Source organism: Mobula hypostoma, chromosome 12 (genome assembly GCF_963921235.1).
Source record: "Mobula hypostoma chromosome 12, sMobHyp1.1, whole genome shotgun sequence".
Classification (NCBI taxonomy): domain Eukaryota; kingdom Metazoa; phylum Chordata; class Chondrichthyes; order Myliobatiformes; family Myliobatidae; genus Mobula; species Mobula hypostoma.
The window spans coordinates 100,842,334-100,986,512 of record NC_086108.1 but is presented as its reverse complement, the minus strand read 5'-3'; the positions used below and the strand labels follow the sequence as shown (position 1 = coordinate 100,986,512).

Here is a 144,179-nt window from a genome sequence, read left to right as displayed (position 1 = left end):
GAGGTGACCAGAACTGAACACAATACTCTAAGTGTGGTCTTATCAGAGATTTGTAGAGTTGCAACATGACCTCTCTACTCTTGAACTCAATCCCCTATTAATGAAGCCTAGCATCCCATAGGCCTTCTTAACTATCCTATCAACCTGTGCAGCGACCTTGAGGGATGTATGGACTTGAACCCCAAGGTCCCTCTGTTTGTCCACACGCTTAAGTAACCGACCATTAACCCTGTACTCAGCCTTCTGGTTTGTCCTTGCAAAATGCATCACCTCACACTTACCCGGATTGAACTCCATCTGCCACTTTTCTGCCCAACTCTGCATCCTGTCTATATCCTCTTGTAACCTTCGACAACCTACAGCTCCATCCACAACTCCTCCAATCTTTGTGTCATCCGCAAACTTACTCACCCATCCTTCTGCCTCTTCATCCAGGTCATTTATAAAAATCACAAAGGGCAGGGGTCCCAGGACAGATCCTTGCGGCACTCCACTAGTCACCAACCTCCAGGCAGAATACTTTCCTTCCACTACTACCCTCTGCTTTCTTCCTGCAAGCCAATTTTTTATCCAAACAGCCAAGGTTCCACTGATCCCATGCCTCATGACTTTCTGGATGGGTCTCTCGCTGGGGACCTTGTCAAATGCCTTACGAAGATCGATGTAGACCACATCTACCACCCTACACTCATCAATTTCTTTTGTTACCTCTTCAAAAAACTCACTTAGGTTTATGAGGCACGACCTTCCCTTCACAAAGCCATTTCATCTTACTGATGTTGAGTGCAAGGTTGTTGCTGTAACACCACACCATGAGTTGGTATATCTCGCTCCTGTACACCCTCTCATCTCCAACTGAGATTCTACCAACAATGGTTGTTTCATCAGCAAATTTAAGATGGTACTTAACTTGCTTGTTAATAAAAAATATTTAATCAGCCAATCATATGGCAGCAATTCAGTGCATAAAAGCATGCAGACATGGTCAAAAAGTTCAGTTGTTGCTTAGATCAAACATCAGAAAGGGGAAGAATTATGATATAAGGAACTTTGGTCATAGAATGATTGTTTTTGCCAGATGGGTTGGCTTAAGTAGCTCAGATACTGTTGATCTCCCAGAATTTATATGCACATCAGTCTCTAGAGTTTGCAGAGAATGGAGAAAACATAAAATGTCCAGTGAGCAGCCGTTCTGTGGGCGAAAATGCCTTGTTAATGAGATAGGTCAGATGAGAATGGCCTGACTGGTTCAAGCGAAGAGGAAAGTGACAGTAACTCAATAACCACAACAGTGGCGTGCAGAAGAGCACCTCTGAAGGAACAACACATCAAACCTTGAAGTGGATGAGCTACAGCAGCAGAAGACCAGGAAAATACTTTATACTTTACACTTTATTGTCGCCAAACAACTGATACTAGAACGTACAATCAGCACAGCGATATTTGATTCTGTGCTTCCCACTCCCTGGAGTACAAATCGATACTAACTATTACAAACTTAAATTATAAGTCATAAATAGAAAATAGAAAAGGGAAAGTAAGGTAGTGCAAAAAAAACCGAGAGGCAGGTCCGGATATTTGGAGGGTATGGCCCAGATCTGGGTCAGGATCTGTTCAGCAGTCTTATCACAGTTGGAAAGGAGCTGTTCCCAAATTTGGGCGTATGAGTCTTCAAGCTCCTGAGCCTTCTCCCGGAGGGAAGAGGGACAAAAAGTGTGTTGGCTGGGTGGGTCATGTCCTTGATTATCCTGGCAGCACTGCTCCGACAGCGTGCGGTGTAAAGTGAGTCCAAGGATGGAAGATTGGTTTGTGTGATGTGCTGGGCTATGTTCACAACCTTCTGCAACTTCTTCCGGTCTTGGACAGGACAACTTCCATACCAGGTTGTGAAACACCCTAGAAGAATACTTTCTACGGTGCATCTATAAAAATTAGTGAGGGTTTTAGGGGACAGGCCAAATTTCTTCAGCTTTTTTAGGAAGTAAAGGCGCTGGTGGGCCTTCTTGGCAGTGGACTCTGCTTGGCTGGATCAAGTCAGGTCATTTGTGATATTGACCCCAAGGAACTTAAAGCTTTTGCCCTGTTCCACTTGCGCACCACCGATGTAAATGGGGTCCTGCGGTCCACTACTCCTTCTGAAGTCAACACCCAATTCCTTCGTCTTGCTGACGTTGAGGGATAGGTTTTTGTCTTCGCACCATGCCTCCAGGTTCTTAATTTTCTCTCTGTACTCAAACTCATCGCTACCCGAGATACGGCCTACAATTGTTGTGTCATCAGCAAACTTATATATTGAGTTTGATGGAAACTTGGCTACACAATCATGGGTGTACAGTGAGTACAGCAGGGGGCTGAGTACACAGCCTTGTGGGGCACCGGTGCTCAGAGTGATTGTAGAGGAGAGCTTGTCCCCTATTTTTACAGCCTGGGTCCTGTCTGTGAGGAAGTTGAAGATCCAGCTGCAGAACATGCACTCAGTGACCAATTTATTAGATACATGAGGTACCTAATAAACTGGCCACTGAGTGCAGATGGATTGCAAAACAATTTTTTTTACTGAGGCTCAGTACATGCAATAAAAGAACAAATTTACAGATGTATAGAAAGTTGCACTACAGCAGAACAGGCTACGGTTGTCTCAGAGGCACAGATTTAAACAGGTTTCCTGTTTGTGGTACGTTATTAGGGGTCGGAGTTCCATGCAATTCTGGAAGTTGAGACCCAAATGTCAAACCCTGTGAAGACCAGCGAGCAAATATGAAGATTGAAGGCCAAAGGTAGTTGTTCAAAGGAGTCACAAAGGCCCAGATCACAGGGTTGGAGGTCTGTGTGATTCCAGAAGTCAAGGTCCAAAGGTGGACTGGAGGGTCTCAACCCAAAACTTTCAGTTATACTTTTTGCCGCCACGTTGCTGCCTCACCACTGAGTTCGCCAAGCATTGTTTTTTCTTTCAGATTCCAGCATCAGCAGTCTCTTTTCTCTTCACACTGTACAGACATTAGAAGACCAAGATCACCCTCTACAGGTGATACCGAGATTGATCACCCAAACAGAAAACACAGCGAGATAAGGTTAGGAGGAAAGGAAAATCAAGTTACAGGTAATCTGGAGAGTAAACAGAGGGAGTAAGTTTGACTGGAAAGAGGAGGCTTCTCAGCCAAGAATCCTCATTATTGATTTAAAACCAAAACACATGAAACACAGAAAAAACAGACTGTGTGCTGAATATTGTGGTATCAGTATTTTTCCCCTGGGATAGGGGAGGCCAGAAACTCTGTCAAAGACAGTCTCAAGCCCACTGTGAAAGTAGTAGGGTTGGGCAACCCTATTCCATAAAACATCAATGCCACAGCAGACCAGCAGAAGCTCCGAAGACCTAATACCTAGGAGAGGAAGGACCTTCATCTGGAAGATGTATGGAGTTGTGTGGTGAAAACGTAAACCACGTGGCTGATCGACATTGATCCAGGACAGAGGTCCCTGGTGAGCTGCTGTTGACACCCTATGCCGAGTACGGGTGATGGAATTAAGAAGATCAAGAAGGGAAGTCCAAAACAAGTAGGCATTGGGATTAGCGTGAGAAGGGAAGAATTTATTTATTTATTTATTGAGCTGCAGCGCAGAATAGCCCCTTCTGGCCCTTCGAGCCACACTGCCCAGCAATCATGGTTTAACCCTAGCCTCGTCATAGGGAAATTTACAGTGACCAATTAAACTACCAACTGGCAGTTACCACCGTCTTTAGACTGTGGGAGGAAATCTGAGCACCCGGAGGAAAACGATGCAGTCACAATGAAAGCTTACAAACTACTTACAGGCAGCAGCGAGAATTGAACCCAGGTCACTGGTACTGTAAAGCATGTTAACCACTACACCACCATGCCACTGACCCAAGAGGCAACTTATTCACAAGTACATTGAATGAACTACCAGAAGAAGTGGTTCAGGCAGGTACAAACGTATCTTTTAAATAACATCTCAATAGGTACATGGTGGAGCATGGCCTTGAGGGATATGGGCTGAATGCCGAAAATTGAGAACACACTGATAATGATGGATTGGTTGGGCCAGAAGGCTGTATCCACGTTGTATTGCTCTATGACTCTATAGAATAAAACAGAATTTTTTTGTCATTGCTCAAGACAACGAGATTGCAGTGCTACTCCAGTCCATGTAAGACAGACATTTACAATGCATGTGGTATGGCTTAACAACAAAAACGAAATTCCCATATTTACATGCAACAAGTGACTTTAATGGTCCATAGCACTCAAAGGTCATTGCCAGGCATAATGTAGCATTATTCAGCTGCACAACCACCTTCGGGAAGAAGCTGTTTTTCAGTCTTACTGTCTTGTCTAAGATGTTTCTATATCCCCTACCAGTTGGCAGGAGATTGAACAGACAGTATCTTCCAGGATGAGATGTGTCTTTAATGATGTTACAAGTGCACTGTAGGCACCGAGAGTTGTAGATTGTCTCCAGGTCTTGTAGTTGAGTCCCAATGATGGCAATTTTGTTACTGATTCTAATTCTGGTTATGATACAATTGTACTGCAAGACTGCTTAGTATTTTAATTCATTTCTGGGATCTCTCTCTTCTCACATTGATCTACCTTGTGCTACCCTGTAAACACTGTCCCCATAATCTCCTTCTTCCCCCCTCCCTATTCTTCAAAGGCTTTCATATGTGGAAACTGTGAATGAGCCAAAACTAGAAGCAGAATATGAAGCTACTCAGGGAAAGGTAAAGAAAAGATTCATCAGAGTGGTTTAGTTATATTTAAATAAGGATTAAGTTATCAAAGGGTTGCAGTGCAAGGCAGTCATTGGCAGGATTACTTGGCCAAAGTTTGGATAATGCGAACTGGATAACTTTATGGAAAATCTATCCCAAGTTTAGAAAATTAACTGAATAGTGGTGATGAGGAATTACACTTTCATATCTCATACTTTAAAATTAAGTCTTCATCAGAACATAAGACATAGGACAGACACGATGGGCCAAATGGCTTGATTCTGCTTCTAAGTCTATGGTCTGATAAAGAGTGAATTTCAAAGTATGAGATACAGACAAAGTCACTGGAGGAACTCAGCACATCAGGCAGAATCTATAGAGGGAAATGGACAGTTGATGCTTTGGGTCAAGACCCTTCATTTGAACTGGCTGATGTTTTCTCTGATAGTATTCCTTTGAAAGAATTTGAATTGAATCTAAAATTAAACATTCCTTAATTATAATGATACTTTGAAAGCTTTTTAATGTCTTCATAAATGTACTTATTTTATATATTTTACAAATTGGTATCTTTGGGGTTCTAGTATTGATTAAAGAATGCTTAATTTTTGCAATGAACATATTTTCAGATCTACTTAGCATTTGACACCAAGTTACCACTCTGTTAGACCAGAAGACATAGAACCATAATTAGGACATTTAGTCCATCAAGTCTGCTCTGTTATTCCATCATGGCTGATTTATTATCCCACGCAATCCCCATTCTTCCGCCTTGTTCCTGTAACCTTTGATGCCCTTACTAATCAAGAACCTATTGATCTCTGCTTTAAATATACCCAACGACTTTGTCCCCACTGCTGCCTATAGCTATGAATTCCATATATTCACCACCCTCTGCTAAAGAAATTCTTCCTCGTCAGAAAATTTAATTAATTCCTACAATGGATGCAATACTGAACCATATTTGCACTCAGTTAGTTGTGTGCCCCCAAGCTGGAAACTGTCCCAGCACATTCCTAACCAAATGAAAAAGAAAGCATTTTTGTATCCAGGAACTGACATATAGAAAGGGGTATGTTTTACTGTGGGGAGCATCAGGGGAATATTGATCATAAAACAACTAACTTTAAGTTGTTCTGATAAAAGACTAAGTTAAATCAAAGACAATAAAACCCATCAAGGAGAGGGCAGTTGTGTTGGCCTATGAAAGAATCTTTCAGTGGGCGGAAAGTACCAAAGTATATAAATCTAAACCATTGACCAAACAACTCAAAAATGAACTGTATGGATTTGTGTAAATGAACCTGATTGCATTTCTTAAGGAAGATAATCAGAGAATGTCTATGAATTTTATTTATATGGTTATTTGGGCGCTAAAGTTAAAGCTTATGACTTGAGACAATTCTCTTCAGGAAACAGAGCATTACAAGTGGGAAAACAGTCACATTTCGGTGTTGAGATAGGCAGATATCCCTCAGTCCAATGGATATACGCCACTTCCATAACCAGAATGATTCCATCATTGGCAATGTATGCAGCACAAATAAAACATGCATGATCATAATGATCATTTTCAGCATTGACCAGAAAAGCAATATGTTTTGGTGTAATTCACAGGTACTTTATCCGATCCTCTCAATCTCACTTCTGACTTGATTTCCACACAAATCTGGCTTGAAGTCATAGTTTCACTATAATGAAAAGCCTGTAGAATACAAATGTACAGATCATTCATTCATTCATTTGCACACAGACTCCAATGTGCAATTACAAAGGGCAGACATTTGCAAGCCACCTAGGCTTCCACAGACACAGGTCTTGTAACTCCTCCCCTTGCATCATTTCTGTTTCCCTAATGTTATCCAGTTACCCAACCAAATGGCGGCGCACAAGCAAAGTGTTGCTGGGGAGACAGGACAGCCCCCATGTATAATGTACTGCACATGAGAAAATGAAGAAACCAGCTCTCTCTCTCCTAATTACTAACACATTTAGAGCAGGGGTTCCCAATCTGGGGTCCATGGACCCCTCAGTTAATGGCATGAGTCCATTGCATAACAAAGGTTGGAAACCCCTGTTCTACAGAGGTGGGCTGACCTTTCTTCCCACATACAGCTATCCATTAAATAAGAGCTGGAACTTTACTGTCCAGCCATCCACCCTCCCAACTCCCATCAGCACCTCTGTCTTTAGTGATGCATCTGCAACACGCAAGGACATTTAACATAATGTGCAAATATCTAAGTGCGGACATGTAATAACTCCCCCATCCTTGAAATACAGTATATGTGCACATATAGTAAACAACCCCATGAACAGAGATAGGAAAATAGAATACAGAGATTATTTTCATACATGGGTCACAGGGACCAGAGTTGCTGCCCCAATTGTTCATTGGGTTTATTAATAAATTCAATACTGGAATGAAGACCACTGTACAAAGCCCACTGTTGACAGAACACTGGGTAGCATTGTGATCAGGACAGATGGAAGCATAAAGTGAAAAACAGGATACCAGCATGTTAAGTGAGTAGATAATACCGAGTGACATAGCTTTTAACAGTATGAAAGAACGGAGATAAATTGTGGTGTGAACATAAAAGAGTGAAGCTTTATGGGTCAATTGATTCATCATGCAAGAATCCAGAGCCAAACAACTTAAATGTGTAGAGCACTTTATAAATGTTGTCTGATCACAGTTGTTATGAAAATGTAATGAACAGTAGACAGCACAGATTCAAAAAGTGAAGCGTGTATTTTGAAGAATTTTTGGAAAGGCTGAAAATATATAATGCAATAGACATAATATTTCAATTTTCAAAGCCACTATGGTAAGGTACTACATAATAGATTACAAACAAGACAGAGCACAAACTTGCCACAAAACAAATAGCATAGATGCTTAGATCAGTAAATGATAATAATAATTTACTGATAAATAATCAATTCTGGGAATGATTTGAACCCAGGAAAACAGGAATAATTGTAAAATGTATGAATTACTTCAAATTGGGTTGAGTAGTTATTGAAGAAGCAATACGGGGAATCATTAACAAACTTGTAGAACAGCTGTGCAGGCAGCAAATACATTTTAATGTGAGATAATACATTTTGGTAGGAAGTTATTACATTTTGGCTGGTTGAGGTACCTTGACAACATTTAAACAACCCTTTATAACTGTTTTTATTCCATGGAGCAATGTTATTAAGCAAAGGATCCATGGACTCCAGGTTGGGAACCCCTGAATCAAAAGGTTCTTGTAGAGGTGCATGGAGGGTAATGTGTTATATGCTAGTAAATGGGACAAACTTTGAAGGGAATCTTGGTCAGCGTGGACCAATTGGGCTGAAGGGCCTTTTACCATGCTGTGTGGTCATATAACTCTAATAAGGAAGATTTTTGTGGCTTTTGAATCAATGACATAAGGCTGTTTTTATTTGAGCAAAAATCACATAACAACCTTTCTGGATCACTGGCATTACTCAGAAAATATGATTCAGCATTTCCTGTCATGAGTCAGCCTTACAGTCCCAACACAACTTCCATGTCAGGTTCTCACAGATTGGAATCATTGCCCATGCAATACTATTGTGCAGCATTGTAGGATTACATTGGCCACAACATCCTGGGAATTCCCATTGCTGGGAAACTTGACTTTAGATTTAGATTATGAGAACACTCAGTCCTCTTTTATTATCATTTAGAAATGCATACATGCATTAAGAAATGATACAATGTTTCTCAGGAGTGATATCACAGAAAAACAGGACAAACCAAAGACTAACACTGACAGAACCACATAATTATAACATATAGTTACAGCAGTGCAAATCAATACCATAATTTGATAAAGAACAGACCATGGGCACAGTAAAAAAAGTCTCAAAGTCCTGAGTCGATCGACTCCTGAGCCCCCAATAGCAGGTGGCAAAAGGGAGAAACTCCCTGCCATAAACCTCCAGGCACCGTCAACTTGCCAATACCTTGGAAGCAGCCGACCGCAGCCGACACTGAGTCCATACGTCCGAATACTTCGAGCTTCTGACCAGTCTCCCAAGCGCCATCCTCTGCCGAGCGCCTTCGACCTCTCCCTGGCCACTGAAACACGCAAAGCCGAGGATTTTGGGGCCTTCAGCTCTGGAGATTCCGGTTACCACACAGTAACAGCGGCAGCGAAGCCAGGCATTTCAGAAGTTTTCCAGATGTTCCGCTGTGCTCTCATGTCTGTCTCATCAAATCAGAATTGTGCACGGTCCCCTACTTGACAGATAATAGATACTCATCACCAAAGTGGCCGCGTGCGCTGTCATCGCGCCGCCATCTTCTCCTCCCTTTAAGATGTCAGTGTCGACCTGAGAGGTGGACAAGTTAAGAAAACTGTTTACCATTACCATTAACCTCCTTCACCCTTCCTATCACCATTCCCTGACCTGTGATCAGACTCCTAGATGTCTAGAATTTTCATCTCTCAAGTCCAGAAGTGCTGGTCCTGGTTTCACAGCCCTTCCCAAACTCCTCCTCCATCAGCAAGCTCCCTTCGTGTCTCATCAATGTTCACATCATAATGTTCAATGCTTCGGTATCATCCAGTTCCCCACCCTTAGTCACAAGTCTAACTACCTCCAAAAACAAGCAAAAGCCTGTAAAAATATCCAAACATTACATTACTATTCAGGTTTGGAAAGTTGGGCCACCAACAAAATAGGTGCACTGGAACATGTCAGAAGGACATAATTTTACAAATTATACATGGCTGACAATTTAAAAGTTTAAAATGTAGAAGACTGACAGGATATTTGATAGAGGAAAACAAAATTATGAGGGGTATAGATAGGGTAAATGCAAGCAGAGCTTTTTCACCAAGGTTGGGTGAGACTAAAACTAGAGGTCATGGGTTAAGGATGAAAGCTGAAGTGTTTAATGGGAATATGAGGGGCAACTTCTTTACTCAGAGGGTGGTGAGAGTGTGGAACAAGCTGCCAGCAGAAGCGGTGGATGTGGGTTTGATTTCAGCATTTAAGGGAAATTTGGATAAGTACGTGGATGGGAGGGCTGTGGATGCCTATTTTCCAGTTGCAGGTCAATGAAACTAGGCAGAGTAATAGTTTAACATGGAGTAGATGGGCCAAAGGGCCTTTTTCTGTGCTGTAGTATTCCATGACTCTAATAATGTTGTCTGTGGGCACGTGGCCAAGTGGTTAAGGCATTGGACTAGCAACCTGAAGGTCGTGAGTTTGAGCCTCAGCCAAGGGAACGTGTTGTGTCCTTGAACGAGGCACTTAACCACAGATTGCTCTGCAACGACACTGGTGCCAAGCTAACGCCCTTCCCTTAGACAACATCGGTGTCGTGGAGAGGGGAGACTTGCAGCACGGGCAACTGCTGGTCTTCCATACAACCTTGCCCAGGCCTGCGCCCTGGAGAGTGAAGACTTCCCAGGCGCAGATCCATGGTCTCGCAAGACTAACAGATGCCTTATATAATGTTGAAACACTTCTTAAATAATAACAGCAATCTACATTGATATCACACCTTTAAAAAGGATAAAGCACAGCTGAACACATTTTGCAGAAATATTGGCCTGATGAATAAAAGCTTAGTCAAAGTAGTTGGATCCAATGTGTCCTAAATGAGGAAAGATATCAAGCCTAAATATAAGAGATTCAGAAGATGTTGGAAATCTTGAGCAGCACACACAAAGTGCTAGAGGAACTCAGCAGGTCATCATTATCTATGGAGAGGAATAAACAGGCCAATACCCTTCATCAGAACTGGAAAGGATGGGAGACGCTGGAATAAGAAGATGGGAGGAGAGGAAGGAGTAGAAGCTGATAGGTTTTAGATGAAGCCAGGTAAGGGTGAGGGTGGGTGGGTGGTTGGGGATAGAAGATCTGAAATGCTTACCAAGGGAATTCCAGAGTCCTGGGCCTTGGCAGTGGAAGGGACAGGTTTAAGAATCCGAGTCCTAATCTGAATCAGGTTTAATAACTTTGGCATATGTTGTGAAATTTGATGACTTGTGGCAGCAGTACAGTGCAATACATTAAAAATACTACCAATTACAATAGGAAATACATGAATATAAAAAAAATTAACTAAGTAGTGCAAAAAGAGAGCAAAAATACTGAGGTAGTGTTCATGGGTGGTCTATTGTCCATTCAGAAATCTGATGGCAGAGGGGAAAAAGCTGTTTCCAAAATGTTGAGTGTATATCTTCAGGCTCCTGTACCTCCTTCCTGATAGGAAGAGGGCATGACCTGGGTGGTAGGGGTCCTTAATGATGGATGCTGCATTTTTGAGGCATTGCCTTTTGAAGGTATCCTCGATGTTGTGGAGACTACTACCCATGATGGAGCTGGGTGAATTTGCAACCCTCTGTATTTTTAATGTATTGCACTATACTGCTGCCACAGATCATCAAATTTCACAACATATGCCAAAGTTATTAAACCTGATTCGGATTCGGATTCTTAAAACTGTTCCTTCCACTGCCAAGGCCCAGAGCTCTGGAATTCCATTGGTAACAGTTGTCAATGGTGAACTAATTCATTCGGGAAATCAAGGCTAGAATTAAGAACACAGATATACTAAGTGGTTATGAGAACTGAAGAAGGTTACTGAGATAGGTTGATGTGAAACCATGGGCACAAAGATAAAATAGAGTACTTTAAAACTGAGTCATCGCTTAGGCAGGTGTTTCAGAGAAATGGAGTGAGACTGGGTCTGAGCTAGGTAGCACTAAAATGGTGGATTTCAGTATTCTTAATGACAACATGGATATGAGGCCTGAACCTTCATTCAGGGTCAAACGGGACAACAAAGTCTGGTTCAGTTTGAAAGGATGTAAGGGAGACAGCTGGAGTCAGTGGCTAAGAACAGAGTTTGTAGATGAGTTTGAAGACAATGGTTTCAGTGTTTATGCAGTTTAATTGAAGGAAATGTCTATACTGGATGGAGAACAATCTGGCAATTCATGTCAGTGAAGGGTTACAGAGGATGTATATTAATTATCCCGAAATTCCCGTCAATTTGCAAATTAAATAATAACAAATGAAGGATGGTATGGTAGAGATGCCTCACGGCTTCGGAGAATCAAGCTCAATCCTGGCTTCATTTTATGTTCTCCCTGTAACCATATGTGCTTCCCCCAGCTGCTCCCACTTCCTCCCACATACCAAAGACGTGCAAGTTGATTGCTTAATTTAGCCATGGTAAATTGCCACTGGTGTGTGTTGGTGAGTGGTAGAAATTGGGAAGAGTAGATGGGAATGTGAGGAGAAAAAATATTGGGATCAGTGTAGAACTTGTATGAACAAGCACTTGATAAAACCATAAGACGTAGGCGCAGGATTAGGTCATTCAGAACATTGAGACTGCTACCTTCAATCATGGATGACCTTGTTTTCTTTCCTCAGACCCATTCTCCCGCTTTCTCCCCATAATTATTAATTCCCTTACCTGTCAGCTTCTGCCTTAAATTGTTCTGGAGGACCTGAGTTATGAGGAAAGATTGAATAGGTTAGGACTGTATTCCTGAGAACATTGAAGATTGAGGGGAGATTTGATAGAGGTATACAGAATTATGAGAGGTATAGATAGGGTAAATGCAAGCAGGCTTTTTCCTCTGTGGTTGGGTGGTACAACCACCAGAAGTCATGGGTTAAGGGTGAAAGGTGAAATGTTTAAGGGGAACATGAGGGGAAATTTCTTCACACAGAGGGTCGTGAGAGTGTGGAATGAGCTGCCAGTGTAAGTTCTGCATGCAAGCTTGATTTCAAAGTTTTAGAGAAGTTTGGATGGATACATGGATGGTAGGGTTATGGAGGGCTATGGTCGCAGTGCAGGTCGATGGGAGTAGGCAGTTTAAATGGTTTGACGGACTAGATGGGCCAAAGGGCCTGTTTCTTTGCTGTACTTCTCAATGACTATCATTCTAAATACACTCAATAACTTGGCCTCTGCAACCCTCTGTGGCAATGAAGTACACAGATTCGCCACCCTCTGGTTGAAGAGCTTCTTCATTGTCAGAATTCAAGATGTAAGTTCCTTTATTCCACAGATATCTGCAAATCCTAGACTCTCCTTCTAATGGAAGCCTCCTCTCTATGACCACTGTATCCAGTCCTTTCAGTATTCAGTACTGTATGTTTCAGTGAGATCCCTGCACACCTTTGTGAACTTCATGAGCCCAAATCCATCAAAACCTCTTCCCGTGTTAACCCATTCATTCCTGGGATCATTCTTGTGAAGATCCTCTGGGCTCACTCCAGGACCAACACATCCTTCCTTAGAAATGGGAATTGCTTACAATATACCAAATGCAGTCTCATCAATGCTTTTTAAAGCCTTAGCAGTACATCCTTGCTTTTATGTTCTAGTCCTTTCAAAATAACATTGCATTTGCTTTCCTTACTAATTACTCAACTTGCAAGTTAACCTTAATGGAATCCTGAACAAGGGTTTCCAAGTCCCTTTGCACCTTCCACTTCTGAATTCTCTCCCCATTTAGAAGATAGTCCTTATCTTTATTCTCCTTACCAAAGTTCATAATCCCACACTTCCCTACACTCTATTTCATCTGCCACTTCTTAGCCTATTCTCCAAACCTGTGCAGGTCCTCCCGCAGACTCCCTGCCTCTGCAACATGCCTAGGCCTCCACCTATCTTTGTATCATCTGCAAATTTGGTCACAATGCCAACAGTTTCTTCATACAGAACATTAGCATATAAAGTGAAAAGTCATAACAGATACAGAACTCCATTAGTTACCAGCAACCATCCTGATAATGACCCCTTTATCACTACTCTCTGCCTTCTACCAGTTATCCAATCTTCTATCCATGCTAGTACATTCTGGGCTTATATCTTGTTCAGCAGCTTCAAAGCAAAAGCCTTGTGAAAAATCCAATATATAATGTCCACTGACTCTCCTTAGTCCAACCTGCTTGTTATCTCCTCAAAGAATTCTAACACATGAGCAGCATGACCTTGGTGGGCTAAACAGACTATTTCCATGATGTATGACTCTAAAGTTTTAAGAAAGGAAATATAGCTATCTAAATATTATATAACAATACAATTGACTCAAAGACACAGACGAGTGCTTCAGTGGAGTGCTGGGTGTCAGATTCAGTATTCACGATGGGATTCTCAAATTCCTGATATGGAGGAGTTTGAAAGTGGTTTCCAATTTTTATGATTTTCCTTCAATATAATTTTTATGTGTGCTACCTTCCAGATTATACATATCTCCTGTGATATCAGAGAGTTGAAGAGCCACAGATATCTGTGGAAATGGTTGGTTTGAGTTGTTCTTCAATCATTGCAAACATTCATCACCATACAAGGAAACATCACCAGTGTGCTGTTCATTTGTGGTGTGTCCTTCGAATGCTCAGGCATTTGCAGGACAAGCCACAAATTAACAGTGCACTGATGATGTCTCCTCATATGGTGATCAAACATTTCCAAGTAAATTGCTAAAATCAGAGAACAACTTAACTCAAAAATCTACCACCCAAGCTACACATCTACCAAATTATTTCTGTCTGTGGAAATTACCCAAGCAAATCACTTGGCTTTCAGTGAAATATTGGACGGAAATAAAATTCCTCATCATTTACTGCATACTTTTCTCTTGCAGTTGGCCTTCCAAAGTTGAACACTTCACACTTGTCTGAATTAATCTCAATTTGCTACTCCTCCATTCATATTTTCATCTGGTCTATTTCATGCTGAATCCTTTGACAATGTTGCAACTGGGGTTGGAGATAAAAATACATACTTTCCCTCATCCTTACCTTGGGAACAGAGCTCAGGAAAAATGCTAACAAAGATTGCAAGTTTCATCATCATCATCAGGTGCCATGCCCAGTTTGAGCTTTGACTACCATGGCCCACACACTCCTGTTTCGGGTCAAGTGGATCAATTCATTGGCATTCATTTCCAATTCTCTGGCTGCTGTCTCCATCATCATTTGTCTTTGTCTTCCTCTTGCTTTCTTCCCTTCAATCTTTCCCATAATTACCGTGCATTCTAACTCCTCTTTCCTAATCACATGTCCAATGAAGTCACGTTGCCTTTTCATGATCTCATACATTATTTCTCTTTTTGTGCTTGCTCTGTTCATGACATCCCCATTAGATACTCATTTCGTCCATGATATTCTTTGCATCCTCCTCAAAAACCATATCTCTTCTGCTTCAATTCGTTTCCTCATGTTACTAGAATATTGTCCAAAATTCTGAGCCATATAACATAACTGGATAAACAGAACAAATAAATAAATAACGGATGGGGTATGAGGGGGAGGTGGGGCATTTATTTATATACACACATTCTTTCTCTCTCTCTCCTTTTTCTCCCTCTGTCCCTTGCCCATCCTCTGGGTTCCCCCCCCCCCCACTCCATCTTTTCCTTCTCCCTGGGCCTCCTGTCCCATGATCCTCTCATATCCCTTTTGCCAATCAACTGTCCAGCTCTTGGCTCCATCCCTCCCCCTCCTGTCTTCTCCTATCATTTTGGATCTCCTTCTCCCCCTCCCACTTTCAAATCTCTTACTAGCTCTTCCTTCAGTTAGTCCTGACGAAGGGTCTCGGCCCGAAACATCGACTGTACCTCTTCCTAGAGATGCTGCCTGGCCTGCTGCATTCACCAGCAACTTTGATGTGAAAAGCTCTTGTCATCAAAATTCTTAGAAGTATCTTAGTGATGTGACTCATTAAACTTACGGTCCTATGTAATTCACATTCTATTGCTCCAGGTTTCTTAAGAAGAGTGATAAATACTGATTTTTTTCATCTCTTCTGGTATTATTCTTGTCTCATAAATGTCATTGATTAAATCAGTAAGTTTTTCAATTCCATAATGTTCAAGGGTGATAATTTGTTCTATTTCTAATTCATCAGGACTTGCTGCCTTCCTTTCTTCATCTTATTTATTGCATTACGAACTTAAGATTTTAAAATACTTGGACCTTCAATGTTCTTCTTAATTTCTGGTTTTTTGCCTCAATCGTCTTCAAACAATTCCTAAATATACTCAGTCCATCTGTTCATACTCTCATCTTTTCCCATGATAATGGTACCGCCCTTTGCTTTCAAACATCCACCTGAAGAACAGAGGAGCTTTTTACCAGTGATATTCTTGATTTGTTGGTGTAACCTTTTTGGATCAGTAATAGGGATTCTTTCTAATTGCTCACTTTCCTGGTTTAACCATTCTTCTTTGGCTTTTTGACATAAGCTTTTAACTTTTTTATCTAAGGACTTATATTCTATAGGATTTGCTTTCTTCTGTCTCCTTTCTTCCATTAGATTCTTGATTTCATCTGTCTTACTTTTTTAAGAATCACTGACTTTGCTGATTCTACCAAGGCATCCTTTAGAGAGTTAAACTTCATTTCTACATGATTGCTATCATCTTCAACAGATTCTATTTCTAGACTTTGGAATCTATTCCTTACTTTAATTGTAAATTTTTGTCTTAAGTTTTCTTCTTTAATTAATTGCGAGTAGTCAAGGGATTGTTCAGGTTTTTGCTTCTTTAGTTTTTTTAACTTTTACTTTTATATGACATACTACTGGGTTATGATCACTATTACAGTCTGCACTACAGTCAATGTTTTGCATTGAGTCACTGAGTTCCTAAATCTTTGGTTTATAGTAATAAAGTCAATTTGATTTCTCGTGTTATCACCTGGACTTTTCCAGGTCCATAAGCATCTTGAATGGTTTATAAAGTGGGTATTCATAATGACCTGATTATTAATCTTGCACCATTCTACCCATTTCTCACCTCTTTCATTTCTTTCCCTAGTCCAAATTTTCCTATGGTATTTCCATCAGCACCTTGTCCTACTTTAGCATTTAGATCTCCCATGACGGTAACAATATCTTGAGATTTACAACCACTCTTTGCTTGTTCAAGTCTTCATAGAATTTATCTATATCCTCATTTGTTCCATCTGTTGTTGGTGTACAGTGGTATGCAAAAGTTTGGGCACCCCTGGTCAAAATTTCTGTTACTGTGAATAGTAACCAACTGTGAATTGCGGCCAAAAAGTTCTATTCAAAAGGTTCAAAGGAACATCTAAACAAGCCTGATGCATTTTGGAAACAAGTCCTGTGGACTGATGAAGTTAAAATAGAACTTTTTGGCCGCAATGAGCAAAGGTATGTTTGGAGATAAAAAGGTGCAGAATTTCATGAAAAGTACCCCTTCCAACTGTTAAGCATGGAGGTGGATCAATCATGCTTTGGGCTTGTGTTGCAGCCAGTAGCACGGGGAACATTTACTGGTAGAGGGAAGAATGATTTCAATTAAATACCAGCAAATTCTGGAAGCAAACATCACACCGTCTGTAAGAAAGCCGAAGATGAAAAGAGGATGGCTTCTACAACAGGATGATAAACCTAAACACACCTCAAAATCCACAATGGACTACCTCAAGAGGTGAAAGCTGAAGGTTTTGCCATGGACTTCACAGTCCCCCGACCTAAACATCATCGAGAATCTGTGGAGATACCTCAAAAGAGCAGTGCATGCAAGACGGCCCAAGAATCTCACATAACTGGAAGCCTTTTGCAAGGAAGAATGGATGAAAATCCCCCAAACAAGAATTGAAAGACTCTTAGCTGGCTTACAAAAAGCATTTACATGCTGTGGTACTTGCCAAAGGGGGTGTTACTAAGTACTGCCATGCAGGGTGCCCAAACTTTTGCTTTGGGCCCTTTTCCTTTTTTGTTATTTTGAAACTGTAAAAGATAGAAAATATATATATATATATCCATAAAACATCCAGAAGAATTCCTACTCCATTAGTATGGGATGTTCCACAAGAATAAATTAGTGTTTTATTTCTATTCTGACATGTTCCAGCAGCTATCCAACAAACTTTGCTAATTCCCATGATGTTAATCTTTAGTCTTTCCATTTCATTTATTACGTTGTCCAATCTTCCTGCTTAATATAGGGTTCTTACATTCCAAGTGACGATAATTTTCTTTTGTGTTACTTGAATTTTATGAGCAGTAGTTGATGACGGTCAACCCTACTGAGCGAAGCATCTTCAGAATTGTCTTGAAGATCCTCTTGACGCTGTTGCTGTGTGATACATTTTGTGAGTTTGATCATGGTTTTCTTAGCAAATAGATTCTAGAAAACCTAGTATCTAGCAACAGTGGTTTGCTATTGCCTTCCTTTGGGCGAACTAAAGAAATCGCCATTTCTCTTCCCAAATGTTCATCCGCCTGTACTATAGCCATTGACATTTGAGGTCCTAGCTCATCCGCCTTCTCCGTCATAAGTTCAGTTACTGAACCTGCCGGATCTGCCGTTGGCCTTCGCTCGTATCCTGAGCAGGAACCCTTCCAGGTGCTACCGTTCCGGGTCAGAGCGGCCCTGGGAGCAATTAATGACTAAGGGGTAACTCCACTTACCTCAAAGCTCTGAAAGCCCCCAATCAGAGTCTCATCACCGGTTGCAGTTTAGAGTCATACCCAGGACTAATTGCAAGTTTACTTTCTCTATATCCATGAGAAACAAAAGGTTACAAGACCTCAACATATTTGCAAATAGCACTAGAAAAAGCAGAGAGAGAGAGAGAGGTAAAAGTAAAAACTAGAAAATTAAGAAATGATGTGAATTTAAGTGAGCAGAACTGAACTTTCTAAAGTGCTTTGGGCAGAACGTCAATGCAAGATGGGCATAATCTCATGATAAAGCTTCTTATGTGAAATCTATTAATCAGCACTTGGCACAAGTGGATTCAGTTTTTAAAACTTAATTGCTATAGACCCTTAAATATGATGAGAGCCACCATTAGTGCGCAGCTGATTACCCCAGTGCTGACAGTAGGGCTATGGTGCTCACGGCTGTTATTACCTCATTTAACATTCTTTTGCAACACTCATAAATTACTGTGTAAGATTGTGAGTGTTAAAATCCAAGCTTAACACATCCTAACCACTATTTTCTAATTGATCTTTTTCATTTGTTCATTCGTTATATCCCATGTTGTATGACATGGACGATCATGGGCTTTCCATGATCATGACTGTTGTTGGCAGTAGTTTGCCATTGTTCTTCTTCTGAGCAGTGTCTTTCTAAAATGGGTGATCCCAGCCACTATCAATACTCTTCCGAGATTGATTGCCTGGTGTTAGTGGTCACATAACCAGGACTTGTGATATGCACCAGTTGCTGATATGACCATCTGCTCACATGACCCTGATCGGGTGGCTAAGCAGGGGCTACACATTGCCCAAGGGTGACTTGCAGGCTAGCAGAGGGAAGGTTGCAGGCATCACAGCCCCAGGATATCATTGCTGGAGTTTCTCAGGATGGTGACCTGGACCCAACCATCTTCAACTGCTCATCAATGTCCTTCCTTCCATCTTCGCAGCCAATCGCACAGTGTGAGTGAGTACCTTCACCAGATGAAGAAGGTGGCTGACAATCACTTGATGAATAACAATTATTTATTTATTTTATTTAAAGATACAGCATGGCCACACAGCCCAATTACACTAATGTGACAAATTAACCTACCAATCAGTGCACGTTTGGAACGTGGGAGGAAATTGGGGCAGCCAGAAGAAACCCATGCAGTCACGGGAAGAACGTACAAACTCCTTACAGGCAGTGACAGGTCACTGGTGCTGTACAATGTTAGGCAAACCACTACACTACCATGTGGAAAATTATTAGGATGGACAATAATAATCCCAGCAGATAAGCCCAACGTTGAACCATCAGGATTACTGGAAATTTAATATAACCTTTAAAGTAAATCACTGAACTTTATTGCCAAATGGATTTTGTTGAAAAATCTCTGTACATGTATTTTAGAATCGACAGCTTCACCTATTGCTTTCTAGCTGCTCCTCCTTCCCCTCCCCCCCCAACCTTTTTAGTCTGGCATCTTCCCCCTTCCTTAATGTTCCTGAAGCAGAGTCTTGACCCAAAATGTCGACGGTTTATTCCTTTCCCTAGATGCTGCCTTACCTGCTGAATTCCTCCAGCATTTTTATGTGTTGCTCTGGATTTCCAGCATCTCCAAATCTTTTGTGTTAATTCTTCACTATCATTATCTCTCGCTGTATTATTTTCTTACAATCTCACTGTAAGATTTGTTTCTCCCCCTCTTAATTACAGCCTTACTTGTTAGCAATTTCTATCAGATTGAGCGTTTGTAACCCTCATGTTGACCTCGCATTTAGCAACTATTTCAATCAACAGAAACAGCCCTGCAAATTTACACCAACAAGGATCACATGATGTATCCTTGCTGTGTTGGCAAAATTTTCCATGAAATTACAAATTCAATTTTTGCTTTCCTCATTGTTCTTAGAACAGTGGTTTACCACATGATGACAACAGATTTGAGAAATGCCATTTCCTCTTCCCTTTTATTGCTTTTAGCTAACAGTATGGTTCAAAGAAACTACTTCCTTTTTTTAACTGAAGCTGGAAGGGGCATTATATTAACTGTTGGCAGATATACTCAGTGGCCACTTTATTACGCACCTCCTATACCTAATAGAGTGGCCACTGAATGCATGTTCATGTCTTCTGCTGCTGTAGCCCATCCACTTCAAGGTTCAACATGTTATGAGTGCAGGGATGCTCTTCTGCACACCACTGTTGTAATGCAAGTCCCTGTCACCTTCCTGTCACCTTCCCGTCAGCTTGAACCAGTCTCCTCGGACCTCTCTCATTAATGAGGCATTTTTGCCCACAGAGCTGACGCTTGCTGGATTTTTTTTTGTTGTTTATCACATCATTCTCTGTAAGCTCTAGGGAATGTTGTGTGTGAAAATCCCAGGAGATCAACAGTTTCTGAGAAACTCAAACCACTCCGTCTGGCACAAACAATCATTCTACAGTCAAAGTCATATAGCTCGCATTCCTTCACCCATTCTAATGTTTGGCCTGAATAACAACTGAACCTCTTGACCAGCCTGCATGCTTTTATGCATTGAGTTGCTGCCATACGATTGGCTGATTAGATACCTGCATTACCGAGTAGGTGTACAGGTCTACCCAATTAAGCAACCACTTAGTGTACATTAACTCATATCTACAAACCTATGTGTTGCCAACTTTCATCATCTATAAAGCATTCCTCTTCCAAAACAAGAGGATGCTGAGGAGAGGGCAAAAGGTGGTTATCAAAAGCAGTGGAGTTGGGTGTCACAGGGAGCCTGGACAAAATGGGATCTTCCCAAGCGCAAGATCACACGGGCAGAGCTTTGGAGACTCGAGCCCTTCCACATTTCTTTCCTTCTACAGTTCATGCATGACACTCTCCCTACACCATCACAGCTGCACACATGGAAGCGAGAGAGGACCCTAACTGCAAGCTTTGTGGTCAGCGGGGTTCACTAGAACACGTACCATGAGGACGCAAAGTAGCTTTAACACAAAGATGATCCAGGTGGTGCCACGACAAGGTCCTTCTGTCCCTTGCTGACACACTGGAGCAGGGGAGGTGTAAAAAGAGACCAGCTGACAGAGAGGCAAACAGGGCAGCCATTTTCATCAAGGAGAGGGCCATTCCAGTCATATCAAAGAGGCCTAAAACCAATCTGATGCAAACTGCCAAATCATGGGAGATGAGGGTCAATGTGGGGAAGAAGTTGCAGTTCCTGGAGGTGGTGCAAGCAACACTTCGACCAGACATCATACAGTGGTCCAACAAAGACAAGAAAATCATCCTGGTGGAGCTCACAGTACCAGGGGAGGAAGGATGTGAGGAGGATCATGGGAAGAAGGCCCCGAAGTACCAGTCCTTAGTCCAGGAGTGCAGGGACAAAGGATGGCAGGAGTGGCTATTCCCCGTGGAGATGGCTGTAGAGGGTTCCCGGCAAAGTCTGCGTGGTGGTTACTGTCTGCACTAGGCCTTGATGATAAATGCAAGAACCAAGAAGCTCACGGAATGGGGGAAGAAGCAGAAGGAACATCTTGCAGGATATGGAGCAGGTGAGAGGAGTTGAGCTGGAAGTCCAGGACAGATGGGCAGTGACTTGGCCACCACTGCTGAACCCCCCGCCCCAACTGGAGAGCGTAGTGGTTAAGAGTTGAAACACTCAGTGAAGGTTGGGCACCACCTGACAACATCTGCCCCTGGCCAAAGGTTACTGTTACCTTATCAGGTAACCGAAGAGAGCACCCTGGTGTATGATGCAAGGGAGAAATGATTGATGCTGCCTCCAAAGAGAAAACAAAGGGCCGGAGGTGATGGGAGCTAGGGTGAGCCCAAAGCTCCCACCTCTTTCCCTCAGCCTCAGCCAGAAGAAATGAGAGGGCAGCTTTTTTTTTAAATGTTCTGTTCCTTGTTTGAAATCATGCAGTTTACAGTTGAAAAGCCAAACAACATGAAACACAACATGCCTGAAGCAGTTTTCAAATGTGCCTGAAATTCTACACTGGGTTGCCAGTAGTGGATGGCTGCTTAGAGCAAGGTCTGATTCTATTACAGTATAATCGAACTGAATGGAGTACCAAAGCAGCCAAACTTGTTATGAGGCGCCCCCAACCATGCCAGCTTCTGGGTTTTAGACCCTCTAACTCTCCGGAGTATGGATAGCTAGCACAGTCCAATCATGTTTTGTGCACCAAGAATTGAGTATTTAAAGAGCACCTGAACAGAGCCTCAGTGCTCAATCATAAACTCAACTAGAGATATTGTCTAGCATATTGTTTTCTGCTCTTTTATCATTCCAATATCATACTGTGTCTCAAACCTTACTTCAGACACTCCAGCATTTAGGTCCAACCATCTTTTGTCAAGGCCTCTTGTCACAAAACTAGCAGTTCTTAAATAAGAACAAAAGTGACAGAAGGCAGGAGAATGGTGTTGAGAGAGATATTAAAAAAGCTATGGTGACTGGTGGAGCAGACTCAATGGGCCAAATGGCTTAATTCTGCTCCTTTATCTTACGGTCAGACCACATCCATAGAAAGGCCATAAGATATAAGGAGCAGAATTAGGCTATCTGGCCCTTCAAGTCTTCACCATTTCATCATGGCTGATTCAATTTTCCTCTCAGCCCCAGTCTCCGGGCCTTTTCCCCATATCCCTTCATGCCCTGAGCAATCAAGAATCTATCAACCTCTGCCTTAAATGTACATAAAGACTTGGCCTTCACACCTGCCTGTGGCAAACAATTCCACAGATTCACTGCTCTCTGGCAAAAGAAATTCCTCCTCATCTCCTTTGTAAAAGGACATCCCTCTATTCTGAGGCTGTGTCCTCCAGTCTTGGACTCTTACACCACAGGAAGCATCCTTTCCACATCCACTCTATCAAGGGCTTTAAACATGCAATAGGTTTCAATGAGGTCACCCCTCATTCCTCTGAATTCTGGTGAATACAGGTCCAGAGACATCAAATGCTTTTCATGTGACAAGCCTTTCAATCCTGGAATCATTTTTTGTGAAAATCCTTTGAACTCCCTCTAGTTTCAGCACATCCTTTCTAAAATAAGGGGCCCAAGCCAAGCCTCACCAGTGCTCGATAAAGGTTCAACATTATGTTCTTGCTCTTATATTTTAATCCTCTTGAAATGAATGCTAACATTGCATTTGCTGTCCTCAAACTGCAAATTAAACTTTATGGAATCCTGCGCAAGGACTCCCACAACCCTTTGCACCTCAGTTTTGTGTATTTTCTCCCTATTTATCAAATCGTCAACCCTTTCATTTATTCTACCAAAGTGCATGACCATACACTGTCTAAGTCCTTCTGTAGCCTTTCTACTTCCTTAAATCTAAACCTGCTCCTCCACCTACCTTCATATCGTCTGTACACTTTGCAACAAAGCCACTAATTCCATCATGCAAATCATTGACATATAACATAAAAAGGATCGGTCCCAACACAGACCCTTGTGGAACACCACTCATCACCGGCAGCCTGCCAGAAAAGGTTCCCTTTATTCCCACACTGCCTCCTGCCAATCAGCCACTGCTTTATCCACATTAGAATCTTTCCTGTAAACAGCCTCATGTGTAGCACCTTGTCAAAGGGCTTCTGAAAATCCAAACACCACATCAACTGATTTTCCTTTGTCTATCCTGCTTGTTATTTCTTCAAAGAATTCCAACTGATTTGTCAGACGAGATTTTCCCTTGAGGAAACCATGCTGATTACAGCCTATTTTATCATCTGCCTCCAAGTACCCTGAGACCTCATCCTTAATAATCAACTGCAACATCTTCCCAACCACTGAGGTCAGACTAATTGGCCTACAGTTTCCTTTCTTCTGCCCCTCTCGCTTCTTGAAGAGTGGAGTGACATTTGCAATTTACCAAAGCCATTCCAGAATCTATTGAATCTAGAAAAATTGTTACTAATACTTTCACGATCTCTTCAGCAACCTTTTTCAGAATTCTGGGGTGAACATCACATGGTCCAGGTGACTTATCTACTTTCAGACCTTTCAGTTTCCTATGAAATTTCTCTCTAGTAATGGCAACTTCACACACTTCATGACCCCTGACACCTGGAACTTCCACCATACTGCTAGCATCTTCCACAGTGAAACTGATGCAAAATACTTATTCAGTTCACCCACCACTTCATTGTCCCCCATTACTACCGCTGCAGCATCATTTTCCAGCAGTCCAATATCCATTCTCACCTTTCTTTTACACTATGTATCTGAAGAAACTTCAGGTATCCTCTTTAATATTATTGGCTAGCTTATTTCATATTCCATCTTTACCATTTTAATCACTTGTTTAGTTGACTTTTGTTGGTTTTTAAAAGCTTTCCAATCCACGAACTTCCCACTAACTTTTGCTCTATTATATACCCTCTCTTTGGCTTTTATGTTGGCTTTGACTTCTTTTGTTTGCACTGTTGTGTCATCTTTCCTTTCCGCATTGCTTCCAGAAATTCCAGCCATCGCTGCTCTGCTGTCATCCCTGCCAGTGTTCTTTTCCAATCAATTCTGGCCGACTCCTCACTCATGCTGCGGTAATTCCCTTTACTCCACTGTAATACTGATAAATCTGACTTCAGCTTCTTCTCAAATTTCAGGGTGAATTCGATCACATTATGACCACTTATCCCTAAGGGATCTTTTACCATAAGTTCTCTAATCAATTCTGGCACAACACCCAATCCAGAATAGCTGATCCTGTAGTGGGCTCAACCACAAGCTGCTCTAAAAAGCCATCTCATAGGCATTCTAGAAATTTGCCCTCCTGTAATCCAGCACCAACCTGATTTTCCCAATCTACCTGCATATTGAAGTCCCCCATGACTATTGTAACATTGCACTTCTGGCATGCATTTTCTATCTCCCATTGCAATTTGTAGGCAACATCCTTACGACTATTTGGGCGTCTGTGTACAACTCCCATCAGGGTCTTTTTACCGTTACAGTTTCTTAGCTCTATCCACATTGATTCAACACCTTCTGACCCCATGTCTCCTCTTTCTAATGATTTCATTTTGTACCAACAGATCAACACCGCTTCCTTTGCCTTCCTTCCTGTCCTTTCAATGCAATGTGTATCCTTGGACATTAAACTCCCAGCTCTGATCTTTCAGCCATTATTCAGTGATGCCTACAACATCGTACCTGCCAATCTGCAACTGTGCTACAAGTTCATCTACCTTAATCCGTATTCTGTGCCTATTCAAATGCAACACCTTCAGTCCTGTATTCATCCTTTTCGATTTTGTCCACCTTTTATGTTGCAACTCATCCTGTTGACTGCAATTTTGCCCTATCATCAGCTCCTCCTGTTACGTACCCCATAACTGGGTTGCCAAACCAGCAGAAATGGATCACTCAGTTGGAGTCTGGATTACTAGAACTAAGAAAGTTTTATTTAAGAAACAAGCAACACAGTACTCTAATCAAAAGGATAATAAATGCAACAGTTCAGCAATGATAAACACACATGTACACAGAATTAGGATAACAGGATCAATCAAGCTCTATCATCGTCTAGGGGTAAATGACCAGTTTCAAAGTGACGCAAAGTTCAGTTCAACTGAGTTCAGTTCAGTTCACAGTAATCACTGCTGTGGCGATGGACAGTGGGGGGAAGAAGAGAGAGAGCAAAAACGAATGAATATTCAAACGGCTTCCACACAGACCTTCGATATTCTTCACAGTCAGCTTTCGGGCGAGCCCTTTGTGATGTCTTCTGGGGTCACCGACTGTGACCCCTCCATTTCCAGATACGATCGTTTCTCTGCGGTGAACCTGGCACCCAGGCAAGGGCGGACACACACCAGGTTCCCGCCGATCGTACCTTTCCACCCTGTGCGTCTATGGCTTGGTCCCGTGACCAGCCCGCCAAAGACTCCCACCGACTTGTGGGAGGCGCACCGCTTCCAGGGTCTCTTTACCTCGTGGTGTCATGTGTGTCTGCCTTAGCGAACCTGTCCCTTTTTATCCCCCTGCTGGGGTATCGCCTGTCCATCACTTCAAACAGTTCAGGGTTCAAAGGGGGGCCGATCTTGACAGCGCTCCTTCCTTCCCTTCATTAACATCTCCAAATGCTGCTCCATTGTTTTCCTTATCTCTCTTTCTCCTGAAGACAGGTGGCAGACCAACTGCTGATCCCACTGGTGCCAGCACAGGACAGTTAACATCTTAATCTATGTGTACTCTCATCACACTCCTCACTACAGATTGCCTCTGTTTGTAAACCAGATACCTCATCTTGAGCACTATTATCCGCCTTTCCTACGATACTTCTTGCATTAAAATATAGGCATCTCAGGACACTAGTCACAGCATGCTCATCCTTTTGATCCCTAACTATATCTGAGGTCTTACCAACATCTGCCTTACAACCTCTCCACTAACTGTTCTGGCACCCTGGTTCCCATCCCCCTGCAACTCTAGTTTAAACTCCACCATGCAGCATTAACAAATCTTCCTGGTAGGATATTAGACCCCTCCAGTTCAGGTGCAAACCATCCCTTCTGTCCAGGTCCCACCTTCCCTGGAAGAGAGCCTAATGATCCAAAAATCTTATGCCCTCCCTCCTACACCAACTCATTGAAGAAGAAAGCACTTAACTCCGAGTGGAGTCATCGGGACGCCGTCATGACGGCGTTTTTTTAGCAGGCTTTCTTATTTTTATGAGGCCGAGATGCTAGCTCAACGCTCAACCCAACACGGATGGAAAGTGTGCAAGGGAGCCGGCTGGATTCGAACTCGGGAGCCTTCGCTCTGAAGTCCGGCGCTGATGCCACTACGCCACCAGCCGGCACAGCAACTCATTAGTCATGTATTAAACTGAATAATCGTCCTAGTTTTAGCCTCGCTAGCACATGGCATGGGTAGCAATCCTGAGATCACAACACTGGAGGTCCTGCCCTTTAATTTAGCACGCATCTCCCTGAACTCCATATGCAAAACCTCATCACTCAACCTGTCCATGTCATTGGTTCCTACATAGAAGACAACTTCTGGCTGTTCACCCTCCCACTTACAAAATGCTGAGGACTCGATCCAAGATATCCTGGACTCTGGCAGCCGGGAGGCAACATACCATCCAGGAATTTCGTTCTCACTAACAGAACTTCCTATCCATTTCCCTAATTAACAAATTCCCTGCCATCATAGCGTGTCTCTTTTTCCCCACTTCCCTTCTGAGTCGCAGAGGCAGCCTCAGTGCCAGAGGCCTGACAATATGACTTTCCTCTGTTAGCTCATCCCCCTCGACAGTATCCAAAGTGATATTCCTGTTGTTGAGCGGGGTGGCCACAGGGGTATTCTACTCTGGCTCCTTAACTCCTTTCCCCTTCTTAATTGTCGCCCAGTTTCCTGTGTCCTGCACCATAGGTGTAACTCCTTCTCTATATGACCCATCTATCACCCCTCAGCCTTCCGAATCATCCGGAGTTCATCCAGTTCCAGCTCCAGCTCCTAACAAGTGCGTTTTGTTAGAAGCTACAGCTGATTGCACTTCTCACAGCTATAGTCATCAGAGGCACTAGAGGACTTCCTGCCTTCCAACATCCAGCAAGAGGAGCATTTCCCTATCCTGCCTAGCATCTCTACTGTCCGAGCTGAGCAAACATAAAGAGAAGGAAAAAAATCTTGCATTTTTCTTTTGCTTTCTCTAACTGTAGCTTCTCTTCTCTGAAGCCTTGAAGAGATAAAGCCTCAGGATCACAAATCTGACAATGTCCACTCAGATGATGGCCACTGCACTTGTCCATGCCTTCTTTTAATTTGGTCTTACTAATCAATTTCAAACATCAACTGGTTGCTGGTCAAAGCTCCTTTTCGCTGGTACGACCTGCTGCTGCCTTTTATCCCTGGGCAGGGGACCTGATTGAAGTCCCCTCCTCTCCAAACTTCTGATGTTCGGATTGGCTGCTGGTCAAAGCTCTAAGGAAGCAGGGCCAACATGTCAGCTTGGAGACTCTTCATCAACAATGCCTGAAGAGTCTGGTGGAGGTTTCTAAAATCTCATAGAACACAGAACATAGAACAGTACAGCACAGGAACGGGTCCTTTGGACCCTACACAATTACTATATCACTCTATTTTCCTCACATTCATATGCCTATCTAAACACCTCTTCAAAGCTGCTAATGTTTCTGCCTTTACCACCACCCCAGGCAGTTCATTCCTGCCGTCCACCACTCTCTGTGTAAAGAACTTGCATTTCACATCTCCTTAGAAATCATCCGCCTCTCATCTTAAATGGATGCCCTCTGGTTTCAGACATTTCAACCCGTGGAAAAAGATATTGTCAGTCTACCCTATCTATGCCTCTCATAATCTTATACACCTCTGTTAGATCTCCCCTCAGCCTCCACCTCACCAGAGAAAAAAACCCAACCAAAACCATAATGAAATGAAGATGTAAAAAACTTCTTGGTCCAATTTCACTAAAGGTGAACGAGAATATCTAAAAATAAACAGAGCACACATCGGTTTATTAATTAAGCATACACTAAGGTACGGTGAGAAACCTGCCTTGCATATTGTTGATACAGATCAATACATTATGACGGTGGATTGAGGTAGTACAGGGAAATGTGCAGAATGAAGTGTTAGTTCCTGAGGAACTGCGGTGCAGGCAGACAATAAGGGACAAGGTCATAGACTCATAGAACACTACAGCACAGAAACAGGCCCTTTGGCCCAAACAGTGCACGCTGAACTAATCTGCCTACCTGGGCCATAGACCTCTATAACCCTCGCATCCATACGCCTCTCCAAATTTCTCTTAAATGTTGAAACCAAACCTCGAGTTCACCAGCTCATTCTACACTCTCACCACCCTCTGAGTGAAGAAGTTACGTGCCCCTTACACCTTTCACCTTTCACCCTCAAACCATGACCTCTAGTTTTAGTCTCACCCAACCTTAGTGCTTGCATTTACCCTCTCCATACCCCTAATAATTTTGTATGCCTCTATCAAGTCTCCCTTCATTCTCCTACGCTCCTGGAAATCTTAACCTATTCAACCTTTCCCTTTAACTCAGGTACTCATGTCCTGGCGACATCCTGGTAAATTTTCTCTGTATCTTTCAGTCTTATTGTTATCTTTCCTGTAGGTAGGTGGCCAGAACTGCACACAAACTAGGCCTCCCCAATGTATACTGTTACGTAAACGGCAACAATGAATATCAATTGAGACAGGTTACATAAAAACAACCAAACATTTATTAAACACGGACAATCGATAAAAAAAACAACGAAAACTTTAACCGGAAGTTAACCGTTATGCAGCCGTTCAACAAATCGTCACTCGGCACTGGTTCTTAAAGCGTTAAATGCGAAAACAGATCTTAAAGCAAAAAAGTCAGATATAGTTCTTAAAATGGTAAATTCGAAAGTCCAACAGATTTATACGTTTAATTGGGAGAGACTTCTCTGAAGAAGGATTTCTTCATAGACGTGACTTTCCTGCTGGTTCTGTCCACAGGATTCACGATGCAGTAATTAAACAGTTTAAAACAACTGACCTTAATTTCTTTTAGAGAGAGCAAACCTTTGCATGAACTCTTTTCTCTTTTGGCAAGAGTTATCTTCGATGCAGGTCGCTACTCCTTCAATGAAGACTCAATAAGGTTGATCCTTTGTTAAACTGCTGAACGATGCCGACTCCTCCCAATCTTTCGGGCCTGTACTTCGATAAAGTCTTCACTCTCCCTTCTACTGCTGGAATAGGATAAATCAGCACCTCTAGCAAAAATTTCCAGTCCAATAATATTGTATCTTGCAACAAAATGCAAAACTCCATTTTAAAAATGAAACTGCGTCATAAAAACAAATACGCAACGGAAACGGAGACACAGTGCGTTCTACCTGGAAATCTAAAAACTAAAAACTAACTGCGTCATCTGGGACCTTTATATACCCGTGGTGCACATGTCATCACGTGACCTCACATCGGCGGGAAAATTACATCAGGTGACCTCCAAAAGACCATTACATCATTCTCACAAAAAAATCACAGATCTCTTTGAGGTATGTAACAATACAACTTCAACATAATATCCCAACTCCTCCACTCTGTATTTTGACTTATGAAGGCCAATGAAGGCCTAAAGCTCTCTTTATGACCCTATCTACCTGTGACATCATGTTCAAAGAATTGTGAATCTGTATTCCCAGATCCCTCTGTTCTACCGCACTCCTCAGAGCCCTACCGTTCCCCACATAAAGCCTGCTCTGGTTTATCTACCCAAAGTGCAACACTTCACACTTGTATGTATTAAATTCTATCTGCCATTTTACAGCCCATTTTTCCATCTGGTCCAGATCCCATTTCAAGTTTTGATAGCCTTCCTTGCTGTCTACTATGCCCTCAATCTTGGCATCATCCACAGATCTGCTGTTCCAGTTAACCACATTATTATCCAGATCATTGATACAGATGACAAACAACAATGGACCCAGCATCGATGCCTGCGACACTCCACTAGTCACAGGCCTCCAGTCAGAGAGGCAACTATCTCCTAGCGTCATAGGAAGTCATTCCTGCCTGTGGCCTCCTGCCTGGAGGGTCAGACACCCTGAGCTAATAGGCTGGACCTGGACTTATTTCCTGGCATAACTTACATATTACTATTTCATTATTTATGGTGCAACTGTAATGAAAACCAATTTCCCCCGGGATCAATAAAGTATGACAATGACTATGACTATGACTAACACTCTCTAAGTTCTCCCATGAAGCCAATATCTAATCCAAAATATTACTTATCTTAAATGCCAAGTGACTGAACCTTCTTGACCAATGTCCCAAGTGGGACTTTGTCAAAGGCCTTGTAGACAACATCCACTGCCTTGCCTTCATCAACTGTCCTGATAATCCAGCGTCCTCTTTGACTTTCCAGCATCAGGCAGGAGACCACAATGCATAAAAACAAGAACAGTCAGGATGAAAAACTGTTTCATCCCTCAAGCCATTAGGCTTCTGAACTCCCTGCTGCATTGTATTCGAAGTGTCACTGGTTAATCTGTTCCGTACCTTACCTTATTTAATATTAATACACTTTAGTTTGTTAATTATGTTTGATTCATCTGTAGATTTTATCCTTACCTTCATAGGTTTTGGTGTGTTATGTGTACCACCGTTCTTTACACCCAGGTTTGGAAAAACGTCTTGTTTCCATATAAATTATATGTATATAAGTCACATACATGTATATCTCTCCCTGGCTATCCATCCCACAGGGTGATGATGGTTCCTTTCAGTCAGTTAGTGGGGTTTAGGATACCCCGCTCCTCAGAAAGGAACAGTGTGTGCGTGAGTGGATTTTAGGTGAGTAGGGGGTTTCACAGGTCCAGACCCACCCTCTCAACATCCCCTCCCGGATCCAGCGGCATGGTGGGGTCCAAGACGTCTGGGGGAAGTTCTGTTGCAGTGAATGGCCAGACCAAGCTTCGATGCAAGGGATGCCCTTTCCGCGCTTCACGGCACATGTTTGCTAGATGGCCGTTGACCCTACAAGAAGGTTCATCCGTCCTTTGGCAAGTCTTGTTTTTCATCCTGCAGGGTGTCTAGCCACCCTCCTGACCAGGCAAGCCTGGTGGGGGAGCCGGTTTAGTCGCCGACCACCCGACCATGCGACAGGTAGTACTGGGTTACATGGTACCAGTAGCACTCAGACCAGTGACCTGACCATGTATACAGTTAGATGACAATAAAATTGACTTAGCCTGACTTGCCTTGAACTTCCTCAAAAGACTCTGTAAGATTGGTTGAAGGGCAATGTTGTGATAATCGTTGGGGATTTTAACATGAAAGTGGATTAGGAAAACCAGACCAGTACTGGTCCTCGAGAGAGAATTTGTCAAATGTCTGAGGGATGGCTTTTTAGAACAGCTTGTTGTTGAGCCTACTAGGGGATCAGCTGTGCTGTATTGGGTGTTGGACAATGATCCGGAGGTGATAAGAGAGCTTCACGTTAAGGAACCCTTAGGTGATCTCAATATGGCTGGAGTTTCTGCAAAAAAATGAGAGAAGTGCAAGACAGATATATACCAAATAAGAAGTAATCTTCCAATGGAAGAAGGACACTACCGTGGCTGACAAGTGAAGTCAGAGCCAAAGTAAAAGCAAAAGAGAGGGCATGGTCATGCACTACGGTGGAAGAAATAAACGGGCAGACTATTATTTAGATGGGGAGAGAATTGAAAATGCAGAAATGCAAAGGGACTTAGGAGTCCTTGTGCAGGATATCCTAAAGGTTAACCTCCAAGTTGAGTCGGTGGTGAGGAAGGTGAAGGACCTGCAGACCTTCGTGCCATGCTGCCTTCATCTTATGAGAGATGGCGTACCACATGATCAAGTTTATCTGTGCCTGCTCATGCTGTTTCTGTGCTTGATGCAAGAACCTACATACTGGATAGAAGCTTCCTTCACTGTGCTATCAGAATTTGGAACAGCCTTCCAGATGCTGTGGTTGGAAACATCTGCAACAATGGAGTCCAAGCCTTCAAGAGTCGAGTGCACAAACACCTATCATCTCTAGGAGGGAAGTCACACGCTTCTTCATAAGTTATCATGAAAGGGACTGGAATGACAGTGCTTGGTTGTTGGTAGTTGGGTTAATACCTGACTTTCAAAAGCACTTGTGAGCTGTGTTCCGGCTGGACTTAGTCCGTAAACTGCTGGAGAACAGTGTGGAAAGAACAGATGCTGTTTTCTCCCGGTAGGGATTAGTTTTTAGTTCCCAGTGCTCCTGCCACATTTTCTCACCCTGCAACCTTATTCTTCAATCACTTTGAATTATGGAGGACAGCATGTGTATAAATATCTCTCTCCAGCAGACTTCATCATGATCATCATGACTCCAGTATTTCTACTATTCTTTAATATTTCTTAATTGTACACATGATATTTCTCATGTTCTATCGCTGAGCAGCAGTGAACCATCTGATTGGTCTATCAGAGTTCTCTTTGACAACTAGTTGACTTGATCAGCATTTCTGATTTGGTTATTGTTCACGATTGTACTTAAGAAAAAAATGTTGGCATTCATTTCTAGAAGTGTAGAATATAAGAGCCGGAATGTGATGCTGAGGCTCTCTAAGGCACTTGTGAGACCACACTTGGAGTATTGTGTGCAGTTTTGGGTTCCTTATTTTAGAAAGGATATACTGACATTGGAGAGGGCTCAGAGAAGATTCATGAGAACGATTCCAGGAATGATGGGGTTACCGTATGAGGAACGTCTGGCAGTTCTGTTCTGAAAGGACGTCCTTCAATCCTGAAGTTGTGCCCTCTTGTCCTAGATTCCTCTACCATGGGAAATAACTTTGCCGTTTCTAACCTGTTCAGGCCCTTTAACATTCAGACTGTTTCCATGAGATCCCCCTCCCCATTCTCCTGAACTCCAGAGTATACAGCCCAAGATCATCCCTAATTTAAGTTACTGATTTGATTGAGGGAACCAAACGTAACATCTTCAAGTTTGCTTTTGACAGAGAACTAAGTAGGAATATGAGTACCAATGAGTGAGGAGAGACTTGAGAAAGATTGGGACTAAGCTGAGTGCCTAAGCAACAACATAGCAGATGGAGTCCAATGTGTTTCTTATGTACAATGAGGTTATGTATGTAGAAACTGAAACAGAAAGCTGTACACTTTTAAAATAGTCAAAGATTGAGAAACAGTTAGAAAAAAAAACTAATCTTTATTACAAAAGAACTTGAGTACAGACGTAAAGTATGACCTATTATAGAGGGCCATTGTTGATATTATACCCAGGGTATTGTGTGACGTGTTGATTTCCTTACCTACATTAAAATGAATAGGATGAGTGCAGCAAAGATTCACCATGCTTGTTCTTCAAATGGTGTCCCTTATGTCTTCATGTTGCAGCTCTACTGTGAGATCGCTTCAAGGTATTGTGACTTTGAAGAAGCTTTCCTCCAGATCAGTTGAAGTGTCTGCACCTGGAACATCAAATGTCTATTTCCCTCAATAGATCCTTCCAGAACTGCTGAGTTCCTCTAGCATTTTCAGTGTTTTTCCCGATTTCAACATCTGCAGTTTTTCGTGTGTCGGCAGATCAGGTGAGATTGAGTTAGCCCTATATTCTTTGTTTAAGAAAATGGTAAGTCCTTCTTACAACATACAAAATTATTAGAGAGTAGACGGGGAGGATGTTTTATCTGATTAGGAAGTCTGGATGTTAGTATCATGGTTCCAAAATAGTGGGTGGTCTATTTAAGACTTAAAAAGAAGAGAAATATGTTCATTGAAAGCATAGTCAATATTTGGAGTTCTCTACCTTAGATGACCGTCGAAATTCAGTCAATGGGTTAATTGAAAACGGAGATCCATGGCTTTCTTGATTTTACAGGAATAATGTAAATCGGAATAAGAAAAAGATAAGGAATAAAGAAAAGATGCAAGGTTAGTCGTGATCTGATTTAGGATCGCTGAAGGACCGAGTAGCCTATTCATGCTCTTATCATTACTACGAATTTTTTCTTATTCTGATTGGCTGTGCCTGTGTCATATTCACGCATTTGTTGGATGTGTCAGTGTCGACCAGGTAATTGGTTGATTCTGCGACTCCGATAGCTGATTGGTTGTAGTGGTGTAAGATCAGTACTCTGATTGGCTTTAGCGCAGCGGAGGCGGGTTGTAGGGCGTCGTTGGGAGTGCGAGTGGAGTGGTGGCGGTGTGCCGCCCGGTTTCGATATCGGTTGTGTTACCATGGACTTTAATGTGAAGAAGTTGGCGGCGGATGCCGGCACTTTCCTCAGCCGGGCAGTTCAGGTAAAGTGGGCTAGTCGTCACCGGCCTGCTTCTCCCGATAGAGCCAGTGCCGAGGTGACACTAACGATGAGGCCGGAGGCTGTAGGGTAACTGACAACAGGCGGCCCGACGAGATACAGGCAGCTGGGCCCAGGGCGGTAGCTGAGAGTAGGAGTAGACCTCTTTCCCTCTGATTGCCCAAAGGTCAGCCGCAATGACCACACTGCCGTCTATGTGCAAGTTGGTTACCTCATTTCCTGCTTTACAAATAGATTTACTTCGTGATTTATAGTATTTAGCATGATTTGATCATAGTATGTAGCTGGTTGAATCAGCTACTTTGAGTAATTAGGAGCTGTTGCATCGGGGCACTGAGTTGTACTGCATTTCATAGTCTATGTTGTGCGAGAACAGTGGAGATTTATTGATTTGCAACACGGGCTATACTTCAAAAGTCTGCTTTGGAGTGTCCAAAAACGGGTGTAAAAGATGTCCTTACCACGTATAATAAAGTTGAACCTTGCTCTGTACCAGACAACGCCCAATGTCTGGAGTTTTGTCAAATGGTTAGCCTGGGGGTTCTTCCTTTCTTTTTTTTTTCCCTCTCCCTCTCCCTCTCCCTCTCCCTCTCCCTCTCCCTCTCCCTCTCCCTCTCCCTCTCCCTCTCCCTCTCCCTCTCCCTCTCCCTCTCCCTCTCCCTCTCCCTCTCCCTCTCCCTCTCCCTCTCCCTCTCCCTCTCCCTCTCCCTCTCCCTCTCCCTCTCTCTCCCTCTCCCTCTCCCTCTCCCTCTCCCTCTCCCTCTCCCTCTCCCTCTCCCTCTCCCTCTCCCTCTCCCTCTCCCTCTCCCTCTCCCTCTCCCTCTCCCTCTCCCTCTCCCTCTCCCTCTCCTCCTTTTTACTAGAGCTTTAAATTGTACGGGAATGCATTTGTACCGTGCTGTTCCCTATTGTTCAAGGTAATTGGGAAGTTCAGTGACGTGTTTACACTGGAATATTGTGTTTTCCTCCCAAATGCTTATGGAAGCTGTCTTGATTTCCTTATCTTGTAACTTTTTCCAGTTGTGGCATTACATTCTTAATAAACGAGGTGTCACTTTTAAAATATCTAATAGACAATTCCTTTTCTCATCCCACATAATGCATACTTAAAATTAATACTTGTGAGTAACTCATTAGAATGAGTTAGTAACTCGTAGTAATGAGGGGTGTTTACCTCTCAGAATGCTGACCGTAGGGCATGGTAGCAGAATCGGGCCATTGAATCTGCTCTTCTTGAACTCATCACCTCTGTGGAGGCATCGGCTGCTGACAGCAGCTCACCAGAGTCTTCTGTGCTGGGCTGTTCTTTCACGTTGCCTCAGGTGTAGCCCATCTTCTTGGTCATCCTCTCTAGGGATGAGGTCTTTGGAACTGCTGGTGTTTCTGTACCTCTGGGTTTTTTTTTACAGTATGGTGTTGCTAGCTCCATGCCGAACCCTCCTTTTGCAGCTGGGCTTGGGACCATCTATCGCAGAGTTATGACGTCTGCTCAGCCATTGCTATTTCCAGCCCTCCCTCCCCATCTGATTCATCTGCTCATCAACGTCTAATCACCTGTATGCACTTATCACTTGTCAGTTCTTGCTTCACCTCTTTCTGCTGCCTCTCTCCCCTTTGCACTGTCAGTCCTGATGCAGGGTCTTGATCTGATACATCAAGTATACCTTTAACTTGAGAAATGTTGCCTGACCTGCTGATTTCTATAAGACATAGCTGACAGCGATGCAGGTGGATGCTTTCCTGGTGTCATGGATTCTTGATTACCTGACTGGCAGACCACAGTATGTATGCTTGCAACACTATGTGTGCGACAGAGTGATCAGCAGCACTGGGACTCCACAGGGGACTGTCTTGTATCCCTTTCCACCATTTACACCTCGGACTTCAACTACTGCACAGAGTCTTGTCATCTTCAGAAGTTTTCGGATGACTCTACCATAGTTGGATGCATCAGCAAGGGAGATGAGGCTGAGTACAGGGCTACGGTAGGAAACTTTGTCACATGGTGTGAGCAGAATTATCTGCAGCTTAATGTGAAAAAGACTAAGGAGCTGGTGGTAGACCTGAGGAGAGCTAAGGTACAGGTGACCCCTGTTTCCATCCAGGGGGTCAGTGTGGACAAGGTAGAGGATTACAGATACCTGGGGATACGAATTGACAATAAACTGGACTGGTCAAAGAACACTGAGGCTGTCTACAAGAAGGGTCAGAGCCGTCTCTATTTCCTGAGGAGACTGAGGTCCTTTAACATCTGCCGGATGATGCTGAGGATGTTCTACGAGTCTGTGGTGGCCAATGCTATCATGTTTGCTGTTGTGTGCTGGGGCAGCAGGCTGAGGGTAGCAGACACCAACAGAATCAACAAACTCATTCGTAAGGCCAGTGATGTTGTGGGGATGGAACTGGACTGTCTCAAGGTTGTGTCTGAAAAGAGGATGCTGTCTAAGTTGCATGCCATCTTGGACAATGTCTCCCATCCACTACATAATGTACTGGGTGGGCACAGGAGTACATTCAGCCAGAGACTCATTCCACCGAGATGCAGCACAGAGTGTCATAGGAAGTCATTCCTGCCAGTGGCCATCAAACTTTACAACTCCTCCCTTGGAGGGTCAGACACCCTGAGCCAATAGGCTAGTCCTGGACTTATTTCCTGGCATAATTTACATATTACTATTTAACTATTTATGGTGTCATTACTATTTAATTATTTATGGTGCGACTGTAACGAAAACCAATTTCCCCCGGGATCAATAAAGTATGACTATGACTAGGAGCAGAATTAGGCCATTCAACCCATTGAGTCTGTTGTGCAATTGCATTTATGGCATAACCTTTAGAGCAAGGGTTGCCAACGTTTTTTATGCTACAGATCCCTACCATTAACCGTGGAGCCTATGGACCCCAGGTTGGGAACCTCTGCTTTGGGGAATCCTGCATGAGGGCTTCCAAGTCCCTTTGCATCTCTGATTTCTGAATTTTCTCCCCATTTAGAAAATATTCTATGCCTTTCTTCCTTTTACCAAAGTGCATGACAATACATTTCCCGTCACTGTATTCCATCTGTCACTTCTTTGCCCATTCTTCTAATTTACCTTAGTCCTTTTGTAGACTCCCTGCTTCTTCAACACTACCCGTCCCTCCACCTATATAAAAGTGGGACTACTGTACTGATGAAACCTAGTAAGCCCTTTTGTAAAGAGGGATGTGGGGAAAGCCCTTCTAGATTTTATTCACTTGTATTACAAAGAATGCTTCTCTGATTCTCTGTGAAACATTGAAGAAAGCTTCAGATTTTCCTTCGTGAAGATCGTGATTTCATCCATAACTTGGGGTGGTGAATGGATGTTGCGTTTATTGCTAATGCCCAATTGGAGTCCTAAACAAACAAAATCAATAAGATCTATTATGCTGGTTTTATGCTGTTATCTTGATTACTGCAGTAAAATATGATTTGTCAGTTCTTTATGGCAACTGCTTCTTTTTTAGATGTGGGAATGGGTTAGGTCCTAAAGAACTCTCCAAGGTAGCCCATGTATTGGAACGTAAAAGCTGTCATGGAGGTAAATGTTAAGGGTGGGTCAGAGTGTTAATTTTTAGTGAGACATGTTTTCATTGTATGTGCGGGGCACCCTATATTATGCTTTGCGAATTGAGTCTTGATGTGAGAGGTCCCATCCTACTTTGAGGTGCAACTTCATTATCTAAGCAGAGCTTCCAACATTATCTGTGTTACACCTGATTTTGAAGGTCTCTATGAAACACTTCAAGACTTCAACAATGGTGTAGCAAATATACACAGCAGCTTTGAAAACAACAACTCAACAATGTGCCAGTTGGGACCCCTGACTTTGTGTCTCCTGGCTGACCTGCCATTTGTTCCTCTTGCATAACACATTATTGTTCTGGACTCTGACAGTTTTTAAAAAATAAGCGTTGTACATTTTAAAGATGCCATTGTGTATGAATGACACACTGGGGGGGGGGGGGGAGAGTTCAATTGCACCAAGATTAATACCTGACTACAGTATCTGAACATGTACTGTCAATGTTCACTAATGTTAAAATGTAGGTAAATGTAACAGAAAAATATGTTGTATGCTTCTATTTCCAGTAATGGAAATTTTTTTTTATCAATTAACCCGATAGATAGAAGATGGTCTTTGGGACTTTTATTCGGTACTATGTGAGTCCAAACCGATGCCCAGAATAGGGCTCATCTAATTAGTCAAGGCAAGGTACTAATTGTTGCATAGGGAACCTATTTCCATCAAGAATTGAATTGTGAGCCATTTACTGTGGGTAAGTTTACAACATGCTGATGGTAAGTCTGAACTGAGAAGAGCACTCCTGCACCTGGTACTACAGATAATTGGTTTGCTTATTAATTAAACGTCTCAGAAGTTTGGCAGACTGAAGTTACTGCTCCACTCACTAGTGATTAAAGTTGTAGTAAGATCTTTCCTCAAGTTTAAGGCTTCTAATTAACGTATGCTGCTCCTGGTGCAGTTAATATATGATAGCTGCAGAGTTGGCAAAGGAGCCTCACTTGCACTAGAACCCATCAGTAACGAGCCACATATCAACAGCTTCCCCTTTGTCTTGACTAGAATTCCTGAAATTTAAGTCTAGGTGTGAGATTCATTGTGGTCTGTTTTAAACAGCAGTTGGTTCCTGGAGTTCACAGAGAGATCTCCTGCCTTGTTTTCTCTGACTGTGTGAAAGGAAAGTGTTAATGTAGCTCTTTATATTTCCTGAATTGCTTTATCTATGGTGCAATCAAATACGTTCACAAAAGATTTAATATTTTCTGATAATAGGACTAGTAAAACTTGTGGTTTTTTTAAACCTTCCACGAGTTCATGCTACAATAGAGATTAAATGAATAAAATCAGTAGACATTTCTGAAAGTATTCTATTTAACACCTGCACATCCAGTAACATCATTTATAGACTTGCAGGCATTGCTCCCCCAGAGATCTGAAAACACACTACAACAAAAATTGAAAAAGGTAAACAGAACTCGGATCCACAGCACCCACTACATCATCATGTGCCAGTTTCCAACCGTCTAAAATCGAGGAAAGGCTTTGCTACAGTGGAGGAACTACCGCCCGGAACATCCCCCCAAACGTACAGGATTGGCGTCTGGCGACAAACAGAAGCCAGAACCCCACCAAACACTACAGTGCAAGACCCCACAGAAATGTTGCCAGACAGGACACTGCTTGACAGACGGAAGTGGTGCACTCTCAACAGAGCGAGAGCAGGAGTTTGTAAGACAGGAGACAATATGGTGAAGTGGGGTTTAAAGACCAGCGAATCCTGTGAGTGTGGCGAAAGGGTGCAGAATATTGAACACGTTCTGCGCAACTGCCCACTCTCACCTGATTTAACTGACACTGACCTGCTCAACATCAACCAAACAACACTAGAGTGGCTGACTGTCTGCTGTGACAAGCTATGATGATGAACATCTGATTGACCCAAGTGATCCACAACTTAACCTGAGCCTCTTGACAAATTTACTTTGTCAGTGAAAGGATGGCACAGAAGAAAGGAAGCATTTTTTTAAAAAAGAAATTTTAATTCCAAAAAAAGTAAATCCAGTAACTGGCCTGGTCTCAGTCCTAGTGCACGCTGGATTTTGCTGGGGTCTACAGTTGGAAGTTATTCACTTGTCTTTACATATGGTGTAGATTAGATCATGAGCATTTTTTCACAAGATCTGCACTGTTATATTCAATTTATGTTCTGAGCATTATTTTAATTTGGTGTTGCGTAGTACTAGAAATAGTTATCATATGAAGAAGCAATAGCATTGTGGTTAATTTACTGGGCCAGCTGTCTAACGTGGTTAAGTAACTAGGCTAATAATAATCCAGATATCAGTGTTGATTTACTTTAATCCTTACAATTGCTAGTTTTGTATTTAATTAATATTAACAGCTTTGTCATTGAAAACGCCTTTGATTCTCTGGTGTTTTAGGAATATAATTTACTGGCTTTACCCCAGTTAGATGGTATCTGCTTTGGAAGCCAAAACAATGTATTTTAATTCTCTGCTACCCTCTGAAATCAGCTGACAATTTACTCAGTGATATTAAGGCATTAACTAAAACAGTAGTGTAGCGGTTAGCGTAACACTATTAGAATGTCAGCGTCCCGTATTCAATTTCGCCACTATCTGTAAAGAGTTTGTATGTTCTCTCCATGACTGCATGGATTTCCTCCAGGTGCTGCAGTTTTCTCATACCAGTCCAAAGACTTGCATGTTAATGGGTTGGTCACATGGGTGTAATTGGGCAACACAGCCCTGTTGGGCCAGAAAGGCTTGCTACTGTGATATATCTCTAAATAATAAAAAACTTTGCATGGAGAAGAACATGGGGATAGTGCGATCAGGAGGGGGTATGTTGATTTTCCAGGGCATCTTGATCAAAGTTCAAAGTAAATTTATTAATATGTATATGTTACCACCTACTATCTCGACTCATTTTCTTGCAGACATTTACAGGAAAAATGAAATGAAATAGAATTTTACAAAACACCCTACATAGACAAAGACTATTGAGATTTGTTTGTTCAGAGTCAACCATAGCTGTATACATTGATATGCAAATCAGGACATTGCCAATTGGAGAGCAAGCTATTACTCGTGCAGCAGGCTCCCCCTCTTCACGCAAAAGACAGATACAATTTGGTATCAACAGTGTCGCAGGAGAGTTGCCAAGCAGCATTGAACTCAATGTAAGACAGCCTTTGGGACTTCAGCTCCAGATTTTTTCCTCGGGATTTACTCCCAAAGTTTTCCCCATGAGTGGGTGTAATCACAAGACAGCAGAGATTTGAGATCAGTTTTCTTCCTCCCAGACTGATAAGACTGACGGACCCTGATATCAAGGTGTTCAGTTATTTGAAAAACACTGAGTGGATAAATCCACAGTTTACAGTAGAACCTTTCCCAAGTTATTGAGAGAAGCAGAAAACTTCGCGTGCCATCCATACCAATTATTTCACTACAGTAATGCATTGAGGTAGTACAAAGAAAAACAAAATAATACAGAATAAATTGTTAGTTATAGAAAGATTGCAGTGCAGGCAGAAAGTAAATTGGAAGGCCATAGCAAGATAGATTGAGGTTGGGCTAGGCTTGCATTCAACAATAGGATAGAAGCTGTCTTTTTTGAGCCTCGTGGTACGTGCTTTGGGGCTTCTGTATCTTCTGCCCAATGAAAGGTGGAGAAGAGAATGTCTGGAATTGGTGGGGTCACTGATTATGTTGCCAGGGCCTTGACAGATACTTGTATCCTCTTTAGCTACAGGTGGGATCCAAGAAGACTGGAGAAGAGCCAGTGTTGTTACTTTAAGAAGGACAGAAGAGACAAACCTGAAGATTATAGCCTGTGAGCCTTGCATTATAGGGAAACTATTGGAGAAAATTCTTATAGATGGGGTCTAATCATATCTGAGGAAAAACATGGATTTATTAGACATAATCAGCACATAGTTGTGTAGGGGAGGTCATGTCTTACAAACAAGATAAAGCTTTGCTGAGGAAGTAGTAAAAATGATCACATTTAAGACGGTGGATGTTGTCTACATTGACTTCAATAAAGCACTTAACAAGATCCCTCATGACTGGTTGATCCAGAAGGTTGAGGCACATAGAATCCATGGAGACTACTTGGTAAATGAGATTTGAAATTGACTTGTCCATGCAAGTATTGATGAAGAAGTGTTATTCTGCTTGGAGGCCTGCGACAGCGATGTTCATCTGCTGGGACCTCTGATTATATAAATGAGTGGAGTGTAAATGTAGGTGGGTCGATGAGTAAATTTGGAAAGACGCACAGATTGGTGGAGTTGTGTGTAGTGAGGAAAGTTGTCAAAGGATATAGCAAGATGTATCTGTTGCAAATACAAGTGGAGAAATGGCAGATGGTGTTTCACTTTGGGAGGTCAAACGTAAGGGGAAAGTGCACAGTAAATGACAGGATCCTGAGGGGCTTTGGTGTGCAGAGAGTCCATAGCTCCCTGAAAATGGCAGCATGAGTAGATATGGTGGTAAAGAAGATGATAGCATACTTAATTGGTTAGGAAATGGAGTATAAAATTTGGAAAACTTTGTTTAGACTACATTTGAAGTATTGTGTCCAGTTCTGCTTGCTGTATTACAAAAAGGATGTAAGGCTTTGGATATAGTCCAGAGTGTATTAGCTGAAAGGAAAAGTTGAAAAACTTGGATTGTTTTCTCTTGCAGAAGCTGAGGTGGTGATCCAACAGAAGTATTTAAAATTGGGAGGTATAAATAGGGTAGTTTGTCTATTTCCCAAGGGTCAAATCTTAGAGGACATAGATTTAAGAAGAGGACAAACTTTCAAAACATGCTTGCAAGGCAAGTTTTTTTTAGACGTTGGTGCATGGAACTTGTTCTGAGGGGAAGTGGTGGAAGCCTATAGAATAGTATTGTTTAAGAGACACATGATGGGCATGAATGGACCATTTACAGGCAAGTGGAATTAGTTTAATCACAAACGAGAGAAAATCTGCAAATTTTGGAAATCCAAGCAACACAAAAAATGCTGGAGGAGCCAGGCAGCATCAGTGGAAAAGAGTAAACAGTTAACATAACAGGCTGAGACCCTTCATCAGTTTAAGTTGGCATAGATATTATGAGCCAAGTAGCTTGTTCTTGTACTATTCCGTGGACCGTCTTTTGTGAGAACTATTGGAGATGAGCAGTAAATTTATTATGGATATCTGTCTCCAATTAATGTACAGTACTGTGCAGAAGTGTTAAGCACCTTTATATCACTAAGGTGCCTAAAGAGTTTTGCACAGTATTGTAAATGGCAATGAGGTTTGCTCCCTGGTGAGCTTGATATTCTAGAGTTGTGTGAATATAGCGGGTATTAATTCAAACAAGAACCAGTCTTCAGTTAATGTAAACTGCAAGCAGTAAATCAAAGTTACAGTACTGTGCAAAAGTCTTAGACACTCCAGCTGCTATATGTGCCTGAGACTTGCACAGCACTGAAGTTAGAAGAAAATTTCTGTTTGGCTGGAATTTTGCAGTGCATGAACAATAATTCAAACTGTCATCACAGCAGTAATGCATAACTTGAATACTGAAGCTAATCTGTCTTCACATTGTACACAACTCAGTTAAGACAAGAAAAACCGAAAGGTAACTTTTAGCTTTTAAGCTGCAAGATGAAAAGTTTGAAATCCTCTGCTACAGTAATCATTTTTGTAAAAAGACTAGACAATCTTGAGAATTCGCCTTTCAAGGCAGTGAATAAGAGGAACCAAAAGCAAGATTTGAAAAATTTAATCTGCAGGTTTATTTGAAGCCTTTCATAACAGTAAACAGGTTCAGGCTAGTTGGTAGATACAAGAATGGCATGCAACAGTTCTCATTTTGGATAAATTGGTGAAGGCGGAAAGCTTAATGTGGAGAAAAATGATTTGAAGTGATGTTTTGTTGAGAAGGCAAGGGGTCTAATGCTTCTATTTGTCAAAGTACTTGCACATGTCTCAAATTCTGTAATGTTTTTAACTCTGCTTTGTATTCAGCATGAAATGTACAAAATATTTGCAAGTCAGAGATATCTCCTTTGTTTTGAAATTGGCCATAATCGATGGCTATCATGGAGATTTCAAGGAATTTTCAGAAATATAGCATCTTCCTCGGCATTAGCAGCCCTGTTGCCTTTCCCTATCATCAGAGACATTCTTTTTTTTTCTTCCAGTGATAACATAGTCATCTTTTGCAGAATATGAACAAATCAAAAGAACAAATGGTTTGGTTTCAAAAATGGATGATGCAGGAGGGGAAGGGGTAGCAATTTGAACTTCTGCTAATTAAATATTCAGAGCTAGCTGCCTAGTTTTACAGCTCATAACCAAGCAAGTGAATGATGCATAGCCAGTAATTGAAGGATGCTTGGAAACCTGACCTATAATGCCCAAACCATCTTAGATAGAGAAAGAGGCCAATGTGACCTCCTCTATTACCATCAGGCTACTTACAGATCTGAGGAACCACACTTCATATTCTGTCTGGGTAGCCTCCAATCTGATAGCATGAATATCAATTTCTCTGATTTCCAGTAATTTTTCCCTGTTTCCTCTCCTCTTTTTCCATTTCTCATACTTGCCCCTTCTGTTTACCTGCCTACCACCTCCCTCTGTGATGCTCTTTTTTTCTCCCATGATTCACTCTCCTCTATTTGATTCTTCCTCCTTCAATCATTTTCATCCATCATCTCCCAGCTTCTCACTTCATCTCCACCCTTCTAACTTCACCCTCACTTGATTTCACTCAGGGGTCCCCAACCTTTTGCGTACCATGGACTGGTTTAATATTGACAATATTCTTGCGGACCTGGCGTGCGTTCAAGGTCAACAGTGGGCGTGACAGGGAATGAGCAAAGCTGCAGCTGACTCATATCAGTTCATATCGTTTCCTCGCGGCCCGGTAGCACATGCTTGCGGCCCGGTGGTTGGGGACCACTTTTGATTGTATTCCTTCCCCTCACCCACCTTATTCTAACTTCTTCCTCCTTCCTTTCCCGTCCTAATAAAGGCTCTCAGCTCAATACATTGGCTCTTTATTCCTCTTCCTAGATGCTGCCTGACCTGGTTCCTCCAGCATTTTGTGTGTGTGTTCTGGATTTCCATAATCTGCAAAATTTCTTGTGTTTAGAGCCGAAGTGATTCCCTTGTATTCCCAAATCCAAATGAACCACATAGTAGCATTACCTTCCCTTACCTTGGTCGTGAAGCAGAATTTTTCTTGCATGCCCCATCTGAGTTTTTGCACATGAGACGACTCTCTTAGCTCCTTTACAAGTGAAATGACTACTTCCTAGTTTTCCTTTCTGGCTTCCATACAAATGTTCTTTGCTTTTGTTTAAATTTAGTCATTATTTAATTAAAAATCTAACTCTGCTATTGTCCATTCATCCCTTCAAAACAGTTGACTGGTGGCTCATCTGCGCCCACTCGCTTCCACAATATCAATGCTAATTTTTGTTTGGCTTCATTTGCATTTTTGCCTGGCCAAACTTGGAAATGGTTCCAATACAGCACAAATGAGATCCTTCATAGTTGTGGTTGTGTATGATTCCACTTTGTCTTCCTCGGTTCCTGCAGCTGTTGGTAGTCAACCACAAGGTACTTGCACATGCCTTATCTGTGATGTAAAACCCTATTACTTGTGTCAATTGGAGCAGTATATCTGTATCAGGAGCTTTTCTAATTTCCGCACCACAATCACATTCAAAGTCTTATCTATATTAACTGCCTATGCTGCTTCCTTATCTACCTACCAGCAGAAGAAGTAATTGTTTTCTGTGGCACAGGTTGTGTCTACTTTCACGTCTTCACCATCTGTCAGATTTTTCACTGCTTTTCTAATGTCAGTCCATCCTGTCTTAAGTGAGCCACATTCTCCTTCCGCTAAATACTTCTAAGGATGTGGAAGCTTTAGAGAGGTTGCGGAGGAGATTTATCAAGATATCACAAACAAGAAATTCTGCAGATGCTGGAAATACAAAGCAACACATACAAAATACTGGAGGAACTCAGCAGGTCAGGCAGCATCTATGGAAATGAATAAACAGTCAACGTTTTGGTCTGTGAATCTTCTTTAGGACTGGAAAAGAAGGGTTAAGATGACAGACTAATAAGGTGGGGGGAGGGGAAGAAGAATAGCTGGAAGGTGATAGATGAAGCCAGGTGGGTTGGAAAGGGCTAATGAGGAAGGAATCTGATGGGAGAGGAGAGTGGACCATAGGAGAAAAGGAAGGAAAAGGAGCACCAGGGAGAGGTGGTGGCCAGTTGAGAAGAAGTAAGAGGCCAGTGTGGGGAAAAAAGGAGGGAAACATATTTTTTACCAGAAGGAGATATTGATATTCTTGCCATCAGTTTGGGAGGCTTCCTAAATGAAATACAAGGTGTTGCTCCTCATCCCTGAGGATGGCATGAGACGCCATGGACCAATATGTTGGAATGGGAATTGAAATTAATGTTTGGCCACCAGGAAGTTCTGCTTTTGGCGGATGGAGCAGAGGTTCTCATTTGCCTGGACTAGATAACATATGAGGACAGGTTGAGTGAGCTAAGACTTCCCTCTTTGGAGCAAAGGAGGATGAGAGCTGATTTGATAGAGGTATACATGATACGGGGCATAGATAGAGTGGATAGAAAGAGACTTTTAAGGTGATTGGAGGAAATTATGGAGAGATGCCAGAAATAAGTTGTTTTTTATTATATTGAGTGATGGGTGTGTGGAGCACACTGCCAGAAGTGGTAGTAGAGATGGATGCAATCGGAGCATTTAAGAAACTGTAACTCATGATTAATAGAAAAATGAAGGGCTATTTAGGAGGGGAAGAGTTTGATCTTGGAATAGGTTTAAAAGACAGCACAGCATCATGGGCTGAAGGGCCTGTAGTGTGCTGTACTGTTCTATATTATGTATGATCTAAGTCTCAATTGCATATCATCTGTACTATTTCCACCCAGTCTCATTTTTTCCCTGTCAAACACCTAATGTTGAGCCAAGCAATTTGCAATCTAGACATCCTGTTTGAGCTGTATTTTTTGAGCCAATGTTTTAACTCCTGTATACTCATTCTCCTGTACTTGTCCAATCCCTTCCTTTGACTCAGTATTGTAGTTATGTCTGAGCCCCACGTGTAAAAAGGTAGGGTGAGGCCTAACTTGTTTTTTTAGTTAAAACTCCCATAATATCGCAAACACGAGGAAATCTGCAGATGCTGGAATTTCAAGCAACACCCATAAAAGTTGCTGGTGAACTGCAAAAATTGCAAATGTGATAACATCTTACAAGCACTCCAATTCTACTATCTGTAAGTCAACATCCGCACAAGAGAGCGCAACAGCTGCATCATTGCATGTGTCATGGAATCTTGCCAGAGCTAAGAAGCCATTCGCTGAGGCTGAGTTGATTAAAACGTGTGCAATTGATATGGTTGGCAAAGTTTTAAGTCATGATGAGAAAACGGTTGTGGAGTTATTAAAGACATTGTCAGCTAACACGGCAACAAGAAGAGTAGAAGTTTTAGCGGAGGAGTGTTTATCCAATCTACTCACTAGTTTGGAGAAAGGAGAAGCCGTATCACTAGCCATAGACTCATCCTGTGACTGAACCGATATGGAAGAGCTATCCATGTTCGCAAGATTTTTTGATGGGAAGACCTTCCGGGAAGAGCTACTTTGTTTGCTTCCTCTGCTTGGGCGCACAACTGGGGAAATAATTTTTAATGAATTGACACAGCTCTTTGAGAAGAATGGCTTGTATGTGAGCAAAATTGTGTCCGTTGTCACCAATGGGGCTCCGTCGATGGTGGGACAACACAAGGGCTTAGTAAGCAGGTTCGCCACTGTTAACCCAGCACTCTTGGCATTTCATTGCATTATTCATATATCAGTGTTGGGCGCTAAACTGTGTGGGGAAATGAAAGAGGCGATGGATACTGTGATGAGACTGGTAAATTTCGTTCATGAGAGTTCTAGTCTGCAACATCATCTTTTCAGAGCATTGCTGGAGGAAATGTCAGCGGAACACAAAGTTCGCTGGCTGAGCAAAGGCCATGTGTTGGAGAGGGTGTGTGACCTGCGCAATAAGCTTGTCATTTTTATCCAGCCTGCAGAGCCAAAAAGCCCAAGGATTTAAGAGGTTTTTAAGTGACAGTAATAATAATAATGGTAATAGCAGCAACAACATCTGCCCATAAAACAACTTACTGGCACAATGAAAAAAAAACCCTGGACGTTTTGGCCTTTGGCATGCTTGACATAATTTGGCCCTTCTGGAAAACTAATTGGGGAATCATGTTACAGACAACTAACAGTTAACTGGATCCAACAGATGAAAACTCCCATTAAGCCCAGATTGTCATAAAACACAAGAGGAAAACTCTAGGTTGGAAATGGAGAGACCATTTTTTTGACAATCACAAAGGAACTGACACATGCAAAAAACCAACAGCTAACAACTCAGCAGTGACTGCTGACAAAATAAATGATAAAAATAAAACAAAATAGTAAAACTTTACAACTGCACCAGACTTACTTAAAAAGACACCGGCACTTCATGACAACCTGCAAGCAAGAAATGACAAGAAACAAGACTTTTCATTAACAATGACGATACTTGCACATCAAATTTTTGGAAGTATTTTGAAGCAATGGACCTTTTAATACACAGTGCTATAAGAAACATTGGTACGATCACAATATGTTCTGATGACTTAACTGCCTTTATGTTGTTGGATTGCTGGCCCAGCTAGCCTTGGATGAGCCACATTTTCCTTCAGCTAAATGCCTGCATATTGGCGCAGATTAATTTTAGGAAAAAAAAATCCCGATGTGTTTCAAAGAAGGGCAAGGAAACTCAAAATATTAAGTTTTATGCAACACACATCAAAGTTGCTGGTGAACGCAGCAGGCCAGGCAGCATCTCTAGGAAGAGGTACAGTCAACGTTTCGGGCCGAGACCCTTCGTCAGGACTAACTGAAAGAAGAGCTAGTAAGAGATTTGAAAGTGGGAGGGGGAGGGGGGGAGATCCAAAATGATAGGAGAAGACAGGAGGGGGAGGGATGGAGCCAAGAGCTGGACAGGTAATTGGCAAAAGGGATACGAGAGGATCATGGGACAGGAGGCCTAGGGAGAAAGAAAGGGGGAGGGGGGAAGCCCAGATGATGGGCAAGGAGTATGGTGAGAGGGACAGAGGGAGAAAAAGAATATGTGTGTGTGTATGTATGTGTGTGTTATATATAATAAAAAAAAACAGATGGGGTACGAGGGAGAGGAGGGGCATTAACGGAAGTTAGAGAAGTCAATGTTCGTGCCATTTTGCGTTGATCTGATTTTGCAGGGTAGTTGGCATTAAAACTGGTAGCGTGCATAGTGTTGAAGTGCCACTTTAGATTTTCTGATTTGCAGACAGCTACGGACTGCATGCATATTAAGCATGTCGGTTTAGCATTGGCATGGCCCGGTAAAATAAAACAAAACTGATCAGTCCAGTCAGATTTGAACTGACGGTTTGCCTGTTCGACTTTGCGCTTTTCCGCGCAGGCCATGTTGTTCTTGGTTTAGGGTCCGTGACTTACTGCTGCTAACAATTCGCTTAGATGACAGGCGGGTAACTGGTGCGTGCTGCTGTCTAGTCGAGGACTGCAGTAGGTCACGCGCTCTACTGGGGCGTAGGTCAAGTGTACGGTGTGGGATGAGGTTAAAATAGATTAGAGCAGCGTGTGCTTTATTTACATGTTATGACAGGTGCGTTCACATAAGTGCCAATGGGTCGGCGCGGTCCAGACCTGTCCCACAGTCCGCCTATTGGGGTTGTCTGTTGTATAATATCAAGCTAAACCTTTGGCATGTTAAGTTGATGCTTTTGGTATGGGACATGTTTCGCACTTATGCAGTTGTGCTGTTGAAAATTTTATATCCTGCATTTCCTGTACTCTCCCTTAAGCAATGAGGTGTTGAATGAACTTGCTGTTCTTATTTTTGTTTAGTCTCCAGTAATTTGCTTTCATGTAACATAGGGTTATTTCTTTGCACCATGGAAGCTAGTGTGTGTGAAATTGTGTCACTGGGTGGTACATTAGGCTATGTAACTGTATTTGTAATTTATTGCTCGGATGTGATATGAATATTTTAGCATTTTTCACAAAAGATGCACACAGATCTGGAACTGTATGAGGATGGAAATGCTATAACACTCACATCAACTCTTGGGAGTTTTGCTCATCCAGACAATGGTATCTTGTGCATGACAACACAATGCAGTGAGTGCACTTTTGAACTTTGGGAATCTCATCATCTTCTGTCCTCATTGACTGAGAATTTAGCAGATGTTAATTTGGAATTTATTTTAAATTTAGCACTTTCTTGAAATCTGTTTTAGCAGATTGTATTTCTTTGCTCTACTGCAAAAATCAACCTGTAATTTTACCTTTAGGGAATCCTGTACTAGAATTCCCGAAGTACCTTTGCACCTCTGATTTCTGATTTAACTCCCTGCTTAGAAAACAGTCTACGCCTTTGTTTCTTCTACCAAAGTGCATGACCACACACTTCCCTACACTGAATCTGCCACTGCTTTGCACATTCTCTTAATTTGTCAAAATCCTTCTGCAGACTCAGTACCTCCTGCCCATCCACCTATCTTTGTATCGTCTGCAAACTTTGCCACAGTCATCCAAATCATTGACATATAACATGAAATAAAGCGGTCTCAACATTGTACCCTGTGGAACACCACTGGTCACTGGCACCCATCAGAAAGTGCCCCCTGTAGTCCCATTTCCTACCTCCTGCCGGATCCCCTGTCTCTGTCCATGTTAATATCGTTCTTATAGTCACAAGCTCTTGTCTTGTTTAGCAGTCTATTGTGCAGCACTTTGTCAAAGGCCTTCTGAAATCCCAAGTAAGCAACATCCATTGACTCTCCTCTGTCTATCCTGCCTGTTAATTAATCAAAGAATTCTAATCAATTTTTCAGAAAAGAATTTCCGTTAAGGAATCTGTGCTGGCTTTGGCCTATTTTATCGTGTGCTTCCAAGTACATTGAACCTCATCCTTAATAATTCCACTTAACAGCTTGCCAACCACTGAAGTCAGGCTTGTGATTTCCTATATTTTGCCTCCCTCTCTTAGTGGAATGACACTTGTGATTTTTTTTTTCTCTCTAGATCCATTCTTTCATTAGTCTTGTCTCTTACAGTGTCTTTCCTTGTTTAACTTTATTGCCCAGTTTGATAATACTGGATTCTGAACCTTTCTTTTGATTCCATGTCCATTGGATTGAATTATTCTGGCAGAGCAGAGTAATTTAGGCCTTTCTACCCAGTCAAATTTTTTAACACCAGTCAAGAGCAAATATTTTCAGCACTCTTCACTTTCAGATTTCCAACATTTTTGTATCTGACGGGCCTTGCATCATTTTCTTATGTCTCTTGTTCTTTCCCCATCCAGACATCAACTGATAAACAAGTCTTTACCACTCTCTCATCCAGTACCCCTGCCATTTTTGTCATTCAGATTAACTTGCTCTCTACTCTATCACAGATATCCCTTTTGTCCTTTCCCTTCTCAGCAACTTGAAGCAAATTTGTTTAACAATCTCTCATTTCTGATGACAGGTAATTAACCTGAAGCTTTAGTGCTGATTGCTTCTGTAATAGATGCTGCTTGACCTGTTGAGTATTTCCAAAAATCTTGTTTTGATTTTTATCATGGTTTCAGGAAATGGGAGAAGAAAGTGTGGTATTGCCAGAACATGGAGCATGTTTAGAAAGATGGATATGCACAGTAGGGAGATGGTGTGTGTGTGGAAATAGTTGATTCACCCTTTGAAATTGTTGGGACACGATTGTACTGTGTGGGTATTTTAACATGAATTTTGTATATTGTTTTTTTCCCAATCAGCAAATAGAAAGCTGACATTGTAATTGAGGACACACAACACTTTACAGTTTATTCTGAAATAGCTATTTGGCCCAGATGTCTTTTCAGCACCAAAATGCTTTAAAGCACAGACAGATTTTGAACAATGGCACTATTCAGTTTGCAGCAGCTGCCTCCTAATTTTGCCAGTTGCTCAATCACAGGATAAATGGGGAAAATGTCGTGGTTAACTCTTCTTCTGCCTAATTTTATATTCAAATACTCCAAATTTTGTATTTGTTTGGGGGGATATTAGAAATGTAACTAGTATACAAGAAATTCTGATTCAAAAAAAAGCTTCAAATAAAATTTTGATATGGCAATGATTCGTACAGCCCCCTCATCCCATTGCATCTATGCCAACTGTTGTGCATCCATTTACAATAGTTCTACACTAATCCCATATAGAACAGTACAGCACAGGAATAGGCCCTTTGTCCCATAATGTGCCAAACCATTAAAAGGTAGGTAAATCAAAATAAAACCCAAAAACTACACTCCTACCTACACAATGTCCATACCCCTCCAACTTCCTCACATTCATGGGCCTATCTAAACATGTCTTAAAAGCCTCTAATGTATTTGTTTTTATCACCACAACAGGCAGCGTATTCCAAGCATCCAACATTGAGTAAAAAAAGTAATTTGCCCCCCACATCCCCTCTGAACCTAGCCCCTCTCACCTTCAATGCATGCCCTCTGGTATTAAACATCTCCACTCCAGGGGAAAAAGGTGTTCCCTGTCTACTCTATCTATGCCTCTCGTAATCTTAGTTCACTAGTTCAATTTAATGTCAGAGAAATGTATGCAAAATACATCCTGAATTCTTTTCTTCAGACATTCATGAAAGCAGAAGAGTGCCAAAAAGAATGAATGACAATTAAAACATTAGAACCCCAGCCCCCTCTCCTTCCTCCCAGGCACAAGCAGCAGAAAAGCAATGGCTCTCCCCCACCCACTTCTGCAAAAAAAAAAGTATCAGCACCCTCGCCCACCAAGCATGGAATAGCAAAGCCCCCCCATACAGACCATAATCTGCAGTACAATAAAAACTAATCGTTCGTCTGACAATTTTCATGCCACAGGCTCTTGTGCTCTCCCTCTCTTCCCCACCCCCCCCAAAATAAAGGGAAAAAGGTGTCTCCCTTCACAGCGAGAGAGGAAATAGTGTTGAAAGTCTGTTGTGCCACATTTGTTTTTAAACCAGTTCTGTGTCCCGAAAATTGGCAACAATTTCACCCATCAACGAGAGAGGGAGAGGGAACAAATTGTTGAGTACAGAGCTTCTTACAGCTGATCCACTGTTCCTGATGTTCCCTTCTCTCCTGCAACAGTTTATTTGGCGACACCCGCTTAGAATTGGCCCATCCACAGGGCCGCAAATACCTCGGAACCCCCAAAGTGCGCTCATCTTCTTGACCATGTCCTTGGGATATCGAAAAGTGGCCGGCCATAAGCCCCCATGAACGGGCCCCACCACCACAAAAAAACAAAGTCTGAGTGTCACTCAATACCAGGGTCTTCAACAGAACTACCCCCCCCACCCTGAAAAGGAGAGACATCAAAGGTAGAAATTAAGCTTTTTTTTAGTTGAACACAAAGGAGTCGCAATTTAGTACCATCATAACTACTCGGCCTCCGCCTACGTCTTGTAAACCTAATTTACTTTGAGAATAAAACTGCAGAAGCTAGAAATCTGAAAGGCAGAAAATACAAAGCACATTTATTATCAAAGTATGTATAAATTATACACTTTGAAATTTGTTTGCTTATAGGCAGCCACAAAGCAAGAAACTTGAATACAGGTTTCCCCGCCATCCGAAGGTAGAGTGTTCCTATGAAGTGGTTCGTAAGCCGGAAGGTTGTAAAGTGAAGAAGCAGTTACCATTTCCTTATATGGGAAAAATTTGTGAGCGTTCGCAAACCCAAAAATAACCTGCCAAATAACACATAAAACCTAAAATAACAGTAACATATAGTAAAAGCAGGAATGATATGATAAATACACAGCCTATATAAAATAGAAATACTTTTCCACAGTCATTGCTGCACTGTTCTCCACAGCGAAAATCTCACGCAAGTGCTCTCAGCAAAAACACGGCGCAAGCGCTCTCCAGTAACCTTTAAGCTATGAAGCTGCCAAATCATACCAAATAACACCTAAAAGTACACAGCCAATATAAAGTAGAAATAATGTATGTACAGTGTATTATCACTTACCGGAATCGGGAAGACATCTAGCACATTGATGATGGTGTGTTAGGCTGAGTCATCGGAGGTTGGGGTGGTGCAGTGGCCCCCACCCTCTGGGCCGCTGACCGATACCGATCCGCAAAGCATGCAGGGGTCCAGCGGTAGCTGGGATGCACCCAGCACGTCTTTAAGAAAAAAGCCGAAATAAACAAGCTAATTAATTACGTGCCGGGCGGCACCTAATTAATTAGCTTGTTTACTTTGGCTTTTTTCTTGAAGATGTGCTGGGTGCGTCCCGGCTACCGCTGCATTCTCCGTGAATCGGTATCTGTCCGCGGCCCGGGGCTTGGGGTGGTGGGACACTGGGGTGTCATCTCATTGTCGATCAGGGCAGGCAGGTCATCTTCTTCTATGTCTGCCTGCCTCGATGTCGAAGGTCGAGGTTCGTCGTCTGCTGAAGGCTTGCGATTAACAGGTCCCTTTTGGAATGGCAGGCGGTGACCAGTGGGGTACTGCAGGGTTCAGTGCTGGGGCCGCAGCTGTTTACAATATATATTAATGATTTAGATGAGGGAATTAAAAGTAACATTAGCAAATTTGCAGATGATACAAAGCTGGGAGGCAGTGTGAAATGTGAGGAGGATGCTATGAGAATGCAGGGTGACTTGGACAGGCTGGGTGAGCGTGCAGATGCATGGCAGATACAGTTTAATGTGGATAAATGTGAGGTTATCCACTTTGGTGGTCAGAATGGGAAGGCAGATTATTATCTAAATGGAGTCAAGTTAGGAAAAGGGGAAGCACAACGAGATCTAGGTGATCTTGTACATCAGTCATTGAAAGCAAGCATGCAAGTACAGCAGGCAGTGAAAAAAGCTAATGGCATACTGGCCTTCATAACAAGGGGAATTGAGTATAAGAGCAAAGAGGTCCTTCTGCAGCTGTACAGGGCCCTGGTGAGACCACACCTGGAGTACTGTATGCAGTTTTGGTCTCCAAATTTGAGGAAGGACATTCTTGCTATTGAGGGAGTGCAGCATAGGTTCACAAGGTTCATTCCCGGGATGGCGGGACTGTCATATGTCGAAAGATTGGAGCGACTGGGCTTGTATACTCTGGAATTTAGAAGACTGAGAGGGGATCTTATTGAAACATATAAGATTATTAAGGGATTGGACGTGCTGGAGGCAGGAGGCATGTTCCCGCTGATGGGTGAGTCCAGAACCAGAGGCCACAGTTTAAGAATTAGGGGTAGGCCATTTAGAACGGAGTTGAGGACAAACTTTTTCACCCAGAGAGTGGTGGATATACGGAATGCTGTGCCCCAGAAGGCTGTGGAGGCCAAGTCTCTGGATGCTTTCAAAAAGATGGATAGAGCTCTTAAAGATAGTGGAATCAAAGGTTATGGGGATAAGGCAGGAACTGGATACTGATGGTGGATGATCAGCCATGATCACAGTGAATGGTGGTGCTGGCTCAAAAGGCGGAATGGCCTACTCCTGCACCTATTGTCTATTATCTATTGACTGCTAGCCTCGCGCATTTTTCTATCATACAGTTCTTTGTAAGCACTCAAACCATCTTGCCCTAAACCGACGTACTCTTTCAAAATTAAAGTCGTACTTTATCATTGCAGCAAAAATCTCATGCAGTTGCTTCACGTTCAGTTCCTGGACGACTTCACTTTCAGTCCGTTCGCTACTGCATTTGGTTTCGATTGTTATCCTTTCCTCTTCCAATTGCATCAGCTCTTCATCTATCAGTTCTTGGTCATGGGATGCCAAACCTCTTCAACATCATCTTCTTCAACTTCCACAAGCCAAACTCAGTTTGTCCTTACTTCGTTCACCACGATCGAAACACTTAATTGTGTCTAGTTTTACACTAAGTGTAACACCCTTACGAGTTCTTTTAGGTGTTTCTGATACCTTAGAACTCATCTTGCTAATGGATGTTCACAGGCCCGTGTTTAAGCAATGCCGGCGAGAATGCCGTTCCGAATCCGGGGGAGGAGCAGCTGCTCGGGGCGCGCGCTGCTTTTTTTTCGAGCGCTGCTTTTTCCGCGTGCTGCCTTTTTTCGTAACATTGAAAACACCTGTTAGCGAAAACAGGGAACTAATGTAGGTCTTTCGTAACAGTGAGGTTTCGTAAAGCAAACGTTTGAAAAGCAGGGGACACCTGTAACTCAATTTTAAAAAAGACCAAAAACCACTGCACAGAGAAAGGAGAGGGTGGTGGAAACGCACATCACGCAAGCAATTGAAGCAATTCTTGTTCTAGTCTTAAATGGTCTGCTCTTGATTTTGTGACTATGGTACAAAGTACTAGACTCCCTATCTAGGTGGAACACATTTCCCCATATCTACTTCGTTACATCATCAAAAAAGTTAGTAAGTTTCAAAGAGATGACCATCATCTTCTAAACTCTCTAGTATAGAGACCTAGTCTGCTTGATCTCTCTCATTTAACAGTGCTGCCATTCCAGGAACCAGGCTGGTGAATCTCTACTGCGCTTCCTCTAATAGCAAGTTTACCTTTTATTTAAGGATGAAGATGAGGTTTAGCCATGAGAATATTGCGTGGTGGCGTAGCAGTTATCACAATTATTGTTCAATTCCTGGTGCCATCCATAAGGAGTTTGTACTTTCTCCTGTCACTCTGTGGGTTTCCTCCAGGTGCTCCAGTTGCCCCTCTCATCCCAAAACGTATGTTAGTAGATTAATTGGTCATTGGCCTGTATTTGGGGAGTGTGGGCTCATTGAACCAGAGGGCCTGTCTCTTTAAATAAAAATAACATGATCGTTTCAAAAATACGAATTTTTGCACAATTTTTATTCTCCAACAGTGTATATCATTTTGTATTTAGAATATTTAATTTTCTAATCATTTTTTTCAGTCGGTGTTTCTGTTCTGAGTAGCGCTTTTTTAAATCATCATTAGATTTAGTTTATTTTACTACTTTAGATATCACTTCTTCTGGGTGAGACCACGGCAAAAGAACTTGGTAATGATCAGGATATAGGGTTAAAACTTCTGGACCTGCAGAATTTCTTTGCCTTCAAATGTGCAGGAAGTTTTGAGCATCTGTAACTGTGTCATTAATGATTGGTTTCCCTTGGCAACCAATATGGTCAATGCATTGGTCTTGATAGTACAAGGGAAATGTGTAAAGCTTGAGATGAAAATTGTCTTATTTGTAAATTTAAGAAGCATTATGTTGTCCAACTACCCCCTCTCAGAAATGTGGCCTCCTACTTTACCTTTCCACAGCTACTAAGTCAAAATATGAATTTGGGCAGTGTTTGTTTCAACTGTCCCTAATGAAAGGAAAAATGTAAAATATTATTCAGTTTCTGGATGTTTATTGTTGAGGGCAACACAGCTGTTCTGTATAACTAATGTTACCTCTTGAAGACTTTCATCATCAGCTTTGAGTTAATGGTAACAATGGATGGGAAAGGAAGTCGTTTCTGTTTCCAGTGATGGTGCTTCTCAGTCTACTGAATTGCTTTGAATACATTTCCAGTTTTGGCAAGTAGGGTGAAATTGTTTGCACAATTCAGCAGTGAGGAATTAACTGTTAATGGACAACTGCAAGAATTTTTACAAAGGTTTTATTTAATGAGTTTAGGTAATGCAAAAGACAACACTGAGTATTCTTTGGATAGGCAGTCTTGTAACCTTGTATAGGGTAATTGCCTCTGATTACGAAGCAAATAGAATCTGATTTTAGTATACGGGGAAGTAACATGAGAGTTCTTCCAACAGCAGTTTCTAATGCCATTTGGGTCCTACAAATTCTGTCCAACAGCTTATTAATGCAAGATTCTGGGAAGCTGTTGGTCAGAAATGAACTTGCTCAATTGAAAATATTGTAGGGCTTGCATTAACTCAGAAATACAACTTCAACCTTCAGCAATAGTTTTGACTTCAGTACAAGAAAACAGTGTGCTGTAATATTTCAAGTTGGAATTTAGTGAAGTGTATTGGTGGATCAATGCACTGTGGGGGAAACACAGTAGTACAGTAATTTTCTCACTATCTGGGTATGGTGGTGGTGTTTTTTATATTTTGAAAGACTAATGCTTTGGCTTGCACATAAACACTATTATATTTGCTTTGGCACAGGAGAAAGATGCAATTTCATAATTGTCATTACTGAGTTTGCTCTGCCTCCAAAACAATACCAGCAGCTGCCCCATTACGGCTGTTCAGGTTATGGAAGTTCACCCTCAGGAAATTCACAAATCCAACCCAGAAATTGGAGATGTGGAATTTGTGCAGAGAATTCATTTATATTCATTGCCCAGCTACTGGAAGGGTGTCATGTGGCAGGAAAGAGTGCAGAAAGATTCATGAGGATGTTACCAGGAGCTAGGGTTGCCAACTTTCTCACTCCTAAATAAGGGACAAAAGTAGCAGTCAAATACGGGACACTTGTGTTTACCCCGAGAAAGACTACCATGACCATGAAGCCTTGCGCGGGTATCTGTGTGCGCATGCGCGTACGTGCTGATTTTTTTTTTCTACAAATCGGTTTCGGCTTAAACTTCCCGATTCTGATATACTGTACATTATTTCTACTTTATATAGGCTGTCTATTTATCATATCATTCCTGCTTTTCTATATGTTAGTGTTATTTTAGGTTTTGGTATGATTTGGTAGGTTTTTGGTATTTTATTGGTATGATTTGGTAGGTTTTTTTTGGGTCTGGGAACGCTCAAAAGTTTTTCCCATATAAATTAATGGTAATTGTTTCTGCGCTTTACGCCATTTCAGTGTACGAACAGTTTCATAGGAGCGCTTTACCTTAGCGGGGGAAATATGGGACAAGGGCGGTCCGGTATGGGACAAACCATTTTAACCCAATATACGGGATGTCCCAGCTAATACGGGACAGTTGGCAACCCTACCAGGAGCGGAGGACCCTAGTTGTAAAGAAAGACAAATAGGTACAGCTTTTCACTTAAAAGTTGCTGGTGAACGCAGCAGGCCAGGCAGCATCTCTAGGAAGAGGTACGGTCGACGTTTCGGGCCGAGACCCTTCGTCAGGACTAACTGAAAGAAGAGCTAGTAAGAGATTTGAGAGGGGGAGGGGGAGATCCGAAATGATAGGAAAAGACAGGAGGGGGAGGGATGGAGCCAAGAGCTGGACAGGTGATTAGCAAAAGGGATATGAGAGGATCATGGGACAGGAGGCCTAGGGAGAAAGAAAAGGGGGAGGGGGGAAAAAAGCCCAGAGGATGGGCAAGAGGTATAGTGAGAGGGACAGAGGGAGAAAAAGGAGAGAGAGAGGAAAAGAATGTGTGTATATAAATGAATAAATAACTGATGGGGTATGAGGGGGAGGTGGGGCATTAGCGGAAGTTTGAGAAGTCAATGTTCATGCCATCAGGTTGGAGGCTACCCAGACGGAATATAAAGTGTTGTTCCTCCAACCTGAGTGTGGCTTCATCTTTACAGTAGAGGAGGCTGTGGATAGACCCTCCTGTCCCTCCAGTCTTCCCCTATCATTTCAGATCTCCCCCTCCCCCTCCCACTTTCAAATCTCTTACTAGCTCTTTTTTCAGTTAGTCCTGACGAAGGGTCTCGGCCTGAAACGTCGACTGTACCTCTTCCTAGAGATGCTGCCTGGCCTGCTGTGTTCACCAGCAACTTTTATGTGTGTTGCTTGAAATTCCAGCATCTGCAGATTTCCTTGTGTTTAGGTACAACTTTTGTTCCTGAAGGGGGTATATAAAATCTTGAGGGGCTTAGTTAAGTTTTTCACCCAGGGTAGGGAAACTAAAACTAGAAATCATGGGATTATGATGAGAGGTGAAAGATTTGAAGTGGCACATGTAATGAGGTGTCAGATCAAGCAGTTAAATTCAGTACAATTACACCACTTAAAGGATATTTAGATGGGTACATGTATAGATAGCAAAGGTCGAGTGATGTGGACCAGTCTTGGGCAAGTGGAGCTTGCTCAAGTAGGCAATTTAGTTGGTGTGGACGAGTTGGGCTGATGGGCCTATTTCCATGTTGTTAACTTTGTGACTTAAAACTGCAAACGAAACACGATCGTCATTTTTTATTTTTAGTCACTCAGGACTGTGGGAGGGAAATAAGGTTTGAATATGTCAAATCCGTTCTTTGCCACACTCTTTTGAGAGTAATACTGCTGTGCTCTTCATCTTCAAAGCATTCTCTCTGACCCACTGCATTGCGGGAAGGCCCGGTAGCTACAGCCAGCTCCTTGGGGTAATCCCTTGACCTTTGCTCCACTTTCTCTGTCACTGGGCTTGAACCAATTAACCTACTCAATTCTCTAAACACCGCCTTACTTCCTGATCCTCGAATCCCATCCTTTACCCTAATATCGTTACTTTCTAATCTTTTAGTCCAGAAGCCTTATTCGTTAGAGAAGGTGCCTTTTCTGTTTTGTTTTGAAAATCAGAGTCTGCAGTTTTTAATTTTCATCTCTTTGGTTTGCTTAAGTTTACAGAGGAGAAGTTTGGTCAAGCAGAGAAGACGGAGTTGGATGCCCAGCTGGAGAATCTTCTGAGCAAAGCAGAAACTACAAAAATATGGACAGAAAAAATAATGAAGCAGACGGAAGTATTATTGCAGCCAAACCCAAGTAAAAAAAAAAATAAATTCATGCTATGCTGTTTTCTTAAAGAGACAAAAAGTAACAAATTGAATTAAAATCAAGTTTGATTGCAGTTCACGAGGTGCTTGGAAGTTGCAATATAGAAAGGGGACCTTTCATTGCAACTGATCTAAACTGGATGTTGTAATTAAAAGGAATACAGTGCATAAACTTAACTCGCGCTTTACTTTTAAACTTTCCCCTGTCATTTTAAAACTGTCTAGTTGTATTTAACATTTCTATAGATTCTGACTATCATACAATATCTATGTCTCTCATAATTTTAGAAACTTCTTTCAGATCACTCAGTTCCTTTGCCCCAGAGAAGCAAAGCACAGCCTACCCATACTGTTCCCACAACTACTATCCTCCAATCCAAGTAGCATTCTGGTGACTCTTTTCTGCATTCTCTCTCATCCATTCACATTCTTGCTATAGTGTGACATCAAGAGATGCAAAGACTACCCTATGTTGACTAAAAGAGTTCTGTATAGTTGTAACATAGTGCCGCAACTCTTGTTGTCCTGACTTCTATGGCATACTTGCCTTGCCTCCTACACCACCTTATTATCCTGTATTGCCACTTTTGGGGAACTATTTACTGTATGTCCTATGTCTGTATGATTTCCCACACTTGCTGGGATTAAATTCCAACCGCCAGTCCTTGTCCAGCTTTCCATTTGATCTATATCCTGGTGGAATATTGGACAACCTTCCTTTATCCACAATGCAACAAATTTTCCTGTAATCTACAGCCCTACTAATCACTCTTCCTACATTCATATACAAGTTGCTTCACAAAGAACAATGGACCCATTTGGTGCATCACTCATCAGAGACTTCTGTCAGGAAACATCTATCCACCGCTTCCCTTTGCCAAGCCGGCCATGAATTTTGAATCCAGTTAGCTAGTTCATCCTGGATCCCATGTTCCTTGCCCTTCTGGACCCAACCTATCATGAAAACTTCATTGACTGCTTTTAGGTAATATTTCCTTCACACAAAAAAATCAAATTCTTGATGCATAGTTTCCACCACTTCTCCCTAAAACTCTCAAAGTCATACTCACTAACATTAATAATTCCTTGCCTTTCCACACAAGAGAGTTGATTTTCCTGCCACTGATGTTTGACTCCCTGGCCTATAGTTGTAGCTACCTGGCTTATCCCTATTTCTTGTCTTTCTTATATATTAAAAAAAAGTGGGCATCCTCCAGTCTTCTGGCACTTTACCTGTGACTAGCAAAGATGCGAAAATCTGTTGGGGCTCCAATAAGCTTTTCCTCAATTTCCCATAGTACTCTGATTTAAATTTCACCTGCCCCTGAGGACTTGTCTTCAAATGCACAAGGGCAGATATCTAACAGATCCATCTACTTAATACCTACAGTACATGCTGTAGATAATCAGCATATTCCTCCCTCCATGCCCTTTTTAAATACTACAGGTGAAGAGTGTTCAGTTATGCTCGTATTGGCCATCTCCATCTTGGTGGGGGGAGTCTCTGCTTGTCAATTCTATCTCTTGTCTTGTACACCTCTATCAAGTCAACATTTTAGGAACTGCTTATTCCCCATTGCCATCAGATTTCTGAATGGACAATCAACGATCTGTTTTTCTTTCCTTTGTTCACTTTCTGTACTTTTTTAAATGTACAGTATTTAATTACTATATATAGTAATTTAGTTTTTTGATTACTTTCCAATGGCATACTGTATTTCACGGCATGGTGTATGCCAGTGATTTTAAACCTGATTCTTTTATCCTCTTTCTCTACAAAGAGAAAAGCTCACTCAACCTAACTTCATAGGACCTGCTCTGTAATGTAGGCATCATCCTGGTAAAATATTTAACTGAATGACCAAAATAATGGCATAGGCATGTACATTAAAATATAACTTGGATGTTTGTATTGTTTATGTACAGTGCTGTGCTAAGGTATTTGGCACATAAGCCTAAGACTTTTGCACATTACTGTTTTGGTCAATGTAGAGGAGAAAGCAAGTTTGTAAATCTGACGGGAGCACAAGATGTTGGGAATGGTGAGGGTGGAGGGCCCTGGGAGGGTTGTGGAATAAGTGGCAGACAGGGGATGCCAGGGACTGGTGTGGGGGGTGGCGATAGTGGCATGTATGCAGACACACCCAGCACTGAGACACCAGGCAGAATCATGGGATTCCAAACAATTATTATTGATAATAAAAGAACGTCTTTCTGGTGCTCCCTCCCCTTTCCCTTTTCCCGACCATGATTCCCTTCTCCTTGTCCCCTTCCCACTCTCGGTCCTCAGTAGAGACCCATATAGGATTTATTATCACTCCCATATGTCATCAAATTTGTTTTTTTGCTATAGCAGCAGTATAGTGCAATACAAAAATTACTGTATTATGCAAAAGTGTGTATATAATATAAAATATAAGATGTAAGTCAATATAGATATAAAAGACTTTGGCACTACTGTATTATTACAGAAAATTCATCTTCATTTACTGTCTTGTGATGCAACCATGCATGTCCAATAAATAAACCTGATTTTATTTGATTCATTATTTTCATCTATAGATACCAGAATAGAAGAATTCGTTTATGAAAAACTGGATCGCAAAGCACCGTCGCGAATGAATAATTTTGAACAATTAGGGCAGTATATGCTTGATGCTGGAAATGATTTTGGTCCTGGAACTGCATATGGTAAGCAGAATAAGGCATTTTCTAAAATTAACTTCCTGTGCTGAGTAGAGCTAAATACTATTTATTTTATTGAGGATTCTAAACATATGAAGGTTGACTGGCAATAATTTTACAATGTGCCCGAGGCATGATAGACTGAATAGCTTCCAGTTTTATATTTTAATGAATGGGCTGCTCTGCAATTTTAAGCAGTAGCCTTTATCCTGAATAACTTCTGCTTTTTTTCCCCACTTACTGGAGTTGTTATCTTGTGATCAGAGTTGAAAAATTTGATTAGATTTGGTAATTATTTAAGACCATAAGACATAAGAGCAGAATTAGGCCATTGGTGCATCGTCTGCTCTGCTATTCCATCTCTACTGATTTACATAGAACTTAGAATAGTACAGCACAGTACAGGCCCTTCGGCCCACAATGTTGTGCCCACCCTCAAACCCTGGCCTCCCATATAACCCCCCATCTTAAATTTCTCCATATACCTGTCTAGTAGTCTCCTAATTTCACTAGTGTATCTGGCTCCACCACTGACTCAGGCAGTGCATTCCACGCACCAACCACTCTCTGAGTAAAAAACCTTCCTCTAATATCCCTCTTGAACTTCCCACCCCTTACCTTAAACCCATGTCCTCTTGTATTGAGCAGTGGTGCCCTGGGGAAGAGGCTCTGGCTATCCACTCTATCTATTCCTCTTAATATCTTGTATACCTCTATCATGTCTTCTCTTATCATCCTCCTCTCCAAAGCGTAAAGCCCTAGCTCCCTTAATCTCTGATCATAATGCATACTCTCTAAACCAGGCAGCATCCTGGTAAATCTCCTCTGTACCCTTTCCAATGCTTCCACATCCTTCCTATAGTGAGGCGACCAGAACTGGACACAGTACTCCAAGTGTGGCTGAACCAGAGTTTTATTAAGCCTCTCAACTCTATTCTCCTGCTTTCTCCCTTAACCTTTGATGCCCTGACTAACAATAAGCTATCAACCTCTGCTTTAAATAGACCCAATAACTTGGCTTCCACAGCCATGTAGAGCAAAGAATGCCACAGACTCATCACCCTCTGGCTAAAGAAATCCCTCCTCATTACTGTTCTCAGGGGACACCCTTGTCATTGAGTCATAGAACACTGAATGTAAAAACAGGCCCTTCAGCCCATCTAGTCTGTGCCTGATGAAGGGTCTCTGCAACTATACTCTTTTCAATAGACACCGCCTGGCCTGCTGAGTTCCTCCGGCTTTTTGGATGTGTCGCTTGGATTTCCAGCATCTGCAGATTTTCTCTTGTGATTAGAAACCATTAATCTGCCTAGTCTCAATGACCTGCACCTGGACCATAGAACTCCATAACCCTTCCATCCATGTGCCTATCCAACTTTCTCTTAAATGTTAAAATTGACTCCGGATTTGCGCGCATTCACAACTGGCATTGGCAGCTCGTTCCACACCATTACCACTCTGAGTGAAGATGCTCCCCTTAAACATTTCACCTTTCACCCTTAACCCATGGTGTCTAGTTGTAGACCCACCCAACCTCGATGGGACAAAGCCATCTTGCATTTACCCCGTCTATACCTCCTCACAATTTTGTATACCTCTATCAAATCTCCCCTCAATATTCTACATTCTAGGGAATAAAGTCCTAACCTGAAAAAGGATCCAATAGTTCATGGCATATATGATGAATAAACTCACCTCTGGCTTCCAGACAGGTATAGGTATTGATTCTAGTTGATGTTTCGATGATAAACTCTGCCATCTTCTCCAAGGATGATGCCTGGGCATGTCTAGTTTGGTATTTATACCCCTGTATTCCATTCCTCCTGACCAGTTAGTCCTTATCCACAAACAAGAAAATATGTAGACACTAGAAATCCAAAAAAATACACCAAATGTTGGAGGAACTCAGCATTCCAGTCAGCATCTATTGGGGGAGGGGGGAACCAAAAAAGTAAACAGTCGACACTGGGCAGAAACCTTTTATCAGAACTGGAGAAAAAAGATGAGAAGGCAGAGTAAGGAGGGGAGGAAGAAATTCAAGGTAGTAGGTGATGGGTGAAACTGGGAAGGGTAAAGTAAAGAGCTGGGAACTCATTGGTGAAAGAGATAAAGGGCTGGAGAAGGGGGAATTTGATAGGGGACAGGAGACCATGGAAGAAAGGAAGGGGGGAGGAGCACCAGAGGGAGGTGCTGGGCAGGTGATGAGATGAGAGAGGGAAAAGGAAGTGGTGAGGGAGGGAGGGGCGTCCATTACCAGAAGTTCTAGTAGTCGATGTTCATGCTATCAGGTTGGAGACTACCCAGACGGAATACAAGGTGTTGTTCCTCCAACCTGAGTGGGGCCTTATCGCGGCAGTATTTTATCCTTTATTGTCGCCAAACAATTGGTACTAGAACGTACAATCATCACAGCGATATTTGGTTCTGCGCTTCCCACTCCCTGGATTACAAATATTAAATATTAAAAATATTCAAAATAGTAAAAATCAGTAAATATTAAAAATTTAAATTATAAATCATAAATAGAAAATAGAAAAATGGAAAGTAAGGTAGTGCAAAAAAACCGAGAGGCAGGTCCGGATATTTGGAGGGTACGGCCCAGATCCGGGTCAGGATCCGTTCAGCAGTCTTATCACAGTTGGAAAGAAACTGTTCCCGAACCTGGCCGTATGAGTCTTCAAGCTCCTGAGCCTTCTGCCGGAGGGAAGAGGGATGTAAAGTGTGTTGGCTGGGTGGGTTGTGCCCTTGATTATCCTGGCAGCACTGCTCCAACAGCGTGTGGTATAAACTGAGTCCAAGGATGGAAGATTGGTTTGTGTGATGTGCTGTGCCGTGTTCACGATCTTCTGCAGCTTCTTTCGGTCTTGGACAGGACAGCTTCCTTCGGTCTTGGACAGGACAGCTTCCATACCAGGTTGTAATGCACCCTAGAAGAATGCTTTCTACGGTGCATCTATATAAATTAGTGAGGGTTTTAAGGGACAGGCCAAATTTCTTTAGTTTTCTCAGGAAGTCAAGGTGCGACTTCCGGTAGCGCTCATGGAGTGAAGTCGCGTTCTTGACTCGCTCCATTACCTCTGAGTTTTTTCTCTCTATGGTCAGCTATACTTTAATTAACTATTAAGGCATCAATTTTTACAATACTTTGAATTAAACTGAATTCTCTGACAATTGGATGATACTGAGATCGGCTATGTCTAAGAACGGGAAAGACGGCAAGGATGGTAAACCTCCGGTTAAACCGAAAGCTACGGATCTCCCTCCGACTGAATCACCGGTGACTTTGAAAGCGATATCGGAGTTAATTCAGAGGGAAATTTCAACCTCTGTTAGGGAGATGATTCGTACAGAAATTATGGGCTTTGTTAAAGACCTGATTCATACGGAAATCTCAACTAAGTTCCAGAAAATTGCCGATTTAATTGATAAGATGCAAACATGTATTGCGGAACATCAGTCGGCTATATCTGATCTTCAAAAATCCGCGCAACAAAGTGAGCTTAAGATGGGGAAAGTCGAAGAAACAATTAATGTAATGAAGAAGAAACTTGACTTTTTGACTTTTAAAAACTCTGACTTGGAATCTAGAATGCGACGGCAGAATTTACGAATGATTGGCGTCAGGGAAGCCGTGGAAGCTAACAACCCTATGAAATATTTCTCCCAACTTTTAAAAGATGCATTCCCTACTGTATTTCCTGACCAACCACCGCTACTGGATCGTGTTCACAGAATCCCATCATACTCGTCTAGGTCAGATAGACCTAGGCATGTTATCTTACGTTTTCATTACTTTCAAGACAAGGAGAGACTGTTTCGATTCGCTCGATCTAAAGGTTTCATTGATTTTTCGGATCTTAAGTTCCGATTCGTGGAAGATTTCAGTAAACCAATCTGGGACCAACGGGTCCGTTACAGATCCGTGATGTCGGAATTCTATAAGATGGATTTAAGACCAGCGCTGCTGTACCCTGCACGTCTAAGGATTCGCATGTTAGATGGAGCCCTTCGTTTTTTTGATTCTCTATCGGATGCCCAGAGTTATCTGGATCAACTTTCATCTTCAACATCTTAATTGCCTTTTTTTAATTTTCTCCGTTGATCGGAGGCTGTGAATTGGTTGGTTTTAACTTTTCTGTGCCCTATTTGGGCAGAAAAGTTTACTTTCGATTTCTTAATATGGCTGCTAAACTTTCTTTTTAACTGCGTCATTTCTTTCTTTTCCCAGGGGATTCTGGGTGGTTACTTCCCTTTTGTCATCTTACGTATTTCCTGTGCGGCCTTAAATTTTGTAGTTTTTTTTTAAATTTTATTCTGTTTTGCTTTTTATAATCATTTTATGTTAATAATCCTATTTTTTTTGTTGCTGTGTCTATTCATGAGTTTGAGGTTTATTGTGGTTTTTTTTTAATATATACTTTCCGGCTTTTGTTCTGTTCTGTGTGTATTTTAATTGAGCTAACTTTTTTTTACTTATTTTTTTACTGTTTTACAATTAGCTGATCCTTTTCATATTTATACCTTTTTTTTAGGGAGCGTATACCGGAAGTCATGGGGGTAGTTTTAGCGCTTGCTTCTTTCTGGCGGGTCTGCTTTAGATTTCGCCTTGGGGTCTTGGGGTGGGGGGTGGTGGGAGGGGCTTCACGTTTTAGTTTGTTTCTCTTTGGGCTATATACATTATTGAAGTATTGGTTGCGTCCTTTTCCCTGGTATCTTTTGTATGTTCTGTTTCCTCTCCGGGTTTGTGGGTCGCGCCTATTGTCAATCCTCCTTGTTATGGGTTGACTTTAGGATTTATGGAGTCTATTATTAATTTTGTCTCCTGGAATACTAATGGTCTTAATCATCCTATTAAAAGGAAAAAAGTTTTTAAAGTGTTCCGGAGACTTAAAGCACAAATTTTATTTTTACAAGAGACCCATGTACGGAGGGGGGACAGACTACGTTTTTTCAAATTCTGGAAGGGACAACAATTTCATTCGAACTCCAATGCTAAGATTCGAGGCGTCTCTATTTTTATAGACTCCTCAGTTACTTTTATACAACAGGATATTATCTCTGATCCGAATGGTAGATTTTTATTGGTTAGTGGTTTACTATTTAATAAAAAAGTAGTTTTGGTTAATGTTTATGCTCCTAATATGGATTGTCCGGAATTTTATAAATCATTGTTTGATCAGTTTCCGAATTTGAACGAGTTTTCATTGATTTGGGGCGGAGATCTTAATACCTGTTTATCTCCAGCTTTGGACCGTTCGGCTCCTTTACGGACTTTACCTAATAAATCTGCAAATTTGATTAATTTTTTCCTTTCTGATTCTGGGTCGACGGACATTTGGCGTTTTCTGCATCCTCAGGAAAAAGATTTTTCCTTTTTTTCACATGTTCATCATTCCTATTCAAGAATTGATTATTTTTTCATTGATTCTCGTCTCATTCCTTCAGTGATTAAATGTGATTATGATTCTATAACCATTTCGGATCATGCTCCACTTAAGCTTTCTATTAAAATTATGGCCAATATACCAAACAATAGACAATGGCGTTTTAATTCGCTGTTGCTTCAGGACTCGGACTTTGTTAATTTTATGAATGAACAGATTGAGCTTTTTTTTACAATTAACCATACAGAAGATATTTCGGTTAACACTCTTTGGGACACTTTTAAAGCCTATATTCGGGGTCAGATTATTTCGTATTCCGTTGCTTTGAGGAAGAAACAGAAGCAGGAGGAGATGGCAATTGTGGACAAGATTAAAGAAATTGATAAGAAATATGTTATGGCTCCTTCTGAGGAGCTATACAAACAAAGAACTGAACTTCAAATGGAACACAGTTTACTACTCTCGTCCTCGATTGTAAACCAATTAAAGAAAACAAGAAGTGATTTTTATGTTCACAGTGATAAAATTGGCAAGCTGCTGGCTAATCAATTGAAATCTAATTATGTTAAATCTCAAATCAATCAGATTTATAACCAAAATGATCGATTGATATTGGATCATGTGGGGATTAATCAAACCTTTTGTGATTTTTATTCTTCTTTATATCAATCAGAGTCTCCTCGAGATTCTAAATATATGAATGATTTTTTAGATAAGTTAGACTTCCCTCAGATTTCACAGGATATGTCTTCTTTATTAGATACTTCCATTACAATGGATGAGATTAAGAATGTTATTTTTTCTATGAATCTGGGGAAAGCTCCTGGCCCTGATGGGTTTACCGTTGAATTTTATAAATGTTTTGCTTCTTTATTGATTCCTTGGCTCTATAAGGTTTTTGAGGCTTCTTTGAAACTTGGTAAACTTCCGGAATCTTTTAATAGAGCATCAATTTCTTTAATACTAAAGAAGGATAAAGACCCTGCTCAATGTGCATCTTATAGACCAATATCTTTATTAAATGTTGATTCTAAAGTTTTTTCTAAGTTATTAGCAAATAGACTAGAAAAAGTACTTCCTTCTATTATTTCGGAAGACCAAACGGGTTTTATTAAAGGTCGTTACTCTTTTTATAATATTCGTACATTGTTAAATATCGTTTATACTCCCTCACAAAATGTTCCTGAGTGTGTTATTTCTTTAGATGCCGAGAAAGCTTTTGATAGAGTAGAATGGCCTTATTTATTTAAGGTGCTTGAAATGTTTAATTTTAGCTTGAAATTTATATCCTGGATTAAACTGTTATATCACTCCCCTGTAGCCTCGGTTCGTACTAACTCCTTAAACTCACCTTTTTTTCCTCTCTTTCGTGGTACTCGACAAGGCTGTCCTCTTAGTCCCCTATTATTTGATATTGCATTAGAACCTCTTGCAATTGCTATTCGAGAATCTTTAAATATTACTGGGATAACTCGGGGATTAAAGTCCCATAAATTATCACTCTATGCTGATGATTTACTTTTATATATTTCTAATCCTGAGAGATCCATTCCTGCTGTTTTAGAGTTATTAGCACAATTTGGTCTTTTCTCAGGTTATAAATTAAATCTTAGTAAGAGTGAACTTTTTCCGATTAATAAACATCTTCCCTTATATTATAAATTTCCATTTAAATTGATTAATAATTACTTTTCATATCTTGGGATTAAAATTACTTGTAAACATAAAGATTTATTTAAGACTAACTTTTTACCATTAATAGACCATATTACTCAACTTTCATCTAAATGGTTTCCCTTATATTTAACTTTGATTGGTCGTATTAATGCAGTTAAGATGTTTTTTTTGCCAAAATTTTTATATGTGTTTCAGGCATTACCAATTTTCGTTCCTAAATCTTTTTTTGATAAAGTTGACTCTAAAATTTCTTCATTTATTTGGCAGAATAAGAATCCGAGACTGGGTAAAATACATTTACAGAAAGCTAAGAGAGATGGAGGTTTAGCATTACCTAACTTTAGATTTTATTATTGGGCTATTAATATTCGACATATGAAATTTTGGTTACTTGACCGGGACATACTATCTATTCCTAAATGGGTAGCATTGGAATTACAATCTGTTCAGGGTTATACACTTGGTTCTATTTTAGGTTCCTCTCTTCCTTTTGATTCGAAACGCCTTAAGCAGGTCTCTAACCCGATAGTTAAATATGCTTTGCGCATTTGGTTTCAATTCAGAAAATTTTTTGATCTTAATCAATTCGGGTTAGCGATTCCTATTTTAGGTAACATATTTTTTCCTCCCTCTTTTACGGATCGCGCTTTTCAAACTTGGAAGACTAAGGGTATTTTACGGTTTTTGGATTTATTTTTAGATGGTTCCCTTATGTCTTTTGAACAATTATCTAATAAATATAACTTATCAAGAATACATTTTTTTAGATATTTACAAGTTAGAAATTTCCTAAGTACTATACTTTCTTCCTTTCCAATGCTTCCTCCTATATATATTTTAGATTCGATAATTAACCTTAATCCATGTCAGAAAGGTGCATCGGCTATGATTTATAATATTATTATGAAACTTAGGAAAGCTCCATTTGATAAGATTAGGGTAGATTGGGAACAGGAATTGGGGCTTACCATTTCTGTGGATGATTGGGGGCAGATTTTACAATTAGTTAATACTTCCTCTATTTGTGCTAAACATTCCCTAATTCAATTTAAAGTGGTTCATAGAGCACATATGTCCAAAGATAAGTTAGCGCGTTTTTACTCGCATATTAATCCTTTCTGTGATAGATGTTCGGGGCAGATAGCCTCTTTAACTCATATGTTTTGGTCTTGCCCTACTTTGGAAACTTTTTGGAGAGATATTTTCAATATTATTTCTAAGGTATTAAATATAGATATCTCTCCTCACCCTATTACTGCTATCTTTGGACTACCTAAAATTTCTAGTAATCTTTCCCCTTCAGCCCGTAGAATGATTGCATTTCTTACTTTAATGGCGAAAAGATGTATTTTACAACACTGGAAAGAGCTTAATGCTCCAACTACCTTTTTTTGGTTTTCTCAGACGATTTTATGTTTGAATCTGGAGAAAATTAGAAGTAATCTTTATGATTCTTCATTTAAATTTGAACAGATTTGGGGACCTTTTATTCGATATTTTCATTTAATGTAATATTTACCCTTCTTGTTTTTTTTTCACTGTTTTAATGGAGGTCGGGATTGAGGACGTGATTTTAAGTTTAACTCTGTTTGGTTTCAAGTTAGCCCATTGCTTTGCTTTGCTTTTAGTTAGTTGCACGGTGGGTTTTTTTTTTGGGGTTTTTTTTTCTTTTTTTTTCCATTGATATATATAAAATCTAGTATACTATTATGTTATCTTGCTTTCTTATGCTTAAATTACATTGTTTGTAGTATTTTCTTTTTGGTATTGTTATCTTTTGGAATTTTATTATACTTTAACATTGTATTAATGTTTATATGGCTTACCTTTTTTGTATACTTACTCAATAAAAAGATTTAAAAAGAAAGGAAGTCAAGGTGCTGGTGGGCCTTCTTGGCAGTGAACTCTGCTTGCTTGGACCAAGTGAGGTTATTTGTGATATTGACCCCGAGGAACTTACAGCTTTTGACCTGTTCCACTTGCGCACCACCAATGTAAATTGGGTCGTGCGGTCCACTACTCCTTCTGAAGTCAACAACCAATTCCTTCGTCTTGCTGACATTGAGAGATAGGTTATTGTCTTCGCACCATGCCACCAGGTTCTTAATTTCCTCTCTGTACTCAAACTCATCATTACCCGAGATACGGCCTACAATTGTGATGTCATCAGCAAACTTATATATTGAGTTTGATGGAAACTTGGCTACACAATCATGGGTGTACAGTGAGTACAGCAGGGGGCTGAGTACACAGCCTTGTGGGGCACCGGTGCTCAGAGTGAATGTAGAGGAGAGCTTGTCCCCTATTTTTACAGCCTGGGTCCTGTCTGTGAGGAAGTTGAAGATCCAGCTGCAGATCTGAGTGCTAAGGAGAGGAGGCCATGGGCTGACATGTGGAAATGGGAAGTAAAATAGGTGGCTACTGGGAGATGCTGCTTTCTCTGGCGGATGGAACGCAGTGTTCAGCGAGTCTTAATGACCCTATCTACATGTAATGACCCTATCTACATGTGATGACACTTCCAAAGAATTCTGAATCTATTTCCAGATCCTTCTGTTCTACAGCAGTGCCAAACTGGTCAATTTGTAAGACCAACCTTGGTTGGTCCTCCCGAAGTACAACAGCTCACACTTTTCTGCATTAAATTCCAACTGCCATTTTTCAATGCATTTCACCAGCTGGTCCAGATCCTGTTGCAAGCCAAGATGGCCTTCCTCACTGTCTACTACACCCCTAATCTTGGTGTCATCTGCAAATTTGCTGACCCAGTTTACCAATTTATTATCCAGATCATTGATATGGATGATAAACAACAATCGACCCAGTACCGATCCTTGTGGCACTCCACTAGTCACAGGGAAAGGGGCAACCATCTACAACCACTCTCTGGCTTCTTCCACGAAGCCAATGCCTAGTCTTATTTACTACCTTATCTTGAATGACAAGCGAATGAACCTTCTTGACCATCCATCTCTCTTCTCTTCCCCCCCCACCCCGCCCCCATCCATGTGGATCCTTGTAAAAATCCCTTGCTAAAGCCCATGCAGCCAACATCCAGTGCCCTGCTTTTAATATTCCTGGTAACTTCCTTGGAAAAAACGCTATAAGATTGGTTAGACAATTCTTACTATGCACAGCACCATTTTGACTTTCCCTAGTCAGTCCTCATCACTTCAAATACTTGTATATCTGATCTCTTAGAATACCTTCCAATAACTTTCCCATGACTGATGTCAGGCTCAAATCCTCTGGTACCTCACCTGTGGCTAGGAATGCTTTAAATGTCTCTGCTGGGGCCCCTGCCATTTCTGCAAAAGGCTCCCTCAGGCTCCAAGGGATTGCCTTGTCTGGTCCTGGGGATTTATCCACTCTAATTTGCCTCAAAACAACAAGCACCATCTCCTGTCATCTGTATAGGGTCCAAGACCTTGCTGCTGCATTGCCTTACATCGATAGACTGTGTCTGTCTCCCGAGTAAATACAGATGTAAAAAATCCAGTTAGTCTCCCCCATCTCTTTTGGCTCCGTACATAGATTATCACTCTGATCTTCCAGAGCACCAGTTTTGTCCCTTGCTGTCTTTTTGGTTTTCATATATCTGTGGAAGCCCTTGGGATTCTCCTTCGCCTTGTCTGCAAGAGCAGCCTCATGTTGTCTTTTAAACCTCCTCTTTCCTTTCTTTATTCTATACTCATCAAGTACATCATTTGCTCCTGCCTACTAACACCTGCTATGCACCTTTTCTTCCTCTCCCCTACCCACCTTAATCAGGGCTTCACTATCTCTCAAACCAAGGTTTCCTAAACCTATTATAGGTGTCCCCCCCGCTTTTCGAACGTTCGCTTTACGAAACCTCACTGTTACGAAAGACCTATATTAGTACCCTATTTTCGCTTTCAGAAGGTGTTTTCACTGTTACAAAAAAAAATTTAGCGCACGATAAAAAATCAGTGCGCGATAAATGGAAGAGCGCTCTCCCCCGGATTCTGGCCGGCGTTGCTTAAACACGAGCCTGTGAGCAGCCGTTTGCAAGATGAGTTCTATGGTATCGGAAAAGCCTGAAAGAGCTCGTAAGGGTGTTACAGTTACGGTAGAACTAGACATAATTAAGCATTTTGATCGTGGTGAACGAAGTAAGGACAACGTGAGTTTGGCTTGTGGAAGTTGACAAAGATGATGTTGAAGAGGTTTTGGCATCCCATCACCAAGAACTGACAGATGAAGAGCTGATGCAATTGGAAGAAAAAAGGATAACAATCGAAACCAAATGAGTAATGATAAAGTACGACTTTAATTTTGAAAGGGTACGTCGGTTTAGGGGATATTTGCAGGATGGTTTGAGTCTTTATTAAAGAACAGTGTGGTAGAAAAATACGCAAGGCTCAGCAGTCAAGCAAGCCTTCCACATCAGCCACAGCAGATGACGAACCTCGAGCTTTGACATCGAGGCAGGCAGTCATAGGAGAAGATGAGCTGTCTGTTCTAATGGAAACAGGCGATGAGATGACACCCAGTGTCCCAGCACCCCAACCCCCAGGCCATGGACAGATACCGATTTGCGGAGAATGCAAAGGTAGCCGGGAGGCACACAGCACATCTTGAAGAAAAAAGCCGAAATAAACATGCTAATTAATTAGGTGGCGCCGACAATTACGGGCGGCACCTAATTAATTAGCATGTTTGTTTCGGCTTTTTTCTTAAAAGATGTGCTGTGTACCTCCCGGCTACCACTGGACCCCTGCATTCTTTGCGGCAATGTATCGCTCAGCGGCCTGGAGGGTGGGGACCACTGCACCACCCAAACTCCGACTCAGTCTAACACACCATCATCAGTGTGCTTGGCGCTGTCCCGATTCCCGTAAGTGATACTACACTGTACATACATTATTTCTACTTTATATCGGCTGTGTATTTTTACGTGTTATTTGGTATGATTTGGCAGCTTCATAGCTTAAAGGTTACTGGAGAGCGCTTGCGCATGTTTTTGCCAACAGCGCTTGCGTGAGATTTTCTGCCGACGGCGCTTGCATGAGATTTTCACTCCAGAGAACAGTTCAGTAATGATTGTGGGAAAGTATTTCTACTTTATATAGGCTGTGTATTTATCATATCATTCCTGCTTTTACTGTATGTTACTGTTATTTTAGGTTTTATGTGTAATTTGGCATGATTTGGTAGGTTATTTTTGGGTCTGCGAACGCTCACAAAATTTTCCGATATAAATAAATGGTAATTGCTCTTTGCTTTACGACATGTCAGTTTACGAACCGTTTCATAGGAACGCTCTACCTTCGGATGGCGGGGGAAACCTTTATCCTTGCCTTTTATTCTGTCAGGAACATACAAACTCTGTACTCTCAATGTCACTTTTGAAGACCTCCCACTTACCAAGTATACCTTTGCCAGAAATTAATCAGCCCCAATCCACTCTTGTCAGATGCATTGCTCCTGCCAGAAGTTCTTACCTGCTACAAAAGAGCAACAGTTGTACCAGTGCCCAAGAAGAGCAGAGTGAGCTGCCTCAATGACTATCATCCAGTAGCACTCACATCTATGGTGAGGAAATGCTTTGAAAGATTGGTCATGGATAGAATCCACTCCTGTCTCAACAAGGACCTGGAGCCACTGCAATTTGCCTATCAGCAGATGCGATCTCATTGGCTGTCCACATGGCCTTGGGTCATCTGGACAACACAAATGCCTACTCTGCTTGCTGGTGAACGCAGCAGGCCAGGCAGCATCTCTAGGAAGAGGTACAGTCGACGTTTCAGGCCGAGACCCTTCGTCAGGACTAACTGAAGCAAGAGTTAGTAAGATATTTGAAAGGGGGAGGGAGAGATCCAAAATGATAGGAGAAGACGGGAGGGGGAGGGATGGAGCCAAGAGCTGGACAGGTGATTGGCAAAGGGGATATGAGAGGATCATGGGACAGGAGGCCCAGGGAGAAAGACACTGGGGGGGGGGCAGGGCCCAGAGGATGGGCAAGGGGTATAGTCAGAGGGATAGAGGGAGAAAAAGGAGAGTGAGAGAAAGAATGTGTGTATAAAAATAAATAACGGATGGGGTACAAGGGGGAGGTGGGGCATTAGCGGAAGTTAGAGAAGTCAATGTTCATGCCATCAGGTTGGAGGCTACCCAGACGGAATATAAGGTGTTGTTCCTCCAACCTGAGTGTGGCTTCATCTTTAGAGTAGAGGAGGCCGTGGATAGACATGTCAGAATGGGAATGGGATGTGGAATTAAAATGTGTGGCCACTGGGAGATCCTGCTTTCTCTGGTGGACAGAGCGTAGGCGTTCAGCAAAGCGGTCTCCCTGTCTGCGTCGCGTCTCACCAATATATAGAAGGCGACATCGGGAGCACCGGACGCAGTATATCACCCCAGCCGACTCACAGGTGGAAGTGTCCCCTCACCTGGAAGAACTGTCTGGGGCCCTGAAAGGTGGTAAGGGAGGAAGTATAAGGGCATGTGTAGCACTTGTTCTGCTTACAAGGATAAGTGCCAGGAGGGAGATCAGTGGGGAGGGATGGGGGGGACGAATGGACAAGGGAGTCGTGTAGGGAGCGATCCCTGCGGAAAGCGGGGGGGGGGGAGGGAAAGATGTGTTTAGTGGTGGGATTCCGTTGGAAGAGGCGGAAGTTACAGAGAATAATATGTTGGACCCAGAGGCTGGTGGGGTGGTAGGTGAGGACCAGGGAACCCTATTCCGGGAGGATGGAGTGAGAGCAGATATGCATGAAATGGGGGAGATGCGTTTGTGGACAATTTCTCCAACTGAGAACTGATGAATACTCAGGTCTTTAAAAATGTTTTTATAGCTTTTTCCAGCTTCATGCATTTCTATATTTTTCTAAGATCCTCTGAAAGTTGTTTTGATTAAGGCATAGTGCACATAAAACAGATCTTTCTTGAGAAGAATAGGCTCTGTCAGACTTTTATTGGGCAGGGCACCTCTACAACCCAAACATCCAATCTCAGTTCATTGATTGGAACACCTGACTTCAATAACTTTTGTAGAAGCTATTACCTGGAGGTTCACATACTACTTTTGAATCTGGACTGTGATTGTTGAAATGGTGTACTCAGTAATGATGAGAAGTAGTACAATTGTTAGAGTGTTATCAGTTTAGGCAAATCATTTGTCTATTATTATGACTCAGATGAAATTCAGACCAAATTCAGTAATTAATGCAAAAAAAGGTAATTGCAAAGAGTTCATAAACTTTTTCTTGCTATATTTTATTTTTTCTAAGCCCCCCCCCCCGCAAATCCCACCCCACTTCCCCTCCAAGTGACAGAGCCAGACTCAGTGCCAGTGACCTGACTGCTGTAGCTTTCCTCTGCTAGGTCATTCTCCTCCAATCCGTCCCCCAGCAGTGTACCTATTCTGGAGGGGAACAGTCATAGAGGTACTCTGCACTGGCTGCCTGTCCCCCTTTTACCCCTCCTGACGGTCACCCAGTCACCTGTGTCCTGCACCTTGTGTGTAACTACCTCCCTGTAATGTCAACCCATTAGCCTCCCAGATCATCTGGAGCTCATCCAGTTCCAGCTCAACTCCTTAACACTGTCAGATAGAAGCTGCAGCTGGATGAACTTCTTGCAAGTGTGGTCGTAAAGGTCACTGGAGGTCTCCCTGCCTTTCCACATCCCTCGAGCAGTTTCCACTATCCTGCCTGGTATCCTCACTGCTCTGAATGTGCAATAAGAGAAAGAATAAATAATGAAAAAAAAATCTACTTATGTCTAGCTTTTCCTTTCTAAAGTCGTTGAGCCACAGCCTTAATTGCCCACTCCAACACTAGCCACTCTGCTTAAACGTAACTTTTTATTGAACTTTGCCAAGTGCCTAATTATACAAAATCCAATGTCTCCTCGGGACTGTTGCAAAATGTGATGACACTGTCCCCGCTCTCCCTCCAAGCAATCCAGTGTCGCCCTGTGACTGTGGTGCACAATTTGTATTCTGAGGCTGTGTCCTCTGATCCTAGATATAGGAAAGATCTCCACATCCACTCTAGGCCTTGAATATTTGATAGGATTCATTGATATTCCACCTCCCATTCTTCTAAACTCCAGAGAGTACAAGCCCAGAACCATCAAATGCTCCTCATTTAAGATGACTGGCGCAGAGCTATCCTTTGAGCAGTCAACTTTTAGCTATTAGTGATCTATTTGGAATAACTTTACAGTGAAAAGTTGCTACAATATGAATAAAACTTAATGTTTAATCATGTTAAAATGTTTTGTCCCAGTCTTTGGAAAATGAATCTCAGCATGTTTTTTTTTTGAAATAGCAACTGAATGCAAACACTTTTGAATGGCAAACTACTGTGTTAGTACAACTGAAGGATTACAACTTAAATTACTTATTTTTTTTAGCACAACAGAGAAAAACTTCATTTCACTTCATTTAAACTTCATTTATCTTCATGAAGATAATTTTTATAAACGAGTAGAGTAATTCCAATTTGTTCTTTTTTCCCCAACAGGCAGTGCTCTGATTAAATGTGGAGAAGCTGAAAATCGAATTGGTTCTGCAGAGAGGGAGTTAATACACACATCAGCAGTTAGCTTTTTGGCACCTCTGAGGAACTTTCTGGAAGGAGACTACAAAACAATATCTGTAAGTTGGAGGTACTTTGTCTTGGCTCTTCACTTGTAGTATTGCGGCTTAAAGTCTTTACTGTGGATGCAGTCCATCACTTCCTGAGATCTAAGTTCACTTGAGGGTGTGAATTTCCTCCTCTTCCTGGCCACGTTCACATTACAGCAGTTTGTGTAACAGAAAATCAACCTTTCAGAATTCACAAGTTGCTAACCCAAAGCAAAACATTAATAATTTGCTCCAATGGAATTTGTCAGGAGAAGGGGAATTTTAAAAAAAACTTTCAACTCTCATTTCTTGGTTATGGAAGAATGAGCCATTTGTTGAATACCAGAGGTAAAGCAAATGCCCACAGTTTCTTGATGAACAAGGAGTGAGAAATGCTTTCATGGATAGATGGGAAGGTGGATTTTGAGGTTACAGACAAGATGACTGTAATATTAAATAGCTTCCGAGGCCAAGGTATCCTAGTCATAAAGTCACACAGCACAGAAACCATCCCTTCAACCCACCCTGTTCGTGTCAGCCACCGTACTTAACTAGTCTGATATGCACCTCTTTGATCTATGGCCTTCTAGCCAGAGAGTGGTAAATCTGTAGAATTCATTGCCATACGCAGCTCTGGACGCCAAGTCATTGGGTATATTTAAGGCAGGGGTTTGAAGGATTCTTGATTAGTCAGCACATGAAGGGATACAAGGAGAAGGCAGGAGATTGGGGCTGAGGGAGATGGTTTGGCCATGATGAAATGACAGGGCAGACTCGATGGGCCAAATGGTCTAATTCTGCCCCTATATCTTATGGTATTTCAAGTTCTAGTCTGAATGCTTTTCTGAATGTTGTGAGTGGACCTACAAGCCACTATCTCAGGGAACACATTCCAGATTTCAACCATTTTGTGTGGAAAAATATTTCCCCTCTGATCCCCTCTAAGCTTTTTTTCCTATTATCATATGCCTATTGTTTTGGACATTCCCACAAACGGGGAGAACATTTCTTGCTATCCACCCTATTTATCCACTAGTACACTTCACGTCACTCCTCAACTTCCTCTGTTCCAGGAAAAACAGATCTAACCTACCCATAATGTCTCTTTCCCACTGGTTCATTCCATCTCAGGAAGCATCCACATGAATCTCACCTGCATCCTCTCAAAACGATCACATGCTTCATATAACAGATCTGCACACTATAGTCCAGATATGATCAAAACAATGTTTTACAAAGTCATAACATGAGATCACTGTAGATACATTCTTTGCCACTGCTGATGAAGAAAAATGTGTGTTTTTCACTCTTTCAGGGATCTGTGGATTTATACCCCAAGGTCCTTCAGTTTGCCAACACTCCTGAATATTTACTGAGTACGTGCCTTTCTTGTGTGACCTTACAAAATGCATCACTTTCTATTTGTTAGATTTATTCCATCTGCCATTGCTCTGCTCAGCTTTCTGGTTGATCAATCATATTGTCGTCTGAGATGATCCTGTTCACTGTCTACAATGTCACTAAGTTTATTTTCTGCAGACTTGTCATACCTCCTACGTTTACACCTAGATTGTTAATGTACTGGGGAAACATTTGGGGTCCACTACCAATCCCTGTGGTACACTGCTGGTCATGGATGTCCAATCAATAAACAACAATTCACCAGCATTCTTTCCCACTCTATTAACAAGCCAGTTGTGGAAACAATTTTCCAGCTTGCAGTGAAGCCCAAGGTCTCTAACCTTTTGGATCAACCCACTCTGCATCTCCTTCAGAGACCTTAAAGTACATTCAGGCAATATCTACTCCATTAACCTCATCAATGTACATAGTTACCTCACAGTATTTAATCAGGTTAGCAAGACATAATTTCTCTTGAATTACTTTTATGACTATCCCTAATTGATCTGTGTGTTTAAGTGTAAGTAAATCCTGTCCATTTTCCTCATCATTGATGTTACTCCATGTCCTGTAGTTTATCTTACTGTCTTTAAATAATTGAACTACATTAGTAACCTCCAGTTATCTGATAACCTCATCTATATTAAATGAAGGTGTTAAAATTCTCCACAGCCGCCCCAGTAATCTCCTCTGTTGTCTTCTGTAGCAGCCTTGGCAATTTATCCACCTCTATGCTGCAAGGTATCAAACACCTTTCTTGATGTTATCGTGCTGTGGAATATCTTGTCCCCATTCAAGAATCTACCATGTCTTTCTGCATAGTGAATACAGGAGAAGAATATTCACTTACACTCAGTGGCAACTTTATTAGATACCTTCTGTACCTAAAGAGTGGCCACTGAATATGTTCATAGTATTCTGCTGCAGCCCATCCATTTCAAGGTTTGACTTGTACAGTCCAAGATGCTCTTCTGCACGCCACTGTCATGATGTGTTTATTTGAGTTGCCTTCCTGTCAGTTTGAACCAGACCGGCCATTTCCCTCTGACCTTCCGTTAACAAGGCATTTATGCCCTCGTAACTGCTGCTCACTGCAGGTTTTTTGATTTTCACACCATTCTCTGAAAACTCCACAACAGGGGTTTCCAACCTGGAGTCCACGGACTCCCTCTGTTAATGGTAAGGATCCATGCAGAAAAGTTGGGAACCCCTGCTCTAGAGACTGTTGTGCTTTAATTTGCTGCCATGTGATTAAAGAAAAGGTGTACCTAATAAAAACAAAAAACCACTGAGTGTATCCAACTCGCTCCACACACTTTATCCATTGATCCATGAAGGGATCTATTCTTTCCCTGGTTAACCTCTTGCTCTTAACAATAAAGTGCCTTTGATTTTCCCTTAATATTGTTTGCCGGTGATATGTCAGACAATCTTCCCTCCTAATTTTTCCACAGTGAACAAAAGGGTGTTGAGTGCAGTAGAACAGGGGGATCTGGAAATATAGGTGCACAATTTCTTGAAAGTGATAGTGCGGATAGATGTAGTTGTAAAGAGAGTTTTAGGCACATTGCCCTTCATAAATCAAGTAGTGAGTACAGGAGTTGAGATGTTGTCCTCTAGTTGTACAAGAGGCCTAATTTCGAGTACTGTGTGAAGTTCTGGTCATCCACCTACAGGGAAAATTTCAATAAGGTTGAAAGATTACAGAGAAGGATGTTGGCTGGACTGGAAGACCTGAGTATTGGGGAAAGATGGAATGGATTAGGACTTTAGGAAACCATGCTAACTACGGCCTATTTTATCATGTGCCACTAACTACTCTGAAACCACATTCTTAGCAATCCAACATCTTCCCAACCACTGAGGTCAGACTAACTGGCCAATAAATTCCTTTCTTCTGCCTCTCTCCCTTTTTGAAGAGTGGAGTGACATTTGCAATTTTCCAGTCTTCCGGAACCATTCCAGAATCTTGTGATTCTTGAAAGATCATTACTAATGCCTCCATGATCTCTTCAGCCACCTTTTTCAGAACTCTGGGGTGTACACCATCTGGTCCAGGTGACTTACCTTCAGACCTTTCAGTTTCTCAAGTGTATCCCTAGTAATGGTAACTTCACTCACTTCATGCCGCTGACACTTGGAACTTCCACCATACTGCTAATGTCTTCCACAGTAGACAGTGATGCAAATTACTACTTCAGTTTGTCTGCCATTTAGTTGTCTCCCATTAGTACCTCTGCAGCATCATTTTCCAGTGGTTCACTCTCGCCTCTCTTTTACACTTTATGTAACTGAAGAAACTTTTCGTATCCTCTAATATTGGCTGGCTAGATTTCATATTCTATTTTTATGTTAATGAGTTTTTAGTTGTCTTCAGTTTTTAAAAGCTTCCCAATCCTTCTATTATATGTCCTCTCTTTGTTGGCTTTGACTTCTCTTGTTGGTCACGATTATGTCAACTTTCCTTTAGAATACTACTTCCTCTTTGTGATGTATATATCCTTCGCCTTCCAAATTGCTTCCAGAAATTTCAGTCCTTGCTGCTCTGCTGTCATCGCTTCTAATGTTCTTTTCCAATCAAATCTGGCCAACTCCCCTCTCATGCCTCTGTAATTCCCTTTACTCCACTATAATACTGATAGCTTCTCCTTGTCAAGATCAGGGTGAATTTAATCATATTCTGTTCACTTGCCCCTAAGGGATCTTTTACCTTCAACTCTCTAATCAATTCTGGCTCATTGCACAACACCCAATCCAGAATAGCTGATCCTCTAGTGGGCTCAAGCACGAGCTGATCTTAAAAAGCCTTCCCCATAGGCATTCTAAAAATTTTCACTTCTGTAATCCAGCACTAGCCTAATTTTCCCAATCTACCTGCATATTGAAATACCCTATGCATTTTCTATCTCCCATTGTGACTTGTAAACCACATCCCTTCTACTGTTTGGGGGTCTTTATACATCTCCCGTCAGGGTCTTTTTACTGTAGCAGTTCCTTTGCTCTATCCACAATGATTCAACACAAGGACATCCTGTGTCACTTTCTAATGATTTTATTTCATTTTTTACCAACAGAGCAACACCACCCACTCTGCCTTCCTGTATGTCCTTTAGATACAATGTGTAACCTTGGACACTAAGCTCCCAGCTATAATCTTCTTTCAGCCATAATTCAATGATGCTTACAACATGTTTGCTGATCTCTAACTATGCTGTAAGTTCATGTACCTTATTCCTTAAACTGCACACATTCAAATGTAACAACTTCAGTCCGGTATTCACTCTTTTTGATTTTTGTTCACTCTTTAAGTTGCAACTCATTCTGTTGACTGCAATTTTGCCCTATCATCAGCTACCTCATCTTCAGCTAAATTAGTTAAAACCCATCCAAACAAATCTAGCCAACCTGCCTGTAAGGATATTGGACCCCTCTGGTTCAGATGTAACCATCCCTTTTGTATAAATCATATCTTCCCTAGAAGAGATCCCAGTGTTCCATAAATCTGAACCTCTGCATGCTGCACCAGTTCCTCAGTCACGCATTCACATGTCAAACCATTCTATTCTTACCCTCGCTGATATGTGGCATAGGCAGCATTCCAGAGATTACTACCCTGGAGGCTCTGTTTCTCAAATTTCTACCTAGCTCTCTCAAAATTCTCTTCAGGACCAGTTCACTTTATCTACCAGTGTCATTGGTGCCAATATCTACCAAGACTTCTGGCTGCTCGCCCTCACCCTTGAGAATGCCATGGACCCAATCTGAGACATCTCTGATCCTGGCACCAGGGAGGCAACATATCATCCAGGTACACTCATAATGCGCTGGAGGAACTCAGCAGTCAACATCAGTCGAAAAGATTAGTCGGCGTTTCGGGCCGAAAACCTTCGTCAGGACTGAAAGAAGAACTTTGGGGAGGGTTTGAAGAATGCTGGTAGTTGAAAAAACAGTAATTTGAAAGACAAAAGGGTGGGGGGGGGAAGCAGGGAGGTGATTGGCAGGAGAACAATGCGCAGTAGTAGAAGGAGATGGAACTATGACGAAGGTGATATGAAATAGGGATAGAGGAAGGGAGGGGGAGGGAATTACCGGAAGTTGGAGAATTCTATGTTCATACCAAGGGGCTGGAGACTACCTAGACAGTATATGAGGTGTTGCTCCTCCAACCTGAGTTTAGCCTCATCATGGCAGTAGAGGAGGCCATGTATGGACATATCTGAATGGGAAGCAGAGTTGAAGTGGGTGGCTACCGGGAGATCCTGTCTGTTGTGGCAGACGGAGTGGAGGTGCTCGACGAAGCAGTCCCCCAATCTGCGTCGGGTTTCACCGATGTAGAGGAGGCCACACCGGGAGCACCGGATGCAATAGATGACCCCAACAGATTCGCAGGTGAAGTGTTGCCTCACCTGGAAGGACTGTTTGGGGTACTGAATGGTGGCAAGAGAGGAGGTGTAGGGGCAGGTGTAGCACTTACGCTTACAGGGATAAGTGCCAGGTGGGAGATCCGTGGGGATGGACGTGTGGATAAGTGAGTCGCGGAGGGATCGATCCCTGTGGAAAGCAGAGAGGTGTAGGGAGGGAAGGATGTGCTTAGTGGTGGGTCCTGTTGAAGCTGGCAGAAGTTGTGGATGATAATGTGCTGGATCCGGAGGCTGGTGGGGTGGTAGGTGAGGACAAGGGGAACTGTCCCTGTTGTGGTGGAGGGAAGATGGGGTGAGGGCCGAAGTGCGGGAAATGGAGGAGATGTGGGTGAGGGCATCATTGATCACCGTGGAAGGGAAACCACAATCCTTAAAGAAAGAGGACACTTGAGATGTCCTGGAACGGAAAGCCTCATCCTGGGAGCAGATGCGGCGGAGACGGAGGAACTGGGAATAAGGAATGGCATTTTTGCATGTGGCGGGGTGGGAAGAGGTATAGTTGAGGTAGTTATGAGAGTCAGTGGGCTTGTAGAGGATGTTAGTGGACAGTCTGTCTCCAGAGATGGAGACCGAGACATCGAGAAAGGGTAGAGAAGTGTCTGAGATAGAGGAAGTGAATTTGAGGGCTGGGTGGAAGTCAGAAGTAAAGTTGATGAAATTGACGAGCTCAGCATGGGTGCAGGAAGCAGCACCAATGTAGTCATCAATGTATCGAAGGAAAAGTTGGGGAGCAGTACCAGAATAGGTTTGGAGCACAGACTGTTCCACATAACCAACGAAGAGGCAGGCGTAGCTGGGTCCCATGCGAGTTCCCATAGCTACACCCTTAGTCTGAAGAAAGTGGGAAGAGCCAAAAGAGGAGTTATTAAGTGTGAGAACCAGTTCCACTAACTGGAGGAGGGTAGTGATGGTGGGGAACTGGTGAGGTCTATTATCCAGGAAGTAGCGGAGGGCTTTGAGGCCTTCTTGGTGGGGAATGGAGGTGTATAAGATTTGGACATCCATAGTAAAAATGAAGCGGTTGGGACCGGGGAACTGGAAGTTATTGAAGAGGTGGAGGGCATGGGATGTATCGCAGATGTAGGTGGAGAGGGACTGAACTATGGGTGACAAAATGGAGTCCAGGTAGGCAGATACAAGTTCGGTTGGACAGGAGCAGGCAGAAACTATGGGTCTACTGGGTCAGTCAGACTTGTGTATCTTTGGGAGGAGGTAAAACCGAGTGGTACGGGTGTGGGAATAATGAGTTTTGCAGCTGAGGATGGAAGGTCTCCGGAGTTGATAAGGGTGGTGATGGTGCAGGAGACAATGGTTTGATGTTTTTTGGTGGGGGGTCCTGTTCCAGGGGTAAGTAAGAGGAGGTGTCAGAGAGCTGCCGTTTGGCCTGAGTGAGGTAGAGGTCCGTCCGCCAGACTACTACGGCACCACCTTTGTCAGCAGGTTTGATGGTGAGGTTTGGATTAGTGCGGAGAGAGTGGAGGGCAGTGCATTCAGAGGGAGTGAGGTTGGAACAGGAGAGAGGAGTGGTGAAGTTGAGATGGTTGATGTCTCGGCGACAGTTGGAGATAAAGAGATCGAGTGCAGGTAGAAGGCCCGGGCGGGGTGTCCAGGAGGAGGAGGGTTGAAGACAGGAGAAGGGGTCATCAGTAGGGGGAGGGGAATCCTTGCGAAAGAAGTAGGCTCGGAGACGTAGGCGACAGAAGAAGAGTTCAACGTCATGGCGGGCAGGGAACTCAGAGGTGTGGTCATCCGGGTGGCCCCCTTTGGCCATGAACTAATAGCAACAAAGGGAAACTTATCAGATATTTACCTCACCCAAGCTTGGTGAGCCAAAGCCACTCGAAACACTGGCATATTGAAAGTTTCCAATGAATCTCTCATTGATTGATTGCTCCCAACTCAGAGAAACTGGTATGAAACTCTGCCTTTAAAATCTCAATCGAGGTCTTGATTAAAAGGTAGTTCTTTTTACATACCCCTGACGTTGATTGTCCGATATATTGGCCTTGGACCCTCGATGTCTCATTTTTTTATAGGGATACACTCAGAATCACAGAAATATCCAAATGCAGAATTGAGCCCTCTGAGTGCCTGACAATAGTTTTTAAATTGTATCTGATTCCACCATCATATTTGACAGCACATTCTGGATGTTATCGTTCTGTGTACAAAATAGAATGTCTTCAACTTAAACCTTTTGTTTTGATACCCCTACCATGTTAAAAAGATTTTAATTGTCAACCTTATCTTTACCATAATCTTGTATACTTCTATCAGGTCACTTTTGGCCTTTTTGCTGATGGAAAGCAAGCTCCTAACTAAAATCTTCCATTCCAAGAAAAATCACGACAAATTTCCAATGCAATCACATCCCTGCTACGGTGTAGCTACTGGAAATGCACGTAATATTCTAAGAGAGGTTTAACCAGTACTTCGTAAATTTGCAACATAGTGTCCCATTTCTTACATTCTGTGTCTTGATCTAGTAAGACAAGCATGCCTGGAAAGTGTTCAAAGGAGGTTCACAAAAATGATTCCATGATTGAATGGCTTGTTATATGAAGAGTGTTTGATGTCTCTGGGCCTGTATTCACTGGAATTCAGAAGAATGAGAACTGACCTCATTGAAATCAATTAAATGGTGAAAGGCCTTGATGGAGAGGATGTTTCCTATGGTGGGGGAGTCTCCTAAGACCAGAGGACACAGCCTCAAAATAGAGGGGCGTCCTTTTAGAATGGAGATGAGGTGGAATATCTTTAGTCAGAGGAATGAATCTGGAATTCTTTGCTACAGGCAGCTGTGGGGGCCAAGTATTTATGTATATTTAAGGCAGAGGTTGATAGATTATTGACTGATCATAGCATGAAGGGATATGGGGAGAAGCCAGGAGATTGGGCTAAGAGGAAAATTGGTTCAACCATGGTGAAATGGTGGAGCAGACTCAATGGGCCATATGGCATAATTCTGCTCCTATATCTTGTGGTCTTGTGCCCTTTTCCCCATCCTATCTACTGGTGTTTGCATTTTTGGGAAACTCTAAGCATAGCTCCTAGGTTTTTCTATGCATTAATATGCCTTGGTGCCCTGCCATTTACTATATATGCCACTATTTGACTTTAGTTGTTGGATATTCAACATCCAAGCTGCGCCCAGTTTACTTTTGCCAGATTCTGTTACTTAAACCAGCCTTCTCCTAGTCTGAGACCTTAACATAGGAAACCACAATTGTTCCTTAAGTTCAAAATTCTGTGTAAGATTTTTCTCAGTGTACATACATGTCACCACATAAAGCCTGAGACTCTTTTTTTTCCTGCGGGCATACTCAGCAAATCTCTAGAACAGTAACTGTAAACAGAGCCTAATAGTTGAAGGGTTCACTAACCCCCACATGCTCATTCACTAATGTTTTCACCACTTTCCTGGCATCATTTGTCCAGATTAGGTCAGTATTGTTCTGTGTCTAGCAGTAATTTCTATGTTTTTGGTCCAAAATGCCTTTTTTTTTAAAAAGGTGCACTTTAAAAATTTCACCCCATTTAAGCCCCATCTTCATGCTAAACAAATTCCAATCAATTTTGGGGAAGTTCAGATCATCATGTACCATATTATTTTACTACTTTTGTAATTGTCTACATATATATTCTAGTTTGTATTTTTTGTGTGAGGGGGATGTATTACCTAATTTCTGTTAGATGATCAACTGCCCCTTTATGTGGTTTGTCTACATATCTCCTCTATCTTGTTCTTTTTCTCTTTGAGGGGGATGTACTATAACCAGGAAGGTATTGATTACCTCTTATTTTTAAGCTCTACTGATTTGGCCTCATCCTTTGGGGCATTCATTCAGAAGTACTGCAGTGAGGTCTAATCAATATTGGAAGGCTTTTGACAAAGGACTGTACGATATACTAGCCCAGAAAGTTAGGGCACATAGATTTCAATGTGTTTTGGCAAACTGGGTACAAAATTGGTGAAGGAAAGCAGAGGGTAATGTGTATTTTTCTGGCTGGATGGCTGATAACACTGGTATTCTGAGAGATTGCTGCAAGGATTTTTGTTTGTAATGTATAACTTGAATGAGAATATAGGTGAACTGATAAGTTTGCTGACAGTGCAAAAACTGTTGGAGTAACTGACAGTGTAGCAACTATGCTTCTGTTTTCTGTCTGTAGTGTACCCTGTGTTGCACACGTATTGTAGCTAGCCACTTGTGAGGGGGGAGCGGTAAAAGTGAAAGATTTCGTTGTGTATTCGTGCTTTGTTCTGATCAATTTGGAGCTGGGGACAGTCGGGTGTCATATCTTTTGACCACTTAATTACATTTGAAATTGCTTATCTCAACTTCGCTTGGTACATTTAACATCACTAGTTTTGGTTTCATAAGTTTCATCACTTCAGGATCGTTTGCTTTGCTAGTTGCTAATAAATACATTTGACTTCTGGAGCATTGATCGAAGGGTGCATCATACAGGATAACTCCATGTGGTCTTTAGCAGCGATACTGATTTGTTCATGTTGCTGTTATAGTAAAGGAGGTTGTGAAAGGATACAGAAGGACATAGATTAGTGTATGAGTTCATTGTTCTCTGAAAATAACAACATGGATAAGGAAGCAAAGAAGATATTTGGCATACTTGCCGTCAAAGGCTGAGATGTTGAGCAATGAATGCGATTTTTCTCTCTCCTTTATTGGCAACATAGCACTGACTAGAAAAGCGCTGACTACAAGTAGCACTGACTAGAAAATGGAAACATCACTAAATCTGCCTTTTTAAATTTTGTAGGTGCTAACATTAATTGTAACTACCAGATATAGCTCAATGCATTCAATGAATGTTGTTCTCTGTAACTGTTACATATTATCTAGCATCTAACCTGTTTAGGGTCATCTCTAATGCATTTGATAGTGAAGAATGCCCTTGCAGATCAGACCAGCACTGCCCTGACAGCTGTAACATGGCAAAACAGTATTTAATACCACTGTGTAAAACAGTGGCTTAAGTTTTCATTCACCATACAATCTGTTTCAGTTCGAATTTTCAGGGGTTTCATAATGTGTGTACCTGTGATCTGTTAATACTTTCAGAAAGAACGCAAGCTCTTGCAGAATAAAAGACTGGATTTGGATGCAGCCAAAGCAAGACTGAAGAAGGCGAAGGTTTCAGAGTCCCGTTCAGCTGTAAGTACAGCATTTATTAGTGATGTAATTCAGTGCCTAATCCATTAGGTATTCCAATTGAAGATCATTGAGGGAGGGCTATTTCTGCAACTTGCTGTGCTTCTGAAATGTGAATGTAATATTTTCTATTATTTTTTATTCAATCTGAAATAGTTCTGAATATAATTATTGTATGACAGTAATTTTCTTTGGAAATTTAAATATTTCAGAGAAACTGAAATGTGATTCTTCCTAGCTACATTGTGTTTAAGTTAATATGAAGTCTTCCAATCTTTAAGTAGTGTATTCAAAATGCTATAACAGATTTATCTTGGAGGCAATATATGATCTTTGAACTGCAGATATATGATGAATATAATCGGCCACATCTTTGTGCTGGCATTCTCACCTCAACTTTTGGATTATTAGTTGAAGTTCAGAGACTTGAACACAAGTATGCAATGCAAAACATTTCTGATCAGATTTTAGATGAAGTTTCTAGTTGCCTTTTTGGCAAAAATCTCAACATAATTTCACAGAAATGTTCAGGACTTCCACGCTGACCTAATATATGTACCACTGATAATGTCACTTGTACAAGGGTTGGGGGAGAATAGAAAGGAAGAGGAGGAAGCATTGTCTATATAATTATGTTGCATAGAAACATAGGAAACCTACAGCACAATACAGGCCCTTCAGCCCACAAAGTTGTACCAAACATATCCCTACCTTAGAAATTACTAGGCTTACCCATAGCCCTCTATTTTTCTAAGCTCCATGTACCTATCCAAAAGTCTCTTAAAAGACCCTATAGTATCCACCTCCGCCACCGTTGCTGGCAGCCCATTCCATGCACTCACCACTCTTGTGTTTTAAAAAAAATCAATAACAACAACAAACAACAACTTACCCCTGATATCTCCTCTGTACCTACTCCCCAGCACCTTAAACCTGTGTCCTCCTGTGGCAACCATTGCCTTGGCAGAGAATTTATTGTCATCTTGGCCAAAATGCTTGTGGAAAATGGGAGGAAGACTTTTACAAAAGTAATAAATTCATTTAGATCATTTAAAAAAAACAGGTGGAAAGCCAGTTACTACATGGAAAAGCAATCAATCTTTACATTTTAAGCATATCGTTGGGCTCATCATTTGTAAATGTTAATGTAAAACCTGCTCTGCAAAAACATATAAAGGTTGGCTTTACATGTATGATGGAAGGTCCAGAAAGAGAAGGGACGCTGTGAGACGGTGGTGGATTTAGATAAAGAACTGTGGAAGAAATGTCACCCTCTAAAATTGAGAACTTGTTGCAAGAGGTAGTAAAAAGCAGGCTTAAATTTAACATTATTTTAAGATATGAGAGTTATTCAGAAGTGAACTAATGAGTGCTATTGAGAATGAGGTGGGCAGTCTTTGAATTGGTAATATGGTTAGAATGCTATTACAAACGTACATAGAATTTAATCCTGACAAGGTTGATGTACTTCGGGTATGAATATGGGTAGAACATAATAGCAGTATTGAGATGCTGACAGACTACACTGAACAAATCCAAGGATCCCTGAAGCTGTAGCATAAGTAAATATGGCAGGCTGGAAGGCATTCTGGACACTTGCCTTCATTAACTGGGGCATAGAACATAAAAGCAGCAAGGATTTTGGTGTAACTATTTAGGCAGCAGCTGGATTACTATAGGCATTTCTGGTTGCCAAATAATAAGGATGTGATTGTACCTGAGAGGGTGTAAAGATGCTTCACAGGATGTTGTCTAGGATGAAGTGCCTAACTAGGTTGGGTTTTTATTAAGTAGAAAAGCTGACGGGTATCCTGACTAGTATAAATAGGAACATAAATAGTGGGGAAGATTTCACCCTACAGCAGAGGTATCTAAACTTGGAGGGCATAGGTAGAAAGTTTAGAGGGAGAATCTTTACACCCAAAAGGTGGCTGGAATCTGGAACACTGCCAGTGTGTGTTGCAAAGGCAGGTAGTCCCACAAAATTTATCACTTAAATTGGTGTAGATAGTATGGAAGTGGTGGGCTGAAGGGCCATCTGCTGGCCTTGGACCCCACTTGGGAATATATGTATGTATATAGCCCAAAAGTAGAGTAATATTGTGCCTGAAGACCACAAGGAGGTAGGAATGAGCAAATACTAGGTTAAACTCAAATTGCTCTTTAGAGCTGCAAAAAGCTGTATGAAGATTTAAGTGTTTGTAATGATTGGAGGGAAGGGATGATGACTGGTAGGTTAACTGGAGCTGGTCCTAATGAGCCTAAAATTAAATCACTTGACTTGAACTTAGAATCTTTCCCAAGTTATTGAAATGCAGCAAACATGTCAGCTATCAGTTCTATACATTATCATTTATTAGACATTTGCTTTTCTAATGGATGGGCTCCCTATAGTGCATTGAAGCAAGAAAGGGCTTACCCTCACACTCATCTGTTGATTTGCTGCAGTTATAACAGAGGAAACCAAATAAATCAGAAAATTCAACTACTTAAATGTTACTAATAATCATGACCTTTGGAATGGGTGCTGCAGTGAGCAGGGTGGTACCCTTTTATCTCTGCAGTTAGCAGTGGAATCCAGTTTGAAATGACTTTTTTTTTTATATATAGTGCTTGCTTCAGATTGTAACATCTAACAGTTCCTTGCAGACAGCAGGAATTTTGTTTTTAGTCCAGGTAAATGGCATTTGAGTGGGATCTACTATATAAATTAAGTAAATGTGGATTATGTGCATCAACAAATGGATGAAGATGTGAAGAAAATTTAAAGTAAATTAACAGCAATAGGGAAAGTACTTGGGTAATAAAGTCACAGTCAGTTTCCTTGAAGATGGAGGTTTTGATGCCTCGGTACTCTGCTCTTCCATGAATGTTCTTGTATTGGATCTTAATGATCATGGATGTGTGAAATACAGTTAGAAATGGGAAAATAGTGTGAAATAGACAATGAAATAGAAAGCAGTTAATGAATCAGTGGTGTTTTTGGTACCTGAGGTATGTGGTATGTTTTCAGAACTGAGGTAGAATAGACCCTGTGTTTCTCATGCCTGGTTCAACATTCAGAAGGATCTTGACTGATCCCCTGACTCCAATCCACTTTCCATCCTGATCTTATTTGCACATTCCTTCCCTGGAGTCATAGGTTATATATAGCACAGGAGACCCTTTGCCCCAATGTGTCTGTGTTGACTGAGGTTGCTACCTCAATTAAGTTTAATTTATCTCCATATCCCTCTGGTTTTAGATTCTTGCCCTGAGCAGAATACTTTGATCATTCCCCTTATCTATGTCCCTCATGGTTTTTATATACCTCTAAAAGATCACTCCTCAAAATTCTGTTATTTCATGAAAATATTCCTCAGTTTTTTTTTAAACAGCACTAAGTATTAGCCACTGTTACTCGCCCTCATCTAGTCAGTATATACTGCAAGATTCCAAAGCACATGCACGCTTCTTGGAAGCAAAGAGCAAAGCTGCACACAGTACTCAAAATTAGGTCTTGCCAAAGTCTTGTAAATCCTTTTTTTATTATTTCAACTGCCCCCCATGCACTAAATTACTTTCCAAATTGCTTGAAATATATATACAAGTTTTGAGCGATCCAGATCCTTTATCTACCAACATTTATTAGTTTCTCTTTGTGTTTTAAAAATATTATTTTTCTATTCCTACTTAACACATTTTTCAGTCAAACTTTTTTTTTCTTGTGTAATGCCATGTTGACAGTGTTTGACTGACTTGTGTTCGGTGCATCCTATGACTTCATCCTTTGATAGATTCCAGCATTTGCTGAGAGGGAAATGTTTGAACTGTCGTTGAGTTTGCTTCATTCCAATCAGCTGGTCTACTCAAGAAAGGCACATCCAGGAAGGCCATTATAATGCACTTAATACACATGGTGGAAGTTAAACATCACCAGATCAAGAATAGAAATCATCCACTGCTCAGCACTAACCTGCTGCAGTATCGAGATGAGCAAAATTGTATTTTCCAACATAATGTGGGATCTGGAAAAGCCAGACTGAGTTGGATAGAGCTCTAAAAATTTCTTTCCTGAAAAAGGAAGGCCATCTGGTGCAGGAATTGCAATGCATCTGACTGTAAGTCCCTACAAAGGATTGTAAGGACTGCTTTGAGGATCATCAGGGTCTCTCTTCCACCAAACAGATATTTATCATTAACACTGTTTATGCTGGACTGCTGGACACTTAGCATTATCAGTGATCCCTCCCATCCACCCAACAATCTCTTTACCTCCTACCTGATGGTAGGGGATTGTGTAGCATTAAAACAAGGACTGTTAGGTTGGGAAACAGCTCCTTCCTCCAAGCTATAAGGCTGCTGAACTCCCTACCACCACTCGGTCTCTTCACATCTGAAATGCCAGTAGTGTTATACTGTTTACTTTTTTAAAAAGGTGCATTTATAGCACAAAGTATTAATTTATTTGTGGTACTGTTATTTTATATGTTGTGTGTGAGTTGTATGTACTGTGTGCACCTTGGTCTGGAGGAGCATTAACTTGTTTGGCGGTATACATGAATATGGCGGAATAACAATGAACTTGAAAATGCTGGAAAGGTAATAGATCTATAAATCTTTGACTCTGCAAAAAATCAGTGTAAAACTCTGCAAAACCCTTGGGTGACAGTATTGCACTCTAATTCTACTGCATTTGCTCTTTATTTTAGTTGTACTGAACAAAATGAGATCCAGACTTGGTCCAAATTAGATCAATTCTTTACCAGGTTAAGAATTGTGTACTCAAGTGCACAGATCACATGATTTCAAGTTTTGGGTGTCAGTCTTGATACTAAATAGAAATAAATTGACTGGTTGCTACATCATCTTGTGATGAGATTTTTAATGAACAGAATTGTATGTAGGCTAATGACCTCCAATAAAGTATATGGTCGTTGTTCTGTGATCAGCTAGTCAAATTAGTGGTCCTTTTGCCACCATACTACCAACAAAATTCAAAACGTTCGTGAGGGGGAGTACAAAAGAAATTGACAATTAGAACAATATTTGGCTATACCAACCAATTTTAAAAGTTGATTTTTTAGAACTGAATCCAATACTAATCAAAGTATGTAATTTATACTGTGCATGGCTCTTCAGCTTTGCTGCATAACCTAACATAATCTAACTAATATGTGTTTCTTGTCCTTATCTATGTTACCTGAATGTTCCAGCAACTAAACGCTTCTCAACCTCAGGGAGACAACTTTATGGTAAATTTCTCTTACATGCTCAACTTGCTGCATGTAACGTGGCTGAAGGTTTGTTGGCCTTGTGTGTTTTGACTTTATACTTGAATGCTGACTCTTGCTATCTCATCTGAGTGTACCTTGAGTTGACAATATTCTGTTACCTCAGGTAAACTGAATTTCAAAGGGATAATGTTTTCTTATTTTTGAATGGTCTTCTACCCATTTCAAAACATCTCCCAGCATCTGCAGATTTTTCTCTTGTGTGTGATTCTACCCATTTCACTCCAGTTCACCTGAATTTTGTTTTCCTGCCCAGGTTCAGTGTTTTCAATTTTTTCCACTGTATAAACCACCAATATTTCGGCAGGTGGATTGCACATTTCTGCTGTAAAATGCTGAGTGAATCAAATGAAGATTTTAGTTTATTGTGTGTCTGTTCAAATAGTATGCTGATACCATATTTTCCAAATGTTTGCTTACCACTATTTTGGGAGGGAAGGAAGGGACTGCTTTTTTAAAATTGATCCACTTAGTCTTGATAACAGTACAATGAAACTTGGATAATCTACTATCTTATTATTGGGAAATTTGGCTCATTGTGTCCTATTCCAGTGCTCCCTTAAATTCACTTAAATTCCTTTAAATTCATTAGGGTCATGTTTCCCACACTCTCCTCAAAACTCACTGGACTCAGTTTCCCATGCTGTCTTTAACGTTTGTCATGTTCACTAGGAGATTTATCTCATTGTTTTTTTTTAAGTCAGTTAAAGGATTGTTGACATAATAGTATTCAACACTATGGAAAATCTTCTAGTCTAGTACCATCAAAGTTCTGAGGGTGCCAGAATATCGGAATTTAAATGATATTCAATTTGAGCTAGTTCTGTAGGCCTGAGTACTATTGAGGAAAGACTTTTCGATAGCAAGAGGAAGTACTGATACTATACCATGCCATTTCTGTTTCTTCACATATAAATTTATATTTTTTTATAAACCCTTTCAGTACTGAACATTGTCATTAAATTTTAATTTAAAACACCTGCAAAATTTTTTCACAAATGAAATTCCACCAGAATTGGAGGCCCATATAGAATTAAATCAGTATCTTTGGGATTCTGTATGAATTTTACCTCTGACTTGTGTGTACTGAAGGAGTTTTTTAAAACTGGAATTGAGAGAAAGTGTTGCTGTTGACCAAGAGCTGGTGAAAGTGTGGATGTTGCTATACTTAAATGCTGCAGTTCAAGCAGTGCAATATTTTTATGCATAAATTTTAAAGCCTTGGTATTTAAAACCAGTCACAGTTATTGATGGTAATTCAGGAATCTCATTTCAACATTATCCCTCTAGTAGAACCTTCTTGGCAAGTTATCCACTGGTAAATTTAAACTTGTTTTATTCTCTGCTCCTCATTAGAATTGCCTTGCTCTCTCCCTCTCTTGTGGTTATGACAGAATTGTTCTGGATCCTGTAGCACTTCAGGTACAGAACTACTTTCACTCACCCCAACCTCATGGACTGTCACAATGCGTATATCCTCAGTGTTAGTAATCCCACTGGTACAAATCTTTCATATTTCTCAAAGTTACTTTGCCTACTATGTTTTATATTTTCTGACCAAGAGACAAGTGTATGTTGGGAGATGATGTTTTTACAGGCCAACTTTCCCTTGTCACAAGTCCACTCCCACTTCAATGAATATCAACCTGAGATTTTTCCCCACAGATGTTCCTCAACCTGCTGAGTATCTCCAGTATTTTCTGTTTACCACTTCAGTTTGCCACCTACTTCTCTGCCTTGCTGTGATTGAAAATGTTCACTGCACACATGAACCCGTAAACAATGGTGTAATGTTTCTGACATTTATACTTGAAGTGCAGTATCTGCAAAACAACTGACTGGATTTTATAGTATATTAGTTGCTCAACCCTGCTTCCATTTTAATCATCTCTTCCATCCCTGGCCAATTATCTGTTCACTTTTTCCTTATTGCATCGATAGTGTCTTTCAACCAGTTCACTCAGAAGCAAATTTCACATTTTCATCGTTCTTAAGAATGTTCTCATAAATTTTTAGGCACCAAAAAAGTAGGAGTGTCACATCAGGTCTGCTTTTCAAATTAGTACTTGATTTTTATTTCATCCTTTTGCATGCCCAATCATCCCTATGCTGAAGTCACCACTATTGGTTGGTAGGCAAAATACTTGAAATTCATTTTGATTTCAAGAGTTGCTACAGTGAGTTTAAAAATTCTTGCATATAAACCTTGAAATGTTGTCATCTTTTTCAAAAGCTTATGCACATTTAAGGTCATGGACTGATTACACAATGATTGTAGCTGATTTACAAACCTTTGGGCATCCCTGAACATCCAACAAAATGCCTCTCACATTTCATTGCCCTCTGAGGAACCTTATTTGGCATGGACCTTAAATTCACTGCCTCACAGCAAAACTTACAGGGTTCCCATCTTTTCCTGACACAGGTTTGGGCAAGAAATCTATTGTTCAGGTTCACATTCACATTTGAAAGAAGTATTGTTCAATGAATTGCAGAAATTAAACTTTTGTCTTCTGACTTGAGCTTTTTTTTAAAAAAAAGAGAATGCAGATTCTGGAATCTAGGAAAAAAAGGTTGCAGGAACAACCCAGTGGGTCAGGCAGCATTTATGGAGGCAAAAGGTGCAAGTCACCATTTTCAGGTCAAAATGCTGCATCAGATCTAGGGGGAATGGGAAAGGTTGCCTGTATTTGTGTGTGTGTGTGTGTGTGTTGGGGGGTGGGGGTGGTGAGATAGTGGTTTTGTGGTAGTTGGAGCTAGATGGAGAGGGGATGATGGGCACATAGAACCAAGTATGGGGAAGGAAGAGGAGAGATGAATAAAGGGAGAAGAAAACTCGGTGGACTTGTAAGTGTGTGGGGTGGGAGGAAGAGCTCGCCAGCGGGTGGGGGGAGGAGATTCCCTGAAATTGGATAATTAAATAACCACACCATTGGGTTGTAGGATAGCAGAGTGGAATATGAAATGGTGTTCTGTAGTAATGGAGAAGCCAAGGGCCTACAGGTCAGTGTGGAAGTAGGAAGGAGAGTTAAAATGACATATTGGCAACCTTTACTTTTCCCTCTTGGCCCTGATGCAGGAAGCTGATTCAAAACATTGACTAACGCTTCTTACCACCACAGATGCTGATTGGTCTGCTAAGTTTCTTTTAAGCCTCTGTTCAGAATGCCCGTAACATCAGTCTGTGACTCCTGATGGATCTTCACAACTGTTATAACGTACACATGTTCTAAGAGATTTGCATGTGATAACGATATTTTTAGCCAGTACTGTAGGATTTTTCTGATACTTCACTGTTCTTAATTTTTCAAAATTCTTGAAAGTGGCTTTTGAATTTTAAATCATTCAAACACTGAACTTAAATCAGTCTGAAAGGAACAAAGATTTGGGTCTGAGATAAAAGAAGCTAGAAGGTTAACCTGAGGTTTCCAATTAGTCTTCAGATTAAGAGCGTGCAGCATTTATGTTTGAGATAGCTTTATCTTTGTAGTCATGCATGTTTTTCTCAGTCACAAATTTCATTATAAAGCATAGTTAAAATCTTGTTTATCATCAATTTTGTATCACTTCTAAGCATTTCCACAAGTATATTGTAAATAGTGATTTTTTTTTTTGTTTATCTGTTTAAATGCTTAACAGCTTTGGGCAGAGGAAGTGACAAAAGTAAGTAAAGTAAAATAGTTTCCTGGTAGTAATAAAGTTGAAACTTGTCTCGTTTGGGTGAAATAATTTGTATTGCTTTACTAAGAAAACGTTTTGTGCAGAGGTCATGAATCAATTCAGGTTCAATTTTAAATATTAGTTTTAAGTTCTGCTGTGTAAAATGACTTTTCTCAGCACAGTATATTTCTGGGAATGAAGGGGCTTTAGATCATGCAACACTGTCCTTTTTATTATTAAAATTGTTATCTCTTCAACCTTGCAATGTAGGTGAACTTTATTAACATCTGTCAGTTTTCTTTTAACGTTAAGTTTTGGTCTGCAGCAGGAAAGTGGCGCTGCTTTACTTTAGTAAGGGATAAAGCTGAGAATTTGATGTTTGGGTATTACTGAGGAAAGGGGAAATGGCACAAGGATTTTGGCAGGTCAAATGTAAAATCTGATTTAATTATGTTACTTCAACTTAGTTGCTGTACTGCCTGTTCTTTTAAATGTAAGAGGTAAAGTATAATTGAGTGTTATTTGTAAGTGAAAGTATGCATTCATTGTGAATTTTGTCAGGCAAACTTTTCACCTGTTCAAACATGCCACATACAATTTGCTTTAACTGGTATGTATGAAAGTTGTCACAAAGCAGCTTATTTGGTATACAAGTTGTTAATTTTCTTTGGCCCAGCCATTGTAATTCTTTTCTCTTTAAAGATATAGTATCGTCTTTGACAGTTGAAATTCCATAAAGTCTACAATAACTGCATTTTAGACCAATGGCTTTCTAAGCTTTGCAATCTGGAAATCCCAAAATTAATTGAGACGCTTCATGTTCCTAACTTTCAAAAGATAATTATCCAAAGGAAATCTACGCTATACTGAACTACAAAAGATGTGTTAACTGATGGGTTGAAAAAGCTAATGACACATGCTAGTCATTTAAGTATTTTCCTGTATGCTCGAGGCAAATTGCATGTAAAATGTGCAACAGTATTTTGAATAGACAGGGCCGATGACATTTGTGTAGGGGAACACTTTGCACCTAGTGATCACAGTGCCATTACTTTCAAAGTAAATGTGCAAAAAAAGATGGGTCTGGTCTGCAGGTGAGATTCTAAATTGGAGAAAGGTATCCGAAAGGATCTGGCAAGTGTGGAGTGGGGCAGGTTGTTTAATGGCAAAGGTGTACTTGATAAGAGGGAGGCCTTCAAAAGTGAAATTTTTTTGAGAGTACGAAGTTTGCATGTGTCTGGATTTACTCAGGGATGGACGCAGAGTAAATAGGAGTGAGGCAAAGCAGCATCAACTTCATGGACCCTGTATAGATCACAGAGGAGGTGTTTGCTCTCCTGAAGCAAGTTAGGGTGGGTAAATCCCCAGGGCCAGACAAGGTGTTCCCTGTGAACCAGTGGGAGGCAAATGCAGAAATTGCCATGACCCAAGCAGAGAGCCTTAAATCATCCTTAGTGACAGGAGAGATACCAGAGGATTAGGAGATAGTCAATATTGTTCTGTGTTTTACGGAAGGCTCTTAAAAATAAACCGAGAAATTATAACAACACACACAAAATGCTGAAGGAACTCAGCAGGCCAGGCAGCACTTATGGGGGGAAAAAAAAGTACAGTTGACGTTTTGGGCGGAGACACTGGCAGGAAATTATAGGCCTCTGACCCTGACATTAGTAGTTGGAAAGTTATTAGGAGGTATTCTAAAGGATATATGAGTATTTGGAGAGATATTGGACTGATTGAGGATAGTCAGCAAGGCTTCATGCATGCTGGGTCATGTCTAACTAATCTTGGTGTTTTTGGAGGAAGTTACCAGAAAAGGGGGATAAAGGCAAGGCAGTGAATGTTGTCTACGTGGACTTCAGCAAGGCACTTGACTAGGTCCCACATGGGAGGCTGGTCAAGAAGGTTCAGTGGCTCAGCATTCAGGATGAGGTAGTAAATTGGATTAGACATTGGCTTTGTGGGAGATGCCAGAGAGTGGTAGAAGAGAGTTGCCTCTCTGACTAGAAGCCTCTGAATGGTGATGTGCCGCAGGGATCAGTGCTGGGTACGTTGTTGTTTGTCATCTACATCAATGATCTGGATGATAATGCGGTTAACTGGATCAGTAAGTTTGTGGATGGCACCAAGAATGGGGGTGTAGTGCACGTTGAGGAAGGCCATCATGACTCGCAGAAGGATCTGGACCAGCTGGAAAAAAGGGACAAAAAAATGGCAGATGGAGTTTAATGCAGATAAATGCAAGGTGTGGCACTTTGGTAGGATCAACCAGGGTAGGTCTTACACAGTGAATGGTAGGGCACTGAGGAATGTGATAGATCAAAGCGATATGGAAATGCAGGCCACAGGTTGATAGGGCCATAAAGAAAGCTTTTGGTACCGGAGATCTGATGTATTGAGTACAGGAGATGGGGTGTTATGCCAAAGTTGTATAAGGCGTTGGTGAGGCCTAATTTGGAGTATTGTGCAGTTTTGATTATTGACCAACAGGAAAGGTGTAAGTAAGGTTGAAAGAGTACAGATAAAGTTTACAAGGATTTTGCCGGGTCTGTGGAGGAACTGAGTTATAATTATTCCTTGGAGCATAGAACAATGAGAGGAGATTTGATAGAGGTATACAAAATTATGAGGGATATAGATAGGGTAAATGCAAGCAAGTTTTTTCCATTGAAGTTGGGTGTAACTACAACTAGAGGTCATGGGTTAAGGAAGAAAGGTGAAAAATGAGGGAAACTTCACACAGATGGCCGTGAGTGTGGAACGAGTTGCCAGCACAAGTAGTGCATGTGAGATAGATTTCAATATTTAAGAGAAGTTTCAATAGTTACATGGATGGTAATGGTATGGATGGCTGTGTCTCAGTGCAGGCCGACGGTGGTAGGTAAATTAAATAGTTTGGCATGGATTAGGTGGGCCGAAGAACCTGTGCTCTGTGTATGTAATTATATGTATTTTCATGAGGAAGTAAATTGTCCAACAACCATATCCTTGCATTTGTGATTGGGTTTTCCCTGCATTGTGACTAAATTGTTTACTAGCAAGCAGATTTTTGTCCAGTTTTCAATTAAAAAGGAACTCTCCTACACAGGCTGAGCAGGATGTCCGGATTACACAGAGTGAGTTTGACCGACAAGCGGAGATCACAAGACTTCTGCTTGAAGGAATCGGCAGTACACATGTAAGTTTCCTTTGCCCTTGTCACTTAACTTACTCAGGCTTTGATCTCAATCCAATTGTTGTCTGTTAACAAGCTCTAGTGAAAATACTGCTCATGTATTTATGTGTACTGTTTTGCCTTCATATAGCTCAAACACTCTTGGCTCTAGTTCATGTCATTGGTTCTAAAATTAACTATCACTTCTTGTTCCTATTCTTGCATAGACACATCACCTTCGCTGTTTGAATGACTATGTTGATGCCCAGGTGACCTACTATGCACAATGCTATCAGTATATGGTTGATTTACAAAAGCAGCTTGGAAGGTAATTTGGATTTAGATTGGGAGCTTTTTCCCATTATGTAGTGTCTCAGAGGAATACAGTAATTTTAAGAATGTTTGTATGCACCTTATGATTTTTGTACATTGCTGCATATCAACTGATTGCTTTTTTTTAACTCCCCTGAAAAATAATGGTCTGTAAAGTGCCTTGGAACAGCCACCTTGATGAGGAATGGAATGAGAATAAAGTTCCATATCACTTTTTTTTCTATTTAATAATTAACATGCCCTGGGTGATGTCCATTAGCATTTTATAATCCAAGGCAATGATGTTTTATTAATGTTTTGTGTTGTATAGAGTCGTAGAGTTGTGCAGCACTGAAATAGGCTCTTCAGCCTAATTGGTCTACGCCAACCAAGGTGCCCCATCCAAGCAAGTCTCACTTACTAGAGTTTGGTCCATAACCTTCTAAACCTTTCTAATCATGTACCTGTCCAACTGCTTTAAAGGTTATTATAGTATCTCCTGCAACCACTTCTTCTGGCCAGTTCATTCCCCATAGCTACTAGCTTAGAAACGTAGAAAACATACAGCATAATACAGGCCGTTCGGCCCACAGAGTTGTGCCGAACATGTCCCTACCTTAGAAATTACTAGGCTTACCTATAGCCCTCTTTTACTAAGCTCCATGTACCCATCTAAAAGTCTCTTAAAAGACCCTATCGTATCCGCCTCCACCACCGTTGCTGGCAGCCCATTCCACACACTCGCCACTCTCTGCGTTTTTAAAAAAAAAACAAACAAACAAACTTACCCCTGACATCTCCTCTGCACCTACTCGCCAGCACCTTAAACCTGAGTCCTCTTGTGGCAACCATTTCAGCCCTGGGAAAAAGCCTCTGACTATCCACATGATCAATGACTCTCATCATCTTATACACCTCTATCAGGTCACCTCTCATCCTCCATCGCTCCAAGGAGAAAAGGCCGAGTTTACTCAACCTATTCTCATAAGGCATGCTCTCCAATCCAGGCAACATCCTTGTAAATCTCCTCTGCACCCTGTCTATGGTTTCCACGTCCTTCCTGTAGTGAGGCGACCAGAACTGAGCACAGTACTCCAAGTGGGGTCTGACCAGAGTCCTATATAGCTGCAACATTACCCCTCGGCCTCCTAAATTCAATTCCACGATTGGTGAAGGCCAATACACTGTACATCTGCTTAACCACAGAGTCAACCTGTGTAGCAGATTTGAGGGTCCTATGGACTCAGACCCCAAGATCCCTCTGATCCTCCACACTCCCAAGAGTCTTAACATTAATACTATATTCTGCCAACATATTTGACCTACCAAAATGAACCACTTCACGCTTTTCTGGGTTGAACTCCATCTGCCACTTCTCAGCCAAGTTGTGCATCCTATTGATGTCCCGCTGTAACCTCTGACAGCCCTCCACACTATCCACAACACCTCCAACCTTTGTGTTATCAGCAAACTTACTAACCCATCCCTCCACTTCCTCATCCAGGTCATTTATAAAAATCACAAAGAGTAAGGGTCCCAAAACAGATCCCTGAGGCACTCCACTGGTGACTGACCTCCATGCAGAATATGACCCATCTACAACCACCCTTTGCCTTCTGTAGGCAAGCTAGTTCTGGATCCACAAAGCAATGTCCCCTCGGATCCCAAGCCTCCTTACTTTCTCAATAAGCCTTGTACGAGGTACCTTATCAAATGCCTTGCTGAAATCCGTATACACTACATCTACTGCTCTTCCTTCATCAATGTGTTTAGTCACATCCTCAAAAAATTCAATCAGGCTGGTAAGGCACAACCTGCCCTTGACAAATCCATGCTGACTACTCCTAATCATATTATACCTCTCCAAATGTTCATAAGATCCTGAGAGGCAAGATTCCTCCATCAGCTTACCAACCACTGAGGTAAGACTCACTGGTCTATAATTTCCTGGGCTATCTCTACTCACTTTCTTGAATAAAGGAACAACATCCGCAACCCTCCAATCCGCCAGAACCTCTCCCGTCCCCATTGATGATGTAAAGATCATCGCCAGAGGCTCAGCAATCTCCTCCCTCACCTCCCATAGTAGCCTGGGGTACATCTCGTCCAGTTCCAGTGACTTATCCGACTTGATGCTTTCCAAAAGCTTCAGCACATGTTCTTTCTTAATATCTACATGGTCAAGCTTTTCAGTCTGCTGCAAGTCATCACTACAATCACCAAGATCCTTTTCCATAGTGAATACTGAAGTAAAGTATTCATTAAATACCCCTGCTATTTCCTCCGGCTCCATTCACACTTTCCCATTGTCACACTTGATGGGTCCTATTCTTTCACGTCTTATCCTCTTGGTCTTCACATACTTGTAGAATGCCTTGGGGTTTTCCCTAATCCTGCCCACCAATCATGGCCCCCTCTGGGTCTCCTAATTTCCTTCTTAATCTCTTTCCTATTAGCCTTATAATCTTCTAGATCTCTAACATTACCTAGCTCTCTGAACCTTTTGTAAGCTTTTCTTTTCTTCTTGACTAGATTTATTACAGCCTTCGTACACCACGGTTCTTGTACCCTACCATAACTTCCCTATCTCATTGGAACGTACCAATGCAGAACCTCACACAAATATCCCCTGAATATTTGCCACATTTCTTTCGTACTTTCCCTGAGAACATCTGTTTCCAATTTAAGCCTCCAATTTTCTGCCTGATAGCCTCATAATTCCCCTTACTCCAATTAAATGCTTTTCTTTTTTTTTAAATACATTGTTTTTTGAAAATAATGAAATCAACAAGAACATATAAGCTCAGACATGTGTAACAATAAAATAAGAGAAAAAAGGGACATAACATTAGGGGGATGCCTATTGTACAAAGTGCTCAAAAGTGCTAAACATTAAGTCTCAAATGAGGGCTGTGAGAAATCAGCTGGGGGGAAATTATTCATCTGCCCCCGACCTTGTCCAGGTAGGCAAGAAATAGATCCCAGATAGCCAAAAATTTTATAATTGAATTGGTTCTCAAGAACCTAAGTCTCTCCATCTGTATGTCTGAGATCATGTCAGCCATCCATCTCCGAAAAGAAGCGGGAGAGGGTGATTTCCATTCCCTTAAGATAAGTCTTTTGGCGACAGTCATCCCCAGCATCAGAGACTGTTGTATGGCTGTAGGGAAACATAGAGTGGATTGTGACAGCCAAAGATGGCGAGACCAGCTTCCAAGGGGAAGGATCTTTTATAGGCCTTTGAGTATCAGTCAAATATTTTGGACCAAAATCCAGTCAATGAAGGGCAAAACTAAAAGGTGTGTGACAACGTGCCCTCCGTCCCTTGGCATCTATCACACATTGGCGAGACAGAAGGGTAAATCCTGTGCAACCTGAATTTGGAATAGTGAAGACAGTGGACAACTTTAAACTGAGTCATTTGGTGTCTGCTGTTAACAGAGCAAGCTTGTATCATAGACAAACTCTTGTCCCAGGCAGCTTCAGATAGTTCAATGCCCAATTCCTCTCTCCAGGCCTCCCTGGTCTTCACAGTACAACTATCGAACAAGCATACAAATTTAGAAAGGAGATGCTTGGAGTCAGGAGGGTTCTTTAAGATATCAAAAAATATATGCTTCCCTGGAAGGATTTCAAAATTACAAATCTTAGATTGAATGTAGTGTGTAATTTGTAAGTAATGAAAAATTGCGATTGAGACAGCTCAAATTTCTCTTTCAGCAGACTAAATGTTGCAAACTGTCCCTCTATGTACAGGTCTTCGATAGAAACTAGACCCTTCTCCCTCCAAGCATGGTAGTTTTCATCTGACCATGAAGGTAGAAAGGAGAGATTGAAACAGATTGGTGTTTGTACAGAGGTCTCTGGTAAATTCAGAACACTCCTTATCTGATTTAGAATTCTGACGGAATTTTTCAAAACAAAACTTAAACTTTTTGAAATCCCAGGTTTTTCTAACTTAGAGAACAGCATGGCTGGTAAGGAGGAATTGACAACAGAGTTAGACTCCATACATAGCCACAAGGGGGCCCCAGGGACTAAGTTATCCAGAGCCCCCTGTTGCCAAAACATTAAAGCCCTAGCATTGACAGCCCAATAATAGTGGTTAAATACAGGTAATCCCAGCCCTCCTTCAGACTTGGGCTTTTGTAAAGAATTTTTGAAATCCTGTGATTCCAGATGTAAAACAAAATTATGGAGTCCAACTCTTTAAAGAAGGCTGATGTAAGAAAAATGGGGAGATTTTGACAAAGATAGAGAAACCTAGGAAGGGAAACTATTTTAATTGACCAATCATGGACAGAGGTAGGGTTTTCCAACTTTCTATATTCTGTTTAAGTTTTGAAATAAACTCCGCAAAGTTTAATTTAAATGTTAATTTAGGATCTTTGGGTATTGCCAAACCAAGATAAGTGAAGTGATCTTTAACTACTTTAAACGGGACACTTTCCAAAAAATCCAGCATATAGACGTTGGAGAGGGGCATAAAGTCACTTTTTGTCCAATTGATTGAGTATCCCGATAGCCTGCCAAAAGAAGTGATTAAATCTAGAAGAAGGGGGACTGAATTTTCTGGGTTTTGTAAGTACAGTATCACATCGGCATATAAACTAATAAGTGTTTCAATACCTCCCACTTTAAAACCCACAATATTTGGGTGACTTCTTATTTTTAGGGCAAAGGGCTCTACTGCGACAGCAAAGAGGGCCGGCAAGAGAGGACAACCCTGCTGAACTGAACGGTGTAGAGGAAACGTAGTTGAATTGTCATCATTGGTTATAACAGAACACACTGGGCTGGCGTATAAATGACTCACGATATAAATGACTTGCCAAACCCAAACCTGTACAGTGACTCGAACATGTAAGGCCACTCAATCTGGTCAAAAGCTTTCTGTGCATCAAGGGATAAAATTGTTGCCCCACTAGCTTTCCCATGGTCAGCATACATAGTATTAAGGAGGCATCTAACATTGGAAAAAGAAAACCTGCCCGGGATGAATCCTGTCTGATCAGAATGAATGATAGATGACAAATGCTTATTTAGCCAGTTAGCCAGCATTTTAGTGATCTACCTTTCTATCGAAGTTCTGGAGTGCAATGGGCCTATAGCTGGCCGGGTCCGTTTCCTCTTTACCGTTCTTTAGAATGAGGGAAATGTTAGCCTTGTACAATGTTTTAGGCAAGGCTTTTGTCTCTCTTAGAGCAAGATATCATTCTGAGAAGGAGTGGGGCAAGGATATCACAAAATTTCTTATAAAATTCGCAGCCAAATCCATCTGGCCCAGCTGCCTTGCCAGACGGAAATGACTTAATGGCAGAAATTATTTCTTCCAATGTGAAGTCAGAATCTAAGTCCTCCCTAGCAGCATCACTAAGTTTCGGCATTACAAGAGAGTTAAAGAAGTCATTCAAATCAGATTGAGTGGCATCGCATTTAAAAGTGTAGAGTTCACTGTAAAATTCTTTAAAACAGTCATTTACCTCCTTGGGGTTGGTTAACAGTGTGCCCACCCTCGATCTAATGCAATGAATTGACCTTGAGGCCTGGGCGCCCCTAAGCTGCCGCGCCAGGAGCCCCCCAGGCTTGTCCCCCATTTCGAAATGCTTTTCTCTTAATTTTAAGAGGAGGTTATTTATTTGACTACCCAGAATGCAATTGTACTCATATTTAAGCTTCATTATCTTATTGTCTTCAGAGGATTTCGAGGCCTGGTATGTCGCTTCGAGGGTTGGGAGAGTGTTCTCAATCTCTAATAATCGGCCCTCTCTCTCCCTCTTAACAGCGGATTCATATGAAATTATATACCCATGAATTACAACTTTTAATGTCTCCCAGAGTGTAGAATCTGACACCTCGCCATTATCGTTAATTTCTATAAAATCTTTTAATCTAGTGGTGATGTTTTCTATAAATTTCTTATCAGTGAGTAGGGAAGGATTAAAACACCAGGAATAGATTCGTTTGGGAAGGGAGAGATTTGGAGACATTGTCAAGGGGCTATGGTCAGAGATTAATATTATGATATTTTGTATTGGTAACTAGAAAAATTAAATGAAAATCAACCAAAAAATAGTCTATTCTATGATAGGATTTGTGAACATGAGAATAATAAGAATAGTCCTTGTCGGTGGGATGTTGAACTCACCAGGTATCTACTAAATTCCTAGATTTAATCAAATTGTTTAGGACCTGCACTGACACGATATTTGAGGGCAGGTGGGAGGACAATCTATAAAAATATGAATCTAGGTAGCAATTCAAATCACCGCCGCTTATTATATTTGAATTACTGGCATCCAGAAGTAAATCAAAAACTTTCCTAAAAAAATTTGGTTCATCTGAGTTTGGACCGTAAATATTAAGGAAGGTTAACTGAAATAAGTTAATGGTGCCGGAAGCCATGATATACCTGCCAAAAGGATCCGTGGTCATTAAAGTGAGTTGAAATGGAATATTTTTCCTGAAAAGGATAGCCACGCCACGGGCATGAGAAGTAAATGGTGACTGGTAAGCCTGCGATATCCAGCTAAACCTCAATCTGCATTGCTCAGTTACTTTGATATGGGTTTCCTGTAGAAAAATCACATCTGCAGAAAGAGATTTGAGAAGTCTAAAAACTTTGTCCCTCTTAGCAACGTGACCAAGCTGCTTAACATTCAACGAGACTATTGTAATATCTTTGCTCCCCAACTGCGTTCTACCATGAGACCTCTGCTCATGAGAATAAAAAAAGAGATTTATTACAGTTGAGCACAATCATAGTAAACAGTGCAGAATGGCTGGCAGCCTCATAAAAACAACATACAAAAAAAATGTCTGAGCCATAAATAAGAACAACACACACCCTAACCCACCCCCCTTCGTGTCTCCCTGAAGCAGACACATAGTTCCCCATTTCCATCCGAAAAGGAGCTGCTGGGCAGGTAACTAACATTACAAAATTATCACAAACCCCCTCTCTGAGAAAATTTATAACGCAAAAATGCTATTAGGGCTAGGGAGAGTTATCCAGTGTCAGCACCTGAAGCTGGGCATTCATGACACAATCTCAAAATTAACTATTATAATAACAGACATATTTAAAACATTCTCTGCAATTAAATCCCAGTGCGGCATACAGCATTGTAAAACTACATATAGCAAACAGGTCCCTCCCTTTATCCCAACATGTAAACCGCACAAGTATAAGCTGAATAAACAGTGTCAGTATATCTACTCCCCTTTGCATGCGTTATTCCTTTCCAAGAACCATGCTGCTTCCTTCTGGTCATTGTAAACTATAGGCGCTCCTCCGTCTTGATGATAAATATAGAGCCTAGCCAGGTATCACAGAGTGTGCTTGATTCCTCCATCACGCAGAGTTTGCAGTACCTCCTGAGAGGCACGATGTTGAGTCATCACCTCACTGGTATAGTCCAGGAAGATCAAGACCTTGTTTCCCTTGTACTCCATGGGTCATAGTCTGCTGCGGTGCAAGATCAGCTTTTTCACTTGAAAACGGTAGATACGTGCCAAGATGGTGTGCGGCTTAGTGCTGGTGGCCGGCTTTGGCTGGAGAGAGCACAATCAACTTTAACCGGGTGCGAGAAATGCTCTTCCCCGAGCTACTTGGGAATCAGACTGGAAACAAATTCAATGGGATTACCATCCTCCTCACCCTCTTGTATCCCTACAATCTTAATGTTATGTGTCTGGGAATGGGCCTCTAAGTCAGGCACTTTAGCTTGGAGCTGGCTATTTTGTCTCATTAGCTCTGAGTACTTAGCTTCAAGCTCCTGCACGCGTGCTTCAAGGTCGCTAGCGGTTAGTTCTTGATTAGCCACATGGGCTTGTAGATCGGCCTGGACAAGTGTCTGGAGCTTGGTCTTAAAACCAACAAAGCAGTCGTTAATGCCGTGCAGAACTGACACAAAGATCTCCTAGCCTAATTCCTTGCACGTGGCGTAAGTTTTGTCCGGCGGTATCTCAGACGCAAGGAAGTTATTTACAGGCCCGTTGTTAGCACCAGCACCAGTAGTTTGGCAGTCGGCGGTCTTGGCTTTGTTTGCCTTAGGCATTGTCAAACTTTTCCATACACTTAGTTTAGATAAAGAGAGTAAACGCACACTGTTGGCCCATGAATAAATAAAATAAGGTATAATAGTAATTTTATCGAGGCCTCAGAGAGGAGCACTGACCAAACACGTCCAATCCATACGCATGCGCACTGGCACTCCCATTAAATGCTTTTCTAACTTGTCTGTTCCTATCTCTCTTCAATGCTATTGTAAAGGAGATAGAAAATGCTCTCCCACTGAGATCTAACACCTGACCAGGTTCATTTCCCAATACCAAATCAAGTACAGCCTCTCCTCTTGTTGGCTTAACTACATATTGTGTCAAGAAACCTTCCTGAGCGCACCTAACAAACTCCACCCCATCTAAACCCCTTGCTCTAGGGAGATGCTAATGGGTATTTGGGAAATTAAAATCTCCCATCACGACCACACTTATTATTACACCTTTCCAGGATCTGTTTCCCTATCTACTCCTCGATATCACTGTTACTATTGGGCAGCCTATTAAAAAGCACCCAGTAAAGTTATTGACCCCTTCCTGTTGCTAACCTCCACCCACAGAGACTCCGTAGACAATCCCTCAACGACGTCCACCTTTTCTGCAGCCGTGACACTATCTCTGATCAACAGTGCCACGCCCCCACCTCTTTTGCCTCCCTCCCTGTCCTTTCTGAAACATCTAAAACCCGGCACTTCAAGTAACCATTTCTGTCCTGAGCCATCCAAGTCTCTGTAATGGCCACCACATCATATCTCCAAGTACTGATCCACACTCTAAGCTTATCCGCTTTGTTCACAATACTCCTTGCGTTAAAATAGACACATCTCAAACCTTCGGTCTGAACGCGTCCCTTCTCTATCACCTGCCTATCCTCCCTCTCGCACTGTCTATTTGTGAGCCAACCTCCTCTTCCCCGGTCTCTTCAGTTCGGTTCCCACCCCCCAACAATTCTAGTTTAAACTCTCCCCAGTAGCCTTAGCAAACCTTCCCGCCAGGATATTGATCCCTGGGATTCAAGTGCAACCCGATTCACACCTGCCCCAAAAGAGGTCCCAGTGATCCAGAAATCTGAATCCCCGCACCCTGCTCCAATCCCTTAGCCAGTCATTTATCCTCCACCTCATTCTATTCCTATTCTCACTGTCGCGTGGCACAGGCGGTAAATAATCCCGAGATTATTACCTTTGCGGTCCTGCTTCTCAACTTCCTTCCTAACCCTGTACTCTTTTTTCAGGACCTCTTCCCTTTTCCTATCTTTTGTGTATATTTTTTTTAAACTGCCCCTATTAAATCTTTCCCCTCACACTTTAAACTGATTCCCTCTAATTCTTCATGCCCCAACCCTGGATGTGGTGGGGGAGTGCATTCATCCTGTCTATACCCCTCATGATGTAGCAGCAGTTTGGAATTTGATCTATCCTACAGATGGGCTTGTCTGCTGACAGTATTTGGCTAGCTCCTCTAATACCTGAAATGTAATTAAGCCCGCAGACAACCTTTTGCTTACATATCGTGTTGTAAATCTAAACATTCAAAACTGTAAATACCATAACTTGGTATATTTTGACTGGTGATATCACTGATATCTGATCCTCTCATACCTGTTACCACTTGTAACATGTTGCCAAAGCTAATTTAAAAGGGCTAAGGCAGTATGATGTGTCTTAATTTGTGGCTTTTCCTCTGCATTCATGTTAACACTTTTATTTTCTAGCTTTCCGACTTTTTCTTCCAACAACAATCAGACTACCTCAGCATCAGCTATGCCCAACACCGGCCCCCCACTTTCTGCATCTTCAGTCCCATTGTCCACTCTAAACAATCCAATAACCACTGACTACAAGCTGTCATCTAGTGGCACCAGAAAAGCTAGAGTTCTCTACGATTACGATGCTGCAGACAGCAGTGAGTTGTCACTTCTGGCCGATGAGGTGAGTAAGGTATCTACTTGATTGTACGTTTAATAAAAAAAGAACAACCTTGTCATTGAATAACATCATTTCCTTTGTATTTTTGTCCTTGCGCTCTCTCTCCCAATAACCAACAAAGCTCCTTTGGAGCAGGGGTCCCAACCTGAGGTCCACGGACACCTCGGTTAATGGTAGAGATCCATGGCATGAAAATTAGGAACCTCTGCTTTAGAGGTAGTGTGCCTTTCGTATCTCTTTCCAAATTTCCTTTATTGGGTACAGTTTGTGGGTGGCAGGGTGGAGATGTGGCTACCCTTGGCCAAGGTGTCCTACCTGCTTAGCCTCCCCAATCAAGGTCAGGTGAAGCCATGGGAGCAGGTGATGAATAGTCTTGTGTGCAGCCAGTGCGTATCACAAGTCCTGGTTATGTGCTCACTGATGCCAGGCAGACAATCTCTGAAGAGCTTTGATAATAGCTGGGGTCACCCGTTGTGTAAAGACACTGCTCAGAAAAAGGCAATGGCAAACCACTTCTGTCGAAAAGTTTGCCAGGAGCGGTCATGGTCATGGAGACTATTGATTGCCTGCATCATATGACACGCCAAATGATGACAGTTTATGGAACAGTACAGCACAGGCCCTTCAGCCCATCATGCCACTGCTGAACATGCTGCCAAATTAAACTAAATCCCCTCTGCATGTACATAATCTATAACCTTGCTTTCTCTGCATATTCTGTGCATGTCTCTTTTAACAGTCACTGTCATATGTTTCCACCACTACCCCGGTAGTCAGTTCCAGTCACCTACTACTGTGTGAAATTTTTTTTTTAAAAAACACCCCACATATCTTAAACTCTACCCCCCCCACCAACTTTCTTAATTTAAATGCATGTGCTCTAGTGTTTGACATTGTCTCTTTAGAGATATAGCATAGTACCAAGCCCTTTTAGCCCAATGAGCCCATCCCCACCCCACCCCACCCCCAAATTACGTGACTGTGTCTAATCAGCCTACAAACCCGCATGCCCTTGGAATGTGGGAGGAAACCCGGGCGCCCAGAGTGGACTTGCGTGGTTACGGGAAGAAGGTGCAGACAGTGGCGGAATTGACAAGGCATATAACAACTTGGAGGTGGGGCAGGTTTCAATTGAGAGAGGTATGGTGAGGAAAAGCTGGATGACCTACATGTTTGGGGGTGGGGTGGGGGGAAGAAATTCTTCTTGGGATCACACGACAAACAGTAAGTGGCTGAGAACCAGGAAGGGCCCCACCACAGATGCTCAGATCCCAGAAGTGACAATGCACACATAGGAAGCAAAGGTTTGGTGATGATTATTTGTGGTTTAACAGTGAAGAACGTAACTAGGTGAGTATAATTCCATTTGGGGGATGGTGGGTTGTTGTGTGACACTGTAAAGGTAGTGGATCACAATGAGGGATAGGTTGCCCTTTCATCAGGTGTTTTGACAATTGTGGAAACCTGGCTGTCAGGGGTGGGAAGAAGTAGCTTAAATGTCTTGGAGAATACTTGCCTCTACCACTTCAAGGAGCCCATTCATAATTCAGATTGGTAAATGGTTAATTATTATAACGTACTATAGTACACTTTAAAAATTGTTTGCATGTCATCCATACAAATCATTTAATTACATCAGTACTTTGATGTAATGAAATGAATGGATGGCATGAAACACAGGGAAAGGCAGTAACAGAATAACAGGGAAAGGGCAGTGGATGTAGACAATAAGGTGCAAGGGCCATCGTGGGGTATATGGTGAGATCAAGGGTCCACTTTATTATACAAGTGTTGCCTTTCAGTAGTCTTAATGGTGGGATAGAAACTGTCCTTCAGACTGATGGTACATGTCTGTATCTGCCTGATGAGAGGGGAGAAGGGGAGAGGAAATAAGTTTTCAAATCTTAATGAATGGCTGAGCAGATTTGAAGGACCATATAGCTAACTCTCATTTCTATTTGTGTTGTTAAGAGGATAAGATACTAGTGCCTCACAAAGACAAGGGCCAGTTTAATAATTCAGGTGTATGAGGATTAATGGGGAGAGGTTAGTGTGCTGCAACTGAGGAGTTTGCGGAGGGCACATGAGGTGATAGCAAGGAAACAAAGTGCAAGTTTGGGACTTGGGCAGCAAATATCCCTTTTGAAGTATAATCGAGGGCCATCTCCCTAAAAGTATTAGAGGCTGCATCACAATTAACAAGGTTCTGTCTCTAAAATAAAATGCTGTAGGATCTCAGAAAACCAAAAACAAAATGCTGGAGGGGACTAGTCAGGCAACATCTATGAGGTGAGAATCACACACACACAAAATGCTGGAGGAACTCAGCAGCTTAGGCAGCATTTATGGAGAGGAATAAAGAGAACGTGTTTCAGGCTGAGACTCTTCAAGCTTGGAAAGGAAGGGGTAAGAAGCCAGAATTTATAAAGGTGGGGGAAGCCAGACTTGTGACTTCAGGAAAGTCAACAGCGTGAAATGGTAACTCTCACAGATTTTGTCTGGCAAATGATGAGCATTTGCAGGGTCTTCTGGTTCTATGTCATGTGTTTACCTACAAGACCTGGAACAGAGCTGGGAAGTGGGATTAGGAGAAATTGTTCTTTTTTTAGTGAATATGTGTGCAATAGGCCAAGGAACTCAGTCCAGTGATTTTTTTTCTTATTATTATCCTCTCATATCATTATTGGCCCTAGAAAGCCACTTTAGTCATTTTCTTGAATGTTAACAATTCTATTTCAGTTGGTTTCAATTAACCTCTAAACATTGCTCCAACTAAAAATGCAGCAATCTGTATGTTAACTGCCTATGAGTAGCTACTTGTCAAATGGTTCATAAAACTGAAAGATAATTGTTCATTTTCTCAATAAGATGTATGGGTAAAGCAACTGAATAGATTGAGTTCTGAATGGTACTTCAGTAAAAGCTGGTGTATATAACCGAATGTCAGTGGACAAAGCATTCAAATATAGTCACTGATGTTGCACACACTGTACTCTTAACTTAAAAAATAATTAAGAATATTTGGTGCTTCAATTGAAATATTCCCACTCCTGATTTTAAAAACCCTGTGTGTCCCAAAAGTGCTCGCTGCAAGCCCTTTCAGCTCAATATTTTTTTTTTGATATTAGTTTTGAAGAATTACTTGAGGATGTAATCTTTTGGTCACTTGGCAATAATACCTGGATATGGCCCATCTGAGTAAGGACATTATTTCAGCAGATGCTATGAATCTAAATGCAGAAAAATCCTTAAATGCTCAGTTGGCCAGAATATGTGAGTTACTGCCAAATTTGAGAATACAGGCTGATGTCCCTTTTGAAGCATTCATTTGCTTTGTCTCTCCAAGGCAGTTAACAGTTCTGCTCAGTGCTTCCAGTTCCAGTAGCATTTTGTTTCAGAATGTTTTGAAAGCTTTGCACACAAGTTATTTCTTTTTAACTTGTCCACTTTATTTTTGTAACTCAGTCAATTGTACATACTCTAAGAAACCATGTTGAGAAATTTGCATTCTTATTTGATTCCAATTCATTGGATAAAAGCTTAATTTACTCATTTTCTTCAAACATCGTATGACGGGGATAAATATAACAAGCCACAGAAAGAAGGAGAGAAGAGGTCGAGAAAAGTTCAGTGAAGCAACGAAATGCTGGGGGGACTGAGCAGGTCAGGCAGCTTCTAAGAGGAAAATAAACAGTGAATGTTTCAAGCCAAGACCCTTCATCAGGACTGTCGGGTATTCATGAGTCCTGACGAAGGTTCTCACCTGAAATGTTGACTCATTATTCTTCCTAGATGCCTCCCTCATTTTGTGTGTGATGCCTTGGTTCCAGCAGCTGTAGAATCCATTGTGTTTAATTACTGCAGTTGAAGACTGTCAATGGAACAATAGGCTTGTAAGAGGTGTCCCATCCTTTAAGACTGATTTATTCTTCTGCGTCATATCGATGCCGTAGGTACGGCGTAGCCGCAAACCCTATGCAGAGCCTATGCTGATCCCTATGCCGTAGCCTGATGTGCACCTCTCCCAAAATGTAACTATGCGTCACGGCAACGCAGACCGCAACAACTGTGATTGGTCCGCTTGGTAGCATCACATTTCCTCCTACGCTGCAATAGCTTCCCATTGGGTGACTGAAGGGAGGGAAGGAACTCTGGCTTCCATAAAGCTTTACAGACCTCCGAAATTATGGAGGACACATTTCGCTTTTACGAAAAAAGACGCTCGCTTTAAACTTGTTTACCCCGAGAAAGACTACCATGACCATGAAGCCTTGCACGGGCAGGTGTGTGCGCATGCGCAACGTGCCCGAATTGTAGAGCGACGCAGACACACAAACGCACAGGTATAATGCTCACAATGCGCGTAGGCCACTTGTGTAGGTTACGGCATCCATTTGATGCAGAAGTATAAATCAGCCTTTACACAGTTACAGTACCCTTCCAGTTTAAGAGGATGCTGGGAACTAACTATAAAGTAATTTACTGTAAAGTAATTTGATGGGAGTAGGCAGTTTAAATGGTTCCTCATGGGCTAAATGGGTTGAAAGGCCTGTTTATGTGTTGTACTTTTCTATGACTCTGTTATTTTTAGTTCAGCGGCTAGCTCCCTCTGAAATGTCCAACTACTTGAGAATAAGCCTTTGCCATCCATAAACTTATTGTGTCTGATTACACTGACGTGACCTTGCCGGACACTTGGTAGATCCGTCTACAATTTTCTTCTTTTATGAAGCCTCCACCTTCCACTAATTATCTTGCCCAAACCTTCAACTGTAATCCAATCTGAACTCTTTCTCTCTGATTTCCCTAAGTTTACCCACTGAAGAAAGGCCCCATGCATCTGAATTTCACTCCCTCGATGCCAAGTGCTGGAATTCCCTAATCACCTCCCCCTCATGTCCTCAAGGAATTTCTTTGAATTTACCTAGTGTAGTTCAGTGAAGGCTTGGTTAATCTCCTATGGAATATTTCTGAAATCTTGCTGTGGAGCACTGTAGGACATTTTATTCTGATAAAGGCAATGTATGAAAGTATGTTTCCAACACTTCTCATTTCTGATGAAAGGTTATTAACCTACTGCTTGTTGAGTGTTCCGATCAATATATTTCAATTATAAATGATCTGTATACTGTATAACAGCTTTGTTCTTCCATTGCTCTATAGGTAGGATGTAATTATATTCTCTGAATTTTTAAATATTTCCTTAATTTTTCCCCTCACTCCAATTGATCCCTTTTTCCTTCTCCTATATGCATCTTCTCTAATGATTCTTTCTTTAGCTTTGTCACAGCCTGCAGAATAATAAACAATGGGTTATTTTTTTTAGGTGATCACTGTCTATAGTCTGCCTGGAATGGACTCTGATTGGCTGATGAGTGAACGAGGGAATCAGAAAGGAAAAGTCCCCATTACATATTTGGAGCTGCTGAACTGAACATGTCACTGCCCATCTTAAAAAAAAATAATAATAATATTGGTTGTAATTGCGATATTTAATTGCAGCTAACTTTGTATAAAACAGTTTATGAAATGTCTTCCACATAATTTGTCCCTGAACCATTTGGGACCATGTGAGTTACATGTATGGCAAAACAGGCATGTTGGTTGCTACATTTGTCCAAGCCAATATGACTCCCTTGCTTTTGAAAACTTCAAATATTTTTGTGCCATGAATGTTATTTGCTAAAAAGTATCAGCTTCGTTTTCTATTTAATATTTCATTTTTGCATATTAGTGATTGAAAAAGCATTTCTTTATTAAACCAACTTGAATACAATGTCCCTATATTTCTAAAACTTTCTTATTGCCAGAAATATGGAACTTAACTTGTAAATTACATGTGCTTAATTAAATGTTGAAAGTGATGTACAGCATTGCCAAAATAAAACTGTGTCAAAAGATCTATTCACATGGTTGTGTGCTTGGACATCAGAACCATACTGGCTTATGTATTTGTATTTGATTAAACTTTTGTTCTTGTTAATCATAGATGTGAATGGCTGAAATTTTGCAATAAGGAATTGAGAAATCTTGCCGTGAGGACTACTTTCTTCTGTTATGCAGTGCCTCTTGGTTATGGTTGATGTAATTGTTTTCCTCTCTGGGGTACTGTGCTCTTCATAATGACACCAGCATTACTTGAGACAAGAGTCACTTTCTAATAGATATTTATCCACTTCTAATATCAACAGGGTGTGGGAAGATATTCCATATGGCTGAAAAGTTCAGTTTTGGCAAGTCCAGTATACCTTATACCTAGCACTTAGGACATTACAGCATGGTGCAGACCATTCAGCCCAGCGTTTTGCAGACCTTTAACCTACTAAGATCAATCTAACCTTTCCCTCCTGCATGCCATTCCATTTTTTTTCTATAATCCAAGTGTTTATCTTGGTTTCATAAATGCCCTGAACTGTTATGCACCTTCTCAGAGAGGAAAGGACCTTTCACCCAGAGCCAAATCATTCCATGCAAGACATGATACAAAACCGTCTTAAAAGTGCCCATAGAATTAAGGCCAGTGTTTGATCAAGGAGAAACTATTGAAATGACTCTCCATTGTGCTGCACAGCTCTTACTTTGTGGTGTTTATAGTCTCACTGAAATTCAATAGAGTGGGGAAATCAAACCCAGCAAGCTTCCAGAATTATTGTGTGCAACAGAGATGGAAACAGTACTGGATTTATTCTGAACCTTCTGAAGTCACCCAAATAAATGGAACTGCACTTTGCAATCAATTAAGCAGGAGAGTAAGGTCAGGATGTCTTACAAAATGCTGGAGGAACTCAATGGGTCAGGTGGCATCTGTGGAATTTCTTGTGCCTTATGTTTTCACATAACCATTGGTTCTCAAAAAGTAGTATTAAAACACTGGACTGGAATTGAAAGGCCTGAGTTATTAATCCAAAGAAAGGAGTTCAAATTCTGCTGCAACAAATGAGGAATTTAAACAATTAAGTAAATGTGTAATAAGAAGTTGATCTTCTAATCCTGTTTTGTAGCTAATACAGTCTGAACCCCACCAGTGTGGATGACTGTCCTCTGCCATACTAAATAATCCATTTGACAGTGTACAGATGAGTTGTTTCTGTTGCTTTCAGTTCCTTCTGTTGGAGGAACAGAGGGCTCTTGGGGTTCACATCCATAAATCCCACAAAGTCACTGCACAAGTTGATAGGGTAGTTAAGAAGGCATATAGTCTGTTAGCCTTCATTAGTCAGAGAATTAAGTTTAAGAGCCATGAGGTAATGTTGAAGGTCTATAAAACCCAGGTCAGATCATACTTTTGTGTTCAGTTTTGAGTATTGTGTTCAGTTCTAGTTGCCTCGTTATGGGAAGAAGATAGACGCTTTAGAGATAGTACAGAGGAAATTTGTCAGTATACTGCCTGGATTAGAGAGCATGATTTATGAAGAAAATTTGAGCAAGCTAGAGGTGTATAAGATTGATAAGGGTAAACAAGCTGTACCTTTTTCTCAGAATGGAAATAGCTAATTTCAAAGGCCACCCATTTAGGGTGAGTGGAGGTAAGGTTAGAGGAGATACAAGAAGCAGATTTTATTTTATTTTTTTTTTTTTTTACAGAGTGGCAGGTGCCTGGAACACACTTCTGGGGATTGGTGGTAGGAGAGAGGCACACTGATGTAAGAAAAATGGAGTCTTTTGGGCTGTGTAGGAGAGAGGGATTAGATTAGTCATGCATACAGGAATCTGGGAACAACACACACAATGCTGGAAGAACTCATCAAAACAGGCAACATTTATGGAGGGGGATAAATAGTCAATGTTTCAGACTGAGACTGTTTCAAGACTGGAAAGGAAGATGGGTGGACTAAGTTTATAAAGGTCAGCACAACGTCATGTGCCGAATGGCCTATTCTGTGCTGATCTATGTTCTAAAAGCTAGAATTGAACTATAAAGACGGAGAGGTCATTTCATTGAAAGTTATTTTTAGATCCACTAATTATGTGTTGAGGCCTTTAAGAGTAAGTTGCGCAATTGTACTTGCATACTGCTTCCTGCAGATGTTACAATAATTCATTGTTGATTAGATCAATCAAAAGCAGTAGATTTGACCTTGATGTAGAGAATATTAAAGTGCTAAAAATAAGAAAATAAATGTCTGTTTGAAAGTGGTCCATCACAAATGAGCAGCTGTAAAGCAATCAAATCATTCTAAACTTATAAAAATAAGTTCTATTTTTGTAATAACTAACATTTCTGAAGTCTAAAACAATGTAAATTTCAACAAAGAAAAACTGTAAACCTAAAAAGGAAGTTTATGTTTGAACAGAAGCTAATGATTAATATTTTGAGAAAAATGGGCTGAACAATGGTAGATGAGATTTAATGCAGAGTGAGGTTTTGCACTTTAGGACAAGCCAGGGTAGGATTTACACAGTGAGCAATAGGGCACTGAGTTCTATGGTAGAACAAAGTAACCTGGGAATAGGGATCCATAATTCCTTTGGAAGTGGTGTTGCAGGTAGATAGGGTTGTAAACAGAAGTTTGGGCACTATGGCCTTCATAAATTGGGCTAATGAGTACAAGAGTTAGGATGTTAGATTGAAGTTGTATATGAAATGGATGAGGCTGGATTTTATAGGTAGGTCACTAGAACAGTCTGGTGGGCCTTTCTGGACACCTACCTACAGGAAAGATACTAATAAGCTTAAAAGAGTGCAGAGAAAATTTACAAGGATGTTGCAGGGACTTAAGCACCTGAGTTAAAAGGAAAAGTTGAACATGTTAGGACTTTGTTCCCTGGTGCGTAGGAGATTTACACTATAAGGGGAGATCTTATGGAGGTATACAAATTTATGAGAGGTATAAATAGGGTAAATACTTGCAAGCTTTTTCCCCTCAGGTTGGATGAGACTAGATCTAGAGGTCATAGCTTTAGGGTGAAAGATGAAATATTTAAGGGGAACCTGAGGTGGAACTTCTTCATTCAAGAGGTTTTGTGAGTGTAGAATGAGCTGCCATTGGAAGTGGCAGATGAAAGTTCAAGATCGTTTAATGTCATTTGCTGTACACAAGTGTAAGAAGAATAATTACTCAGAATCTGATACTGCACAAAAAATACAAAAGATAGAGGCTACAATAATTCTTTAAAACTCAATTATAAATACATGTTTGCTTTATATACATTGATTGTATATCCATAAAGTGATGCTAGGTTGTGATAAGGTGACTGACGGGAAATAATAAAGTAGTAGTGGAGTTAATGGGTGGAGGTGTTGATCAGACTTGCTGCTTGTTGAAAGTAACGAAGGTAAGTCTGGTGGTCCTGGTGTAGATGCTACATAGCCTCCTATGGAAGTGAGACAAACAATCCACAAACGTGTGGGATTCAACATTATATTACCGGCCCTTTTCTGCACCTTTCTGTATATATATCCTTGATGACGGATAGGCTGGTACCAGTGATGCACTGGGCAGTTTTGACTACCTCTTGTAGAGCCTTCCTGTCTGTCACAGTGCAGTTTCTGTACCAAGCATTGATACAGCTTGTGCATCTCTAGGATGACATGAGTGTGAATGTGCAAAGTCCAGGCTCTCTTGTGGCTATTTTAATCTTTTAATTTATTTTAATGCCTCTTCAGTATTTTCCAAGTTCACTTCCTCTGAGATCTGATGATTCAGTGCTCTGACTGCATGCCATTCACTGAAAGTTAGCACAATATTGAAGTGGTTCCCTTGCAGGATAGTCAGAAGTCATATCCTGAGCATATGCAGTTTGCAGCATTCATTGAGTTAAGAGAGTCTATGAAGAAGCTGAAATAAGATACATTGCCCACGATCAAAACCAATGCAATATATTGGCCGAACAAAGGACTCTACAGCTCATGTTCTCAATATTATTTATTATTATTATTTTTGCATTTTCACTGTTTGTCTTTCCACATTGGCTCTTTGTACCTACTGTGAATGCCTGCAAGAAAATGAATCTCAGAGTTGTATATGATGACATATATGTAGTTTGATAATAACTTTACTTTGTACTTTGAAGACATTCCACCTGCCCATAATATAGAGCAGAACAACACCGAACATGACAAAACAGCAACAAAACAACAACTGCCAAACAAGGTGCCTGATAGTGATTGGAGGATCTGGGTTCAGTTTAATGGGCAGTAGGGGAAAGAAAATATATTTCTTCTGAAATCCAAAGCAGTAAAGTGTAGACTGTTTATTGCCTGGTGGACACAGACATTGTTAAATAAAAGTATACTGTTATAGTTTCCGAGGATAAGGTACTGCAAACTTGAATTTCGGAATAACCTGACCCCTGATATCACTGAAAAAATGATTACTAAAATAAGGAACCAAAGTCTATGTAGATATTTACTGGTTATTTGGACAATACCTCCGCAAAGTAGTTGTCATTGTTACGCTTTGCTGGAGCGTGAATTGTAATTGATAATTAGTGGCTGACACAATGGTGTAGCAGTTAGTGTAATCACTTTACAGTGCCAACAAACACTAATTGAGGTTTGATACATGCTACTGTCTTTAAGAAGTTTGTATATTCTCCCCATGACCAGGTGATTCAATTTTCTCCCACCTTCCAAAGACTTACAGCCAGTGAGTTGTGGACAGGTTATGTTAGCACTGGAGACATGGTAACACTTGTGGGCTGCCCCCAGCATAATCCCTGGATTTAGCTGGTCAGTTATGCAAAAATGAGACATTTCACTGTATGCCTCAATGTACTGTACATGTGACAAATAAAGCTAATCTCTCTTTTTATGTATGTATTAAACCTTGCTAATGTTCGTATTAAAATACCACGGATCAGAATTAGCAATGCTAAATGTTTAAGTTAACAGAACTAACTGCAAATTCTCTCTTATTGAGAACAACACCTTGCATGTGGGATTTGGCAGATCTCTCAAAAACCAGCAAGGTGTTTCCACACCTGAGGTATTAATTTCTCCAGAGATCTGTGCTTCACCCTGTGATAACTCCTGCCGTGCGCTAGAAACTGTGCAGACAGAAGTCATGGTGCTTTTTAATGTGCCCTCCCCCTCATCCCTCTGACATTTGCCTGAATTAATTGGTCGGGACTCTTTATGATCAGTTTTTGATGATCACCTTGGGCTACTCAGCAATGCATCAATGCTCCCTGTACTAATTCCATGAAACCCACCCCCATCCCTGCACCTTCTCTAGAACCACTATTAAAAATGTGGTGACCAGAAATGGGTGCATAGTCCAGATATGGCTAACCAATGCGGGATTATAAGACATAAACACAAGAGATTCTGCAGATGCTTAAGACTATAAGATAATGGGGCATAATTGTGCCATTAGATTAGATTAGCTTTGTCATATGTATATCGAAACATCAAAACGCATCGATTTTTCCATCAATAAACACGACAGTCCAAAGATGTGCTGAGGGCAGCCCGAAAGTGTCACCATGTTTCTGGCACCAACGTAGCATGCCCACCACTTACTAACCCTGGGCATCTTTGGAATATGGGAGGAAACTGGAGCACCAGAAGGACACCCAGACGGTCAAGGGGAGAATGTACAAGCTCATTACAGGTGGTAGTGGGAATTGAAACCTGATCTTACAACTGGCCATATAATGCATTATGCTAAATGCTGCACTACCATGTTGCCCCTCGAATTTCTTCTGTCATTTAGTCATGGGTGATTTAACTTTTTTCAGTTTTATTCTTCCGCATTCCCCATGTCGCACTTAATTGCTTTACTAATCAAAAACCTATCAATTTCTGCCTTGAAAACACCCAATGTCTTGACCAGTCACTGCCATCTGATGCCAACCAGTTCCAGAGATCTGCCACACTCTAGCTGAGGAAATTCCTCTTTTCAGTTTTAAAGGAGCACTCATTTATTCTGGGGCAGTTCTATGATAGATATAGTGTGACCTGCTGAGTTACTCCAACATTTGAACAGGTACTTTGGATCTGTCTTCACTAGGGAAGACACAAACAATCTCCCAGATGTAATAGTGGCCAAAGGACCTAGGGTAATGGGTGAATTGAAGGAAATTTATATTAGGCAGGAAATGGTGTTGGATAGACTGTTGGGTCTGAAGGCTGATAAGTCCCCGAGACCTGATGGTCTACATCCCAGGGTACTGAAGGAGGTGGCTTTAGAAATCGTGGAAGCATTGGTAATCATTTTCTAATGTTCTATAGATTCAGGATCAGTTCCTGTGGATTGGAGGGTGACTAATGTCCCTCTCTTCAAGAAGGGAGGAAGAGAGAAAACAGGGAATTATAGACCGGTTAGCCTGACGTCAGTGGTGGGAAAGATGCTGGAGTCAATTATAAAAGATGAAATTACGACACATTTGGATAGTAGTAACAGGATTGGTCCGAGTCAGCATGGATTTACGAAGGGGAAATCGTGCTTGACTAATCTTCTGGAATTTTTTGAGGATGTAACTATGAAAATGGACAAGGGAGAGCCAGTGGATGTAGTGTACCTGGACTTTCAGAAAGCCTTTGATAAAGTCCCACATAGGAGACTAGTGGGCAAAATTAGGGCACATGGTATTGGGGACAGAGTACTGACATGGATTGAAAATTGACTGGCTGACAGAAAACAAAGAGTAGCGATTAACGGGTCCCTTTCGGAATGGCAGGCAGTGACCAGTGTGGTACCGCAGGGTTCAGTGCTGGGACCGCAGCTGGTTACAATATATATTAATGATTTAGATGAGGGAATTAAAAAATAGCATTAGCAAATTTGCCGATGACACAAAGCTGGGTGGCAGTGTGAAATGTGAGGAGGATGTTATGAGAAAATCAGGGTGACTTGGACAGGCTGGGTGAGTGGGCAGATGCATAGCAGATGCAGTTTAATGTGGATAAATGTGAGGTTATCCACTTTGGTGGTAAGAATGGGAAGGCAGATTATTATCTAAATGGAGTCAAGTTAGGAAAAGGGGAAGCACAACGAGATCTAGATGTTCCTGTACATCTGTCACTGAAAGCAAGCATGCAAGTACAGCAGGCAGTGAAGAAAGCTAATGGCATGCTAATGGCAAGGGGGAATTGAGTATAAGAGCGAAGAGGTCCTTCTGCAGCTGTACAGGGCCCTGGTGGGACCACACCTGGAGTACTGTGTGCAGTTTTGGTCTCCAAATTTGAGGAAGGACATTCTTGCTATTGAGGGAGTGCAGCGTAGGTTCACAAGGTTAATTCCCGGGATGGCGGGACTGTCATATATCGAAAGATTGGAGCGACTGGGCTTGTATACTCTGGAATTTAGAAGGCTGAGAGGGGATCTTATTGAAACATATAAGATTATTAAGGGATTGGACACACTGCAGGCAGGAAGCATGTTCCCGCTGATCGGTGAGTCCAGAACCAGAGGCCACAGTTTAAGAATAAGGGGTAGGCCATTTAGAACAGAGTTGAGGAAAAACTTTTTCACCCAGAGAGCGGTGGATATATGGAATGCTCTACCCCAGAAGGCTGTGGAGGCCAAGTCTCTGGATGCTTTCAAGAAAGAGATGGATAGAGCTCTTAAAGATAGCGGAATCAAAGGTTATGGGGATAAGGCAGGAACTGGATACTGATTGTGGATGATCAGCCATGATCGCACTGAATGGCAGTGCTGGCTCAAAGGGCTGAATGGCCTACTCCTGCACCTATTGTCTAGTGTCTAGTTCGTGACAAGGTAGTGGTTAGTGCAATGCTTTTACAGCTTGGAGCTTTGGCGTTCAGCATACAATTCTGACACCAACTGTGAGAAGATTTTATGAACTGCTTGTTAGTATGTGGGTTTCCTCCAATACTCCAGTTTCCTCCTGCATTACAAAGATATACCGACTAGCAGATTCATTTATCAGGAAGGAAGGTGGAATGTAGGGAACAGATGCTCTCTTACTTCAGTGTCCTGGAGATCCCGCAGAGGTCCCTCAGAACCTGCAATGACAATGAATAATCAGAGGTTGGATCAGTAGGGTCCTCCATACATTCCTTGTGGCAAGTTTTAATTCAATAATTTATTGCTGATTTTTGACAATCAGAATAAGGCACACCCCCACAGGACGATATCCTAATAAACTTGCCATGTTAGACTGTGTCTGTCCCAAAAACCTCAATTTAGCAATAAAAAAATAAAAATAATTTATTGCCGCTGGCTGCTGCATTTCTCATCATAAGCAGATGGTGGAGACAAACATACAAGTTTGCCAAAACACTGCTTCATTTCTTGGGGGGCGGGGGCGGGGGCGGGGGGGTGGACGGAAAGTGTGAAAGATGATAGATCTGGAACTAAAATAAAACTAATTTTTTTTCAGACATAATTAATGGATACGGATTCTAATTAGATTGCAAAAATGTCTATGCCAAAAAAAAAGGCAAATCAGCATACAGTACAACTCAGCACAGACTATGATTCAGTACAGAGTACAATTCAGCACAGAGTACAGTTCAGCAGAGTACAACTCAGTGCAATGTACAGTTCAGTATACGATACAATTCAGCACAGAGTATAATGCAAAACAGATTACAATTCAGCACGGAGTACATTTCAAGAGGGAGTACAATTCAGCACAGAGTACAATTCAGTACAGAGTACAAATCATCAGAGAGTACAATTCAACAGTACAATTCAGCAGCGATTACAACTCAGCACAATGTACAGTTCAGTATACAATACAATTCAGCACAGAGTATAATGAAAAACAGAGTACAATTCAGCACAGAGAACAATTCAGTACAGAGTATAATTCAGTTCAGAGTAGAATTCAGTACAGAATACAACTTGGCACAGAGTACAATTCAGTACAGAGTACAATTCAGCAGAGAGTACAATTCAGTACAGAGAACAATTCAGTACACAGTACAATTCAGTTCAGAGTAGAATTCAGTACAAAATACAACTTGGCACAGAGTACAGTTCAGCACAGAGTACAATTCAGCACAGAGTTCAGTTCAGCATAGAGTACAATTCAGTACCATTATGTACCCTCAGGGTTCATTTTTTCTGTGGACTGTTACTTTAAAATGCTGAGAGAATGAGACTGACTTTAGCACTGTTGGATTTCTGCTGATTACAGAATTGCTTGGTTGCTGTGGTGAGCAGTTTGTGTTTACATCTACTCTGCAGCGTGTTTTGAATAAGCAAGGTCAGATAATCCTCTTACAGACACACTCATGCTCAGAGTCAAGATGGATTCAGTCAATTGCAGACACCAGAGAGTCGGTTTAAACTTTCAGTAGCACAAAAGGGTGAGCTGAGATCGATTGACTCTCTCAAGTGCTGCAACTAGAAGAAGTTGGCAGAGAAGAGGGGATAGATAGGTTTAAAACAGAAGAAACCTAGTGACAAAGAGATCACTGTTTGGACTCTCTCCAAGTAGCCTGTAAGGGATGATTTTGATTCCATTCGAATACGAACGTGTGATTGTCACATAGTTAATCCACAGGAGAGGGTTCTCTGGTGAGGGGAAAACCTTTGTGAATACCATGTGTGTTTACCCTTTGTCTGGGTGTGGTAGTTCACTGAAGAAAGGCACCCCTGTGGCAAATCACTGTTGGAGTTACTTCTTATGTCGTGGAACTGGATAAGTGGCTATCACGTTGTGTGTTTGGGGTAACCTTGTGGAATCTACCGGTGTGTCTACCCTTGCCTGGGTGGTGGTTCCCTTGAAGATGGTCCCCTTTGTGATAAGCTACTGTTGGTGATTCTTCGTGTGTGGAGTGGAACAACTTCAGAGATAAATCCTACTGCTATTGTTATTTTGTATTGCTGTCGTGGAATCTGTGAAATAACGACGTAATTGCCTTCTCACAATATTTGCCTTTGAATTACAAATATCTCGCATTAATTAACCTGCAGATTGAATTGAACTTTCTTACCACAGCATCGTAAGACTGTATCACTTACCAACTAAGCTTGAAGAAGTTTGGGATTTTATATATATTCAACTATATCTGCATAACACCATTAACTCTTGATTTACCTTGTTTAAGTTACTATATGACATAGTTACTGATAAAAGAGTGTTTTGTTAACAGCAAAACCTGACTCCAGGTGTGTTCCATTGCTGCTGATATTTTTACAGGGTTGCATGTAAGTGACAGTACAGAGTACAGTTCAGCACAGTGTACAATGCAGCACAGAGTACAATTCATTACATAATACAATTCTCACAGAATACAATTCAGCACACATTTCAGTTCAGCACAGAATACAATTCAGCACAGAGTACAATTCAGCACACAGTTCAGTACAGAGTACAGTTCAGTACAGAGTACAATTCAGCACACAGTTCAGCACAGAGTACAATTCAGAATACAGCACAACGCAGCACAGAATACAAAGAGAACTGCAGATGGCAGAAATCTGAAAATAAAAGCTGAAACTGCTGGAAAAACACAATGAATCAGGCAGTGTTGTTGTGAAGTATGTTGTTTTGTGGCAGCAGTACCGTGCAGCAGAAAGTTACAATAAATGAATAAATAATGCAGAAGAAGAATAGTGAGGTAGTGCTCATGGGTTCATGGACCATTCAGAAATTTGATAGTGCAGGGGAAGAAGCTGTCCCTAAAATATTGAGTGTGTACCTTCATGCTCCTATACTTCCTTCCTGACGGTAGCAATGAGAAACAGGTATGTCCTGGCTGGCAAGGGTCCTTAAGGTTAGATGCTGCCTTCTTGAGGCATCACTTGAGAAGACGTCTACAATGCTGGGAAGGATTGTGTCTGTGACAGAGCTGGCTGAATCAACAACCGCCTGGAGGCACTTACGATCCTGTGCATGGGAGTCCCTGTTATGTTTTGTAACCTCAAAACTCATCGAAAGAAAACCACGGAGCCCGGGAGACAACTTGTGTATATACATCGTTTCTGCTTTAGTGAGGCCCGCAAAAATATGATGTGGCATAATGACATGTGTCACTCACCTCCTTCATATGTATAACCTCTTATGTAAATGACGAAGAATACTTCATAAAACATTACATTTACCATATTACTCAAATATTACTGAAATATTAAGAACACAACACTCCTCCCTGCTGAGCTCTAAAGTCCAACTCAATAAGGAATGCACCTCAATTCGAATATGTAACATATTGCTCTCTAGTCACTCTATACAGTATATATATATATATATATATACACACAAACACAATATACAATATAATAGAAATCCACAGCATAGTAAATTTTAAATTGTCCCGTTCAGGCCTAAAGGTGTAATTGCTGTGGAGGATTTCTTGCTCTTGTGGGATAACATCTTTCCTGACCAGGGGTTCACTCTGCTTGGCAGGAGAGACTTGTGACTGTGAAACAATCTTAGGTTCTGTGGGCTCCTTCGTGGTGGTTGTAGGAATTGACTCTGGGATGGAAGGAAGTGGTTCTGGCAGCTCCTCTTCTCTAATAATGACTCTGATCTCCTCAACTGATTGATGTGTCGTCTCCAGGAGACACAGTCTCCACTGTGAAGAGGCATAGTCCTGTCCTGCCCTTCATCTTTCCAGGTATCCAGCTTTGGTCATCTCTGTAGTCCCTCACCAGGACTGCTTGTCCATCGAACCTCCTTGTTTGACGAACCCTCAGTTTATCTCTGCTGTTTGTCCTGTATACTCCTTCTGAGATTGGATTTGAGGAGATCCAGGCATGAGGGCAAGGGACGAATAAGAACAGCACAGCTGGTGAGTAGTTAGTTGTGGAGTGTGCTGCATTGTGATATGCAAGGAGGAAATTAGCGAGTTTCTGGTGTAGTGCATTCTGCTGATATCGCTCATAGTGCGCTCTTTAGACTCTAGACACACCTTACTGCTAAGCCATTTGCAGCTGGCTGGTATGGTGCAGATGTAACACGGCTTATTCTATTCATTTTCAGGAATGACCAAAACTGTTCTGCAACAAACTGTGTCCATTATCACTGAAGCAGTGTTCTGGAACACTTGTCCTTGAGAAGAGGCTTGGCAACACTTCACCGGTGTATGAGGCTGTAGTGGAGGCTATTGGGAACATGCCTGGCCACTTCATAGCTGCATTCACTACCACAAGAAATTTTTGCCCACGGACAATCGGGTAAAATCTACATGAATCCTCCGCCAGGGCAATGCAGGCCATTCCCAGGGACAGAGAAACGCTGATCTTGGCATCTTCATCGCAAGCAGTGCATGACAAGCTGTTCGATCTGCTGATCTATCTCATGCCACCAGGTAAAGCTTTGAACCAACACTTTCATTTTGACCATGCCTAGATGACCAGCATATAGTGTCTCCAACACTTTAGCTCTCAATGTGAATAACACAACAAATCTCAATCCCCGCATAAGGCAACCTGGTCAGGGTCAAGTTCATCTGGCGCTGATAAAAATAGGAGAACTGAAATTTCTACAGCACGTTCCAGCCATTTTTGGTGGCCATGTTTACCTGAGATAGTGTGGGGTCTTTTCTGATTTCCCTTTGGAGACTTTCAATTTGCATAAGAGAGAACACATCAAGGAGACAGTCCTCTTTTGTAAATTTTTTCGGGTTTTTCCTTTTCCAATGGTAAATGGGACAATTCATCAGCATTTCTATGATTCGTTGTCCTCATGAATTCAACCTTGTAATTGTGTCCTCTGAGAAAGAGAGGCCATCTCTGCATTTATGCTGCTGTTGTTCGTGGAACACCTTTTGTGGATTGAAGACAGACACTAATGATTGATGGTCAGTAATGAGGGTAAACTCTCTGCCACACGAGTACTGGTTGAAACGCTTTACACGCCAAACTAGTCTCAAGGACTCTCTGTCAATCTGTGTGTATTTTTTCTCTGCAGTGGTAAGGAACGTGATGAAAATACAATGGGACGTTCACTTCCATCACTTATAACATGTGACATGACTGCACCTATACCATAAAGTGAGTCTTCACAGGCAAGCCTCACTGGATGATGTGGATCATAATGTGTGAGTGCAGTGTCTGCTGTCACCATTTCCTTTGTCTTTTGGAAAGCCACCTTTGACAGGTACCTGTTATAGTAATTGACAAAACCTAAAAAGGACCACAACTGTGTTCTTTGGCTTTAGGGCATCCACCACTGCTTGAATTTTCTCAACACGCTTGTGTAATCCTTGGTATGATCATAATAAGTGATGCTTGTTTAAAGAATTCACACTTGCTTCACTGTGCTCTAGTAATCTTCTAAGCCTTTTGTTTTGAGATTTTGTAGATGTTCCTTGTCTTCCTTATCAGTAACAATGTTATCTGTATAACACTGCATGCCTGGGCAACCTTGCAGCACCTGTCCCATAGCTTTCAGCCAGTGTGCTGGTGCAGATGCTACTGCAAAAATAAGCCAAATATAGTGAAAAATACCCTTTTGAGAATTTATGGTGAGAAACTCCTCTTCCATCTCCATCTGTAGGTAGGCCTCAGCAAAGTCCACTTCACTGAGCTGGTTTCCTCCAGAAAGTTTTGCCATGATCTGAGACGAGGGTATTAATCTACTTACAGTACTGGGCTGAAGGTGACCTTAAAAAGGACAGACACATTCTTCTTGGCTACTGGGCCCACTGGTATTGCCCTTGGGCTCTACTCATCCTTGGAAAGAATTCCTTCAGCCTCCGAGGAATCTACCTCACTGGCTACTTTATCACAGATGGTACAAGGAACCATCCAGGCTTTGCAAAACTTGGGTGTGGCATTTCCATTTAACACTGTTTTACCCTTGATATGTTTGACGTTTCCAATGTCATCCTTGGACATTGCTTTGGCATCATCCAGTACCTTTCTAAATTCACTTTCAGTTGATGCTGTTGCAGGGGAATTAGTATGCAAATTGCAGGTGGATCTCCAAGGCACATCTCCACAATGCTGGCCCACCTGTTTTTACCACATACAAGCCCAATGTGGCTTGTTGGTTGTTGTACTTCACTGTTACAAATGTCATTCCCACAGGAGTTATCTTTTCTTCTGCATAATTTCTTGGTTGGATATCTGCAAGCATTGAAGTGCCATTCAAACTAATTTTGTGGAATGACTGAAACAGCTGAGCCAGTGTCTGGTTCTGTAATGCAGGAACTTTCAATTCTAAAAGTTCCTGCATTACTTTCATGATATCAGCAAAGTTAAGTTTGGCTGGTTTGGTTGGAGCAGTTAAACTTCAAAGGAAATTGCCTTTCCACCAATTGCACTCAGCAAAACTGGCACTCGTTTCTCATTGGCTATGTCACTTCCTTCAAAATACTGTTCAATTCATTCAGTATACATCCGCCAGTTAACTTTTGTACAATCGAATGTGTCTATCTTTCCAAAGCAGCTGGCCATTTCTGCTTTTTTTTTTACGTTATTATTATTATTGCCCGGTACAGACTTTCATGAACACAGGAATTTCGTCTGTTTTCTGCCTTTCTTTAAACTCGATCATCTTTCTCCCCTTGTGAAGAACACATACTATGCTTTTTTTTTCACTCGAACGTTTTTCTCTCCTCTTGTGAAGAAAGCATTCAGTGCTTTTTTTAAAACTGGAACATTTCACTGCACTTCAATAGTTGTCTCAGGTTTGTTTTAAAACTTCCTCATCATCACCATTATGTTTTATAACTTGAAAACTAATTGAAAGAGAAACACAGGAGCCCAGGGGATAACTCATGGATGGACTTCAGTTTTACTTCAGTGAAGTGCAGAAATATGATGTGATGGTGTAACAACGTATGCCATTCATGCAGTTTGTACATGAATTATGTAAACAACAAAGAATGCTTAATCAAACAATATATTTACACCATTATTCAAATATTATTGAAATATTAAATATACACCAGTCTCCATACCAGGCAGTGATGTGATTAGTCAGAACATTCTCCACGGTACAATTATAGAAATCTGCTGGAAATCTTTAGTGACAGTCACATTTGAAAAGATCTTTCCATAAGTCTTCCTTGACAACACAATGCGCATAGAACTTTACAACACAGGATGAGGCCCCTGAGCCCACGATGTCTTTACTGACTATGATGCCAATTTATACTGTGTACCTGCCTTCACATGGTTATATTCCTCCGTTCCCTGCCTGTTCATGTGTCAGTCTCATTCTTTCATAAACGTTGCTATCTATGGTAAATAAATTCTCCCCAAAGCCACCCTGTCCTACATTTATTCTCCAGGAGAGAGGCTTAATGAAGTTTAATATGGTGAGTGGATCTGGAAGGTAATGAGTACAAGTCACCCTCTGGGAACTTGAAAACAAAAATCAGGATGAATCCAGCAACTCAGGTTTAATTCCCGCTGCTGTCTGTAAGGAGTTTGTATGTTCTTCCTATGAGTAAATGGGTTTCCTCCGGGCTCTCTGGTTTCCTCCCAGGTTCCAATGCCGATCGGTTAGTAGGTTAATTGGTCACATAGGTATGATAGGGAAACACAGGATCATTGGGCTGGAAGAGCCTGTTAACCTGTTGTATGTCAAAATAAAATATTTTTAAAAATGCACAAACACCACATCCCACAAAAGCACACACACATGTTCAAACATCCAACACATATGTACACACACTCACGTGCACACACACACACACACACACACACACACACACACACACACACACACACAAACGCCCAAGCATACACACATACAAGCATCTACACACCTGTGCGCACACTCACACACTCACACACACTCACGCACGCACGTACACAGATATCCACAGGCATGGGCACACACACACGTGCACACACTCACAGCTCACACATGCGCACACCTGTGTACACACTCATGCACACTCACACACAAACATCCACACACCTGTGCATGCACTCATGCACACACACATGTGCACACGCTTACACACACTCACACATGCACATGTACACAAACATCTACACACATGTGCACACACTCACACACACACACACACACACACACACACACACACACAGAGCCAAGTCTCGAGCCTGATCTCACCTTCAGAGGCACAGGCCAGTACTCGCTTATTGTTTTCTGTTCCTCGGTAACTGGACAAAGAACTGAATCATCTTCCTCTGGGTCTCTTTTATCATCATCCTCCGATAAATCAACACCAGTCCTGAAGTGCTCTGCCAATTTCCTTTCTTCATATGTAGAGTAATTTATTTTCCAAGCTAAATGTAGTTTGTCACTGATCTACCCACTTACACATTTTGTCTAACTTAATTTATAACCTGCGAGCCGTTTCAAATGCCCTTTCTAATCTGTTATCAGAGGCAAATTTAATCAGGTTCTATTGAGCTTCTGAATAAATATCCCAAACGCAACTGGGAAGCAGCAGGGATTTCAACTCTGATGAATAGGATGATCTGTTCAGTGCCTGATACAGCTGCTTCAACACCTACCTACCTGTTAATATCAACTTCCAACCAATTTGTAGTCCATTCCCAGGCTTAAGCACACCAGGACTTACCACAGTTTATGTAGAAGATAGAACAGGAGAGCGTTAAGCAGGCAAGTTGTTGTGCTGGCCTCAGACCATTAGACATCGAAGCAGAATTAGGCCATTAGGCCGATCGAGTCTGCTCTGCCATTTCAACATGGCTGATCCACTTCCACCTCTACCCCAATCTCCCACCTTCTCCCTGTGCCCTTCCACAACCTGTCAGTCTCTACCTTAAATGAACCCAGTGACTTGGCCTCCACAGCCACCTGTGGCAACAAATTCCACGGATTCACCACCCTCTGGCAAAAGGAATTCCTCCTCACCTCTGGATTCCTGCTTGTGCCAGTCCTGAAGCCAATTAATGCAAGTGTCCTCTTCCCTGTGTATCATCCGTATCCCTCCATTCACTTCATATTCCTGTGTCTATTTAAAAGCCCCTTAAACTCAAAAGGATCTGCCAACGTTTCAAGTTGAAACCCTGCATCAGGACTGAGGGTGGAGGAAGGATAGAGTCAGTATAATGAACATAGAACATTACCATGCAGTGCAGGCCATTTGGCCCACTGAGTTGTGCTATCCCTTTTAACTTACTACAAGATAAATCCAATCCTTCCCTTCCTCATAGTACTCTGTTTTCCTTTTATCCATCTGCCCATCTATGAGTCTCTTAAATGTACCTAATGTATCTCCCTCTACCACCATCCTCAGCAGTGTGTTTCATTCATCTACCTACCACTTCCTGTAAAAATAACTACATCTGACATTCCCCTCATACTTTCCTCCAATCACCTTGAAATTATGCCCTCTCATTTTAGCCTTTTCCACCCGTGGAAAAGGGCACCGGTTGTCTGATCTATTGCATGCCTCTTATCATCTTACATACCTCTATCAGGTCACCCTGCGTTCTTCTAAGTTCCAGTGAGTACAGCAGCTCATATGTTAACCCCTTCATTCCTAGAATGATCCTCGTGAATCTCCTCTGGACTCTCTCCAATGACAATCGTTAATCCCTTCATTCCCGGAATCATCCTCGTGAACCTCCTCTGGACTCTCTCCAATGACAACACATCCTTTCCGAGATCTGGGGCACAAAACTGTTGACAATACTCCAAGTGCGGTCTGACTAGTGGCTTATAAAGCCTCAACATTATCTTCTTGTTTTTACAATCTATTCCCCTTAAAATAAATGCCAACATTGCATTTGCCTTCTTTACCATAGATGCACCTGCGAATTAACCTTCTGGGAGTCTTGCACGAGGACTCGTTAGTCCTTTTGCACCTCTGATGTTTGAATTTTCTCCCCATTTAGATAATAGTCTGCACTATTGTTCCTTTTACCAAAATGCATTATCATGCATTTCCTAATATTCTACTCCATCTGCCACTTTTTTGCCCATTCTTCCAATATGTCTAAGTCCTGCTGCAATCACATTGCTTCCTCAGCATTACCTACCTTTCCCCACCTATCTAAATCAGGGGTCCCCAACCTTTTCTGCACCACGGATCGGTTTAATATTGACAATATTCTTGTGGACCGGCCGACTGGGGCTGTTCAAGTAGGGTTAAACTCACCTCAACATGTCTTTTACAGTTAGAGTTGCCAACTTTCTCATCCAAAATAAGGGACAAAAGTACCAAAAGTACACTTTACCCAGGAAAGACTACCATGACCATAAAGCCTTGTGCGGGTACCTGTGTACGCATGCGTGACGTGCGCATCTGATGTGCGCATATGCGTACGTGCCGATTTTTCCCACTTGCCTTCATCTTGCCGATTATACTGTAAATACACTATTTCTACTTTATATAGGCTGTGTATTTATCATATCATTCTCGCTTTTACTATATGTTAGTGTTAATTATTTTCGGTTTTATGTGTTATTTGGTATGATTTGGTAGGTTATTTTTTGGGTCTGGGAACGCTCAAAAAATTTTCCCATATAAATTAATGGTAATTGCTTCTTCGCTTCACGCCACTTTGGCACGAAAGGCTTCATAGGAACGCTCTACCTTAGCGGGGGAAATACAGGACAAGGGCAGTCCCGTATAGGACAAACCAGTTTAGCCCAATATACGGGATGTCCCGGCTAATACAGGACTGTTGGCAACCCTATGTTCAAGTTCAACAGTGCGTGACAGGGAATGAGGAAAGGTGCAGCTGGCTCATATCGTTTCCTCACGGCCCGGTAGCACATGCTCTGCAGGCCAGTACCGGTCCGTGGCCCGGTGGCTGGGGACCGCTGATCTAAATCATTAACAAACAATGTGAAAAGTAGCAGTCTCAATACTGACCCCTGAAGAACACCATTAGTCACTGGCAGCCAACTAGAAAAGGCCCCCTTTATTCCCACTCGCTGTCTCCTGCCTGTCAGCCATTCCTCTTTCCATGTCAGTATCTTTCCTGTAATGCCACAGGATTTTATCTTGTGGAATCTCCTTTCAGCAGACCATGGAGTAAGACCCGTGTTGGCACTACTCCTTCCTTTTACAGCTTACTTTCCACTGCTGGTTTTGTTTAAACTTTGAAGATTTATTACTTTCAATGAAGGATTTACAATTTAATTACGATGGCTGGAACCCGAACTGGAATCGAATTAAGAGGTGGCAAAATTGTTTCCGAAGCCAAACAAACAAAGGAGTCAGAGGAAGTCTCTACTTCAGAAAGAATGTTTTCTTTGATGCAAGATATTAATACCAAGATCAGAATGGCGGACACCAAGATTAATAAAGTAACGAATGCTAATGAAAAGCTTGAAAAAACCATTTCTGCTATCCAGGAATCTTTGAGGAATCTGGAATTTCAATATCAGATGCTTAAAAAGGACATTAATAGAATCAGAAGAGAACAGGAGACAGTGAATCAAATGATTAAAGACCGACAATTAAAGATATCTACTATGAAACAGAAAATTGTTGAGATTTCTTCGGAATTATTAAGAATTGAGAAGAAAAGGATTGATCTGGAAAGCAGAAGTCGTAGGATGAATTTACGCATACTGCGTTTGTCTGAAAACATGGAAACCGGTGAGCCACTAAAAATTTTTGAAGCTCCTCCGATGATAGATAGAACTCACCGAATCCTCCGCCCGAAGCCTTCTGTTGAGATGAAACCTCGTCCTGTGATTTTATGTTTGCATTACTTTACTGCTAAAGAAGCAATCCTTCGAGATTCTAGGAAGCGGGGGAAGCTAATTTATAATGGAGTAGAAATTCGCATAGTTGAAGATTTTGCCCCAGAGGTTTATGCAGAAAGAATTAAATATCAGGAAGTGATGGTTGAACTTTATAAGAAGAACTGTTGTCCCTCATTGCGCTATCCAGCTCGTTTGAGAATTTCTCCGCCTAACGCCCGCCCAAAACAGTTTGACTCCCTAGAAGAGGCTTGGAAATTTATAAAGGAATTTAAGTCTGTCTTGCAAGCAATTTAAACACTTAATCCTTAGCTGGGAGTCATTTGTAGTTGGATTATTGAAAGTTTAATCTATGTTTTATGTCTGCCCAGACATCTTTTTGGCTGTTTTATTTTTTCCTTTAGGATTTGTAAGAGTTTAACACTAGTCGTAACATATTATTTGGTTAGATTTATCTCTTTTGAATATATGATCAATTTTTATTAAATGAATGTAAGATGGCTGCTGCTAACTGTGTTTTAACCTGTTAGACAAAATATCAAAATATTTGGAATTTGTTTATTTTTTCATGTATGTGTTGTTGTGTCTTTAGTCAGTGGTGTTAGCGCATAACTTTTTAAGAAGAGTCTGCCTATTGGAGACAGGGGTTAAGGGATTATAGGCATGCTGTCCACCTATTGGATGGTTTTTGGGGAGGGGGTAGGGCTATTAGTTTAGGCTTTTTCAACTGGGCAGTCCTGAGAGGTTTTCCTGTCAATCATGTTTTTTTTTCTCTGATCGAATGCATAATTTGTTCTTCCCTGCAGGTTTGGTCTGTGCTGGCGCACTAACTTATTTTATAAAATCTTAAATTAAAGCCTTATTATAAATGTTAATAAAATTAATATAATCTTTTGGAACCTGAATGGCTTGAACCAACCTATTAAGCGTAGAAAGATCTTTAAGAAATTAAAAACACTCCAAGCTGATATTATTTTTGTGCAAGAGACCCATATCCATAGGGAGGATGAAAACCATTTTTTTAAATTTTGGAGGGACTCTCAGTGTCACTCTTCATCGGTAACTAAAATTAGAGGGGTATCTATTTTTATTAATTTTAAAATCCCTTTTCTACATTTTAATATTGTCACTGATTCAATTGGAAGATATTTAATTGTTACTGGTTTGTTATGTGGTCAAAAGATGGCTTTGGTGTGTGTATATGCACCTAATGTAGATAGCTCTGAATTTTTTAAGAGGTTATTTTCTGCCTTGCCGAACTTAAATGAATAATAGTTGATCATAAGCGGTGACTTTAACTGTTGTCTCAATCCTTCGATTGATAAGTCATTAACCAATCCGTGTCTTCCTAATAAGGCTGCGACCTGTATTAATTCTTTATTACTAGAATATGGTTTGATTGATATTTAGAAATTTCTTCATCCTAAAGATAAGGATTTTTCTTTTTTTTCACATGGGCATCATAAATATTCAAGAATTGTTTATTTTTTGTTGGATACGCGATTGGTGCCTTTTGTTGCTGACTGTGCGTGTGACACTATTGTGTTGTCAAATCATGCGCCCACGAAACTAATACTGAAGCTCCCTGATAATATACGGAATGCATCTCAGTGGAGATATAATGCCACACTGCTGCATGATTCAGCATTTGTAAGTTATATTAAAGAGCAAATTTCTCTATTTTTGAATTAAATACAACCGAGGGTATGTCAAATTTGGTTATTTGGGATGAAATGAAACCTTTTCTTAGGGGACAGATAATCTCATATTCAGTAGCTTTAAGAAGGAAAACTAAAGCGGAGCTTTTAGTAATTACTAACAGGATTAAAGAAATAGATAATGTTTATTCAGTAACACCTAGTGAAGATCTATATAAGGAAAGGGTGGAACTTCAAACACAGTATGATCTGCTTTTGACTTTTCCCACTGAGCAGCAAATTTTGAAATCTAAAAGTCAATTTTATATACATGGGGATAAGTCAGGTAAATTGTTGGCTGGTCAACTTAAAGCAACTATGGCTAGAAGGCAGATTTTGAAAATACGAAGAACTGATAGAACTGAAATGTCAGATTGTCAGAAAATTAATAAGGTATTTCTGGATTTTTACTCTAACCCTTATAAATCTGATTTTCCAGACAATACTACTTTTATAAATAGATTCTTGCAAAGATTGAATATACCCAAAATTTCTATTCAAGATATGAATACATTAGATGCACCTATTAAACAAGAGGAAATAGCAAGGGCTATATCTTCTTTTCAATCAGGTAAAGTTCCGGGACCAGATGGATTTACAGTAGCATTTTTAAAGACTTTTACTGAAATACTTACACCTCATTTATGCCAAATTTTCACTGGTTCTATATCCTCTAGGACCCTTCCAAAAACTTTCTGTGAAGCATCAATTTCATTAATTCTGAAAAAAGAAAAAAGATTTATCTTAATGTGCCTCTTTCAGACAAATTTCCTTATTAAATATGGATTCTAAAATTCTTTCTAAGATTTTGGCTGACAGGCTCGAGAATATTTTACCTAAGGTTATTTCTAAGGATCAAACTGGATTTATTAAGAATAGATACTTATATTTTAATGTTTGGAGATTATTGAACATTATTCATTCCTCTCCATCTAAAGAATCTGAATGTGTTGTTGTTTCCCTTGATGCAGAGAAAGCCTTTGATAGGGTAGAGTGGTCTTATTTATTTGAGGTTTTAGAAAGATTTAATTTTGGTCCAGGTTTTAATTCCCAGATTAAGCTGATCTATCAAGCTCCTATGGCAGCAGTTTTAACTAACAATCAAAAATCTCCTTATTTTAGGCTATACAGAGATACCCGGCAGGGTTGTCCTCTTAGTCTGCTGTTATTTAACCTGGCTTTAGAACCTCTTGCTATTGCACTTCGGGACTCCAACAATGTTCAAGTAGAGCTACTAGGACTCAATCCCTATGGTAAGTTGGCACTCTTGATGTTGGTAGTGGGTTTGGAGTGGTGACAAGGAGGGAGGGTAGGTACGTCATCGGGGTCATCAGGTGGGCACCCTCCTTCTTTGACATTTCGTTGATAAGCCCACGACGACTCCAGAGGGTTCAACAGTGCTACCTGTCATCCCAGATACACCCCCCTCAGTTCCATACCCTCCTGTCTTCATCCTGCAGCCCAGTTGTTCTCTTTCCTTTTAATCCAAATCCAATTGCTGCTTTCTTCTGCTGCGTTTGACAAGGACTTGATTGCTTGTTGGAGGGAGTGACTCCCTCACCCCATCTTCTTCAATAGACTGGTCGTAGATGTAGCAATGATCCCCTGCATCCCACTTCTACGGGGAAAATCTTGGTCTTCCAGCCTTTCTGGGCAGCTTCAGTTGGTATTAAGAGAGGAGATAAAGAGCATAAAGTTTTGTTGTATGCAGATGACTTGTTAGTTTATATTTCAGATCCTAAGAAACCTGTTCCTTCTATGTTATATATATTTTCTGAATTTAGTAGTTTTTCTGGATATAAATTAAATTTACACAAAAGTGAGTTATTTCCTATTAACAACTACTTGGATCGATATGATCAAATTCCTTTTAGCATTGCTAAAAATAACTTCACTTATCTTGGCATTAAAATTAACGAAAATTTTAAGGACCTGTATAAATATAACTTTCTTCCATTCATTGAATACATGCAACAAATACGTTCTAAATGGTCTCCTTTGACATTATCATTAATTGGTCGAATTAATGCTATTAAAATGATAGTGCTACCGAAGTTCTTATATGTATTTCAAGCAATCCCTTCTTTTGTTCCTAAACTGTTTTTTGACAGAATAGATTCTAAAATTTTATCTTATATTTGGAATAATAAAAATCCTAGATTGAGTAAACCGCTATTGCAGAAATTAAAAAAGCATGGTGGTATGGCTTTGCCAAATTTTAGAATGAATTACTGGGCAATTAATATTCAATAGATTTTGTTTTGGATTCATTATTCAGACATACATGACTGTCCTTTATGGGTGGATTTGGAGAAAAATTCGGTGAAGGAGTATTCTTTGGCCTCTTTACTGGGAGCTCCTCTTCCTTTTTTTGCTTTCTAAGATTGGTAGTCGAGACCACAATCCCATTATTAAACATACATTAAGAATTTGGTTTCAGTTTCGTAGATTTTTTGAGTTCAATAACTTTGTTCTTTCTGGTAAAATCCATCTTAATTTTTTTTAAACCATCAATTTCCAATCAGACCTTTTTAATTTGGAAAACCAAAGGAATAATAACTTTTTTAGATTTGTTTATGGGGGATTGTTTAATGTCTTTCACTCAGTTAGTGGACAAATATGACTTATCTAATGCACACTTTTTTAGATATTTACTAATTAGGAATTTTTTTACGTGTTACTTCCAAATTTTCCCTCTGCTTATCCACCCAAATATGGTAGATATTCTTTTTCAGGTTAAACCATTTCAAAAAGAACTGATAGCTATAATTTATAAATGGTTATTGAATTTGCGAAAGGTATCTAACGATAAAATTAAAGGTGTGTGGGAATTGGAATTTCGAGAGTCACTTTCAGATAATCAATGGGATAAAATTTTTCATTTGGAAAATACTTCAACTATTTGTGCCTGTCATTCCTTGATACAGTTCTAGGTAGTACATCGGGCACATTTGTCAAAGGATAAATTAGCCTGTATTTCTCCTAATGTTAATCCTATTTGCAACAGATGTAATATTGAGATGGCTACTTTAACTCATATGTTTTGGTCTTGTATCAAAATAGATAATTTTTGGAAAGATGTCTTTAAAACTTTATCAAAAGACTTGAATTTGGACCTACAACCGAATTTATTTACAGCAATTTATGAGATAATTCCACTGGAAGCAGGACATATTCCTGTTTCCACTCAACGGATGATTGTGTAACCCATGACTGTGTAGCCAACTTTCCATCGAACTCAATATATAAGTTTGTTGATGACACAACAATTGTAAGCTATCTCGGGTAATGCTGAGTTTGAGTTGTTACGTACCCCGTAACTGGGTTGCCAAACCAGCAGAAATGGATCACTCAGTTGGAGTCTGGATTACTAGAACTAAGAAAGTTTTATTAAAGAAACAAGCAACACGGTAATCAAAAGGATAATAAATGCAACAGTTCAGCAATGATAAACACACATGTGCACAGAATTAAGATAACAGCATCAATCAAGCTCTATCGTTGTCTAGGGGTAAATGACCAAATTTCAAAGTGACACAAAAGTTCAGTCCAATTTAGTTCAGTTCGCAGTAATCATTGCCATGGCGATGGACAACGTGGGGGGAGAGAGAGAGAGAACGGGAACGACTGATCATTCAAACACGGCTTCCACTCACAGACCGGCGATATGGCTCACAAGCAGCTTTCGGGCAGGTCCTTGGTGATGTCACCTGAGGTCACCAACTGTGACCCCTCCTCCAGATGCGGTCGATCCTCTGCAGTGAACCCGGCACCCAAGCAAGGGCGGACACACACCGGGTTCCCGCTGATCGTACCTTTCCACCCTGTGCGTTGTCCGATACTTCCCACCGACTCGTGAGAGGCGCACCACTTCCAGGGTCTCGTTACCTCGGGTGTCGTGTGTGTCCTGCCTTAGCGAACCTGTCCCTTTTTATCCCCCTGCTGGGGTATCGCCTGTCCA

At 41.3% G+C, this 144,179-nt stretch overlaps 1 protein-coding gene across 7 annotated transcripts; it reads left to right on the top strand.

The window, feature by feature from the left end:
• Positions 1-34,841: 34,841 nt before the first annotated feature.
• LOC134355036 (endophilin-B1-like) lies at positions 34,842-118,943 on the top strand. 7 transcript variants are annotated; one of them, XM_063064710.1, is made up of 13 exons: positions 34,869-34,977; positions 39,144-39,296; positions 61,164-61,305; positions 63,879-64,007; positions 79,555-79,688; positions 90,568-90,660; positions 95,853-95,939; positions 97,287-97,352; positions 99,570-99,593; positions 102,679-102,768; positions 102,972-103,072; positions 112,832-113,048; positions 118,372-118,943. In XM_063064710.1, the coding sequence occupies exons 3-13, from the start codon at positions 61,269-61,271 to the stop codon at positions 118,477-118,479; spliced, it is 1,086 nt and encodes a 361-aa protein (XP_062920780.1). In that variant the 5' UTR covers positions 34,869-34,977; positions 39,144-39,296; positions 61,164-61,268; the 3' UTR covers positions 118,480-118,943. The 7 variants fall into 7 exon arrangements, with proteins under 7 accessions (XP_062920775.1, XP_062920774.1, XP_062920777.1 ...); XM_063064705.1 differs by lacking the exon at positions 39,144-39,296 and having other exon boundaries at positions 34,842-34,977; positions 95,853-95,891; XM_063064704.1 differs by lacking the exon at positions 39,144-39,296 and having other exon boundaries at positions 34,842-34,977.
• The last annotated feature ends 25,236 nt before the right edge of the window (positions 118,944-144,179 follow it).

What these genes read in the sequence shown, in the direction of transcription:
- LOC134355036 (XM_063064704.1), top strand. Translation starts at nt 34,915, where the DNA reads ATGGACTTTAATGTGAAGAAGTTGGCGGCGGATGCCGGCACTTTCCTC. An exon ending in TGGTCCTGGAACTGCATATG is followed by an intron (nt 64,008 to 79,554) that starts GTAAGCAGAATA and finishes TTTCCCCAACAG; the next exon opens with GCAGTGCTCTGATTAAATGT. An exon ending in GGGCAGAGGAAGTGACAAAA is followed by an intron (nt 99,594 to 102,678) that starts GTAAGTAAAGTA and finishes TCTCCTACACAG; the next exon opens with GCTGAGCAGGATGTCCGGAT.